This window comes from Melospiza melodia, chromosome 2, assembly GCF_035770615.1.
Source record: "Melospiza melodia melodia isolate bMelMel2 chromosome 2, bMelMel2.pri, whole genome shotgun sequence".
NCBI lineage: Eukaryota > Metazoa > Chordata > Aves > Passeriformes > Passerellidae > Melospiza > Melospiza melodia.
Genome location: NC_086195.1, coordinates 24333998 through 24460762, shown reverse-complemented (window position 1 = coordinate 24460762; position 126765 = coordinate 24333998). Strand labels below are relative to the sequence as shown.

At 47.3% G+C, this 126765-nt stretch overlaps 5 protein-coding genes across 8 annotated transcripts; all 5 read right to left on the bottom strand.

Moving 5' to 3' along the window:
* Window positions 1-8910: 8910 nt before the first annotated feature.
* Window positions 8911-31582, bottom strand: PAXBP1 (PAX3 and PAX7 binding protein 1). The gene is made up of 18 exons (XM_063148061.1): window positions 31102-31582; window positions 30229-30357; window positions 28614-28790; window positions 27303-27524; window positions 26644-26747; window positions 26079-26299; window positions 24941-25130; window positions 20858-20981; window positions 18762-18861; window positions 18072-18187; window positions 15797-15996; window positions 14227-14371; window positions 13897-14018; window positions 13243-13319; window positions 12915-12981; window positions 11222-11368; window positions 10671-10825; window positions 8911-9489 (listed from the first exon to the last, which is right to left on the bottom strand). Exons 1-18 carry the CDS (start codon window positions 31562-31564, stop codon window positions 9372-9374), a joined length of 2877 nt encoding a protein of 958 aa, XP_063004131.1. The 5' UTR covers window positions 31565-31582; the 3' UTR covers window positions 8911-9371.
* A 1004-nt stretch (window positions 31583-32586) lies between these two features.
* On the bottom strand, window positions 32587-36455 carry EPCIP (exosomal polycystin 1 interacting protein). Its single transcript, XM_063148079.1, is given in 3 exon segments — window positions 32587-34582; window positions 35584-35613; window positions 35616-36455. Coding segments are annotated over 3 exon segments (732 nt in total). The 5' UTR covers window positions 35895-36455; the 3' UTR covers window positions 32587-34159.
* A 13664-nt stretch (window positions 36456-50119) lies between these two features.
* IL18BP (interleukin 18 binding protein) lies at window positions 50120-51668 on the bottom strand. Its single transcript, XM_063148078.1, has 5 exons — window positions 51561-51668; window positions 51298-51360; window positions 51049-51114; window positions 50682-50811; window positions 50120-50573 (listed from the first exon to the last, which is right to left on the bottom strand). The coding sequence occupies exons 1-5, from the start codon at window positions 51637-51639 to the stop codon at window positions 50387-50389; spliced, it is 525 nt and encodes a 174-aa protein (XP_063004148.1). The 5' UTR covers window positions 51640-51668; the 3' UTR covers window positions 50120-50386.
* A 1202-nt stretch (window positions 51669-52870) lies between these two features.
* RNF121 (ring finger protein 121) lies at window positions 52871-69082 on the bottom strand. Of its 4 annotated transcripts, none has more exons than XM_063148068.1 (9): window positions 68990-69082; window positions 63128-63165; window positions 61194-61335; window positions 59335-59489; window positions 58759-58866; window positions 58209-58329; window positions 56127-56260; window positions 54476-54577; window positions 52871-54184 (listed from the first exon to the last, which is right to left on the bottom strand). In XM_063148068.1, the coding sequence occupies exons 1-9, from the start codon at window positions 69080-69082 to the stop codon at window positions 54064-54066; spliced, it is 1014 nt and encodes a 337-aa protein (XP_063004138.1). In that variant the 3' UTR covers window positions 52871-54063. The 4 variants fall into 4 exon arrangements, with proteins under 4 accessions (XP_063004138.1, XP_063004136.1, XP_063004139.1 ...); XM_063148066.1 differs by lacking the exon at window positions 68990-69082 and adding an exon at window positions 68864-68953 and having other exon boundaries at window positions 54476-54602; window positions 56111-56260; XM_063148069.1 differs by lacking the exon at window positions 68990-69082 and adding an exon at window positions 68864-68953 and having other exon boundaries at window positions 52871-54198; window positions 54479-54577.
* An 8458-nt stretch (window positions 69083-77540) lies between these two features.
* On the bottom strand, window positions 77541-84266 carry LOC134431578 (nuclear mitotic apparatus protein 1-like). The gene is made up of 3 exons (XM_063179590.1): window positions 84219-84266; window positions 77784-78051; window positions 77541-77671 (listed from the first exon to the last, which is right to left on the bottom strand). The coding sequence occupies exons 1-3, from the start codon at window positions 84264-84266 to the stop codon at window positions 77541-77543; spliced, it is 447 nt and encodes a 148-aa protein (XP_063035660.1).
* Between the last annotated feature and the right edge of the window lie 42499 nt (window positions 84267-126765).

Below are 126765 nucleotides of genomic sequence, written 5' to 3'. Positions count from 1 at the left end.
CATTTCAAAGTCATATTGCAATTTTATTTTTCAGCCCAGTGGTGATAAATCAGACTATACATTTCATGTCAGCCTGGCAACATTTGGGACTTTTTCAGGCAATGACCTAGGAAATAAGAAGGATTTTCAGTGAACAGCCTCTGTTGGTTCTGAGTTTTCATTGCTGTTACTCTGACTCTTGTTAAAAACACACTTGATTTGCTTTAATACAGGATCCACTGAAGTCCTTCAGATGGAGCCCCATCAGGTTGCACTTATACAGGCCTGTCAGATACTTTTAGGTGGCAGTGAAAATTTAATTTAAATAATTTAAATGAATAACACCGTTGGTTGGTATTGTTACATAATTGCTTGTTGTAATTGTAACTACCCATATTTAAAATATTTACTTGAATGCAGAATAATCAGCTACCAACTGTGTGAAATTATTATTCTTAACAAAGTAGAAGGTTAAAAAACAGGGGACAGGTGCAGGGATAAAAGACAACAGAAGTCACAGAATCCCCAGAGTGGATTAATAGCAGACCATGGGAGTCTGGGGAATATCACTGACAGCTGTCTGTTGGGCTGGTCCATTTTTCACACATGGTGTGTGAATGTAGGAATCTTAAAAGGTACATAGAATTTTCAGACTCTTATTCTGGTCTCTGAAGTTAATCAGTCCTGCTTACCTATAAAACCATGAAACTTTGCTAACCTGCATCTATCCAGATGTTATCCCAAAAATCCTATGGACCTGTCATTGTTCTTGCTGAAAATCTGTCCTGTGAATTGTTTCACAGGCGTTTTTAAGGACTTTAAAAACACTGACAATTTCTGTGCTTTTATGTCTTTTCTTTTTTCCTCCCTCTACAAGAATTACAGTAAACCTTTTTACATGCAAATCAAAATAGTGGATGAAGGACTGAATTAGATTCTGTGCTTTGTGTTATACAGAATACCAGAATTTGTCGTGGTCTTCTCAGTTATAAAAATCTACTATTTCAGTTTTGTGGTGGACTAACAAGACTTCACATTCTTAAAGAGAAATTTCCAACCAGTTCTTTACATTGAATTGGTTGGAAATTTCAGACTAATGGGCAACAACAGAACTGTGTGAGGGGAGGTTCTTTTGCAGGCTTTGTCCTTTGGTGTTTCCCTTCTGCTACATCCCAGGCTGACAGGAATTGTGTAGTGCAGACCTGCCAGTTCAGAGCAGTAGATTTTAAGTAAAAGAAGTATTGAGGCTTGTATGCCCTTAGATTTGCCATCAGAGGGGGTGTGCCTGTTCAAACCAGCTCTCACCATCCATCTCTAGCAGTGCATTAAGGGGAGAACTGGGAGCTGTCTCTCCCCTAAAAGGCAGAGCATGTGTTGACCTCAAAAAGGAAGATTTTGTGAATGTGTGCGACTCCCTTTGTGAACTCTCCACATTTTCATGTAGTACCATGCAGCTCTGAGTTTCTAGGTTTGTAGAAGGCAAATTGATCTCTTGCATTAAACTTTCTTGTGGATACTGTCGTTGCAAGTGAGGAGAAAATTCCATGATGGTGGTGCCTTTCCTTGGGAAGGAAAGCACCTTGCCACAGTATTGGTGTGGAGATCATTGGTTGCCCAAGGGAGGTTAAGGCCAGCAGCATCTTCCTCTCTTGGCATTGTGTCTGTGGGAGCAATCCCCAGGGCTATTCAGTTTTGGGGTGGTATCCAAATTTCAGAGGTTGACTCATGAAGGAGGATTGCATTACCTCTCCTTGGGAAGGAAAGCACCCAGCTCCAGTGTTGGTAGTGCAGATTTGTAGGGTTCTTGGCCAGGAACAACTTTCTCTCTTGGCACTTTTTGTGCTGGAGCCATCCCCAGACATATTTTGGAGGTGGTCTCGAGATTCTGGAGTGGGTTCCTGAAAGATCAAATTACCTTTCCTTGGGAAGGAAAGCACCTAGCCCCATTATTGGTGGTGCAGATAATAAGATGCCATGGGGAGTTAACAGCCAGGAGTATTTTATTTTCATGGAAACCTTTGTATGGGAGCACTCCTTGGACATGTTCAGTTTTGGAGCTCAGTTTTGAAATTCAGTGTTGGGCTCATGAAGGAGGATGACAGCACCTTTCCTTGGGAAGGAAGGCACATACTCCCAGTGCTGGCAATGCAGGTGAGGGGCTGTTCATGGGATAGAAAGGCTAGGAAGGGTTTTCTGTCCTGGCACATTTTGTGTGAGAGCAATGTACTCCATAATTCTGCAGGTAGCATGCAGAACTGGGTAAGTGGGCTCCTGAAGGAGGCACCTTTCCTGGGGAAGGAAAGCATGTATTGACACTTAGGGTGCTCCAGATGATGGTCTGCTTGATGGAGGTAAAGGCTAGAAACATCTTTCTGTCCTGGAACCTTCTGTGTGGGAGCAAATCTTGAACATATTCAATTTTGGAGCTCAGCTGCAAATTCCAGAGGTGAGATTCTGAAATAGGATGTCACTACTTTTATTTGGGAAGGAATGCACATTAGTCTCAGTGTTGGTGGGAATTTGTCTTTGTCCTGCAAGATCAAGGATAGCAAACCAGATACAGCAAAATAAATTATTTATTCTCATAGTCTTCAGATGACAACATCCCTATTTGGTTACCACCTCCAAAACAGAATCAGTCTGGGCTTTGAGCCCAAAGAAAAGGTGCCAGGACAGAAAGCTTGTGCTGGCCTTTGGGCAGCCTCTCATCTGCACCACCACCACGGGGACTAAGTGCTTTCCTTGCAAAGTGGAATGGTGCTGCCATAAATTTCAGAATACCTCCTCCAAAATTTGAATCTGAGCACCATCATTAAAGACATCCAGGGATTGCTCCCAGACAAAAGATGCCAGAACACAAAGATGATATTGATCCTTCTCTCTCCTTGGGTGACTGTCATCTGCTCCAACAATATTGAGCTTAGTGCTTTTCTGCCCAAGGAAATATAGTCTCATCCACTTTCTGGTGCCCACATCCAAAACTGAAATACAGCATTCAAATCTTAATGGGTTCCAAAACTGAGGCTATACAGGAGTCCCAAGAGAACAAACTGTTACTGGCTTTAGGTCTCCTGAGCAGCCTGGTGACTTCAACCACCACTGGGGCTACATGCTTTCCTTCACATGGAAAGATACCATTCACTTTTTGGAGGGTATATGCAAAATTTAAATTCAATCTTCAAAACTAAATAGGGCACAGGATTACTCTCACCAAAAAAAAAAAATGTCCCAAGAAGAAAGGTTTTGTTGCTGTTTACCTTTTCTGGGCAGCCTACCATCTATACAAAAAACACAGACAAGGTGCTCTCCTTGGCCAGGAAGGCTGTTTCACCCCATTTCTCTCTCCCTCCTACAAATTTGGATATCACTGCTTAACTGAATGCATCCAGGGAATGATCCCACACAGGAGGTTCCAGAACAGAAAGCAGCTGCTGGCCTTCACCTCTGTGAGGCAGCCTCTCATCTGCAGGATGAGCTTGTTTATATTTCCAAGGAAAGGTGATGTGATTCACATTCAGGACACTAGCTCTGACAAATAGATCCAAAGGGAAGAAGGGTTGCTGGGCTTTACCTCCCCTGGGTAAGTTATTTTCTCCTAATGGAACACATGGTCCAGGTGCTTTCCTTCCCATGTAAAAGAACTGTTGCTTTCTTTCAGGATACCTCCTGCAATTTTGAATACATCCAAGGGTTGTTTGCACAAAAACCATTTTAGAACAAAGTTCTTGCTGGCCTTTACCTTCCTTTGGAAGCTTGTGATCTGCAGCAGCAACACTGGCATTATGTTCTGTATTTCCTAAGGAATGGTACTGTCACTCAGATCCTGGACCCCACTTTGGAAATTTCAGGCTCAGCTCAAAACTCGAATAAGTCCAAGGATTGCTCCAACACAACAGGTGCCAGGCTGGAAAGCTGTTGCTGGCCTTCACGTCCGGTGGGCAGCCTATGATCAGCACTTACAACCACTGGATCTCCAGGTTCTCCTCCCATGGAACAGCAGTTTGCCAGAGGTAAGAGGGAGTGAATGCTGCTAGAGTGTGATGTGAATTAAGGGCTTCAAATGGAATCTGAAGGCCAGACGAACTTTTCTGCCCTGGCACATTGGTTTTTGCCAGTACTGACAATTTCAGCTTGGGATGTGCAGAACTCATCGCTTCTGCAGAATCGGGACATTTATCTCTTTTGCAGCTACACTGCCGCCATCGTGTGGAGCTAAGCAACTGCAACGGGGAAGGTAAAATTCACAAAAACGGGCTTTTTGTTGGGACACTGTTAGTATGGGAGCAGTCAGTAAACTGTTTGGGATCTTGGGTCTGTAAGAGGGAAAGAATGGGAAGGTACATAAAGAAGGAAACCGAACAGCACCAGGGTGTGCACAGGCTGCAAGTACAAGGTGATGCCCAGCACTTTCTTTTGGTTCTAGGACCTTATTCCAGGGGTTATTGGAGATTTCAAATTGGCACATGGACTCACCAGACTGTAGGAGAATGAGACCCTACATACAGCTGGCACAAAGAGTGCACAGCCCCAGTGTTTCTGGTGCATTGATAGGCAATGAGGAGAAGGGGCAGTCCAGCAATTCGTTTTTTACTGGTACATTTTTCTATGTGAGCTGTAGCTGTTTAATTTCCTGTGTCCACAGCAGCTATCCCAAAAGCCCAATTATGTCCTTTTGGCTCCTTGAAATACCTTCTCCTGAGACAATCTATGCCCAGGATGTCCTGGCCCTCTGGGCCAGTCACAATGGGGTGATTCTGCCATTTGTTGGCAGTCAGGCTCACTCAGCTTCCAGCACAGTCACTGTTGGGATCCTCCTGTCACCCCAGAAACACAGATGGATTCTGCCCCTACATATCTTGATGGCATCAGGGTGCTTTGTACACCAGTGTCAATTAAAGCCTTTATATCCCATGCCAGGCCACTGGATCCACACAGTCCAATAGATCAGATTGTCCCTTTCCTCCACCTGGCAGGAGACAGGGGTCCCTCTAGTTCTCATCATGGTACTCACTGCTCACTTCTTGTAAACGTGAACTGGAATCCTTCAAGAGGATCAGAAGTAACATCAGCCTTCCTGTTGTGTCTGAGGACTTGCCCACAGGAAATGGGAAAGGCATTTGTACCTGTGCTGCCAGGGCAAAGGTGGGTTTTCCATCCCACTTCTTTATGTGCTCTCCATAGTCATGCAGGGAAAAGCAAAGGTTACTCGTGGTGTGCACCTACCCTCTCTCTCAAGCAGAAGGTTCCTGCTTCCAATAGCAGAGACTCCAGGTTTTAGGGCTGGGCTCTGGGACATTTCTTTTAATCACTGGTAGTCCTCTTGAAATTGCTGCAGGTCCTTGGGCAGTCTTTCCGTGGACAGGACACAGGACTGGGGAGCGGGGGGGCAAAAAAATTACTTCATATATAGCTGGAGTTTGATAAAGAAGTTTGATAACTACTCTTTGTTCTTCTTCTTTCCATGACAGCACTGCCAATGACCTGCCATATGACACTGGCATGTTCTGTCAGAACTTCTCCCACAGACTTTGTGTACACTGGACTTCACCTGGATTTACAGGGGATTGCTCATCATTTGAACCCTTATAGATTGCCTCCAGCACCACTAATTCTCTCCAAGATACTGGGTACCTTGCTCCATGGTGTTCTGCTTGTCTCAATGCACTACTTGATCATCCCTGGGTCAATGCCTTTCCCTCACACTTGACAGGAGTTGCCTGCAGAGCCTGAGAGTTTTTGTGCTCTTCCCAATGCCCTTGTCAATGTTCACATCCCAGGACAAGGGTCCCAGCTGCTTGGCTTCACTACCATCCCCTTCCATATGGGCCAGGATATCCCAGCACTGGAGTAGCCAGGTCGCCAGGGGCTCACCTAACTGGTGGCTGGGCTTTCTCACACATCTTACAGCTCACCTGGGGACGTGGACCAGGTGATTTTCTCTGGCCCTGCCTCCTGCCCCTGTTCTGAGGGCCCTGCTCTGCCATCCCTCACTAACTGAGCTGGTTTTCTCTTAGGTTCCTTGTTCCCTGCAGGGGTGGCTGCTCCCAGCACGGGCTGTTCCCTGGCTCAGCTGCAGCTGCCGTGGCCGTGGTGCTGTTGCTGTTTCCTCCTCCTCCTCCTCCCCTGAGGGTGCTCTCCACTGACCACTGGTGTGCAATGAAGAGTAGCCAGGGCCCAGCACACTGCAGTAAGCTGCTCATCTCTGCAGCTGACACAGCATCTCCTTGCAAACATTCTGTCACTTTATCAGCGTCTGCAGTTGTTCAGGGGTGAACTCCCAAACCACCGGAGCAGAGAATGTCTCAAAAAATTGGCCAATTTTCTGGCACATTCCCTGCCACTCATGACTATTCCCCCTCGGGACAGGTCCCTGAATGGCCTTCTTGGAAATCTCTGTTCTGCCCCCAAAGGTGACTCTGAACACAGTGAGGACTGCACTGAGACCAACAGGAACAGGCTTTCTTACCATCCAAAGGGAATTAAAAATGCTCAAAAGCTGTTGGAACAGGCCTGAAGGAGGAAAAGGGGGGGGAAATGGAGAAAATCATCCTTCCCCTGTTCCCCCCCACAGACAAGGTATGGTTATTAATGGGCTTCAAAGGGCAGGAGAGCAGCACTGAATACACATCCCAGAGTACCCTCATTGCCCTTGGTGTTACCTTGTCATAGACTCACCTCCCACAGTACAGCAACAAAGAAATGCTGATCCCTGTCCCTGCTCTGTGAAAGGTCACCCTGAGGAGCACACACAGGAACAGAGCCAGGGTCAGGTACCACACCCACATGGACAGACCAAGCACCACTGTGACCAGTGGCCCTGGACCCAATACAGCAAATGCTGACATCAAATTTGTTTCCAACCCACTCTGTTGTGGTTGTGCCCTCATTGTGCCTCACACTGAGACCCAAGTGAGCCTGTCTTGGTGTAGGAATGGTGCTTCCAGATTTACTGCTCCCACTGAAACCACTCTAATCTATGAGCCACTTGCTCACTTCTCCCCCTCCCCAAGGCAGGAGATTTGGGGGTACAAAAGATGAAGATTATAGGTTGAGATAGGAACAATTTCCTACCAAAAAGTGAGAGAAAAAAACCAGTAACAGCATCAATAATAAAGAGAACTGTGACAGCTCCCTCAGCTCCAATTAACACTTACCTGTCACTCCCAGCCCGAATCCAACAACCCTTTGCAGCTCTCTTGTAGGCTCCCTTCAGCTCCTCTTCAAGATACTGAAATCAGTAACATTTTAAGCAGAGAAAGATCAAATAATATGTCACTATTAAATCATGCAACTACAACTGCAATACTATTTCAAATAGCTAAACTATGATTTATGTAGGTATGTGAATTCCAGTGTTAATCCTACTGTGTTCACTTGAGAAATCCAGCTTTGAAAGATTATTTTTTTCTGACATATTGAAATAGTCAACCAGAACCAGTACTCACATAATTTCCTTCACTCCCTTCCTAAAGCAACAAAGCTTACCAAGTTGTACTGCAACAACTCCTTGACAGATGAGTTTATTGAAGCAATTTTTAAAAGCAGGTATTTCTGAGTGTGCCCCATCAATCCCAACTGTTCAAAAAAAAAAACTATCCAGTGTCCCAAGGAAGTGTCCATGTTACCAATGGTATGTGTTTAATATACTCATTTATATCACATGCCATAAGCATAAATATTGTAAGTATGCAGATTATTTGCTACAGTTCCCTGAAAAAAAGTTGGGCACACATGGAAAAAAGCTCTTAACCCAAGGCTATTACAGCTCTCCACCTTCCTTGGACCCCAAGATCAAGGCACTAGTGTTCTCATGTATAGCAACAGATTTTTGAAGTGGTTTTCACTTACATTTAAATTAAACACCTTGAGGTTTTTAGGACTACACGTAGATAATATTTAGTGGTGAGAGGAATGAAGGATTTGTCCTCACAAACAAGCTGTGTAGATAAAATTAGCCCTGAGAGATAAAAGCAACAATGGGAAGGATTCCACTGAGTGATGAATGGAAAAAGATATTTGCTTTTACAACTAAACTTGAGGTTTGCTGATAAATGAAATTAGACATTGAAAGATGAAAGAAACAATGGGGAAGAAAAACCCCCAAAATCTGTAAGAATTAAAAATTAAAAGGGAGGGTTATACATTAGGGGGGAATCTTCGCTATCAGGTGTATCAGGAAGTCTGTAACTCTCAAGTACCTCAGCCAATGGGGAAAGAGAGAAGGGAAATGTGCCCAGGAAATCAGGATAAAAAGGAGGCTGTGTCCTCCAAACATTTGAGAGATCCCAGGGGAATGCCCCATGGCCTCTCCCTTTATCCAAAAAAAGTTACAGGACTGCTCTATCTCCTTTTTGGACATAAAACTCTGGTGTTTTGTGGATTAATTTTCCTAACAGTGGGAAGTGTAACATTTTAATATTTACAACATTAATACTTCAAAGGTTTCAAAAAACCTTCATTTTGCTCCATATCTTCAGCCACTCTAACCTGAAGAAATAGGTTCCATGAATGACTTTACAAAACAAAATGAAATAAACAAAGCAAACAAACAAAAAACCAAACCAAACCACCTCTCCCCCCCATCCTGACACAACTTAAGCAATTTAGAGAAGGAAGGCGAGTCCAGAATTCAGAGGTAAACCATTAGTCCTACAAAATGAAAGGTGTTTTGAGCTTAGGAAGTGACACCATCTACACATGCACAATAATAACAAATTCTCAGTGTTTGCCTGTATTAAAAAAAATACTTCCCTTTTTATCCAGACCTTCCTTTTGAAGAACAGTGGTAAGAATTCCATATTCTGAATGCAAATCACTTTTTAGTTACTCCACTTGGAGTGCAGAGCTGCTTTTTAAAGATCAGGATCCACTTCAATGTGCCCCTATTCTTCAACTCATGACTTTTCACATATTTGAATGTTTTACCAGCCCTTTTGACCAGTAATACGATCATTTTATTTTCAAAATAAGTATTTTTTAGCAAATGAAAAGCTTATTGCAACAGTACAACATCTCTATATCCAGTGTGAAAGCAACATGGTGGTATAAATATATGCATCATTGTATTACACAGAATCTATTATACACATTCCAGTTAACCATGGAACAATCAACAAGAGTAGATGACCACTGATTATGGGCACAAACTATTTTTGTGAACAAGATTTTGAGAAACTTGAGGAAAAATCCTGTTTCTGCAAAGATGACAATCTTGGGATTCCATTTTTGTTTTCAATGAAGTCAATGATTTTTATTTTTAAGGATGCTGTATATAAGAATGCACTTTGTATTAAAACAAAGATCAATACTTTACAGTTTAAGAAACTTTACATATGTACATAAATTACATATCAGGAATGGTTTTAAAGCTCAAAATGAGTGGTGGGAAAAGTCTATTTTCCTTCTATTAGAATCTTGAACTCTTTTACGTTGTGATCATTTGCAACAGTAACAGCATGATCCAGAGCTCGGACACTTGCTAGAAGCTTTATGATCTGCTTGATGTGCTCCCTAAAAAAGAGGCAGGAGAAGTCAATACAGAAACAGAACAATCAGTGGCATTGATTAATTTTCCAAAAGAAGACTGCATTATGGAGTCTTATATTTCATATTCCTGTTGCAGATTTATTATATTTGCTTAATGAGGTAACGGTAACAGATTTGTTAATGCTGTGAAAAAGCAAGACAGAAGATAGAAATCAAATTAGAACCTGCTATGAATACAGGATAATTGGATGTTTCTCTTCCAATAAAAATTTTTACCAAGTTATCATTTCACCTGATAAAGAAATTTCTTTTGAATTTAGAAACACACCAGCAAAACAAGAGAGTTCAAAAACTTAAATAAACTTAAATCCCAAACTGTTACACTGAAACACAGGACTGTCCCAAGATGGGAAGATTGTCCATTCCTGTGCTGTTGCTACTCCCATTGCATGTCAGCTTACTTGGCCAGCAGTAATGTGTCTAAATGCAAACTTTTAATTAAGCTGATCATTGCATTCAAGTAAAATTACTCTTGGATTTCAGGCAAAACAGGTTAATCTAGTTGACTGTGTAAATAGTCAGAACTTTTGAACTGTTTACAAAGGACAGTTTGCAATTTAGAAGCCACTATGCAGGAACCAGCAACAGGCTCACAAGGTGAAACACCAAACATGGTAGCTCCAAACTTTGGCAGAATCATGGAATGCTTTGGGTTGGAAGGTACCTTAAAGCTTATCTCAGTCCAGCTCCCTGCCATGGACAGGGACACTTCCAGCACACCAGGTTGCTCAGAGCTCCATCCAACCTGTGAATATGGTGAGGTCCTGGCACAGCTTGTCTGAGCAGCCTGTGCCAGGACCTCACCATATTCACAGCCAAGAATTTCCAACATCTAACATAAATATCTCCTCCTGCAGGTTTAAAACCACTCCCCTGTGTCCTGACAGTATCTGCTCATGTAAAAAATGCCTCTCCCTGCTTTTTATAAACCCCCTTAAGAATCCAGGACACTAAGCAGTAGTGCAAAATATATTATCAGTGTTCCAGTATTTCCAGCAGTTGCTATATTCAGACACCTTAAAAATATCCATTTCTGACGTGTGAATTCAAAGAAGTTTCCAAAGACACACAGCAGGATGGAGAGTTATCCATGTTTGTATCCATTGGCAAAATAAATCAAATCACAAGAACTCAAAGTAAGTTACCTGGCATTTCTCTTCTCTACATCAGAGCAACCAATGCTGTTTCTGTAAATTGTATCAGCCAGGTGAACAAGGTATCTACAGAAGTTTTCTAGCTGAGAAATAGTCTTGTCTCCTGTTAGATTAGTGAACCACTGCTTAGGGAAGCAAGCAATTACCTAGGAAAAACGGGAAAAAGGAAGTTAAACACAATGCAACAAAATTTTTAAAGCTATGTAACATGTATAACTTGTGAAGTTTGCCTAGTAAGACTGCAGGGATAAGGCCCAGCTGAGTGAAAAAATGAGAAAACTACAAAAAAACCCACACCATAATCCAAACAGTAAAGCACTGAAACCCACAGTATACCTAATCCATCTACAGGCATGAGCCAGAGAAGGTTCTTTCTTTACTCTGTACACTACACCAAAAAAAAAAAAAACACCCAACCTATTTTTCACTGACTACAGCTTTTGAGGTATCAAAGCCAAGATTTCATAGGCAATGTCAAGTTTTAACTATATTTTCCTTTCAGTTTAAATCCATTACTTTAAACATTGCTTGATTTTACTTACACTTTGAGCTTTCTTAATGCTGTCCTCTCCATACTCTGAGTTTTGAAAAGCCATAAGAATGTATCTATTGAGCAACCCATCTATGGACAGCTCCTGTAGAGTTTTGTTTGAGAGGATTCCATACCACTGGAGAAAGTTTCCCAATAACTAAAAATACAACACAGGGAAAATCATAACTCAAAAATGCACTGAAACCAGTGAGTTTATCAAACATATTAAACATTTTAAGATATTTTAAATATTTTGCAAACCTATTCAGAATACAGTCTCCCTTGCTGCTGCCACTTGAACAGAAAATTCCAGAGAAGAATTCTGTTTTGTGTGATCATGGAGAGCAGTTGTTCAATCAACATCAGTCTCTACTTTTTTGTTTAGCTGAGAGTTAATTTTCTTCACAGTCTTTTATTGGAAATAAACTATGGCAGCCACAGCTTTGAGCTCCCACATTCCCCAAAAGCAGTGTATTTTATTCTGACAAGCACAAGGATATAAAAAACCTGGGGTAAGTGATCCCATAACATCCAAGCTGAAATGATGGTGCTTCCACTTGACAACCTCTTCAACTAGAAAACCAATTAGGTTGGAAAAGACCTCTGAAATTAAGTCTGCTCTTAGACCAAACACCACCTTGTCAACTTCACCAGAGTGCCATGTCCATCTTCAAAAACCCCTCCAGGGATGTGACTCCACCACCTTACCAGGCAGTCCATCCCCATGGCTAATTATCATTTTTGTGAAAAAATTCTTCCCATGTCCATCCTGAAGCTCTCCTGGCAGAGCTTAAGGATATTTCCTCTCATCCTGGTGCTGGCTGCCTGGGAGCAGAGCCAGACCCCCCTGAGCACACTCCACTGTCAGGCAGTGAGAAGGTGCCCCTGTCCTGTCTCCCCCTTCCCCACCTCCTCTTTTCCAGGCTGAACAACTCCAACTCAGCTGCTCCTCCCAGGACTTCTTCTCTAGACCCTTCCCAGCTCTGTTCCCATCTCTGGACATGCTCAGCCCCTCAATGTCCTCCCTGAAGTGAGAGGCCCAGAGCTGGACACAGCATTCGAGGTGTGCCCTCAGCAGTGCCCAGCACAGAGGGACAATCCCTGCCATGGTCCTTCAGGACACACCACTGCTGGCACAGGCCAGGTGCCCTTGACCTTCTTCCTCACCTGGGCACAGCTGGCTCACCTTCAGCTGCTGCTGACCTGCACCCCCAGTGCCTTTCCTGCCCAGTGGCTTTCCAGGCACTCAGCCCCCAGTTCTGGGGTTACTGTGGACAAAGTGTAGGGACCCAGCAGTTTGCCCTGCTCACCCTAATCCCACTGGCCTCACCAGTCCAGGTCCCTCTGCAGAGCCTCCCTGCCCTCCAGCAGATCAACACTCCTGCCCAACTTGGTGTTGCCCACAAATGTACTGAGGGTGCACTCAATCCCCCCATCCAGATCATCAATAAGGATATAAAACAGGACTGGGCCTAGAAGTGAGCCCTGGGGACTCACTTGTGTGAGTCCAGACACATCTAGTGACTGGACACACCATGAAGAGGGCACAGTGCATTATCAAAGACTAAGAATCCAGAGTTGGAGGTTTTGCAAGTGAAGTTGAAGCAGTTTCCTGTTTCCTATCGTTTTCCATAAATTTGAGGAGGATTTTATTGCTACACTGTCTTAGACCAAAGATTTACCAGACATATTTACTGACTTACCTTAACAGAGGACCAAAACTGACGTTGGAAAAACAAATATGGACCAGAGTTCTTGTTTTCTAAGATGCTGGAAAGTAAGACATTTCTTTAATGAGTAACCAAAACTACACCTGTCTTGAATTTGCTGGCTTTTTCCTTCCAAGACACAGTTCATTTCCATAAATATTCCCTTTCATCCTCCTTGTCTCTGCTAAATGCTCCCAGAAGAATGATAAAAGATATCCTGTACCCAGGCACTGAACCACATTGAGAAAAATCCCTCTTAACTATGGACAAACACAGTGACTGTCTAAGAAAGGTCTAACACCATAGCTGAAAGTAAACTTACTTTTTTGGATACAAGGGCATGAATACATCATCATCTAGTGTTCTCCTCATTCTTAGCAACAAGGCCTTTAAAAGCATCTGAAACAAGTAATATTCTTTTAAATGTCCAGTGCACTGCTTAGTAGTTAAACACTCAGAAACTGATTTTTAAAGCAACAAAGAACACTTGTGACCATAACAGTAAACACACATACACATTTGAGCACACAAATAAATAGTCTTAAAGAAGTCTGTAATATCTAACAGAGCAGAAATTTGACACTTTCAATTAAAACCTGAACTCTTATTACCACTTCCTTCATACACAGAAGGCAAGTAAAACAATCCAATTTCCAGGTAATACATTTGAAAAGGCTCTAAAGATCTAAAAAATAAAAGCCCAAGCATTTGTAGCCATCCCTTACAGCAAAACTTGAGACCAGCAAGTCTTACTGCATCTAGTGTATCTTTTTATCTCTAGTATGTATTTTGGGAAGGCTTCACTGAGTTTCTTCTTTTAATTTATCACCCTACTTTACTCCCCACAATCAGACTGCAGAGCACCAAATAATTTTAAAATTCTTTTTCTTGCTGTACATCCCAACATAAGGTATTAAAAAGGTATTCAACTTCCTTAACTTATTAACACCTTTAAGGAAAAAATCCAACAACTTACCTGTGTATTTTTGTTTTCTGCATTCACCACTGAGGGATATCCATCTATTAGTTTCTGTACAATTGCTACCATCCTAGATGTCTGTGTGGTAGAAAAGGGATCCCAGATATTTTCAGAAATTACTGGAAGAGATTAAATAATTACTCCACTTTGCAAATACTCAAATACAGTAATTATTATACAAATAACAATTTGAGTATTATACAAATAATTTTTGAGTATTATATACTCAAATCCATGCAATTATTTACAAAACAGTAAAATCTGAAAGCACAAACAAGCATCACACTCCACAACTCCCTCCCTCCCATTTTTTAAGCCTATAATTACCTGTTAATTTAGGAAGAACAACTCTCTCTACAATGGTAGGCAACAGTGAAATATCAGCATCATCTTTCACCTGCTCCTGCTCTTCACAGCCATAAAACAGCAATGACTCAAACCACAACATTGTTTCAAAATCTCGACACTTGCCCTAATAAAAAAAGAATTGGGGTTAGATTCCTACACAAAGGTTTGAAGTTAACACATAGAAAAAGTATTATGTATGCAAGTACTATACAATCACAAAAACAGCTTAACAGCTTTAAAACACTCTGCCAAATGAACCAATCATCCTACCAGCATAGCCACTAGATGTAATGAAAAGAGAAAATGGCTGAAGCAAGACTGATCTTTTAACAGTTTTTGCACCACAGATTTTAATTTCTACTTACACCTAAACCAAACAAAAGCCTAAAGATTAGGGTGTAAGTTAGAAGTACAGCTCAATTGTGCTGCATTTTAAAATTATGCCTTCTGGATTTAAAAGGCCTTTCTGCGAGCACCTTGTAATTTTTCTACCTCAACAAAATGCTTACCAGGACCAGTAACAGAGAGTAGTGAATAGAGTTAGACTTTACAATTCTGTATATGTACAACTAAAACGAGCTTTGTCAACATGAAAACTCAGAGAAATAGCATGGGGGAAATGAGAATGCACAAAAAATGTTTTAAATTTAATGACGGCATCTTTCTCAGATTTTTCCTTGTTTGAATGAAGTCAAACATCAAATTAATAAAATTATTTTAATACTCTGAACTTTCTCTGAAGAGAAGTCATGCCTCTCCTCCTCTGCACTTGAAGAAGAGGTGGAAACAGAAAAACCCCTTCTGCAGATATTCTCTTGGTAGGTTAAGGGAAAAAAAAAGCACTTCTGAAAAAAGGAGGAACAGAGAGGGAGTCAAAAGCTACCTGAACTGTTTGTTCTGGTGGCATCTCATGAAGGCATTGATATCCAGGCTGGACAACAAATGTGTGTCAGGGATACTGGGCTGCCACAGTGCTGTCCTGCCTTTCCCATGTTCCCTACATAATAACTGGGCAGTGAGTACTATGAGAAAGACCTGGAAATTGCCAGCCAGAATTCTACAGGGTACGGAGGTGTAGGTGAGACAGATACATAACCCAGAGACACAGGTTGTAATTCCATGCAAGAACAAGCTTCTTAGTTTCACTTCTGATGAAACAGTATTACCTAGAGTCACAATTTTCTCTGAAGTATTTGAAAGAATAATGTATTTTCACAGAACCAACAATGGTTTGGGTTGGAAGGGACCTTAAAGATCAGCTAGCTCCAACCCATTACCATGGCCAGCTGCAGATTTTTTGGTCTACACCACTTCCTGAGAAGGATCTGACAAAGTGCCAAAGTTAACTCTGGTTTGCTGGGAATATAGTGGTTCAACTAATCCAGGCACTCCCTATAAAAACTTTGCTCCAAGAGGGGTGCCCATTTGAAACTTCATCCCTAGAACACACCTTTAGGAAAAGCACATATCAAAGGTGCAATTGACTTTGCTCCAGTGTGAAAGAACCACCATAGCAGTTAACACAGAAGCTGCACGCAGGCAAGCTTACCTCCAAAGGAGTCCAGGTGAGCAGCTGAAGTCTGATTAAAGGGTTAAACAGCTTTGGTAAACAGAGGCCAATGTAAGCATCCTTATAAGAAGCAAAGTACTTGGAGCGCCAAGCTTCGAACTGTGACTTGATGCAATCAATGGAGTAAAAACTTTCCAAAACATCCTCGAAAACTTTGCTGGATTCTTTCAATATACGATCTAGCAGGGGAGAAAAGGAAAAGTTAATCACCTACTCCCTGTAATGCCTCTTTCAAAACACTCTTTGATGCTCACTGGCATAAACTAACTCCCATAAGTAAAACCAAAAAAGCCGTCCTCACCTTTAGAAGCTCTGTTACTCCTGCCTCAAACACACAAAGCTATAAAACAGGAGCACGAGTATTCTTCCATAGAGTCATTTATCACAGGTCTCACTTTTAACATTTCATGGAAGGATTTTAAGTTACCAGATGTAATTAGGATTGGTGACACACTGGGCTGTATTCAGAGCGGATCTAACTTCAAAACTGGCCTTGCTTTGCATGGGGGGTTCAAACAACTGATCTCCAGGCCCCTTCCAACCCAGATTCTTCTACATCTTTGATAATCCAAGTGCAAATATAGGAGGGCATCTCAGATAAGCCAACTGAACTGGCAGTTCAGACAGGGTGAGTCCTGGCAGACACCATGCTAAAATGCTGCCCAGGACACGCCTGTTGGCACTGGGTAGTGATTACAATCCTCTAGCACCTTCTTTTTTTTTTTTTTTTCTGGGCAGTCCAGACCTTTTTCTCTGTATTTTATTTTCCCTTTATCTTTTCTACTTCATTTTAATCAGTCGTATTTTCTGCAGCCACTGTTGTAAATGTTTGGTCACAGTAGTAACCCTTACACAATGAACACAAGTAGTTCTAGATAATTTAATTAACAAAGTTAATCACAGCACCTAACAACCCTGAACAGTTGTTCTGTTTATCCAAGACCCCTCCCTGCAGGAAGAAAATCAGTGCAATCATAAAATTGCAGTGAATTAGTCAGTAACTAAGGGTGTGGAAACTCTGCACTTCCAAAGGACCTAACAGCTAGACAGTTCATCTAACTGTCTTTCTAGTATGTTCATACCTCAGGTCTCCACAACCACCTACATCAATGACTTTGCCATTTATGACCTTCTCTGTGGGAAATTACCTCTTTATTTTATACCTATCCTGTCACTTAATTTCATGGTCCCCAGCTATCATACTGTGTAAAGTTGATATTGTTCTACTCGGAGAGAGCAAAACCATTCAATCCATCCTCAAATCCAAACCAAGCAATTCTATACATGCAATCATTACTGGCCTACCCCTCCTCACTTCTTCTAACCTGATTCTTTTTTTAATCAGAGCAAATGCTAATTGTACCACAAGATCCTTCTGCCATGTTTGCATTCAACATTGCTTTCTATCATTTGCAAACTTTGCCAGGCTGCAACAAGACTGTACAAAACTTTTGTCATTGCATTTCTAGAAGCTTATTCACAACTCCACTAAATACTTGCCAGGAACCAATAAAAGACTTCTAAAGCACTGAGGTTTTCAAAATTTCCCCAAGTAAGAGAAACACATATTTCAAGAATGATAAACTATCTTAGAAATTGGAACTTACTGACAATCCAAAAGCTTACTGCCTGCCAGCAAAAGCATTAAGAATTAAATAAACAGAACCTCACTAAGGATGGGTTATTCAGTCAACTGCAAGACACAACAACTGGGTGACAGAGACTATTCTGGTCACATTGATGATCCAGGAATCAAAAATTCCTAAACTCCCTCCAAAATCTGGTGAAGTATATAAACAGGGCTCTGTGTGGATCCTGTCAAGTATTTGCTATGTTGTTATGTAAGAGAATTGGGATTGTTCAGCCTGGAGAAGAGGCTTCAGGGTAACTTAATTGTGGCCTTAGAGTACTGAAGGGAGTCTGCAGGATGGAGAGGGACTGGTTACAAGGGCCTGGAGTGACAGGACAAGGGGGAATGGCTTTCCACTGACAGAGGGCAGGGTTAGACAGGATACTGGGGAGAAATTCCTTCCCTGTGAGCGTGGTGAGGCCCTAGCACAGGTTGCCCAGAGAAGCTACGACTGCCCTATGTCTGGAAGTGTTCAAGGCCAGCTTGGATGGGGCTTGGAGCAACCTGGTCTAGTGAAAGGTGTCCCTGCCCATGGCAGGGGAGTGGAACTGGGTGGGATTTAAGGTCCCTTCCAACCCAGACCATGCTGTGCTTCTGTGATAAAGCTTGGGTAGCTTTTCTAACCTCGTTCCAGGTTGAAGTTTGTGATATCTGTTGAAGTCTCCTCATCATCGCTGGAAAGGCCTTCCAGGTGATCTGCCATCTTCCCAGTCTGCTCTCTCGCTTGTCTGCGGCGAGCCCTGCAAAGGAGCAGCAGTACAAACCAGCTCCAATAAAGCAAGAGAAAGCAGCTGTTTTCCCCACCTAAGCCCACTCAGGCTTGTCCTTTTAGTTCTAGAAAAGTCAAGCTGAAAAGAACTTGTACTATGCCATGACCTTAAGCATTCCACTACGTCGCTGCCTCAAATAATGAGAAGAAACAAAACCAGCAGAGACCATATAGATATGGACATATCTATATTCCATATAGACATGGATATATCTGTATCTATATTCCATACAGATATGGATATGTCTGTATCTATATTCCATATGGATATGGATATGTCTGTATCTATATTCCATATAGATATGGAATGCATTTACTGTCCTTTCTTTTAGGGATTTTACATCAGTATCATGGAATGTTTTGTACACTGCACAGTAAGATGGGGTACATAAGAATACTCCTGCTCAGCAGACCAGCTGAAGTGTTTTCTTCCCTTTTCAGGGAAGAAGCAAACATTGCCACCCATGTTAGTAAGTCACACAGGACGGTTGTATCTTGCAAATAGACAAAGACTCCTAAAGGAGGAAAGAAATCTCATTCTCTACCTTCTAGCCTCTCTTTCTGCAGTCCGACGCTTGACTTGCTCTTGATAGATCACTCTGTCTCGCCCAAAAGAATCAAGATTTGGAGCCATCAGTGCCTTATCTGTAAAATTACATCAATGAAAATTAAAATGCTTATTTATGATTCTATAAATGTGCTGTAGGCAGTTTCATAAGAGCCTTTTACCCACTTTTAAACTAAGTGTAAATTGAAATAGAAAGTTGAAGTATCAAAAAAGAAAAAAAAAAACCCACAATGCCCCCCCAGAAGCCTGAATTCACGATGTGTAGAGGTTAAAACAGAAAGCAGTGGACTTTGGAAAAATTTCCACTTAAATGCCAAATAGTTTTCACTGTACTTCACTCTTATCTCTCTCATAACAGTGCTGAACTACACAGAAGTCAAGAGTTTTAACAGAAATAGCTTAAATGAAATGTCCAAGAAAAACGTGGTCCTTACATAAACACATTCACCACATAATTTTTAAGAAGAAAAGTAGCAAAAAAAAAAAAGCAGACAAGAGTGACTGGGGCAAGAATATGTTATTTCAGAGTTATAGTCACGTTGTTTCTAAGTTCATATGCTTCAGATATCCCTAAATTTTAAAACACCTCAAAATCTATAGAAAGATAAAACATCTTCCTTCCTTTTTTCAAGCTCTGCTTATCTATGTTCCTGGCTATAGAAAACAACACAGCTAGAACAGCAGATAGCAGGCAGGAGTATTTCCAGTTCCTCCTTTCCAGGTAAATTTTAAACAGTAGACTGAATGCTAGCCACTGCTCAAGTCCACCCATTAAAGTATAAACATTTGAACAACAGCCTATCCAAACTTCAGGAATAAATTTAGATGTTCTGACAAAATCTATTTACAAATTCATCATTCAAAGTATTAATGCCAATCTATGTCAATATTCCAATTCAACAGCTGAACTACTAGGAGCCTTGTCTAAACTTCCACATACTAAATAAGATCTCTCTGTAAAACCCAATCTCAGCAATGAGAACCATTCCCATCCTATTAAACATCAGTATACAAAAATCCATTCTAAGCTTCTTTTAGGAAATCCATTTCTAGCTCTCAAAACAGCATTTTCATGATAAAACTGCAAGGCCATGTGAGGCCTGGAACTCCAGATAATAGTCCTAAAAAGAATATGTATGCTAACCACTCTATAAAGGAATGGCCAACTCTGAAACCCCAACATTTCATCATCTTCAGTGAGTTCTAGCTAACGGTACTAACAAGATGTCATCTCTGACAACTGTGGCAGAACAGGGAAATGGCATTGATCATAGAATTTTAAATCAGCAACAGGACAGAATGCCATTTTTAAAAATGGGAAGCTTTCTGAAGCATAAAGAGGACTCCTGTTAATAGGATATTTCATCCACTGATTTAATACATTGATTAAAACCTCCTCCAAGAAAGATGTATTTCCATCCAGATTAACATTTACGCTTTTGTAGAGTTTTACATACTGAAGAGCAATCACCATAAGAAAACTCCTTAGTGAGAATCCCCATCCACAAACTCACAGGAAGCAGGCATTTTAACTGGCTATTCTTAAGCTGTATTTCATACAGGGGCACTGTATTAGTCTGATTAGTCTTCCAGTTCTTTAATTTACCAGTTAAATGTCTGAAATCAAATACTTATACTGGCTACAAAACAGAACATTGGACAGAAGTCTAAAGCCCAGTGCTTTGTGGCTTTATTCATTTAACTGTACATGTTAAATGACATTTATAGATTCAGGAAGGTTAAAATAATTTTTTTAAAAGTCCTGATATAAGAAAATGAGGAGTCACATACTACCACTACTCTCACAGCCACCATGCACACATTTTTAGTGCTAGGAAGGAGAAAATATAGTTAAGAGAAACAGAAAGGAGAGATAAAGTCAGAGTTACAGTGGTTTTGAGTTTAAAACAAAACAGATTAGAGAACTTTCATCTAAACTTGCTTCTACTCATCTCAAGAGCAAGAATAAACTTTAATAAGACAGTCATACATTAAACATTCACATTTCAATTAAGTCATACTAAGTAAACAAGGTTGTTTAATGAATAATAAAAACCTTCAAGATGGACTGACTTGAATGGCTTGAAAACTCCGAAGATTCATCTTTAATATCATCTTGTCGTCTTTGGACAAGGCGGGAAGCTCGCTGTTTGTACAGCTGGTGCATTGCAGACTCAAGCTCGTTAATCAGAGGCACCTGTAAAAATACAACACACCACGTAACACCCGGATCCTGGGCTGCTCAGCTTCTGGGGTCCCAGTCTATGGCGGAGCAAACGCTGCCGCTGCGCTCCCAGCGGCACCAAGTCCTGCCTTCACTCCTCTGTACCATCTGCACCAGGAAACAGCTCAGTGTGGAAAGTGCACACATTTAACACTGGCAGCTTTCAATCAGAACAAAAGCATTCTGAAAACAATGAATGAGTCTACACAGCCAGACATCCTATTTAGAGTGTGAAATATTCTCTCCAGTGTTCTTGCTTTCCCTACAAGTGTGTTCCGTGTTTTGTCAAGGTCTGCAGTTCTCAAATGTCAATTGTTTCCTCTCTATCTCTAAACAAGAATTTTACACTTCAGTGAGAAAATAATCTGACTGTACAAAGTGAAAAAAACACCCATGAATCCAACCTACTGAAGCCAGCAACTATTGTTTTGTGTCCTCTCACTCTTAACAGCATATGCTGAAATATTATTACTGAAATGAAATAAAATCCTGCATAAGGGTGTTACGCCAACAGGTAATTCAAATCGGTCAAACACTCCTCTAGCTTATCACTAAAATAAAAGTAGTACAATTTGTGCAAGTTATGCATTAAGTATAACCTTGAATTAATCAGGTAGGTCATGTCAGACCTGTCAGGTTTTTTTTTTCTTTAATGAACTATTTTGGTGGCATCTCTAATAAAAACAGAAGATATTATGACAGCCAGGAATTTCCTGACATTAAATAGAAGGCTCATTGCTCTTTTTTTGTTCTCATTTCTTTTGAAAAGAAGTCCTTTTGGTACGCACACTTAAGCCATGTCCTCCTTACCTCTGAGATGTATGCTTACTCCACAGTCTTCCAGCCTTTTATATTTCATTGCTGCCTACCATCCAGGATTATGTTTTTTCAAAACAGAAGATAAAATCAGATATTTTTTCCTGAAGTATTTTAGAATGTGACTCAGCAACTATTAAAGAACATCCTTCAGTAAAATGTAAAATTCTGAGTTGACAGCTACAGGGCCATTTCAGCTCACTGAGACTGACATACACATCAGAGAAGAAAAAGGTTTTAGCTCTGTGGGATAAATGTGGCTCCAGGGATTAAAATGAAAGCAGCTCTGCACCAACTCAAAATACACACACCTTTCTTTTGGAGAAAAGAGTAGAGAGAAAGACAAGGAGAGAAAAATCTTCCAAGAGATGGAAGTTCATATTTTGAAAACAGAAATAATAGTTAAAAACTACTAGCTTTACTGCAATTTACCATAGGAAGTATAGCTTCTTCTCTTAAGCAGGTAGAGGAAATTTTAAGACTGAAAAGTTAAATGAAATTTTTTCAACGCATCCCTAGTGGTTCTTTCTGTAATTTTCTCAGGATTAAAAAAGAACTCTATTGATGTATTCAAATATATGAATCCACTCAAAATATCTCCCATTCAGAATACAAGAGACTTAGAAGCCCTTATTTTCCTCTAATCAATACTGTGGTTAATGAGTGGCTGACAATTTCACTGTCTACTATAAAGTTATAACCCTCATTCCCTGTTTAGTTTAGTCAGTACCTTAAATTCGGTGTTTTCAAGGGGATTTTTTATTCACTTTCTTTATAAACAGTGGAAGAGGAAAAGCAGAAAGATCTCTAAACATTCAGATCACAAGGATAATTCAGATACACAGAGTGTGTTTTGGTAATTCATTTTTGCAGGTAAAGTAACAGTTCATCTACCTGTGCTGTCAAAGGTATGCCCAGAACAATTCAATCTTTCTGTATCCACTGTACATTCCTACATTCAGAATGTAAAAATGCCATTGTGACTCGCCAGCTTTCTCAGAACACATAATTTTACAGTAATTACTTCTGAAAGAAATCATGCAACCATCTTCCACTCTACTTTTTTTTCTTATTTATGGGGGGAAAAAAGGGTTTTTTTCTTATTTATGGGGGGAAAAAACAGGATTTGACCTTTCTAGTGCTTGTTTCTAAAATCTGTGTAATAGCTGTCTTCTAGTACTCTGCTGAGCCTTAAGACTGGGCAAAGTGATCCTAACATTCAGAATCTCTTCAAAATATCCTATTTATGTTTTTGTATATGTATGTACATATATATGTATATACACATACAGTATTATTATTATTACTACACATATATTCTCATGTATATTATAATAACCAAAAATATTATTGTAAATAATAATAACAACACTTTAAATAGAAGCAGTCAGGATCACAGGTTCTACAAAAAAGCTGAAGGTAATTTATCTCTACACTCAAAAGTTTAGAACTATTTACCATCCTACTGCATTTCATTTAAGTAAAAACTTGATACTAATGTTATTACTTGACTTTGTTCCCTTCCAGCACCTCCTTTATAGAAAAATTTTCAGTGTCCTTTGGGCTACTGGTTCTGAATTTGCTGGTACTTTTGTCATGCTGAAAGCACTGAATTCCAAACCACATTATCTAGCCAAACAATATCAAAATAAATGAAATGTTCCTGTTAGACTGACCACATAACCTGCTACTTTTGCAACTCACTTTACATACAAGTACAGCAGCAGCCTCCACCTGAAACCAGCAAAACTCTGTGAATGCCTCTAAGAAGCCTGAGATGATAAAAGTCACATTGTAAAAATATTTGAACAAGACAGCTTATACTAGCAAGGAGAACCTCCAGACATGGTTTATAGTCATCACAAAAGTAATTTAACAAAAGGTCTTTAGAAAGAAAACACTGAATAGAAACAGATATTTAACTTGACTTCTGAAATACAAATTTACCTCAGAGTAAAAATGTAAAAACTTATCTTTAATATGAAATCAGCCATCTGGGTAACCAGCACTGCCTAAGAAAGTACCTTTATTGATCTTCAACACCTAATGCTAACACAGACTCAGGAATATGGCTTCTTAAGTGAACAATCGACTGCAACTAATTATACTAATTATACTGATTAGTTATACTAATCAATCAGCTAGGTGAATTAACTGTCCCATGCTTCCTGGGTTTCCTCATGACATAGCTACTCTTCACTTTTACAGGACAAAGACCAGACTATCCCAGTTCCACTAAGAGAGGACAATTAATACTTAACCCATCAGCACCCAAAATGCTTCTCCATTCCTCTCCCACACCTAACAGGCTGGGCAAGCAGTAGCTTAGAACTACTCAATTATTCTGACAAGATATTAAGAAATTAATATACTACCACTGTATTCAAGTCAGAAGACAATGAAGAAATAGCCAATATACTGCTAACTGAATTCTACAGCTTCTGTGTGTGCTTAATATGTGTGTGTATATATAAATATATATATATTCAAGAGTTTCTGTTATATTTACAACAAAGTAAGTAAGCAAAGCACAGTGCATAACATAAGAAAAAAGACTTCAGTTTTTGACTTAGAAATGCAATAAAGTGTCACACTACATGAAAGAAATATATTTTAAAGTGAGGTGTCTTTGAACAGCTATGCTAGTTTTAAAACTTCTCTCCTTCAGACTCCAGAGCAATACCAACAAACATCTGGCAGGAGGAAGTTTATAATAGTTTATAATACAGAAAATACAAGCCTGTTATTGTGTACATCAAGCACTCCAGAAAGTAGTAATGTAACTTCAGCCCTTATTTTTGCTAACCTGATGTCCAACACAAGTAAAAAGGAGTATCTGAGTAAAGTTGAAAACCAGAGCATCTACAAAAATCCTGAAGACATAAAATCTGCAAGTTTTTAGGCAATCTAAAGTCAGGGAGCTGGGAGGAGAGATTTCTGATAACGAGCTTAGCATGATAGAAAGTTCTTTCCAATCCTCAAAGAACCAAACCTTTTGAAGAATATGCTCTCAAAGGACTTTTTTCAAAAACAGAGGGAGATGTACTGTTTGGCATGTAATAAGAGACCTTTTTTTTTTTTTTTTTGTAAAGAGATGAATGTTTTTGCATCCTTACCTTTTCACTGAAACACTCAAGCAAGTCTTGGACATACCCTCGCATTTCTTGCAAAAACTTATACCGTTCACCAATACCCCCAGAAGACCCTTCTAATCTTTCAATTGCCTTGGTAGAGTCCTCTTGGCTTTGCTGATGTTTCTCATATTGCTGCCGATTAGCTTTGTGCATTTCTTTCATAGAGTCCAACCTGAAGGGCAATGGATAAATAGTAAATTTACATCCAAAAGTCTGTCTATTTCAGACCATTGTGACATCAAACAGACAGTACAGTGCAAGTACTGAGCCTATATATGGGAAATTTTGCCAAGAAAGTCTTGACCTTTTATTTGTCACCTTCTCCCCTCTCCTCATGAACAGCCCGGCTAATGATCCACACTCATTTGCTAAACTGCTGTAGTGCACAGCACTGGCCACTCCTACAAACTTGTACAGGAGCTGACAGCACACAGAGCAGTGCAAGGCTGTCCCTAATGAAAAGCTGGCAGAACAGGTTGGGGGTGAATGGGGACTACAGCTTATACAAAGCATTTTTTTTCCTGTACTAACTTGATTCACTGTCAAAGGCTGCAACACTACAAGGGGCATACAAACCAATTTTGAAGACATGTAAAGTGCAAGATGTTCATTACATATGATTTCTCATTGCAATTGTGTTGCTCATTCCATACCTTCTGCGTACCTGACAAGCAGATTACAGTGTTTAAGCCAAAAAATCCCTGTATACACTAAAAATTAAATTCTTTATCTACTGAAGGGGAAACCTCTGATTCACAGTTTAAAGGAATGCAGCTTGATAAGCTAAACACCTCACTGGCCTTTTATTTCTTCACTATAAGACTGTGCAGTGTCCAGATGATGGAACTCAGACCTCTCTTCAACAAGATCAATGGCCTCATATTTAAAGTTTCACTTCCAGAGAAGCAATCCAAGGAGATTTTCGAACAAAGTGTCAATGTCATCTTCACTTTGAGCTTTTTTGTTTGCCTTTTTTTTTTTTTTTTTTTTTTTTTTTAATGGATGTACCAGTCAGTTTCCAGCGATGAAACTCTGTGTTTGCTCCCCAGGACTAAAAGACACCTGAGGAACAGAAACCTAGGGGACAGGTCTTTAAGTCTAAAAAGATGGTCTGTCCTACCTGTCTTTAAGCTGTTTCTTTACCAAATCAATAGTAACAGGAGTCATCTCATTACTGGGAGTTTTGAAAGGAACTGTATTATCTGTTTTTTGAGACTTGGTTTCCGATGATCCATATGCAGCATAGGTGTATGGAATGCCATATGATGAACCATAAGACAGTGTCTGGTAAGTGTTCTGGTAGTACACATTATTCACTTCTGCAGGCTGACTTGGTTGAACCTAGTGGCAGAGGAAATGTAATTGTACTATGTTAGACTTTAAAGAAAGGGGAAACTTATTTTTTTACACATTCCAAATCAAAGTGAAAAATGCAAGCAGATACAGTTACAAAATGTAATTATCAAGGAGATTTAAGCATCCAATATCCAAGATAGAAGAAACAAATGCCCTCAAGGAGGAACAATTCTTAGTATCATTACCATTCTAAATACTTATACTATTTCTCTTTAAAGAGCATCAGAATTTACAGACTTAATTTCTCAAATGAAACTACTCAAGTTTGTAAAGGATTTACCAATACTTGCAGAAACCAATCAAAAAAGAGTGCACAATTATATACATGCCTGGGGTATGTTGATTCCTTTTCTTATCTGCTCTTGCTCCCATCTACTGAGTTCTTCATCTTGCTCCCCTGCCACTAGTGCTTCATCATCACTTCCCTCAATACCTTCACACAAGGAAAAGAAGACAATGCATTCATAATTGCAAGGGCCACAAATTCAAAAACCTGAATCCATGCCTCAGTGAGAACATCTCAGAGCATCTTCCTCTCCTCTTCATGAGGAATTAAGGACACTGCCCTGTGAATTATTAGCACAGGGGTTCCACTTGAAAGATCCAATGGGAAAATTTACAATTCAATGCTGGCAATCCTCTAATGTCTAACTCCTTTACAAAAGGTTATTTTACCTGCTAGCCAGCAAGAAGAATTCTATATCAAATGTTTTTCTTTTCACAATTATATACTTCCTAAAAACAGAGTACAGGAAAAACAAGAATCGATCCTTAGTGTAAGTTTCTATCATAATCAGCAGTGTGCACAGGAACAGAGTGTTGTGCTCAAAATTTTACAAGTATATTCCATTATGTAGTACTTTCCCTCAGAAATGTTATGCAACTCTAGATTGTTCGAAAAACATGTTGTTTAAAAATGCTGAATGGGAGCACTTGCAGTGAAAACAGTGTGAACATTTATCAGCTGACCTTCCAAAAATGGGTTTACCTATTTCCTCAGCAATCTTTTGCCTTTGGGATTTTTCCTTCACTGTAAAAACTATCCTCCTCTTCTCGTCATCATCTTCATCATCACTGGCATCATTTTCATCTTCTCGAACAAGGCGGCCTTTACCTGGTTCACTGTCAACGGGGGTAAAGTCTCCAAGCTCACGAGCCATTTGGCGCTTTTTCCTAGCAGCATGAATAAAAGCAGCATCTGGAATTTCTCCTAGAGACAGATGTGGGCACGGTTAAACAACCTCTGGAACACAACAGGTGTTACAATTTCTTACTGCTCATCTCTGTCACTGTATCAAATCATCTCTGCACACAGAAAAAAGCATGAGTGGAAGTAAATCCATACTCACAGAAAACATCTGAAAGCATCTTAGATGCTAAATATGTCAACTTTCTGAGCAGAAACCCTCAAAGTCAGGATCAACACAGAACATCTGTCTCTGCTTCCAGCAGCTCATGTCATAAGACAGAAGCCTAATGCTCCTATGTGAAATACTCCCAAACAAGAGGAAGCCCTTTAGAGGAGCTGCCTATTGCAAAGGGAGGAAGAAAATAAGGTGCATGACTGTGTAATTTCCTATCCCTGTATTGCTCCCAGCTCTTCTTATTTTGAGGAATAAAAAGCATCAACCATTTCAACAGACAGTCATTGGTCAGAGATTAAGAGGCCACCAAATCAGACACAGTTAATACACAGAAAATTGTACAATCAAGGGGAAACATGAAAAGCATCAGACCTAATCAGAAAACTCTAAAATCTACAGCACAAAACTTAACACAACTTACATACGTCATATAAATCAATGCGTGGGCCCAGGACACACAGCTGGTATTTGGGGAGCAAACTACCACAATCAGCAAACCAGTTTCAAAAATATTTTCTCAGAGGGATTATTTCTTTGGCCTCAGGGCCTGACTAGAACCTCAGTATACAAAACAGGATAGGGAAATATTTCAGATACCTTGCAGACACATCATTGAAAGATTTTAATTAAAGAAATTTTAACTGAAAGCAGTTAAAGCTCATGTGAAATCACCTATTCCAAATCTAGATTTTCTTGCAGTTTGTCATCTACCTGAGAGATGAATTCCTGCTTCTGACATCAGGATGAAGCATTCTGTAGCAAAACATTTTCTCCCATAGGACTTGTAAAACTGAACACCTTTAGAAAATAGCAGTTGCTTGAACTCTCAGATGCTAAATTGTTGGAAACTATTTCCTAATCTCTCACACACATTAGTCTGCTACAACATTGGCTAAATCACTTGGTAACTTATCAGACATATTACAAAAACCAACCTGGGCGGAGAACATTCAGTGATGACAGAGCACTTGAAAAAGCACCACCAGCTTTTGGTTTTTCTTCTTCCTTCTCACTTTCAACTTCCATTTCTTCTTCACCATGCTCACTGTTTGCAGTCCCATCTTCTTGGCCTATATCCTTATTCTGTCCTACCTTTTCTGGTGGTGCTTCAGCTGATAAGAGAGCAAAGTCCATGTTTTACTCCATTCATAAAGATCACTCAGAAGTATTTTTTTAAAGATACAACAACCAAAAGTGAAAATCAAATGAAAATGTTAAATAATAATTTTATTGCTTGAGATCTAGGAAAACATACTTTAACTGTGATTAAATCACTGACATCCTCTCAAAATAAAATGTGACAAGGCAGGCCCCACCAAACACTAAACATTCTCCATATTGTCAAGTATTAAGAAAGTGGGGGAACTCAACCTTGTGCAACCATGTCAAAGTCTCTTCCAAGAAAGCACTGCCTGTGTTACACCAAGTCTTTCCACAAGAAGTGATTGATTCCAGAAGATCCCTTTACTTCCCTCTTGGGCTACATCCTACATTAAGTGGGTAACATACAGACACAGGCAGCAAGTATAAATAATGTGTAAAAAGATGCATGCTAAACCCAGCTACTCAAACCAAGCTGAGGTTTCTGACTCAAGCCCTTGTTTAGAGAATCCAGGCTACTCTCTCAGTCCTGTCCCATCCAACAGATAACCTGAACACTAGCCACAGAAATTATAATTTCTGGTTTTGCTCATGCCCCACACCACTGCATAGGCAATTTAAGGATTCTAATAAGAAAGAATATGTGGGTTTTCCAAATGCAGACAAAACCTTTAACATAATTTAATTAAATTTAAAAAGGGTATTTCCTGCATGGGACCATGTTCAACCTCCATGTGCTTCTCTAGATCATTGCAATCTCTAGATCATAAGCCTCCCAGCTCATGCTCATAGCATTACATAATCTATGTAAAAACTTAAGTGGAGAAGGAAGCACTACTCTTTACCAATGAGCTTCCCAAAAAGCATCAGTACAATGAAATTGAAGTCCCAGGCTCTATTTCAAGCTCTCAAGGACTGTACATTGTTAACAGATCCTTCTGCTCCAACTCTTTGAGTCTATCATCCTAATCAAGTCTACTGGAAGGTCCAAGTGCTGAAACAGGTAGTTGTTTAACAATTAACTTAATAACAAAGACCACCATTCTGCTCACCCCTAAAATCTTCCTTTTTGAAGAAAATGCATTACAGGACACATCTTGTCAGACAAGCACCAGGTATGTTTACAAACAAGTGGAATTCCTTCCTAATTCCATAACCAATTCATCTGTCATAAACACAACTGCAATTCAGAATACTGATGTCTACTGACAACCATCTAACAGAGCCGGGAATTCTATGTTAATTTCTACATGAGAACCAAAGTACTCTCTACCAATGCAGAAGAGCATTCCTAAGGCTCAAGTAACACATTTCATCTGTGCTTTACTTCAGCTCTAAATGTGAAGTTCTCTAGAAGACTAACAATTCATTCTGAAAACAATACATTAAATTACAGTACTTTATCTTTTCCACTACATAAGTTACTATTATTATTAGTTTTGCAATTACCATCTGTTGGAGAATTGGCCTCTGTTCTAATTTTTGATTTTTCAAGATCTTCTTTGTATTCTTTCTTCAACTGTTTTACAATCTTTTTGCTGTAACTTGATTTCTTCACTTTGAAAACTTCTTCTGTTTCTTTAAAAGAGAAATTGGATAACGTTACATCAGATCTGTCAAGCAGATGTCATTTATCAAATCTCTAAATTTTGTACCTGGAACTTCACAAATGCCACTAACAAACATTGTAGGGTTCTTTCACAGTCTATAGTGAAAGTCTAATTCTATGCCTTCAGTACTTCCATCAAGATTTCAAATCATGAGTCTCAGAAACCAAGTTTCAGTGATTTCAAGAGAATTCCTTCTAAGACGACTCAAAACTATAGGAACTGTTGGACAACAGGCAGAGAGTCCGAGGTGACCCATGAACACCAGCCACATCAGATTAAATAAAACAACCTAGACACAAACCACGGGACAGATGCTTCTCAGCTACCACTGGCTACTGCTGCACTTACTCCCGCACAAACCTGCGGGCCACGCAGGTGCAGTGAACGCAGCACAAGCGATGCACCAGCAGCACAGAAGCAATTTGAAGCCCTACACCGCAGCCGAGCCCTCGGGGAGCCTGCAGGAGCCATGCCGGGCCGGGGAAGGCGCGGCTGCACCGGGCCCGGGCATCCCTGGCCCCCCGCACCTTGCCCTCAGGGCCCGCCCTCCCCTATGTGATCCCGCATCACCCCTGGCCACACGGGGGTCTGCCCTAAAAAATAAATACGGATCCTGGCTCGCTTGGAGGGACGGGGGAGGCCCAATGCAGGCTGAGCAGCTCCGGGTTCCTTTCCCGCAAGAGACCCAAAAGCCGGGCAACCACCGCCTCACCCTCCTCCTCGTCCTGGAAGCTGAGCAGGCTGGCCCTCGGCACCTCTTTGTTCTCCCGCGACTTCTTCTTCTCCTTGGGGCGCCCGGCCACCGGCAGCCCATTGCCCTGCTGGGGCTGCGGCGGCGGCGGCGCCGGGGGCCGCAGCACAGCGGGCGCCGGCAGAGCCCCCAGGCCCGCTCGGTCGCCTCCCATCAAGCCCAGCCCCAAGCCCAGAGCCGCTCCGTAGCTCGCGGCGCAGGCGAAGGCCGCGGGGCTGCCGGGCAGGGCGAGGGGCACGCAGCCGGCGGGCAGCGGCAGGAGCCCAGCGCCCGACGCCAGCGGCACGGAGGCCTCGCTGGGCCCTTCCCCCGCCGTCCCGGCCGCCGGCGCCGGCTCCTGAGGCGGCTCCTCGTCGCGCTCCTCATCCTCCTCTTCCGAGTCGTTCCGCTTCCGCACATTCACCCTCCGCGCCTTGCGGAACATCCCGCCAGGCCCCCGCCGGCCGCCTCGCCAGGCCCCGGTGCCGCCCGCTCCGGCCGCCCCGCGCTGCGGCCCAGGCCCGGCCCCGCGAGCATGGCACCGCCGCCCGCAGCGCCCCCTGCCGCCGGCTCCACCAGCGGCGGGCGGGGAGAGCGGCACTGCGCCTGCGCGGCGGGCAGCGCGCGGAGCGGCGGCTCGAGCGGCCCGCCCCGCCCCCGCTGCGCCCTCACGTCCGGCGCCATCTTGTGCCGGCAGAGCGGCGCGACCCGGGCGGGAAAGGGGGGGGCGTGGAAGGGGAGAGGAGGGTGATAGAAGTATAAAGTGACTTATACTAAATGTAAAAAATGCGTATTTTATGATCGGTTTTTTGCAAATATTAAAATGAATATTGTATGGTTGTGTTAGAAAGTTACGCTGTATTAAGACTCTTAAGTAGCGTGTTAAATATAGGTTTAGGTTATAACAAAATGTTAAAATAGAAACTATGCTATGTAAGATACTTTTTTTCTAAAGAAAGGACTCGCACCGAGCCAGCAGCCACAGGACACCTCAATCTTTCAGAGAAAAAGAATTTATTGCCCTCTTATCAGGAGTAACTAACTTCTTGCCTCGCTCAGGCAGGACGACGCCGTCAGGATTAAGAGGAAGAAGATGACATGACCAGACAGAATCCTGTGTTTGAATGGAATTTATGCATCATGTATGAGGTGTATGAATATGCAACAGGCTGTTGTTTCTAAGGGTTAATCCTCTGTTAACGTGTGTCCTTTTTTTGGGCTTATGCTGCCCAGAAAAAGGTACCCGGACTGTCTGTAACTCTTCGTTTCTATTGTTACATATTGTCCTAATCTAAATTGTCCAAATTATTATTACTCTAATTATATTGCTATTTTTATAACCATTTTATTATCATAAAACTTTTAAAAATTTTAAAAACAAGTGATTGGTGTTTTTCACAAAAGAAAAGGTTCATCATGCAAGATGAGTTTGTTATAAAATTTGTTTTATTATACCAGACAGAGATACGGTTTGGAGACGTTGCTCTGGAAAAATTCTGTGAACTTCTAATGCAGTACTTCCATAGCACAAAGCCATATAAAATAGAATTGGTAGTGGGTTCGTGGTATCTGCTGAGGCGGAATAGGGCGGTTGGGAAGCTCACCACAATATCAGAGCTGTGGATTTCTGTAGTTGAGGATTTTTTGCTCTTTCCAGGAAAAAATCCTGCAGTGCTTACTTGGGCACTGGAATAAAATGTCTTTTGCCTGAGCCTTATTCAGAACACTAGAGTGGCAAAAGTAACTAGAAATTTAATTTGCTCTGTAAGAAAGCCCATAAATAGATTTATTAACCTCATTCTTCCCAACAAGGTCAGAATACATACATCCTCAGCTACTGCTGCATGTGTGAATTTTTGGACACCACTGTCATGATAATGGGGAATTACTGTGATTTCAGCACATTTTTTACCAGAGGGAAGCAGATCTTTGCTGAAGATCATTTAGGTTAATTTTTCCAGATTTTGGAGAAAGCCTTGGTAACATTTAGAAATCAATATATTTGTGTGTACTGTTTTTTTTTTTTTTTTAAACACAGCACTCTCCTGTGTAGGATTGGTGAGTTGCTAGTTTGTGAAGGCAAGGTTAGCTCTCTTGCAGAGACAGCTGGATAAGGGCAGATGACATGAATTATTTGCCTGTGTCTGTAACAGGCAGTCATAAGAGGTATCACTGGAAATATTTGTAATTTGGAGAAAAAGGCTTATGGTTTGTTGCCAAGGTGCTGACAAAGGAAACGATTTCTTTACAACATCTGATTCAATTGTTCTCTGGCTGAGTTAAATGGAGTTGGGTACCCAGCTTGCAAACACCAGTGTGCTTAAATCTTTTTGCAATTGCAAACAGACTCCATTAATTCCACTGTTATCACATTGCTGATTTCAGTGGGAAAGCTCACAGTAATGGATGTTGGGCATGTATTTAAGTCTTCTGGAAAATTAAATTTTGCTTCTGAGCAAAACTGCAGTTATATCACTATGATTATTTAAAATAGAAATCTCCACTGGTTCATCAGCATCTTGATAGCCATTCCCCTAAGTGCACAGAGAATCATGGAATCCCAGATTGGTTTGGGTTGGAAGGGCCCTTAGAGACCACACAGTTCAATCCCCCTGCCATGGGCAGGGACACCTTCCACTAGAGCAGGTTGCTCCAAGCTCCATCCAGCCTGGCCTTGGACACTCACAGGGATGGGGCAGCCACAGCTTCTGTGGACAGAAGTTTTCATATATTTTTTCTGATTGGCTTGGATTCTTCTGCAATGGGAGCTACATGGATATGCCTTTTTCTGTCAAGGCAAAACCTGAAAACAAAATTTATCTGCAGATTTTAATTGTCAACCTAGAATATATAAACAAAAAAAAACCTAACAATGCTTTGGAAAACAGCTGTTTCACATTTATTTTGTTCTTTAAGAAAAGCTTTGCTGAATTAATCTGATGAGCCTCTCACTTCAAACACCTCCTTGTGGAGTTCTCTCACAGTCCCCTAACACATCCTCCTGGACAAACCAGACAAACTTAAAGGCATCCCATCACTCTTAGCAACCTCCTATGCCTCTCACTACTGACTGTGTTAAATAACTCAGTAAATGAATATTACAGCTCTCATTGTCTGAAGTTGAGAAGACATCAGAGTACAGCAGGCTGGGAAAGTGCTTAATGATACTAGAGACATTTTCCCCACTGGATGACTTCAGCAATGAATATCCATTGAAAAGTGAGAGATATCCAGAAAAATAAATATGTGCAAGCATTTGCCTGTCTTTGTTGTGCACCTCAAGTAAGTCCTCTTTGTCATTGATGCTGCTACTGGAGATAGTCACGCTCTGCTCTGGAAATTGTCCCTTGACCTTGTTTGCCTGGAGCTTTCAAAGTCCCCAAACGTCCAAATATTCCGCTGGGAGAGGAGTGGTGCTACAGAAGGACAGCTTCAAATCCCTGTAAACCTCTGTCCAAAGTTTCTCTCATCTGCCTCACGATCATTGTGAAAAAGGACAGAAACTGGGACCACCGGGCAAGACCCTGTTTGGAATCCTGGTCTTGCTGGAGATGGTTTCTTGCCAAGATCCTGAGGCCTGAGTGGAGCTTCTGGCCTGCCAAGCTATTGTTTGCAGGTGTGTTTGCTATATGCAACACTGAGCCCAGTGAAAGGAGAAGGGGCACTCTGCCCTTTCTTTGCCTACGCCCGCTCTTCGCAACAATAGCCCTGGAATTTCCCCAGCTCTTGACTTGGGTGGACTTTTCTGAGGTAGCCTTTGGGGATCCCCATGGAAGACCCTTCATCTGTTTTACAACCACCATGACAGACAGACTGAGATCGGAGAAGCCTCTCCCTCAAGGACTGAGACATGAAACCCCTATATGGAAAAGCTCCCCCTCCTCCCAAAAACTGAGACTGAAACCCCTAACCCAGGGGAGGTGTGTGGGGAAGGCAAGCTGATCAAAGCCAGATGGATGCCTGCAGGTGTGACCATTGGACCAAGAAGACAATGGTTCTCATCTACTGCTGAGAATATGGACTGTTTGTACCCTCCTTCAATGCCTTCTTTTTTTTTTCCATCAGCAATTACAATAGACTATCCTTTATTACATTTGATTCAAGACTTGTCCCCTTCCCCCATCAAAACAGGACTATAATAGAAGCTTGAGTTGACCAGTATCTCCGAGATCTCCCCTGACATGACCAGGAGAATTCCATCAGCTGGACTTTGAAGGACTTCATCGTTCTACATTTGGTAGCTATATACCTTCCTTTCTCTCCCTCCCTCCCTCTCTTTTCCCTATTTTTCCCTTTTTCCCCAATTCCTCCCCATTTTGCTGTGGTCATTCAATAAAGGTGCATTTGTTTTTGATTATTACTGCAAATCCCCTTACTGTGTCAGTTTTTTGCACTCTGAGATCAATTAACGAACCATCACGAAATGCGTTTGTAAGGACGATAGTGACAATCCCACACCTCAGCTTGGAAGCTGAGGATCATCTCCAGCACAGAGAGGTGTGTGTGAACCAGATGGTCAGGTGGCTGTTGTAGGTATTTTTTTCCATGGTAGAAAGTAGCACTGTTTTGCAGTTGCACACCAAGTTTGCCAGGCAGTAATTGCAGTCACGGATAGGCATGGAACAACTGCAGTTGTGAATTGTGTTTTCCTTAGTGAAAATTAGTGTGTGGTTCTCCTGACTTCTGACAAAACTGATGTGCATGCCAAGGAATCCAGCCAAAATGAGAACCAGACAAATGGAGAAAGCAGGGTAGGCTATTGGCTTCCTTAGCATTGGTGCCAAGCTGCCAAATGTCTCGTCCTTTTACTGATTTAGACCACTTAGCTTTACCTAGTGAGGAAAAGCAATTTCTTTATAATACTAAAGATCTCTCAATGGTTAATATTACTTTGCTTTTCCACTCATTATCTGTCACATCTATTTAGAGCCATTTCTCAGTTCTGCAGTAAGGAGAAAGCACAACTACACTGATTTAGAAAACAGATTGTGACTAAAGTTTGGGATTCTTTTTTCATTCTTCTTTTGTTCTAAATTTTCATCTGCTGTTTCATCTGTTGTTTCATCTGCTTATAAGACAGCTTGGACACATTCTTTTCTATGGCAGCTTTTTGGCCTGGCCTGTGCACAGGTAAGGATAGGACCAGGAGTTGTGCAGGACAATTGCTGCTCGTTTCTCCTTTCTGCTTTCTTTGCTTCCAACCAGATAGGAGTGACAAAAGACCCTGTTCTCCACTTCCTTGAGTGAGGCAGCCTGAGAAGAGCTGGAAGTGATAGTTTTGTTTTACACCTGAATTGCTAAGTAACATTGTGATAACCTTTCCCTTAAACTGGTGTGGGATATACTGGGAAAAGGGAGGGAGGGAGGGCAGTTAAGGGCAGAAGTGTTGTTGGGCACAGCAAATATCCTTCTGAGCTATGAGAAATGCTGATAAAACCTGATTTTGATCCATGTCAAGCTACATCTGCTCCAGCCTTAGTCTGTAAGTTTTGAGGACCAGGAACCACCTCTCACTCTGTCTTGCACAACTACAATAGGATAGATCCAGGCTCTGTCAGTTGCTCTGCCTCCACTTCATTTACCCTTGCAAAGCAAAATAGCAGCTCCACACATACCTATGACAATGAAGCAAGTTCCCATCCCAGCCATGGGCCACCTCAAATAGCTGGGAGCATGTTTGGTGAGATTCTTGGATTCTCAGTTGCCAGCCCTTTGGTTTTCAGACTGGAGTTGAATTTTACCAGGAGCATCTGTGTTTTCCTGACGTATTATTATATGATGGTACAGCCAATGAAGTACAGTGCAGTTTCTTAACAGAAATTATAAAGATGTTGGAAAGTTTGTCTAATTTGATGTAACAGGTTTGAAGCACCAAGAAGCATTAGAGACAAATTTTGATCAAAGATGACAGGTTCTAGTGAAAGCAGCAGTAGAGCACATATGGATATAGAATTTGGTCCTTATATTCTAAAAAGATTGGTTCACATCCATAATGCTTGTTTGCAGCACTTCAGAAAACATGGCAATACACCTAGTTTTTTAGACTTCTGTTATTGATATTCTTGTTCCTGTTTGTCCTATTCCAGTAAAGATAAGTAGACAGTAAACTGTTCTTATCTCAATCCATGAGCTTTGCCTTTTGTGCCTCCAGTTGGAGGTGGGGGAAAGAAAGCATGGGAGGCTTTTTCAGTGGGAGTACTGAAGTGGAGAATACCATTCCCAAACCATGACAAAAGGATGCAGATATTTAAGTTTTTAAATCAAATATTTAATCTATGTTGTGGAACATACCAGAAATTCCAGTTCAGCTGCTGGCTGATGTTTAACTCCAAAGGTCAGACTCACACAAGCTGTAGCTGTTGTAGTATCATTATTGCTAGAAATGTTTCCACTATCTAAGCATTTAATCACATGGGAAATCCTATTTCTAGACCTCCTGCTCATTTTCTCAATCCTTAACAGTGACTAACAGTTGTGATAGACCAGAAGTCTGTAACATCAACACAGTTTCACAGTTAAATTAAATTATTTGGATTTTTCTGTGCTGGAGGCACTATTTGTAAGAAATCCTAGACAATGTTGACAGCATGAGTTTGGACTAGGTAAAAGAGATTCAAACTCCCACCTGTGTCAAAAGGAGTGATACTGCTTTTTCCACTTAACATTTGAGGGATTAATATTCATCAAACATTAGACTAAAATGCTTTGATGCATCCTCATTAGTTTTAACTCTTTTTTCTCAGTACCTCAAGAGTGGAGAACCTTTAAAGTTCTCTACTGGTTTGCAGCCAACCAATCAGGTTTATCTTAGCTGATAACATTTGGGCTCCATCAATCTGAATCCAAACAAAAGTCTAAATTCTGGCATTCCAGGAAATTTAAACTCCAGAAATACATCTGTTCTTCTCTGTTCCCTGCAAATCAGAAACATTTCTATCCAGTTCTCAGGATTTAGTTTCTGTGTGGCTTTGGTGAGGGATATGCAAGAAGTTAAATATATATTCAGAGTTGTATATCTGTGAAGTGTCAAAGTCACCTGCAATGCATCTTTTCTTAAGCTAACAACTATCTGCAGAAAAATATGTATTATATGGGTCTTAATCAAATCACATTGCTGTTTCCATTGCTTAAGACTTGAAAATTATTGCTTTAATTTTGAGGAATGGGAGAACTGCCTTCAGCAGGGCTCTTGGAGATACACAGAGCCTTTTTTTGTAATATTACCATTAAGATGAAATAAAATATGGAATGATTTTCTTGCCTGTTGTAGTTCTGTTCTCCATCATCTCCAAAATTTAAAAATGAAGTATGTCAGAAAACTGGAGAGTATGGTGTGTGTGGTCCATATTTCCACCATGGTTGCTCTCTGAGCATTACCCACTGCCCTTAACAGAGATAATTTATCTCTTGAACTCACCAAAGTAGTTTTAGGCATAACCTATAGAAATGCAAAGAATGCAGCAGATTATGCTAAATGTCAAGATTTTCTATGCAATTTTCTCAGAAAACTGGTGGGTATACTTTCTTCTCTTCCCTAATTTTTCAGTAAAATTTAGCTAGACTTCCAGTATTATCAGTACAACTATTCAAAGTCCCATCCACCTGAAACAATGGATTTTACAACTGGCTTCCATAAGCTATTTGACATGTCTTTATGTAATGTAGCGGGTATAGAAGTTCTGTAAAAATCATAGAAGCCTTTTTCAGTTTTCTAGTTTATCTTAGAAGATTTTGGAACTCAGGAACCCAGGAAACAAGAATAGGATTTCAAATCTGAACTTGGCAAATTATCTGGATGCTCTTTGCTCACTGATGGGTAACCAAAACCTACCTGCTTTTATGTATTTATTCTGATGAAAATAACTCATTTGTCTACAGAAGCTCAAGCTAAGAGGGAGCTGGGTTTTATTTTATTTCCATATAATTGTCCAAGACAGCTGGTTTAGACCATTATTCTTGTCCAACCTTGTACCTAGTGTTCATCAATGCTTGAAAGTGGCTGGAGTAATAAAACTGGTGGCACATTTGCACACCAAAAGTGGTTGAAAACTGGATGCCAGAAGCTACCTGCAGCCTGCAGTGCTGGCCTGGGAGGGGTAAGGCCACTGCTGCTTTGCAGCTGGAATCTCTGCAATAGGGAGGGAAGAAGGGAAGCTGCATCCTCTGCTTAGCAACAAGCAAAAATACCAATTATTTTAGGGAAATACTTACTTCTGGTAGCAAAAACCTGCGTCTGAAAAAAACTATTTTGAGTGATCTAAATGTAGTAAATGATTTGTTCATTTTTTTGTCCTGAGTGGGAGGCCTCTCAAGTAAAAATCAGACTAGATATAAAGAGCAGCAGAAAATTATTTGTTTGATTGTTTCAGCCATGCACAGTTTTAGATGTGTGCCTTCCATCCAGCATGGAAACCCATGGTTTATTACGTGTTATCCCAAAAGTTTTCTAGCACAAGATTCCATCCCTCCTTCTTTTGCTTTACAGGTTTTGACTGCTAAAGGAGATTTTCAATCTTTATTTAGTAGTAGCATCATTTCAGGGTTTTTTAATCTGCTTTGATAATTCCACTTTTTTTCCCCCCTCCAATTGCAGGTCTGTGTATTAAGAAAACTGCAAAAAAGCAATAAAAAGCCTTTGACTATTGTGTGTGAGAATGCTACTGTCACAAGGAAAGTTTATCCTAATCAGTGGAAGTTCCAAGCCTATAAACTTGATAGAAAATTCAGAAAAAAAAAATTAAACCCCTTATTCATCACTTGTGCTAACATATGTCTATCTGAAAGTGGTGTATTAAGCAAAGAGGAGTTTAAATCTTGAGTAATGTACAAAGGATGAATAGAAAACCCATCTAATTTAGATTAAAATGGCATTTTAAACTGAGCAGGTGTTAAAATACAGGATTACAGGAAAATGCAATGAGTCAGTCCCTGAATAAACCTAATCTGACTAGCTACATAATCTGATCAGAAAGCCCTAGGGGATACCGTGGTCTTAAGGAAAACAAAATGCTGGATTTGCTGGTTTTACTCCATGGGAATTTTAGGAATTCCCTAAGTGGGCTGATGTCTGAGAGGAATTTTGTTTTCAGTCTCTTTGCTTAAACAAATACTGTACTTATTTTGTTAGTCCATAAATAAATTGAGGCAAATAATTTTGTGATCAAAGCTGAAGTTCTACAGCCTTTCAGGCTGCAGCATGGTTCATTCTTGTTGTCAATAGCTTGAAAATGATATTTGTGTCTGCTTGTGCAGCTGAAACCTGGGCTACTGGCATTAGGTTGTAGAGGTGGAGTGCTCAAGGGTAGTGGAACAAATTCCTTCCCAGCAAGATAAAAATGCAAGATAAAATAGGCAATACTGTAGCACTGAACTTGAACAACACTCCAACCCTTGAAATGTTTACTGTATGGGTATTTTGATTTTCAGGTGTACACAGACTCTAGGAGAGGCAATTCATGTATAAACACCTCTGTAAAATCCTCAAGCCTGTCCATCCTCTGTAGAGCTTCTGTCCACAGCAGAAGCAAATGTTACAGCAGGAAAGGCTGTGACATGGAACTGCAGGGAGGCAGAATAACAGGAGAAACTCAAAGGAAAGGAGGAAACCTTCTCCTCCCAAAGAACTGGGAGTGGTGATATCTCCCTTTTTCCCCCAGATGAAGGTCAGCCTCAGCAGGTCACAGCCTGATTATTCCCAGCCCTGAGAGAGCAAAAAGGAGACATGTGCAAGAATTTCATTTTCATGCTGTGTTTCATACATGCAGCCTGCACTTTTCCTAATAAAGAGTAGGGGACCAGGATGAATGGCAGGATTTGCTTTGCCTGAACACACCTGGAGCTATTCCAGCTTGGAGGTGTGCAGTGCATGCTGTCTGGGAAGGCAGACACACACTGACCTGGGCATTCACACTTGAATTGCATCAGGATAAGCATTTACATAAATGAAAAGTGAGAAGGAAGTGTTATAAAGTTTTACCAGCACGTGAGGAGAGAACTGTTTTGCACAGATATAAGGTAGAATGATTGGTGGAGTTGTGCTCCCTGGGATTTAAAGTCCAAGTATTCAAAAAAACCCCTCAAGTCTATATCCATGCATAAAGCATGAAGGTGCAGGCTCACAAATACACAATTGTATTTTCATACAAGAAGTGCTTTTCTAATTGTAAGGTATGCACAGTCAAAGCCCTGTTTATTCATGTGTCCTGAGAAAGGGACAAACTTCTAGGAAGCCAGGTGTCCCACAGATGGGTGATCAGCACTGTCCAAAAACCAGAGCTACCTTTGGTGGATCAAGGTGAGCACTTCAACACTAAAGTACTTACATTTATTTTTTAAAGACCTTTTTAAAATTTCTTTTTTGTATGTCAAACCAACTACTCCCTGGAACAAGGGCACTTACACTGAGTGAATGTTAGGAAATAAAGTTTGACAGCAATTTTGGTTATTTCCCAGTACCCTTTCTAACGTGACCTGGAGAAAAGTTCAAGTTAAACATTACATGAAACTAAATATTACCTAATCCCAAAACATAATGGTGAAAATTACAGTCTATAGTAGCACCTGATTTTCTATTGTTCAGATCTTAAATTAGGGGAAAAAAGTTAGAGCAGAAAGTTGCAAGATCAAAAAACTGGTATGAAATATTAGTGGTCACTTAGCAGATGGAGAATGGAACTCTGGAGCAGGGCACCTTGGGGCAGAAAATCTCAGCTCTGTTCACTCAGATAGTGAATGTTGTCATTGCCATTGAGACTCCAGAGCTATACAGAAATAGTAAATTTACTTCAGTTTGTCCTTACTGTATCACTGACTTTATTTATAAATTAAATGGCAGAATAAAACAGAGGTCCTAGATGCTCTTTCCTTGAGACTCCTTTTCTAATGCTCTTCTCAAGGCAGTTTTAACTAAATAAAATGTCTCAAATCCTGTCAGCTGGAATAATTCCCATTCCCCTTTTAAGATTTTTACCTAAAGGAGTCTTTGCAAAATGGAGCAAAATCACTCCACCATTCCTTGTGGTTATAATACATAGAACTATTAATTATTACCTTAGGCATACAGATACAGTGTATAAACAATGGCAACACATGAAAGGCAAACTTTGCAGTATCTGTTACTTCACCTCCATTACAAAGCAACAAATTCGAAACACAAATACCTGCTAGGAAGAGTGACTCGAAAGGGAGAGAGACAGCCTCATTCATAAAAAAAACCACAAGCTATTAAATGTTTCTCTCTTATTTACCCCCCTCCTTTAGAGCCAAAACAGTGAGTTACTCTTTCTCTGGATGCCAGCAGATGGGTTTGTCCATCCAACTGGAGGGAGTAACTGGAAGGCCATAAGAGGAATGGCTGAGGTCACCTGGCTTGTTCAGCCTGGAGGAGGCTGTGAAGGAAAACTTCATAGCAGTCTGCAGCTTCCTCACAAGAGGGAGCAGAGGAGCAGGCACTGCTCTCTGTGACCAGGGACAGGACCTGAGGGAATGGCCTGAAGATGTATCAGGGGAGGTTTCGGCTGGGTATTAGGAAAAGGTTTTTCCCCCAGAGGGTGGTTGGGCAGTGAGCAGGCTCCCCAAGGCAGTGGTCATGGCCTCAAGGCTGCCAGAGCTTAACAAGCATTTGGACAATGCTCTCAAGCACAGGGTAGGATTGTTAGAGTGTTCTGTAAAGGGCCAGGAACTGGAAGCAATTATCCTTGTGGGTCCCTGCCAACTCTGGATATTCTGTGACTCTATGAAATTTTCAGCCACAGCTTAGCAGAGGCACAACTGGCTCTCAACTGCTCAAACACTGCGTAGGCTTCTCCCCAATCCACATGGAAAACACCACCCTTGTGGCATGTTTTACATTCCTGTTTTCACAGCAGAGTACCTACTGAATGCTAGAATTTCTGCTGCTAGCCTGGGACTAAGTCTCCTGAATGAGCAATGAGATCATTTGCAAGAACTTATGAACAGCTTCACAAGGAAATGCAGTAGAACTACACTAAAAAAATCATGAGGCAAAGTGCTGTGGAGCAAATGCAATCTAGTAGGGCATATGTAAGGAACAAAGACTAAGATTTGGCTGTGATTCAAATGAGAAGATATTTGCTGCTTTTTCAAAAATAATTCCTAGCCTTTACATGCTCTAGGCCCCTCTGCAAACAGTAAATACTGGTGCTCCACATGGCAAGGCAAGATGTATTCTATTACCATCTGTATGGCAGTTGTCTTTTGTCAAGCGGGCAGTTTTCCTTATCTCTCTCTGAATGATCACAACCACTCCTCCCTCAGGAGGGGGCACCTGCTGATAACAGGCTATTGAATGTCACTGCATGACTGATAAGAACTACAGCATCCCATTGTGAGATGCTCCACCCAGAGGGAGGAGCTGAGCATTCCTAGCCAGATATAATCTGGAGGCACTGGAATAACTGCACAGTTTCTCCACTGGATTTCCCAGAAAAACAGCAGCTGCCTCTTCTTCCACTACATCTTTGGAGGAGGACTACACCCTTTTCTACAAGATCTCTGCTCCAGCAGAACCACACTTGACACTCCAGGAGGACTGCAGCCACATTTCCAATTAGACTTCTACCAACACCCTGACCAACAGGGTGTCAGCTTGGGTTCTGACTCTGCCAGTGTTGTTCTAGTGTACTGCATTATTTTATTTTATCCTTTTATTTTCTTCCCTATTAAAGACCTGTTTTTTCCTACTCCCATATTTTTTGCCTGAGAGCCCCTTAATTTAAAATTTATAGCAATTCAGAGGGGTGGGGAGAGTTTACATTCTCCATTTCAGAAGAAGCTCCTGCCTTCCTTAGCAGACTCCTGTCTTTCCAAACTGAGACACATGGTAAGAAAGTTTGGCCAAAGTCAGGAGGAGTTAGGGTGCCATTTGGGGCCTGGACATCCAGGCATTTTCTTTTTCCAAGCAAACAGCACACCTGTCCAAGCCATGAGCTGAAAGCTTTTCCTCAAGAAAGCTGTGGGAAATGGTGTCAACAGCTTTAGTAAACCCGAGGTAAGCAACCTCCACAGCCTTTCACTCACCCACCAAGCAGGTCATCTTGTCACAGAAGCCAGGTTGGTCAAGCAGGACTTGTCTTTCACAGACCCATGTTGGCTGGGCCTGATCCCTGGTTGTTCTGCACGTGCCAAATTATGGCAGTCAGTACCCTTTCTAACGTGACCTGGAGAAAAGTTCAAGTTAAACATTACATGGTCTGCTCCACCACCTTTCAAGGTACCTGAGACTTTTCTTCATTATTTTTCTCTAGATTTCCCCAGCCATCCAGTAAAGGAGATTCTCCTTAGCCCTCATTTTATGGTTAATGTATTTATAGACACATTTGTTTTATTGTCTTTTACAGCAGTGGCCACATGAGCTTCCATTCTTCTTGTTTTCTCTCTGCCTCATCACATCCTTGTTGATTTCCTGATTTGCTGCCCCTTCTTTCAAATATTATAAACTCTCCTTTTTACTCTGAGTTCCAGACAAAGTTCCCCTCCCTCTAGCTCTTCTTTTAGTGTAGCCTGCTTCTGTGCCCTGAAGATTCCTTCTTACAGTACATCCAGCCTTCCTGGGCTCCTTTGCCCTTCAGGACAGTCTCCCAAGGTGTCAGAAAAATTTTGCAAAGCACTTTGCAAGGCTGTACAGTTAGCAAAACACCATTCAAACTGCTCATGTGTTGTAGGAATAATAAATTGTGAAGGATCTCTGGCATTCAGTTGCAAACACTGACCTTTATCTGCAAAGGCTTTGCCTTAGGTATTGTAACAGCACAAACCATGTTAGGTCTTTGGTCTCCTATGACATGCATCCAGTTCATCTGAGGCTGTCTTGTTGATCCGAAGCCTTGGTCTTTGCACTCCCTAGACTCTGTTTTGGGGACAGAAGATTTAAAAAGGATAAGTTAAGCAATTCTGGGTTTTTTCAGGTATAGTCATGGGTGCAGTAGAGGTAGAAACCATTGCATGTGTTTGTCCAGTAAAATCTGCATCAACAACATCAGGGTGCACAATGATACCTTGCATTGTGGTACTGGACCTTCCAATTAACAATGCACTCAATCCTTTCCTGATAGGCGCCTGAGCCTTGAGAGGGACCTTATGTACCATTGAGGTACTTATGGTTACTGTGAGAGAGGTGACCACACCCAGAGACAGGGACAACACACACCCCAATGTCCATGTGGCAAAAGAGCAAGTTTATTCTTCAAACTCCTCTTTATAAAGGCGATCTGAAAAACCCAGTCTGGATAACTCATTGGTCTGATCTTTTACACTGCCCAGCTCCTGGACCAGTGAAATGTCTGCGCCTTAGGACAGAATGTAATTGGCTGAGGTTCCTGTCACTCAACTCAAGGGCTGGTCTTATGGAGCCAGCTCAGTATCTTATTTATAGCTGAATTAATTGCCCAGTACAAATCAGCTTGTACAGTAACATCCAGGAACCTCCTGAACTCTCTCCTCTGTGCTGGTTGTATTTTCAGCCAACATCTAGTGTGTTGAAGCCCCCATGAAGAGAAGGGCTGGCCATCATGAGACTTCTTGTCTGCCTGTTGGTCCTTGGTTGAGTGATCTGTACCCAGCTCCCACCTGGATATCTGCCCTGTTGGCATTCCCCACAATTCTTACCCACCAACCTTCAACGCTTGCATCATCATTGTCAAGCTCTAGACAGTCAAAACACTCCCTCACATACAGGACTACCCCATCACCTTTCATTCCTTGCCTGTCCCTTCTGAAGAGTTAATCACCAACCATTGCACCATTTCAGTGGTGCCAGTCATCCCACCATGTCTTTGTGATGGCAACTATGTCATGGTTTTCCTCCTGCAACATGTCTTCCAGGATCTCCTGTTTGCTGCCCACGCTGCAGGCACTGGGGCAGATGCACTTCAGTTGGGTTATAAATCCCAATCCCTTTTTGGGGAGAGTTCCGAGTGACCATTCTTAGGAGCTTCCATGGTTTCTAGCACATCAATAACACTTGCACTCTTGCTGCTTCATGGCAATGAAGTAGACATTTCCTATGTCTACTGAGATGGTAGCCCGAACGACCTCACTAACACACCATCCTTCGAACAGTGTCAAGCCATTCCCAGGCTTATCTCAAGTGACCTGGTTGTTATCCCCTTCCCCCTCCAAATCCAATTTAAGGCTCACTCAACATGCCCTGCTAACTCTTGCACAAAGATCCTTTTCCCTCTGAGACAGGTGTACCCAGTAGGCTTGTCACCAGTAGACTTGTCATCTAAACCATTCCATGATCAAAAACCTCAAAATTCTGTTGGCTTAAAGCCAGAGATTTGTCTGTACAACTTTCCTGTTTCTCCCCTGAACAGTGGACCCCCCCCCAGACCAACCTCCCCCAGTTCTACTGCTGACCATGACAACCTGTGGTTGGGAATATGTCAGCTGGGGTCCAATGTCCTGGCCATGTTCTTTTCCAATTCCTTTTACACCCCCACCTTACTTGCTGGTGAGGCTGCATGAGGAGCAGCAGAGGCCTTGACACTCAGCATTGACTGAACATCCCTGGTTTATCAATCCTCCCTCCAGCAAAAACCCAACCCACAGCCCCAGGGAAGAAATGGAACTTATTCTCTGCCCAAAACAATATGTTCTCAATCCCTCATTCTAAATTATGTACATCCTGCTCAGGTCTTGTGGTATCCAATACCCACCAGCCCCTTCCTACCCTAAGCTATCATGCACAGATATAATTCCCTTAGTCTATAGACCATTCCTATGAAGTGTCCATAAAATGCCCATAAAATGTCTGCAAACGTTCACAAAGTCACAGAATCACAAAATGGTTTGGGTTGGGAGGGACCTTAAAGCTCATCTTGTTCCAATCCCCTGCCATAAGCAGGGACACCTTCCACTGGACCAGGTTGCTCTCCAGGCCCCATCCAACACTGAACATTTCTGGGGATGGAGGATATACTTGCTCTAGTTTGGCCTTCTGGATGGCTGCAGTGCCTCCAGGGGTGTACCTGTTCTGTTGGGGGTTTATGCATGGCCACACACTCTGAGGTGTTCCAGCATGACCTCCAGCACAGCCACACATGCTTCAAGGTGTGCTTTCTCTGGCATGGTCTTCTTATCCTTGGACCACATTCCCTTCAGAGGTGCTCCCGCTGCACCATGGACATACCCATGGTCACCGATGCTTTCGGGTGTCCTGCTTCCACATGGACACATCCACAGGTCACAGTAAGCAGCAGCAGCCACTAACAAGAACCAGACTAATTTACAGGAAGGCGAGCACAGGAGCCCTGTGGTTTTACTTTCCCTTTCTCCCTGGCCTCCAGGGCTGCCTGGCCAGGCTTTCCTCACACCAGATCTTACTCCTCATCCCAGATGCCCCAAGGAGATCAAGTGTCTCCTCCTCCCCCAGCTGGGTTCCTGCCCTCAGCCAGGGATAGTGCTGCTCGCACTTTCCCCACTATAGCAAATCCTTTGTGTGCCATCACAGCAAGCCCCAGGATGTCTCCTCCCTGGTGTCCCCAGCACCTCCAACTCTCATGCCCCTGACCCCCCATCACCCATGGATATCCCCCTACATCTGGCTGTTGCCCATCTCCCTGCTGGCTGATGGTGCCCCTCGTCTGGGGAGGACCCTGCTTCTGATGGACATGAATCCTGCCGGTATGTGGGGGTGATGGCTGAGCATGGCCAAGTCACTGCTGCCAGCAAAGGAGGAGTCAGAGGTGGCTGAGCACGAGTGATAAAGCCTTGGGGGTTCACTTTGGCTTGGAAGTGAGCCTGGGGGCCTAGCTGTAGGCTGCCATCCCAGTGTCATGAGCATTGTCCCCATGGTCTCCCTGCTTTGTCTCTGACCCTCCAAGTGTGCTGTGCCCTGCTGTGCAGACCTGGGTACCCAGGGAGAGGTATTGCTGCTGACCTGAGCCACAGCCTACGCCCTCCTCAGCAGCATGAGGGGACTGGGGCAAGCACCACATCCCAGGTAGGAGCACCCTGCACCCATGCACCAGCATGTCTCCCCAAGGACACGCAGCTGTGGGGTTGTTCCTGGTGGGTGACACAGCAGGGCAGGTCTCAGCTGGTGCTGGCATCAGTGTCTGGGTCAGTGCCAGGATGTGTATAGAGGAGGGGCTTTGCCCTCTGATGCAGCTGGGGTGCTTCCCCCAGCCTGCCCTGCATCTCTCAGCAGCCCCTCCCAGGCCCCACCACCCTCCCTGACCTGACCTTGCTCCTGCTGCCACACCTCCCCAGCCACTTGTAGAGCAAACAGCCTCCCTGTCCACAGCACTGCAGCATCTGAGGGCTTCCCTTAGGGTGGCTCTGCCCACCATGGAGCATCTGCTGGCCAGGACTCTAGCCATTGACCCCCACACCAGAAAGACCTCCACCTCATCAAGGAGATGGTGCTGGACATGGCTTCCACCTTCTTAGCTACTACTGTGTCTACGGGAGCATTCCAGTGCCACCAACCTATCCATGTTGGCTGCTCCACCTCCCTCAGGAAAATGGCAGTTGCCCTTCAACTAGGATGTCATCTTCATGATGGAGACCTGCTACAAGTCCCTACCAAGAACTTGTTCCATGAGGACAAGGAGGTCCTCATCCCACTTTTCCAGATGTTTGAGGTTGCTGACATCACCCTCATCCAGCTCTGTTTCTGACTGTGCTCAGCACCTACAACTGCGATTTTGTGAGAGTTGATGTCTCTGCAGGACAGTCTCTCCTGCCACTGGGCCATGGGGACATGTGCCAGGGAATGGTCCTGTCCCACCAGCTCTGCCAGGACAGGGAGGTCTTGATCTTGGTCATGGTGGGGGGTGTGCCATGGGCACAGGGCTTTGCACATCTCCGAGCTGCTGTGACCTGTGGTTTGCAGTGGGGTCTGTGGGCAGCACAGCGTGACACAGTGTGACACAGCATGGCACAGTGTGACACAGTATGACACAGCATGACACAGCGTGACACAGTGTGACACAGCATGGCACAAGATGACACAGTGTGACACTGCATGACACAGCATGACACAGTGTGACACAGCATGGCACAAGATGGCACAGCATGGCAGGGCTGGGTGCCATGCTGCGCAGTGAGGAGTGTGCTACTGCCATCACATGAGGCAAGGAGAAGGGGTCAGGGATGGAGCCACCAGCATCCCGGGGACAGTAGGACAGGATGGGGGACACAGAGACACCCACATAGGGTCCTGCATGGCAGGTATCTGTGCCCAGCTCAGCCACTGTCCCCAGGACACTGGCTGAGCCTGGCAGCTGTGTGTGGGGTCTGTGAGAGGGGATGGAGGCTGGAATTAACCATGCTAGGGGGTGCAGCAGGGCTGCCTTGGGCAGGTCCCTGACCAGTGGCTGCTCCAGTGCTTGCCTTCTCCTGGCTCCCAAGAGTCACTGTGGGACTGGGGTGTCCCCAGGGGGTTCCTATGGCACCCTGGGCCGAGGGCAGCTCATGGGGGCTGCATCTGGAGGCTTCTCCATCCCTCCCATCTCTATCGTTCCCACATTCTGAGCATCTGAAGTGTGATGCCCAGAGCCAGGGGTTGCTCAAGGGGTTTGGGATCTGTTCCCCAACCTGTCCCACAGCACAGAGGGCTTGCAGCCCCCACAAGCACTTGGGGGAGCAAGAAGGGGGCTGGGACAGAAGAGCAGGGGCCCTGCCAGCACAGGATGGTTATGGGGAATGCCCCATGGAGCAGCAGATGGGACTCAGCAATGCCATGCTAAGGAACAGCCCCAACCCTGCCAAGTGCAGAGAGGGATGTGATGGCTTCATCTTCCACAGTGCCTGCAACCCAGGGCTTCTCCACCCACCCTCTCCTCCAGGGCAGGGCACAACCATTGTGCCAGGAATTCCCTGTGGCTCTCTAGCCCTTTGCCAGGCAGGTAGGGGGTGAGGAATGGATCCTGCCCTTCACAGGCACCAGGGCTACCTCCTCTCCCTCCCTCCTCATCCCATGGGTGCCCTCTACACCCCTGGGCAGCACCATCCCCAGGATGCAGGTGACACTGGGCAGCCTTGATGTACTTTAATAAACTCTGGGGTCCCAGGCCAGCTATGGGCAGAGCTGGTTCCAACCCAGGCAGTGCTCTTGACTCAGCTTGGGGCACCAGGAGCCCCACTCACGTGAGCCAGCACACGTGGGGCTGTGCAGTCCCCAAAGGAGGTCACAGAGACAGGCCTGCCTGGGGGTATCACATGTGCATGCAGTAGTGTGGGGCTGTCAGAGCAGGGAGCTGCACTGCAGGGTGCTCACCCAGCATGGGAGCTGCTCCCTGGCTCAGCCCAGGCCCCCACTGTTCCCAGTGACCGGAGCCGGTGCTTGGGACGGCCATTGCACCTCCCTGGTGTCGGCACCGAGGGGACTGAGCACCACGCAGGTGAAGTTGGTGTGCAGGTGCTGTTTGTTGAAGGAGCTGAAGTGCAGGTCACGGCGCAGCGCCCACCCCGAGCCCTGCAGCTCCTCTCTGTGAAGCCAGCGGGGAGCAGTCAGTGCCCACTCCAGATGGGCAGACCCAGGGGCCTTGTCCCAGCCTGGGCTGCCCCGCTGTCACTGCCCCTGTCCCCATACTCACTGCACTGTCCCCTCACGCACAGCCCCATCCGGGTGCAGGCTCTCCACGAAGGAGCCATTCTCCAGCCAGTAGAGCAGCGTCATCTCTGGAAGCTCACTCAGTGCTTCACATGACACAGTCACACTCTCACCTGCAGCCAGAGGGGGTATGAAGGTCAGGGGGGCTGCAAGGTTCCCCTGTGCCCCCCAGGCACAGCCACAGCCCCCCTCCCTAACTAAGGGGAACATTCCCCCACCTCATCAGCACCCTGAAATCTTGGCTGTGGCTGGAGGATTCACCTTGTTTCTGCTGGAGGCTGGCACAGGAGCTGAACCTCATGGCAGCCTCCTCACCCCCAGGCCCTGCCACGGCCCCGAGGGTCTCTCACCTGGGCGAGGAAGCTCTGCTGGCATCCGCAGGGTGGTGATGCTGGGTGGCTGCAAGGCCATGGCACCTGGGGAGCACAAAGGGGTGAGCTGGGAGGTTGAGAGTGACCCTGAGACACTTTTGTAGTGGGTGAGGAGGCAGGGTCCCACAAAGGAACAGAGGCACTGCTCATCCCCAGACCCCTGAACAGGCCTCTTGAGGGGCACAGAGCCCAGGGCTGACCTTAGGCTCCCCAGTACCCCCCACTTACGTGTGCAGCAAGCAGCCAGGCTCCAGCAGAGCAGGAGGACCCAGGCAGGGCTTCCCAGGGGCTCTGCAGACAAAAACGGACCTCAGTGCTGGGCATGATTCTCATGAGCTCGGGATGGTTCCCCTAGCACTCCCTGAGCCTGGGACGGTCCGTGCTCTCAGCATCCTCCCAGCTGGCCATGGTAACCCCCCGGGACTCCGCAAGGCGACGATCCCGTACCCTCGCATCCGTCCGGCACCCCCCGAGTGTGGGATATCCCGTACCCCCCAGCATCCTCCTCCCGCGGTCACTCAGGTGGCGGCCGGTGCCCCCCAAGGCTGTCCGCCCAGCGCTCCGGTACATACGGCAGTCCGCGGTCGGGCACGGCGCTCGGCTCGGCTCAGCTCGGCACGGCGGCGCTTTATGAGGCGGCGCGGGGAGGAGCGAGAGGCAGCCGTGACTCACCGGGAGCCGCCCTCGGCCCCGGCCCCGGCCCGCCGCAAGGAGACCTGCACCTGGACGCTGCCGTGTGTCGATGTCCATGTCCCCGAGCCCCCTGCACGCGCCTTGTGTCCCCAGCACTCCATGCCCCCCGTGCTCTGTGTCGCCTGCACCTGGGGATACACATCCCACATCCCGCGGGCACTCCCGTGATCGCATCCCATGACCCCACACACACCCCTGGGGGAGCATCCATGGGCTCGACAGGGATGTGGGCCCCAGCTGGGCTCCCCAGTGTCGAGCACACGGGGAGCTGGCTGAGTATCACAGGATTCTAAACAGGCTGGTTTGCTCCCCGATGCTTTAGGATGAGGAACAAGGCAGGGTCTGCACAGGAGAAAGGTGGGTGAAGCCCCCAGGACATGAGTACAACAGTGGCTGGCAGAGCCTGGGTGTTGGCCTCTGGGTGTCCCAGCTGGGGGAAGACAACAGCTTAGCAGATAGAAACCCCCAGGGCTTTAGTTCTTGGCTGCAAGAAGCCATCTCCTGTGTCCCACAGCAGTCCCCGAACCCCACAGCCAGCCCCTTGACAGCAGATGTGGTTCTGACAACCCACTGGTTACAAAACCAGGGGCCAGGCCCCACACCCCACTCCCCAGCAGCATCAAGGCTGGGAGCCAGTGTGGGTACAGCAACAGGGCAGAAGCAGCCACCTGAGTCACAGGCTTTGGCAAGTCCTGGAAAATAGTCCCTGAACTCCCAGTGAGTTTTGTTATCCATTCCCAGCAGAGGAGGAGGGTGACAGGAGCAGGAATGTAATCTTGGAGACCTGGCAAGTGCAATACGTTCCCAGCCTCCTGCCGGGATACAGCCAGTGGCTGCATCCTCTTCACAGCAACCACGGGTGTCAAATGGGCAGTGATGGATCAGAGGCAGCTCCCAGGGCAGCACCCAGCTCCTCTGCCACCTTCCTGCTCCCACCAATACCAAGCAGCTTAGCTCTGGATGCTACAGGGTGAAAGAGGTGAGCAGGGAATGCAGATGGGTGCTTGGTCATCATCCACCCGATATCCATCCCCTAGGAGAGATGAAAGGAGAAACCTTCCCTGCCCTGCAGCAAGGAAGACAATCAAGAAAAAACCAGGGCCTCGTCTCCGTTTCCAGGGCTCTTATTTTGGTGTTTGGCACAACACTGCAATGTGGTTTCACTCAAAAGAAAACTCAGAGGATTCAGAATGATGCTGGGGTTCCCCAGGAGGAACACAGCCCACACAGACATGACAGCACTGTGGCCACTTCCTAAATCCCCTGAGCCAGGAGCTGCCTTGTAGCTCCCCACCAGACCCCAGGGCCCTCAGGGAATATGACTCAAGTTTCCACATGCCAAAATACCACCGCTGGCCCTGGGATTGGGGACTTTACCCCACCCACTACCAGAAACTGAGACCAAGCCCACTTGCCCCAGCAGGACTTTGGCATGGCTCCTACCAGCAAGGCCAGGAGGATGTCATGGAGTAATGCTGGGGCAGGGAAACACCAGCACCAGCCCAATCTTCACTCCATCCCTTTTATTCCAGTGCCAAGAGCAATACGCAGTGAGGGCGGACCTGCGCCCGGGGCAGGGGCACCTGCTCTTGGCTGCCCCTGAAGTACCGTCACCATCACCCACAAGGGCACAGAGAGGAGCAGCACTGGCCCCACCCCATGCCTTGGCTGACCCCCCCTGAGCAGTCAGGGGACACTGCTGGACTCCAGGGAGGAACACAGAAAATTTGGGAGCATATAAAAGGGTTCCCCGAGGCAGAGCCCACCATTACCATGCTGGAGAGCAGCCTGGTTCCTGCTGGCATACCCGGGGTGCCCAGAGCAGACCTGGCAGCCAGGGGTAGCCAGGTGGCTTTCATCTCTTCTTTCAGGGCACTGGGCTCCAGCCTGTCCTCTGCAGCCCCCATATCCCATCCTCGCTGCCAGCAAGGCTGCTCCAGGGTGCTGGCATTGGGGGCTGACAAAGCCTTGGCCCTTCTCTGTCCTGACCTCCCCTGACAGAGTGGCAGGAAGGAGCTGGAGAACAGCCCCCAGCCCAAAGCTCAGCCCAGCAGGGCACTGCAAAGGGCTGGACAGGGACAGGGAAAGGGGACAAGCGTCTCTTTTTGGCTGCAATAGAAAGTTTTAAATATGCTCATCAAAATAATTGTTTTTTAAAAAAATCCTCCCCTAGCCCCAGCAGGAGGGGCCCTGATGTTGCTGTCCTTGGTGGTGGCCAAGGTCCTGAGAGGTGACGGAGCAAAGCCAGCATCCCTGGTGGCAATGTCCTCTCGTGGTTCCGCGGCTCCCCACCGCCTGCCCTTACTCCAGCCCCAGGATGTAGTTGATTCCCTGGACCAGTCCGATGATCACCGGCTGCCAGGCCACCAAGTAGCGCAGCCAGTCCAGCAGCTGCCCGTACATGACATGAGGCCTCTCCCAGCTGGGCAGGAAGGAGTTAAGGAGTCCTGGGGAAATGGATGAGAGAAGCATGGCCCACCCAGAAGCCACCCAAAGGTGCCCCAAAGCAGGGACAGAGAACACAGGTCCCAGAGGGATGGACAAGCACCCAGGAAGGACAGACATGAGGCTTGCCCTGGGCTTTGCAGGGTCTCTGCCAGAGCCACGTGCTGCAGAGACCTGCTGAGGGTACCAGGCAAGCCTCTCACCCCTTGTGTGCTCTACCCACTGCTTCCCTTCCCAAAGTGCTGGCTGCCAGCAGGAGAAAGGATACGGATTACTGAACATCCTCTTGAGATCCACCTTCTCTTTGCAGTATGGACACGTCTGCTTCTTCCCGACAATGCACCAGCCCCGGATGCAGAACTCATGGAACCTGGGGAGTGGCACGTTAAGGGGAACTGGAAGAAGAGGGGGATACACGGCTCAGTGTGGAGGAAACAACCAAGGCCAAGGAAGTCCCCCCAGAGCCATGGAAACATCCCCCCATGTGAGGATGGTGCATTGCACAACCACAGCCCTTTCCTAGAAGGTGCAGCAGCTTCCAGGACAGTGGAAGGAGCTCATGGGGCAGCAGAACAGAGCCAGGGTGGCAGCATGAAGGCCCTGACCCATGCATGGGCACCAGGGAGACTGAAACTTTTCGGTGATGGTGCCCAAGCTCTGTGAACTGCATGCATTTTGGAAGCCTTCTTCAAAGGCTTCCTGGAATTAACATTTAAGGAGTTTCTCTGTAAGGGTCTGACTTACAAGTGCTTGCTATGCTCTGTCAAAAGGATTTGCACAACCTGAGCACAGCCTGAAGAAATTACAGGAAAATATGAGGTGGCTGCAGATGATTCTGCCACGTACAAGGGTGTCACAGAGCAAACAGACTTTTCCCAGAATATCTCTGCTGCTCAAAACATGGAAGAATGCCAGGCAGCAGCAACAGGAGTCACTTTCTTGTCAGCCCTGGAGCCATAGATGCAGGAGTGCCCAGCCAGCCGTCACCCTTGAGGACCACCAGGAGCACCAACCAGCTCCTCTGGCAGCCACGCCACCCCAAGCTGCTGCAGTCCCAGGCCCTTGCACAGTGTCAGCCATAAATCTCAACAGCTCCCAAGAGTTAAATTTAAGCTCCTGTTCTGCCAGCATGACCTTTGCTCAAGCCCTGTTTGGAAACCACCTCGCAGGCAGCAACACACACAGTGCCAGAGGACATCCCATGTGTACACTGAGTCACCACAGGGGAAAAACCCCAGCGTGCCACCTCAGCTGGGACTGAGCACCAACTAGGACTTCCAGTTCCAAAACCCATTTCTCATCAATCAGCTGACAGGAAGGGCTGAGTGAGTCCAGCGTGCTGGAAACCCTGGAGGAGTTCTGGAGAAGGAGGAAGCTGCTGGACTGTGGCCAGAGCAGGTAGCAATCAGCAGTGCTGGACCAGGGGGCTGTTTTCAGAGGGGGACAGCAGTGTTTCCCCACAGTTCTTCCTTATAGACACTCGGGACCCACTGCAATGCATCTCTGAGGGGCCAGGGTGGCATGGAGCAGGGATGCCTCATGTCCTGACCTCACACCATCACCTCCACCAGAATATCTGCTGGGGGCACTGCCAGGCAGATGGGCCACAGCAGATTTGTCAAAAGCAGGTAAAAACTGAGGTGCAGCTCCATGACTCAGCAGAGGGAGCTGGGGAGGTGAAGGAAGAGAAAACAACCACTTGGGAGTGGCAACAAAGTAATTTCAGGGACACCTCTTCCCATGCCAAGTCAGTGATGACACAGGCACAGATCACATGCAAAGTCAGCCGGACAGCCCCGCTTCCCAGAACAGGCATTTCTCCACCCAGCACAGGAGAAGCCGTGGGGCAGGAGCTCCCTGCTGCCCACCCCAGCGTGGGGCCAGTGAGGCAGGGGGCTGGCACCTGCAGAGAAGGATACACGTGGTTGCAGGAGAGGCGGTAGGTGTTCTCAATGATCCCTTCCTCGTTGACATCCACGAAGATCTGCTGGCCGCAGACGGCGCAGACGCTGTCAGAGAGGTGCTTGGTGGGCATCCCTGAGGCGCTGTAGAACTGAGCGAGGGCAGAGCAGAGGGAGAGCAGTGACAGTGGCACGCCACGTGTCCCACACCCGCGGCGGCACAGCTAAGCTCTAAGGAGGGCTGGGCTCAGCACCCCACGAGTCCAGCCTTGGCCTTTGGGGCTTAAAAACCTTGTTACAGGTCCGGCTGTGGGAAACAACTACAACAGGACAGCTGCTCAGTGATGCAGTGGCCTGTCACACCCCAGCCCCATGCACCCCCTCCCTGTGTCAAGGGGCCAGCCCTCTTTGCTCCCCAACAGCCAGGGGGGTTTTCAGCTGCCTGCCAGGGTGAGACTGGGGGAGAGAGCAGGACAAGTTGGAGGTCACAGCTTTGACCCAAAATAACAACCTTGGGCTGCCAGTCAGATACAGCCCCTACCTCCAGCCCTGCAGGTCCCTGACACTCATTCAGCAAAGCACAGAGAGAGCAGCCACCCCTCTCCATTTCCCAGCCTCATGGCTCAGTACAGGGCTGACATACCACAGAGAGTGCAGTCACAAAACCAGGTCCCACACACTCCAGCTGCAAGGGACCCCTCGGGATCATTGAGTCAAACTCCCTGCTCCACTGCACTACCTAAAACTAAACCATATGACTAAGGGACTTTCTGAACTCTGGCACACTTGATGACATGATCATGTCTCTGGGGAGCCTGTTCCCTCTGGATAAATAACCTTTACCCCATGTCCAATCTGCACCCCCTCAATTCAGTTTCACTCCCTTTTCCTCATGGCTGGACAATCACCTCCCCTGGCCGCACATTGATGGTGTGCCTGATGCACCCCAGGACACAACTGGCCCCTTTTAGCTGTCAGGACACACTACTGGCTCATATTCAATTTGCTGTCAACCCTAATCCTTTCCAAAGAACTCTCTCTGGACTCTTGCTCCAAAATTTGTACCTATAACCAGGATTACACCATCCCAGGTGGGGAATCTGGCCCCTGTTAAATTTCCCACAGTTGGAGCTTGCCCAGCTCTCTCTCCAAGGAGGTCACAGCTCCTCCTGGTTTAATACCCTCAGCAAAACATGCCTCTGGCAGAGCCCTGGCACAGGTTTGCTCTGAACATCCAACAGAGCCCTGAGAATCTAAGAGAAACCCTGTGCCAAGGTGTCCAAGTGTGGCAGGCCAGGGGCTGGAGCAGAACCTCACGGAGCAGCAGCAGAAAGCTCAGAAAGATGGAAACACAAAGTCCAAGACCCTAAACAGCTGCTGAAAAGAAGAAACATGACCTACTCCACTGGTGTCCTAGGTCATGTATTTTTGGTGGAGTGAGTTATTTTGATAGCAAGTGAGTGGGCTACAGATTTTAGGCCACTGCGTCCTCTGTCCACAGGGACAGCAAAAGTTGCAGCAGGTACAAGGAAGGAAGCCCACAGTGTGAAACCTTCCCTGGTGGCTGCAGGTCACAAGTTAATGCAAGCACAGTGGTGTCAGAAATGGGAGTGTTCACTGGAGATTTTAAATGCCCAGGAAAAGAAATATTTGTCAGTTCAGCAGGGCTAAACAGATCATTCCACTTCTCCACAGAATCAGAAAACGGCTTGGGTTGGAAGGGGCCTTGAAGGTCACCCAGTTCAATCTCCTCCATGGGCAGGGACACCTTCCACTAATCCAAGCTGTTACAAACTGGATCTGGTACACTTCCAGGGGATGGGGCAGCCACAGCTTCTCTGGGGAATCTCTTTCCTCTGAGGGTGTCTCACCACCCTCAGAGGAAAGAACTTCTTGTCCTGGAGATGGAATCCTGCAGAGGCTGCGCTCTTCAGGAAGGATCTCAGAGAAACTCTTATTATATTAGATCCAGGGACCCTTCCTTGAGGAGGGGGAATTCCCTTTTGAGGGAAGCCAAAGCTGCTGCAGAGCCCAACATGTTTCAGACCTCCTGATATGGGGCACAGCTCTGGCCTGGGGTACAATCCACCCTGAACTCACCCCGATGGTTGAGGCCATGTAATCCGCACACATCTCAGCAAAGTCCCGCTCCAGCACTCCATAGTAAAGACCATAGAAGAGGAGGGAGATGCCAAAGTCCATTGCATCTTCTGGTTTGATTCTACAGCAGAAAAACCAGCAACAGGGTTTTTTGAGGGCAAAGTCACTGTAACCATATTCTAGAGAATGTATTACTCCAGAGAAGCAGTCAAACTCTCTAACAATGAAGCTGGTTTGGGGTAGAGTCTTCTGCCACCACCTATGGACTGGCTGCTTCTTACAGTATGGCAAAAAAAAAAAAAAAAAAAGCCACTGCTGCCCCCAGAGCTGGGGGAGCTTCCAATAAGTGAGCTGGAAGAAGGGCTCTCCAGCAACCCAGACCAGTTCAGGTACCAGCATCCTGTCATCCTCCCAGGAGTGAAAGGACACCCTAATAGTCTCTTTGGTCCCATTAATCAGATTGCCAAGTAAACTGATTTTCCAGAGTAATAGCCAAAGGTGTGTTCCACCCCATCGCCCCAGGAGTGGGAGCTGAAAGATTCACTCTCACCTGAATAATAGGTTAAGTCCAAAAAGTGTGAACATGACAGCCATGTACCCCACGATCCCAGTGGCATAGCTGATCTTGTATATTAGTAGAAACCATTTATAAACCAGTCTGTAAGGAATTAAAACAAAGAATTTAATTACTTCATTTTCCCTGAATGGAAGTGTGCCAATCATCTGAAGAGTTTTATTTTTCACACCTGTTGCATTTTTGCAGACACTTCACCTACCCCTACACATGGGCAAGAGCTTTACATTCCTAATTCAACGTGTCACAGGCTGCTCACAGTCTTGACTACCAAAATAGAATCCTCATGATCTCCAAAGGCCATAAGGAAGCGTGCTGCATGCTGGGAATGCCTTGGGTGAGGACACCACCCCACATGGACTCCCCACCTTTCCACCCCCCACCCAGGTACCAAGTATATTGGGCTGGCTGCCAGCTAAGGGCTTCACATATGCAGGGCTCTCACACTGCCAGGATGCAAAGCTTAACTCACATCTGTGCAGGGAAACTGAAAAGAGATCCTTGTAATGGTTACCCTGGGGCTGAGGAGTTTCCCAGGAACAGCAGACAAACCTGGGTGTTGTCTGTACCAGAGGCTTTCGAGTTGCCCGGAAGGTGACAAAAGCTGTGACGGCTGAGAAGAGCACCCAGATCACCAGGAACCGCCACCAGTTCAGCTTGATAGTGAAATACAGAGGTACTACCCACATCTGGAAGAGGGTCACCATCTGCAGGAATAGAGGAAAGGCATTTGGAACTTGTTCTCTGCTCCTCAGACACCAGAAACACACTGTCAGCCATTCTCCTGCCTGCATCAAATGGCCCTGGATTGCACCAAGAACCTGGGGAGGTTTGACCTGTGGCACCTAGAGAAGAGCTCAAAGCACATGAGTCAGACAGAGAGCATCTGAGGGAGCTGGGAGTCTCAGCCTGGAGAAAAGAAAGCTCAGAGAGGACCACCCTGCTCTCTGCATCTACCTGGAAAGAGGTTATAGCCAAGTGGGGCTCGGTCTGTCCTCCCAGGAAACAAGTAACAGGACACTAGGAAAAGGCCTCAAGTTTTGCTAGAGAAGGTTAAGGTGGCATATTGGGAAAATTTCTTCCCAGAAAGAGTGGTGAAACCCTGGCACAGGCTGCCTGTGACAGTGATGGAGTCACCATCCCTGAAGGGATTTAAAGGCCGTGTGGATGTGGCACTGGAGGACAAGGTTTAGTGCAGGGCTTGGCAGTGCAGGAATAACAGCTGGACTCAATGATCTCAGAGGGCTTTTCCAACTCACACAGTTCCGTGGTTTTGTGAGGCAGCAGCCACATGGTTTTTGGGAGCAAAGGGTACAGCTGGCAGGAGAACACAGAGGAATCATCTCCAGAGGAATGTAGGAGAGATGATACACACAACTAGCTGTGGTAAGGCGGCTACATAAACCTTCACCTTCCCAGGATCCCAATGCTGCAACCACAGACATCTCAGACAGGAATTACACAAGGCAAGAAGGTTTTGGCTTGCCTCTGCACTACAGCCTATTCCTAAAAGGATCTACAGCTGTGCAGCTGAGCTCCCACAGTGCTGCTGGAGGGACACAGGCAAAAAAGTTTGGTTTAAAGTTCACAGAGAACTACAGGTGCTACCTGGAAACATTAATCAATATTATTACTGTGACCGTGAAGCTGCTTCAGGTAACTAACAGACCCAGACAAGCTGGTGGCATCAGCAAGTGGCAGGTCTGCTCAGCAGAGTGCTGCAGTGTAGGAAAGGCATTTTGTGCTGTTCTTGTGCGCCAGGGAAGGCTTCCTGAAGATAAGGAAAGATAAGGAAAGCCCTGTATCTCTCTCCAGGAAGACACCAAGGCTGTCACCATGGTGATGTGATGAAGGAGAGAAAGAGATATGGACTTGAGCTGGCTCACAGAATTGTGTGGCTCTTTTTCACCTATTTAGAGTTTTGTTTCTTTCTTATGACCAATGGGCAGTGAATGTGTCTGTTAAGTAAACGCAAATACCTTGAAAAACTGTAAAGGCAACACGTTGCTATAACAAATTGCTCTTATGCACCTTCTGATGGAGTCTTGGTGCTTTGTGCCGTGTCATGCTCTATAGACACCACAGGAACCATCAAACCCAGGTTGCCAGCAGCAAGAAGCCCCCATTGCTTCCAAGGGAGCACCCACAAAATGCAGCTTCCCTCAGGACAACCCCCAAGATCTGCTTGTCCATCCCTGATTGAAAGCACTACATCACACCGAGTTATCTGCATCACTTCCAACAGAAACCTGAGGCCTTCCCAGTCATCCATCCGCATCCCCAGCTGGAATCCCACACATGCTGGGAGAAACAACAGGAAAACCAGGAACACTTTCCTCATCAGCAAAAGGAGGGCACTGCTCAGCACTCCCATGCAGCATGGCAGGCAGACTGGCTGTGGGGTAACTCACATTGTAGGAGCGAGGGTGCCGCTGCTTCCACTGCACCAGGAGGAGCTGTGCCACCACGAGGGTGGCGATGAGGATGAGCACCATCTCGGCGTGCATGGCCTCGTGCCCGCGGTGCTTGGCGTGCATCCGCACGTGCTCCACCCTGCAACAACCAGGAAAAGAACCTGAAGAGCACGCTGCATGCTGGGCTACAAACACCTCAGGAGAGCCAGAAGGTCAGATGGATAAACAGCACTATGAAGAATTGTGTTTGTGAACAATCCAGAGGGGAAGGGACAAAGGGCTGCTCTGAGACCAGCTAATTTCTACGCTGTGAAAGCCAAGAATGCCACCTTGCCCATCTGAGTGTGAAGGAGGTGACCTGACCTACTGAACATGGAGTGCACAGTTGGCGTAACTTGCAATCCCAGAATGGGTAAGGTTAGAAGGGAGCACCAGTGGGGTCATCTCTTTCAACCTTCCGGATCAAGCAGTGCCTTCCTGGAGCACGCTGCAACTGTTTGACCCAGAGCGCATGCTAATTCTCAATACCAAACCCTCAGCCCAGTTTTGGAACCACTAACACTGTTCTCCCTCTTGTCCAGCAAGGGAAAGGCTGGAAGGGTCAGCGTGGAGAGCAGGAGGAACAGCTGACATCTGGCAAAACCCCCAAAACCCCAGCAAATTGCTTCTCTCTACCCTGAGCATTCCAGAACAAGCGATTTCCAGCCTGATACTTGCCAGATACCTGGAGTTTCTTTGCCCAGCTTGTGCTGTTTGACCAAAAAAGCAAGGTGGAATTAAGAGCTGAGAGACATTGATGAGGTCCCCTGTCAGTCATCTCCTCTTGAGGCTGAACAGCCCCAGCTCCCTCAGCCTCTCCCCTTAAGGAAGACACTCCAGTACTCTCACCATGTCTGCAGCCTCCACAGGACCCACTCCAGGAGCTCCCTGTCTCTCTTGTCCTGAGGAGCTCAGAACTGGACACAGCACTCCCAGAGGTGCCTCAGCAGGGCTGAGTAGAGGGGCAGGATCACCTCCTTTGACTTGCCTGCCATGCTATTCCTAATGCACCCCAGAATCCCACTGGCCTCCTTGGCACACAGGGCACTGCTGGCTCAGGGACAGTTTGTTCTCCACCAAGACCCCAAGGCCCTTCTCCACACAGCTGCTCCAGCAAGTCAGCCTGTGCTGGTGCAATACTGAGAGTCCAGTCTGACTGTCATTTTCAATAAGCATCTGGATTAAATTGGTTTTGCTAAGGAAAAAAGAGGAATTTTTCAAGCCCCTTACTGTAAGGCAGATATTGAAGGGCTGGAGGGTGTCCAGAGAAGGGTAAAAGAGCTTGAGAAGGGCCAAGAGCACAAGTCTGGTGAGGAATGGCTGAGGGAGCTGGGGAGGCTCAGCATAGACCAAAGGAGGCTTGGGGGTGATCTTCTTGTTTTCTACAAGGCCCTGACAGAAGGGTGGGCCTAGGTGGGGACTGGGCTCTTCTTCCAGCTAACAAGTGAGGGGACAAGAGAAAATGGCCTCAGGTTGTGCCAGGGGAGGTTTAGGATGGATATTGGGAAAATCTCTACACAGAAAGGGTTGTCCAGCCCAAGCACAGGCTGCTCTGGGCAGTGGTGGAGGCCCCATCCCTGGAGGGACTGAACAGACATGTAGATGTGGCACCTGGGGACATGGTTTAGTGGTGACTTCAGCAGTGCTGAATGATTGGACTCTATGATCTCAGAGGGCTTTTGCAACCTTAACTATTTTGTGATTCTATATTAAGCAGCAGCTTCAAAAGAAAGAAACTATTGCCTTCTAAGACAGCCCATACTTCCCACCATCAAAAAATGGTGATCCTTTCCTGCCCCACTGTGATCACAGGCCATGCTGCTGCTGCTTGCTCTGCTCAGTAGCAGGAGCTCAGTTGAGCTGTGTGCTCCAAATCAGCTCCCAAAACTCACCTCCATCTCTCCTCTGGGGACAAGTGTGAAAGATCAATCTAGGGAGAAAAAAAAAAAATCCATGAAATCAGCTGCTGGGAAACTCTGGATTCAGATGCTTTAAATAAGAAACCTCCACAGTGCCAGCACAGCCCAGAGCTGTCCTTCACTTTCCCAGGAAGAGCAGCAACTCTCCCTGCTCCTCCACCTTACTTACACTCCCATATTTTATTGGAGCCAAAGCTCTGTGCAACATCCCATGTGAGCAGAACAAAAAGACTGGCTTAAATCCCACATTCACAACCCAGCCAGGTGTCTCAGGGCACAGAGTGGTGATCCCAGTGAAGCCAGTGCTCCCACCAGTGGTAGGAGTCCAAAATCCCACTAGGCTGCAGGACAGGGGACAGCATGTCACACACAGCAACAAATTAATGCCAAAGAGATTTCAAAATCACAGTAAAATAAATATTTAGGCCTTGCTTTGCTGAGATAATTGGAAATTCCTCCCAAACTTCACAGGCAGGAGCTACAGAGAGCAAGGGGAGCTGCTGTTATTAGTGATGATTGACAATGGATATTTGTATCCCAACTTCTCCAGTAAGATTCACAAGAAGTGTGAATATTCTCACTTTTGGACAGGGGAGGAGTAAGGGGAGCTTCAACACCTCATTTCTGCTTTCATCTGGAGCTTTATATAGAATCAAAGAACCACAGAATGCTTTGAGTTGGAGAGACCTCAAAGGTCATTTTACTCTAACCCTCCTCCCATGGGGACACCTCCTCTAGACCAGGTTGCTCCAAGCACCATCTAACCTGCTCTTGAACACCTCCAGGGATGGGGAATTCACAGCTTCCCTGGGCAAAACCTTCCTTTGATATTGTGAAAAGTGCATATTATATGGCTCTATGCAGATATTTACCATATGTATTTTGATGTATTGATTAGTAGTGCTATATTAACATTTTAATAGTATGATAAATGTAGTCTCGTAGTTAAAAAGTAACTTTTGTAGTTAAAATAAGAACTATGTAAGTGGGATATTTTCTTAAGAAAATAATGAGGCGCTCACACCAGATAGCAGCCACAGGACACCTCAATCTTTCAGAGAAAAAGAATTTATGGTTCTCTTATCAAAAGAAACAAACTTCTTCCTGCCTCAAAGGGACTGTTAGGATGCAGAGGAAGAAGTTGAGGATGACCAGACAGAATCCTGTGTTTGAATGGAATTTATGCATCATGTATGAGGTGTATGAATATGCAGCAGGCTGTTGTTTTTAAGGGTTAATCCTCTGTTAACGGGTGTCCTTTTTCGGGCTCATGCTGCCCAAAAAAAGGTACCCAGACATCAGTAACTCTTTGTTTCTATTGTCTCATATTGTCCTAATTCAATTTGTCCAAATTATTATTACTCTAATTGCATTACTATTTTTATAACCATTTTATTACTATTAAACTTTTAAAATTTTAAAAACAAGTGACTGGCATTTTTCCTCTAACTGCTGAGGAGCCTGCAGCATCCCTCATGTCCCCACCAGGGTCACTGAGCAGGCAGCACACCCTGACCATGGCACTGGGGAGGGAACCCCACAGCTCTTCCCATCACCTTTTCTTGGTGAGACACAAACTCAGGTTACATCAAGAGCAGCTCACCTGGGCTGGGAACATACATGTGGGGTTTACTGGAGACACTCCAGTATTGCTGAGGCACTGGAGATGAGGGCTGGAAACAAGCCATAGACTTGTTTCCACAAACACAGACTGTTATCACTCTTTCCTGCACACACCAGAGATGTGTACACAGGAACGAGCTCCACCTCACCCCACTGGGTACAGGGCCACAGGCTTGTATCCAACCTTTATGCTGGGGCTCTCCACAGGCTGGTGCAGCAGTCACCTCACCTGCCTGCTCACCATCACCAGCACACAGGGGTCTGCAGGCAGCAGCTCTGATCACAGCCAGGCTCAGCTGAGGGTGCACAGCTGCCTCGTTTCCTCTGTGACACCTAATTTACCCCAGGGTGAGGAGGTAGGGAAAAACACAGCACAGCAATCCATCTGCCTGATGTGGAACATCTGCTGAGCTTCACCCCAGAGCAACACCTGTGAGAAATTCAGCCCTTGAGAACCAAGGCCTGAAGAAACACTCCAGGACTTAGATGCAAAATCTAAAGTTATGAAAATCCTCGTTGGAGCTCACTGAACTGTGTCAGAAGCCAAGGGAAGGTGGTGACAACCTGACACCAAGAAGAGTGTTTGTGTCAACCAAATTCCCCAGCACCTCTGCTCCTAAAGCAGCCACATCCAGATCCATCAGTTCAGTAGTTGCAATGTAATTTAGAGCAACAATTTCTCCAAACAAACAGGAAAAAGGAGATTTTGAAATGTTTGCTGGTGACTGCACACAAGAGACTCAGAATCCCCTAGTGCTTGCTGGCTCCAGCACAGGTCAATCCCTCTGCAAGCTCTGAGAGTGACCTGGGTGCTCCCACTGCCTCCCCCCACGAGACCCCCACTCCTCCCAGGCTCTGCCCCACCCTTGCTGGATGAAGATGTTTGACAAGCACCTTCCAACCACAGCAATAATCTACATTTCTATACAGTGGCTCAGCTTGCTCCTTTGTACCACACCAGCAACCACTCCACAGTGTTGGTGCCATCTTAGAGACTGGGATATTTACCAGCCTATTTCCTTTGGCATTTTCCCTGAATCTCCAAATTCTTCCAGCAAATGCATTCAAGATGCCTCAGCTCCAAATCCTGTGGAAACACTGCTGGCATTGCTCAGAGCAGGCTTCTCCTGAGCTGTGCTCCCAAGCCAATCAGGGATCCATGGCCCTGGACACAATTTTCTCTCAAGTACAAGGAGGGAGCTTCACCAGATTCCCCAGAGCTCAAAGCTCCTGAAATAACTTTATTAAGGGGGGGGCAGGACATGACAGAGGGGATGTGAGAGGGATCTGATGACTGTCAGACAGGACTTGGCAGAGCAGCCACCCTGAGCCAGACCTTCCAGTTAACCCCTCCTTGATCTGCATACTCTCTTAGCACAAAAGTTTTGGATTAGAGCTAAAAATGCACAGGAATGGTGAAGGAAGCACCTGCTCTTGCCAGCAAGCACTCATTCCACTTCTAGTTTGGGGTTGTCTGATTTTAACATGCAGTTTTTGGGTCTCCTTCTAACCCCACAGCTAGGTAGAAGAACCTCCACTCCTAAATCTCCCTTTACCAAGAGGGGCGTACCCATGATATTTTCTGAAAAATCCTTTTGCCGGGATTTTTCTCCTGAGAAATCTCAGAGGAAAAGAAAACCAATAATTACCTGCTGCTGTGGAATGCAACAGATGCATCTTTGATTGGTCTCACGTGGTTGTTTTTAATTAATGGCCAATCACAGTCCAGCTGTCTTGGACTCTGGTCAGTCACAAGATTTTATTATCATTCCTTTTTTATTGCTTGCTAGCCTTCTGATGAAATCCTTTCTTCTATTCTTTTAGTATAGTTTTAATATATCATTTTCTTTTAATATAATATATATAATTAATATATCATAAAATAATAAATCAGCCTTCTGAAACATGGAGCCAAGATTCTCATCTCTTCCCTCGTGCTGGGACCCCTCTGAACACCCCCACAGAGGGGTTTGACAATAACATTTAGGGTGACTGAAGCAGCTGAAGATCAGCTCTACCAAGTGTTCAACACCAGCCTACTCCTGTTTCAGCATCCTTCAGCTGCCACACCAACACTGGATCCAGTGTGATACCAACTACAGCTCTCAGACAAACTTTTTGTTTTTAAGAAAAGGATTTTAAAACAATTCTTCTGCTCTCTGTCTCCTCTGTAATTCACAAGCCTCTCAAAAACCTCAGCCTCCTCCAGGTGATGACTAGGAGAAACTGGATATCTAGGACTAAAGTCTAATCCTCTCCTTGGACGTGGCATCATGGCCTTTGGAAGAACCTTGTGCCACTCCCTGGTTTCCTGCAGGAGCTGTTGCCCCAAAGCCTCCACAAACCTGTGATCCCCACCACTGGGACAGTCACAGAATAACCTCCTCGAGAAAATCACAACGATTGTTGATATGGGTAACAGCAAAGCTGGAGCACACATTCCTCACAGCCCAGGGAGCTGGCAGGATCTCTGGGCAAACACACACCGCTGTGAGCTGACTGTAATCCACTTATGCTCTAAATCTCCAAAGGAGGCAAGAAGAATGCCTTGAGGATGGAGAATAAGCAGCTGCTGATTTCAGCTCAAAGCTCCAGAGCAATCAACAGCCCTGATCTCACTTTCCCACTGGCCCAACTTCAGTCTTTGTCTCCCAGCACCTACCAGGAATAGCCTGAAATAAGAGGAATATAAATTTCCACAGTGCTCTAAGTGCAACCAAGGCAAGTTGGGATGAGGCATACTCTTTAGTGAAAGTCTGAAAAGATTTTGGAATCTCAATTCTGCATTTTTTCTGCTTGTAAGATGCAGGAATAAGGAGCAGAGAGCAGGAATTTCCCAACTGATCAAACATTTGGATAACTGGAAATTAAACCTTTGCCTCTGCACAGGCAGAGCCAGGGCCATGGGACATTTGGCTTTATTCTAGTCCCCACCATGAGTGGCTCATCAGCAAACTGCTCTGCCCAAAGAGCTGCCAAGACCTCAGGACAGCACAAGCAGATAGGTTTCACCCCAACCATTTGTGGAACCACAGGGATAAGCAGTCCTATATGGACCTCCTCATTCGCTGCCTCCTTGTGATGCCCTCACTGCCAGGCCGTAATGGAATGAAAAGGGATCAGAGAATCTTCCACATTTTTACAAACAAAGTCACCAAGGAGTATCTTAAAATATAACCAGCAATATAACCAATATAATCTGGGAATCAACCCTCCCATCACCCCACTGCACCACTCTCCAGCAGCAACACAAGGCACAGGGCAGGGGTACAAGCTCCCACAGCTCAGCCATGCACTAGGGAATCTCCACAACTGGGCCCTGCCAGCAATCTTCTCCAAAACAACCACCAGCATCTGACAATTTTAAAGCCACACCACCAATTCTTGAGGAAAGGCACCAAAAAAATTACCTGACTGCACAAGCTAAGCGAATTTATGACCCCTGTGCAGCTGCTCCCACAGTGCAGACAGGATGGAACCAAGTTCTCCTGGTTCTCTACAACTGGGAAAAACCCTCCCAAGCACGAAGCACAGGGGAAGGTGAAAAGCCACTGCAAAGCCCGGGGCAGCAGTGCCGGAAAGTGGCACGAACCTGTGACAGAGCACCCACCCTGCTTACAATTCCATCTTTCCAGACAGATTTTTTTCCACTTCTGTAATTTTTCATCCCCAGGAACATTAAAAGCCAGCATGGGAACAACAGCTGTGCCCCCATGGCTGCCCTCCTGCCCCCAGAGCCTGCACTGTCCCTGCCCCATGGGCCCTCCGAAGCTGCCAGCGCCACCCTGCCCCTGTCCTCCCACACCAGGATCTCCCCCGCCCTAACACTCCCCACACCCATTTCCCCAAAGCTCTACAAGATCAAAGTGACCCAAAGTCGCCGCTGTCCCATTCCAGGGACCCTCCGAGCCCCTCAGCGCACATCCCTACCCCGTTCTCCCGGACCCCGCGTCCCCCAGGCCCCACGTCCGCTGTGTCTGCCCTTCACAAAGCACCCAACAGCGCTGAAGCAGCCCGTCCGCGCCTCGCCTCCCCTGCCCGACCCGGTTCGGCGCAAACCGCGCCCCGCCGGCCCCGTGCCCGCACCTCCTCCGCCTCACGCTCAACGGGGCCGCCAACCTCCACCTCCAGCACAGCCGCCATCTTGCCCCGCCCCCCTAGTAGCCAGCCTGTTCCGCCGCCGTCCGCCAATCACCGGGCACGCTGCCGCACCTTGAGCCAATCGCTGCGCGCGGCGCTGCTCCGGCCACCAATCAGGCGAAGGGAGGAGTGGAACGGCTGCCGGACAGGCCCCTCCGGGCGCATCATAGCGGTGAGCTGTCACCGCCGGCCGCTGGCTCCGGGGTGTGGGCCCGCAGTGGGACGCGTGGCCCCCGTGGGCAGCACCGGCAGCACAAAGCGGCTCGCACCGCCGTGCCGGCAGTGCTGCCGCTGCCCTGCCCACGCTCGCCACTCTCCGCCACCGCCGCACGCTGTTCCGCACAGGGCGCAGATAGCTCCTGAGCTCCGCACGCGGGCTGCGTGTCGTGTCTCGCCGCCTGTGTAACGTCCCCCGCGGGCTGTGTGCGTGTCCCCCGCGGGCTGCGTGTCCCGTTAGGTCCCGCGGCGGGGAGAGGCGCTGAAGGGAGGCGGGAGCGGCGGGGATCGGGGCTCGCGTCACTTGGGCGGCCGAGATCGGCGCCGATGGGGCTGGGCGGTGAGTCGGGACCTCTGGGGTCCCCCAGCTGGGTTGGGTAACGGCGTGGAGAGGCTGTGGGGCACAGCCAGGGCTTTAACAGGGCTGGGAAAGCGGAGAACGACTGGGGAGCTGCAGCGATAGCGGAATGGCGCTGAGGCGGTGTTCGTGCGTCTGGGAACACGGGCCGTGGAGCTGCGGGTGAGCACTTGAGGGCCCTGGAGAACAGGGCTGGGGCGTGTGGGTGGTACCCGGGTGGCAGAATGGGGCGTTGTGGGCTGAGCTGGGGGATTGTGACTCAGATTTGGGGGTTACTGCTGGGACGGGAACCTGAGGGGTGCTGGGGCAGCTCTGGGGGGGCACCGAGGCGGTGGGGTGGGACTGGTGAGCTGCTGGATGGTACCAAAGCCAGGAGATGTCCAAGCTCGTCAGACTCTCCTCTCTCCCCACCAGGCACCGGAGGCATGCGAAGGGAAGTTACACTTTGGCAGTGCTGTCTCCAAAGGCTCCAGAAAGGCTCCGGTTAAAATCAGCTGTGTGGTGTCCTTCTCCTCCCAGGTGCCTGGGGGCTCCCTCTGGGGGGCTGGGTGTGGGGCTGATCCCTCTGAGCTGCTGGGGTCTTGGAAGAGGTGGGTCAGGCCATGACAGGGTGCAGTACTACCTCACCTTGTTAAGCTGAAGGGCAAGGATTCACATCATTCTTGCTCTCTCAAAATGGGATGTTGTTCCTGTAGGTTACCAGAGAATTCCATGCTTCTCCCCATGTCCAGAACAAGCTAGAGCTGGAGGGAGGGTGTTTAGGGAGGGGTTGGTACGTGATGCTGTGTCCCTGGTGTGTGTGCAGGACCCCAAGTACCCCAAGGCAGAGAACCTGCTGAGTGAGGACAGCATCCAGCCCTGGCTTGGCTGCCCCAAGGCTCACAGCAGGCAGCTGAGTGTGGGGCTGTGACTGCAGAGAGCCAGTCCCATTGGCTGTGTTGACGTTGACACTTCCCTGTTCCCCACTCCCGTGCAGGAGCCAGGGCCACGTCCCACAGTGGGGTCAGCAGCTCTGAGCCCCCTTGCCCCTGTCCTTCTCGCTGCTCCCCAGGGAACTACAGCTGTGCCTTTCTGCAGGCTGAGGTGGGATGCTCCTCGTGGCCCTGTGACCAGCACTGTCACACCTTGGTGCCTACTGATGACACCAGCTGACTCAAAGCTGGACCAGAATCGCTGCAAAGTTCAGATGTTTTAGGAAGGTAAGGATTGATCCACAGGAAAAGGGCATGGAGAAGAGCTGTGGGCCTGATCGTGGGATGGAGCTGATTAGGGGGGATGGTGATGGAATGGGGCTGCCAGTAGGATGAGGCTGATAGGAGGGTAGAAGGACAGGTAGGGAAGAGGACAGGTAGACCAGGGGTTAGTATTGTTTATGGGCTCAAGAAAGCTGTACCAGCTCTGCTTCCCTGCCCTCTCTTGTGCCCATAATCCCCCACATGTCCTGGGTGGCACAGCAACAGAGCAACAAGCAGAGGCAGGAGTGCTGTTGGGCCAGTGGCCAGTGCTCTTCCCCACAGCAGAGCTCAGAGCCAACCATGGGGCAGACAGGGACCACGTGCTGTGACAGCTGCAGCTGGTCTGGAGCTGCACAGTTAAAATTGGCCATAACAGACCCCAACTTGACCAGCCTGGTACATTAAAGAGTAGAGGTAAACAAGTCCCTGGGTAAGACAGTGATAAGTAGGATTTGAACTCCAGCAGGGGAGCCCAGCCAGTCCCATTCAGTCTTGAAAGCAGACATCAGCTGGCCAGTGAGCTGGGTGGTGTTGAGACCCGAGCCAATCAAATGTTCAAGTGCAGGAGTTCTGAAGCCCCTATAAAAGGGGGTGCCCACCAAAAAACTTTGGCTCTTGTTGCAGGAACTCGGTGTGTTCGGTGTGTGCTTGTGTTCTTTTGTGTCCGATAGCGACATTCTCCTGCAAGGCTGCCCCTCCCTATCCCCAGGAGATCCAGGGAGGAGAAGCAACTGAGGAGCCGCCTGTGGAAGCTGGATGGGGCTGCCTGGAGCCAAGCCCACCTCAGCCACTCTGCCTGGATGGAGCTGTTGACAACACAGAACCAGAACCAGGCCCTGAGGCCCAGAGCAGGCACGAGCACCCTGGGGGGCGTCACCTGGAGCTGCTGGCCAAGGATGTGGGAGGTCCTGCAGTGCCAGGTGAGTGAATCTGCACAGCTGTGTCCTGGGCTGGCTCCCAGCCACTGTGGGCAGCAGGGCAAGGGGGGAATTCTGCCCCTCTGCTCTGCTCAGGTGAGAGCCCATCTGCAGAGCTACTCCAGCTCTGGGACCCCCAACATCAGAAGAGTGTGGAGCAACTGGAATGAATCCAGAGGTGTCAGAACTCAGTAGATCCCTCCGGGTGTCCAGAGTTGCCGAGGACCCCACTGGGGGGCTCGGAGACCTTGGCATGCTGCCCAGAACACCTGGGGATTTGATTTTGACCCTTGGAGCAAGTTGCCAACTTTGTATGAGAACGTGAAGGTCACACAGGTTTGAATAGTGTAATAACAAAATGATCACAGGGTGAAAATGTAGATTTTTGGTACAGGGGTTATGGGGACAAGATGGAGGAATCTGGGCGTGTCTGACCTTCCTCCTTTTTCTTCTTGTTCTCCATTTTCTGCTGGGATGTTGGCACTTTGGGATTGGTCTAGAGTAGAAGTGCACTGTCCAACATAGGTGATAGGTATTGGGAATTAAGTGTAAATAGGATATACGTAGTTTGTAGTATAAAAGGACAGCACCGCCTCGGGGCCGGTCAGAGCGCTCGTGGCTGCCCTGCAGAGCGGATCTCTGCCAGGCAGAAAGAAAATTTTATAGATAAGAAATAATAAACATCCTCAAGACTGAAAAGTGAAGAGTCCAGACTCGTTCTTCAGTTGTGCAGAGACATCCTACGCATCTCGGGGCAGCAATTACCAGCAGCAACCCAAGATTTGGCATCCCTGGCTGGGCACGTTCCAAGGGGGCACTGATAAACCTCTTGGGAAGCAGCCAGAACAGCCTGGGAAGCAGCAGCCACTCTCAAGGCCATCCAGAGAGCTGCTGCCGAAGGGACTCGTAGCAGAACAGTCCGGAGGGAGCCAGAAGGTGCCCTGGATCCTCTCTCCTGTGAACTGCTGGCATTTCCAGCTGGACCTTCAGACTGCCCCGACAACTCGGATTTGGTAAGAAGGTCAAAATTAAGAACATGGGGGGGCACATGTTCCCAGGAACAGTTAAGGACTTTGTCAGCCTTACAAGGTATGGCAGAGGCACACCCGATGGAAATTTCAAAGAAAGAGCTTAGAGATCTTTTGCTATGGGTATGCTGTAATTATCTGTACCATCTGCATGGGTGATGCTGGAAGCAACCTCAGCAAGATGTGGGTAGATTGCCAAACAGCAGGTTCCTGAAACTCCCACAGGGGCAGAGGGAGGGGAGCAGAGGCAGAAGCGGAGGTTGGCTCTTGTTCCAATTGTCCCAGGGGAAATAGCTCCCACAGAAGGGGAGCAGGAGGGAACTTCATCACCTCCGATTCCCTCATCACCCCGAAAGCCCACGGGACCTCCAAAACGCCCAGAATCCCCAGATACTTCAGGGTTTTCGGGCTCCGACTCAGACACCCTCTCACTCCCGGGGGAGCTCAGGGCTGAAATTTCCCCAAGCGAATTCGAGGAATCGGACTGTGCCATTTTAGAGGCGTGTCCTCCCGATTCGCAGAAGCCAAAGGGACACAGGAGAGGGAAAACAGCAGTCGGGCCGGGGGGCCGAAGTGGGACCAGAGGGGGCAAAGCTCTCTGGCGGCGGGCGCGGTCCCGCGGGCGGCGGCCTCAGGCGGCGGCGGGGACAGCGGCGAGGGGGAAGGGGGGAAGGACCCGGTGGGAGACTCGGGAGCTGACGCGGTTTGCGCGGTGCCGGCGGCAGCTTCGACGGGCGCGGTGCAAAAAAACGCGAGCGAGGGGCAGAAATCGCGAGGCAAATGTGGCGCAGCCACCCGGGGACAGCTCTCAGACCGCGGCGACAGCGTCCGGGGACGAGCCCGGCGGGGCAGCTGCACAGTCCCAGCCGGCACCCGTAGGCAGGCGCGCGGTGATGACGCCGTACCCGGATTCGGGACGCGGAGATCTGCCCGAATCGCAGCGCGGGCAGAACCCCAGCGGGAATTGCGCGCGCCGGTGGGGATGCGGATACAGTGCCGGGGGAAGAGGAGGGGATTCAGGAACGGATCAAACCGGGGGGGGGAAACATCGGAGGCGGAACGGGAAGGAGACAGTGACGTCAGTCCAGGGGAGGCAGGAGGCGTTCCCGAGCGGCTGAGCGCGGTCGGGGGCGGGTCCGCTCCCCTGTGACGGCACGGGCAGGGAAGGGGCGTGCTCGGGGCTCGGTCACATCCCGGGGCTCCGCCCCCTCTCCGGTTCCCGTCCCTCCAGTCCCAGTCCCTTCGATCCCGACCTCTCCAGTCCCGGGGAGACACACACGTATCCAGTCTCAACTGCTGGCTCAGTCAAAAATCGCACAGTCTCGGTCTCACTCAAAATCGCGAACGCTGCAGTCAGCCGAACAGGAGCCGATCGCGGTCGCGCCGCCATCACGATCAGCCAGGCGGGCGACAGCGCCACCTTGTGCTGCGGTCACCACATTGCAGGACATGCCAGGCCTGCCCGACCAAGCCACAGCGCCGTCTGGTGGCGGGACTGCAACATTGAACACTTTTTTCCAACTACGTAGAAAAGGAAATCTAAATCAAAGACAAGTACAACACAGCAAGTGGAGTATTCATCAGCTTCTGAATCTCATGAAGCTCAAGACACTTCTGATGAGGCACAACAACAGGATGATACAATAGGCATTGCTGCCTCAGAGGGTGTCCCGGCAGGGATGTTTTCAGCAGCAGCAGCAGCCAGTTCTTCAGGCAGGAAGCCAAATACCTTCTACAATATTTAAGCACGGCCATGGGAACACAAGCACGAGAATTTCAGATTCCTGTTCCGGATTTAGGAGCAAGGCCAAAGACCTCAACAAAATGAGGATTCCAGAGACACCAATGACTTCTACAACTCCACTGTACATGCAGATACCCATGGAGATGCAGGTTCCAGAAGAAGACGAAGTTGAACAACGGATTGGACAGATATTAGAAAAGAACTAGGAAAAGAAAGAGACTTATTACAAGATTGGGGAGACATCACAATGCCAGTGACATATGATGCACAGGGTCAAAATCAAATCCCCAGCTGTTCTGGGCAGCATGCCAAGGTCTCCAAGCCCCCTGGCGGGGTCCTCGGTAACTCTGGACACCCAGAGGGATGTACTGAGTTCTGACACAGAGGAGTCTGTGAAGATGCTCTTCACTGCTGGAGCCCCTCTACTGTGGAGACAGGCTGGGACATCCAGGGCTGTTCAGCCTGGAGATGAGAAGGTTCTGAGAACTGGAAGCCCCTTCCACTGCCTAAAGCGGCTCCAAAAGAACTGGAGAGGGACAATAGCCTGGGAGGACAAGACAAGGGGTAGTGGCTTCAAATTGACAGAAGATAGGGTTATATGGGATATTACAAAGAAATTCTTCCCTGTGAGGGTGGTAAGACACCTGCACAGGTTGTTCAGAGCAGCTGTGGCTGTCCCATCCCTGGAAGTGTTCCAAGGCCGGGTTGGATAGGGCTTGGAGCTACCTGGTCTAGTGGAAGGTGTCCCTGCCTATGGTATGGGGAGGGCTTAGGACAAGATGAGCTTTAAAATCTCCTCCAACCCAAACTGCCCTCTGCCTCTGTCATTCCTGCTTTTCCCCAGGCTCTGCACTGGATGTGCCTGCTGCTCCCTTGAGTACCTGCAGGCAGCTGGACAGGCACTGTGCTCACTGTCCTGTTGGCAGGTAATCCCCTGGGTCACTGTCTTCTCCTGCCCTCACCTGGCTATTTACTGCTCTCAGCCTTTCCCAGACAGTTCTGGGCACAGCCCTTCACTCTTTTGGGCTGGCAGGATGTGGCATAGGGTACCTCCAGCATGTTACCCCTGTGCAGGGCTCCAGCTGCCACCTCAGGGATGCCCAGGGGGAAAGGAACAGCCCAAGCCTGTGGTTCCCAAGAGAGACAAGTCAGGAGAAATGACAGAGGACAGGCCAGCAGTGATGGGGAGACGGTGTCTGCCCCATCTGCTCAGGTGGCTGCTTGGCAGGGGTGTCCTCTGTGGGCAGTAAATGGGCATAGTGGTGGCAGTTCTGTAGCTGGGACACATCACTCCTGCTGGTGCCCTGGCACTGGAGGGGCATCACAGTGTATTCCCAGGCTGCCATGAGAACCATCAGGGAGGGTGTCAGTCCAAACCCCACATCGTCCCAACACTAGGGGGCCTGTGACAACCATATCACCTTCCCTTTCCACAGGCCACTTCCTGCTGAATCTGCTCCCCACACACCTCCCAGTGTGGAGAAGAACCTACTGTGGCCTGGCCTTGCTTGTCCCCTGATGCCTGGGTGCCCTGCCCCATTTGCCAGCTTTGGCATTGCCCTTTGGTGTGGCAGGGATGGAGCAGTGTCGCTGTCGAGGCGGTCACGACAAAAAGCAGAGACCACAAGCAGTCTCAGTTGGCAACTCTTTATTATTGAACATGGCTGAATTTATACACTTTCCAGTTGTTTATGCTGCTTCTACCCTAACTATTGGCCACAATAAGTCAACATAATACTATTAGTGAGAAGTTATAGTGACTTCAACTAACTTTCTAAAAATACTTCGTCTAGCCGCAAGGTTCTCTTATCTTTCTTCTCTTGGTCTACTTGGTTACAGCCTTGGAGAGAGCTCCTTATCAGCTTCGTTGTACTTCTCGGCTTCTTCTTGCTCCTTTAGCTAACAGGCCTGCTGTTAGCCCCTTCCACAGAGCAGCATGCCGGCAACTGCAGGGAGACACCAGGCAGTACTGCCATCTGGGGGTCAGCCTGCTGTGGGGCTGGCAGCAATGAGGGAACTGAGGAGACACAGTGAGGGGATGTGATTGAGGGTAGCTGTGCCCAGGGAAGGCAGAAGGCTCAGCCCTTCGCCTCTGGAATGGCCTCCTTGCCAGCACTGGGAGCACCACGAATGGGGGCGAATGGGGGCCACAGCAGCTCCCTCAAACCCTGGAACCCATCTTGTTCCCAGTGGGAGCTGTGATGAGCTCCTTGTTCCCAGTAGGGTGCTGTGCTGGGGGACTGGGCTGAGCTCACCGGGGGGGTGTCGGGGCCCTGGTGGGTCTCCTCCGAGAGGCGCTTCCTCCGCTGCCGGGTGGTGATGCTGCCGGCCTGGCTGCTGGTGGCCACGGGCTGGGAGGACTGCCTTCTGCCACGCTGCAGCGTCTCTTCTGGGTCCCCCATCTTCACATCCTCATCCGTGATGGTTCCCAAGGAGGTGGAGGGCTGGGGAGAGGATGTGGGGATGTTGCTGAGGGGCACTGTCCGTTCCCAGACCCCCTCCCAAACCCCAGTTCTGGACAAAGGGCTGCCTGACCTCCCCCTCCCGGCCCTTACCATGCTCTCTAGGGTTATAGGTTAGTTGTGGTGGGGAATTAATCACTGACTAATAAGTCCAAATAAAATGAAATTTATTAATTGATACAGCAAGCGATAATAGGCAAAGTCAGCGCCCTGGGCGCACTGGGTGACAGGAGAGTCCCCACTCTACCACTGCCGCACTCTTCTGATATTTCGTGGAGTTCTTACACAGTCCTGCTTCCGTGTTGATGTGTAGTACTCTGCATATTCTTCTTTTGCGTCTAGGTGGTCATAGTCCACCCCCCGGAGGTCTAAAGATGAAGATTGGTATTTTCCTTTGTCTGATTCCTGGAATTTTAGGCTCAATCTGCTGAGTTCCTGGAATCTTAGGTTTACTGAGCGGATGAGCTGATACTGTGCTATCAATCATAGCAAACCCCCCACCCATATTAACAGTTTACTAAACAGATAAGCAAATGTTTGTGAAACCCATTGTCTTTGGTTTCACCTTCCTTATCCTTTTAAGTCTGGAAATTTACTTAAGCAAAAAAATTGAGGTGGTGCAACTTTGTCAGCTTTGATGAACAAACTTAAAGTTTTAACCCATTACAGGGGGTAGCTGGTTTTCAGGTGGGGAGGGCGGGCCTGGTTCTGCTGCTGCAGCTCTGCAATGTGGTTCCAGTCATCCAGCTGCTCCGGCTCATCCTGGCACATGCCCAGCTTCATGGTGCTCTGGCCTAAATCCAAAGCAAGGAAGGGTCAGGGGGCTTCCAGGTAAGACCTGACTCCGCCAAGGCAGGGCAGAACCCCACAGCCAGCAGTCCCAGTGCCTTCCCCGCCCATACACACCGAGGCTGGAGCTGCTGGTCCGCTGCAAGCGCAGGGAGCTACGCGTGACTGGTCGGTACCCAGGGAGGCCCAGCAGTACTGAATGGCCAGGGCTCTTCTCTGGGGAGGAGGCTTCCAGCTTTGCAAGGGTCTCCTGGGAGGGGAAGCTGGTGAGGGAGCGGGTGGAGGCACCTGAGTGCAGACGGCCCTTAGCAGGGGAAGATGTTTTTGTGGACTGAGCCAATGGGATGTTCTTGATGCAGACCAGTTCCTCAGACTCCCCCTGTTTCTGGGTGTCCAGGTTTAGAGCAAATTTGGGGAAGAATCCCCCAAAGGAGCTCCGCTGGGAAAAGCAGATCCAATTGGCCCCTCCCCACAACTGGTCCGGGAGGAAAAAAATGCCTCCTTGGAGAAAGGTGGAAAAAAACTGTTTATTAAACAATAAAACCAAAACAATATCAAACAATGAGACCCCTTGCCACTCTAAACGAGATGACAAACTGAGAAAACCCCGTCCTCGGGTTGCAGCTCACTCAGTCTTTGATCAGTCTCTCCGGTGCTGGAATTGTCGCAGGCCAGGCCTGGCCCGGTGGGCCGCAGCTGCCGGTGCTCTCCTGGGTGTTCAGTCCAGAGCAGTTTCAAGGGGTCCAAAGAAAAGGGAAAAAAACAGTCCAGGGAACTTCTTTGCCTCAGCTGGCTAACACTAACTAAAAAGCAAAAGAAGAGCTCTGTCCCGCTGTCTGTTCATCCACAGACAACACAGTCAGGAGCAGGAATGTGGAGGAGTGAGTGCAGTGTCTGAAAACAAACTGCGCGCTTCTTTTCTCCCCGCCTTCACTCTCTGGAACACTCTTAAAGGTACAAAACTTATTATTCAACATAAACAGAATGAGACGATTGGGGATAAAAGCATCATATAGTCAACCCAGGACATTCCACCCCTTATCCCCATATCGTCTGCTTACTACTAAAACTAATATAAATTCTAACTCTACAAGTACATATATGATACATCCATTATACAGCTATACACAGACAATGGTAATAACATTCAGCAAACAGTGATATTTACACAGGTTTTATCCAACAATCAGATCTCCCTGAGGTACGCATCCTGTTGTTCCATCTTTTTTGCACCATGTGCAACCTGGTCCCTGAGCAAAAACAACCCCACAAATGGGTTTGTCTGTATTCGAGGCAGGATTAATCCAAACTGTCTTCCCTAATAAACCTCTGACATGTACCACTGGGACTTTGTCTCCATCTACTCTCTGCAAAGGCTCAGATTGGGCAGGGCCCACTCGGTTAGTAGAGCCTCGGGTGTTAAATAACCAGGTGGCTTTTGCCAGATGCTGCTCCCAGTTTTTGAAAGATCCCCCACCCAAAGCTTTCAATGTGGTTTTTAACAGCCCTTTGTACCTCTCTACTTTTCCTGCAGCTGGTGCATGGTAGGGGATATGGTACACCCACACAATGCCATGTTCCCTAGTGCAGGTGTTGATAAGGCTGTTCTTGAAATGAGTCCCGTTGTCTGACTTAATCCTCTCAGGGGTGCCATGTCTCCACAGAACTTGCTTTTCAAGGCCCAGGATGGTGTTCCGGGCTGTAGCATGAGACACAGGGTGGGTTTCCAGGTGGCTTCCAGTGGTGGCTTCCACCATGGTCAGCATGTAGCGCTTGCCCTGGCATGTCTGGGGCAGTGTGATGTAGTCAATCTGCCAGGCCTCTCCATACTTGTACTTGGACCACCGCCCACCACACCAGAGGGGCTTCATTCGCTTGGCCTGCTTGATGGCAGCACTTGTCTCACAGTCATGGATAACCTGAGAAATACTGTCCATGGTTAAATCCACCCCTCGGCCTCGTGCCCACTTATAGGTGGCATCCCTGCCCTGATGGCCTGAGGCATCATGGGCCCATCGAGCTAGGAATAACTCTCCCTTGTGTTACAACTCAAGTCTATCTTTGACACCTCTATCTTTGCGGCCTGGTCTACTTGCTCATTGTTTTGGTGCTCCTCATTAGCTCTACTCTTGGGAACATGAGCATCCACATGGCGGACCTTCACAGGCAGCTTCCCTACCCAGGTAGTAATGCCTTTCCACTCATCAGCAGCCCAAATTGGTTTTCCTCTATGCTGCCAGTTATTGGAATATGAATCCCAATATTACCAGGTTGTTGCCTTCTGGAGCAAGGCAGGTGACCTGGTTCTGAGGTACAGCACAACGGCCCACTCTCCAGGGCTGTTCGGGCCAATGACACACGCAGACAATGTGATGGACGGTCAAAAGGCGTTTATTACTTCTTCTCGTGGGGTCTTATAGTCTAAGGGGTCTCTACGTCAAAAGGGGGTTTTTCCTTCTTATCTATGGTTAGTAGGGAATGGAAAAGTACTGGGTAAGGAGTGGAAAGTTACTGGCATTACTGTTAGTGGGGCAACATTCCTACTGTTAGTGGGGCCACATTCCTAGGGTAATCTCTTATCTTAGAGGAACAAAGGGTCCTGGCTTTCCGTGACATCGCGTGATCTTCCGCAGCGCCTTTTCCCTATCTACCACATCTCCCCCCCTTTTTCACAAATGATTGAGGTAGTCATATACATAGGTACTAAAATGAGGTATGAGGTTGTAACTTGACAAGGGAAAGGGGTTTTGGGAAACCTGAGTAAGCTTTTGCCAGACAAGTTCGGAAAATCTTGTGACTGGCAGTGTTCCTTGGTTGAATTCACAACAACTGTCGTCGGCCTACAAACAGGATGTTGGTCCGTTCCAGGCGGCTCTGAACGAACGAGACCAGCTTGTTCAGCAGGCATGGTCTGAAGGTAACTGTTAGAAACAGCATCGCCAATGGACCTATCAGGGCAGAAATCAGAGTGGTTAGCCAAGGTGATTGATTGAACTAGGATTCGTACCAGCCCTGTTGGGCTTCCCTGTCTTTCTGTCTCTGAGCCAGTCGGTTCCGGAGTTCTGCCATGGAGTCTCTCACGACTCTCGTGTGGTCTGCATAGAAACAACACTCCTCTTTCAAGGCGGCACACAGGCCCCCTTGCTGCATGAACAGGAGGTCCAAGCCTCGTCTGTTCTGCAAGACCACTTCTGAAAGTGAGGAGACCGACTTCTCTAGAAAAGAGATGGATTTCTTGATCCTTTGCAGGTCCTCATCAATCATTGCCAGCAGCTGTGACAGTCCTTGGTGCTGGGTCGCTAGGGCTGAGACACCCGTGGCCATTCCGGCTGCTCCCAGGCCGAGCAGCATTGCGGTAGTTATACCTGTCATTATTTCTCTTTTGTGGAGCTGGCTGGGTTCCTCAAAAAGATGGTACATTTCTTCATCTGAGTGGTACAGGACCCTAGGAACAATCAGAACTTGGACACAGAAGTCGTTAGAGTCATTGAGTTTGGGAAGGAACACACAAGGACTCACTCCGGATCGCTGGCAAACCCACATCCCAGATGCGGATGGGACTGCCCACTTATTGTTTTTCCTGTTAGGCTTGACAATTTTGGTGCAGACGTTGCCTTTCCGCCTAGCTAGGGTTGCATTGCCAAAGCATCTGCCCTGGCCTGTGACTTGACTCAGGGTGATTCCTTTGCGAGGGGTATCCCATCTGCACTGGTGAGGGGCATTGGCTGTGGAGTAACTGAAGGGAGTGTTTAGAGTGACTCCTTCATAAAAGGGGGGTTTGACATCGTAACAAAGCCAGCAGGATTCGGTTAGGTTAGGGTTGAATTCGTTCAGGGATACAAAGGTAGCTTCTAACATACGAAGGATTGGGTCTGAGTCTGACTCGGTTAGGCGGCTCATCTGAAAGGTTTCCGCTTGACCGGTAGGGACATTGCTGACCCCTGTGGGTAAGGTTTTGGGGTAGGTTATGTTTCTCTCTTTCGGCATGCTTTTAATCGCTTTGTTGGGTCCGACCGCTCGGGTGCCGACGGTTGGAGCCTGATAATTGGCACGTTCACCCTCTCTTTTGACCCTTGAAGGACTACTGTCCACGTCTTGCCTGTGGCCCAGCCAGGGTGTTCTGGCTGCAAGACCGTCATGTTGTAATCAGTGCATGCCCAAAATCTAGGGATTTTATGTTGGTTTCGATGGAAGTTTTCGTGAGAGAAGAAGGGTGTTTTGCAGCCGATGGGTGCCCAGGTGAACTGTAAGAATTTGTCTGGCTCTTGTGGATCCCACCCAGGCCCCGACGGTCTGGCATCTGTAACTATGGTTTCGCAGCCCCAGTGCCCACAATATCCCCACCCTGGGTGATTGCAGTAGCTTTTCCCAGGGTTTGAAGCTGGGCACCAGTAGGATAGGTACGAGTGTGTGACGTGTGGGGAATAAGGGTTTACCCTTGGCTGTCCTGGAAACAGGTCGGTGATGCGGAGCACGAAGGATGGGGTGTTCGGTGTGGTGATTTCTCTGAGTACTTTGCCACTACTAAGGTGTCGCATGACCCACCTGAAGGGCCGATGGGGGTAGTGATCTGGGCTGGCTTGCCCTTTGGCGACAAGCCCCAACAGCAAAATCACACAGAGACACCCTTGGTGCTTGGGTCTCACCCGTGCGGGTCTCTCGGGCGCTGCCTGATGGCTTGGTGGTCTGTCGCTTTCGTCTGAAACTGGGATGTACGCGTCACGAGGACGTCCCACGAGCAGGTCCTGTAAACAAAGACTCGCAATTCTCGTCAGTTTCATTCTGCTCGCTATGAAGGTCCGGTTTAATCGACTTAAGTGGACACTACCTGATTTTGCCGTCCTTTTTGACAGCTGCGTACCCTCGCCCCGTGAGCATCAGCCTCCAACCCCGTTCCCACTCGCCTAGCTCGTTTCTAATTACCACCTGTGGGCCCTCTTCTAGCATTCGAGTGGCCCAGTGTTTTTGGATGGGACTGTTTATTTCATCTCCCCTAGGGAATTGATTCAGTGCCAGCAGAGCGGTTGCCAGCATACGTGCCTGATCTCCTGGGGGAATGGCATTGGCAAAGCCCTCTGCTTTTGCCAACACTTCTATCTTGGTTTTCAGGGTCTGGTTTGCTCTCTCAACTATGGCCTGCCCGGTACTGTTATATGGGATGCCTTGCACTAATGTGATGCCCCATTTCGAGGCGAATTCCTGTACTGGTTTGGAGGTGAAATTGGAGCCATTGTCCGTTTTGATCTGCTTGGGGATACCAAGCCAAGCCATGGCTGTCAGCCAGTGCTGAACTGTGGCTTTGGAGTTAGTTTTGGGGTGCTGTGTGGCTATGATCGTTCCGCTATAAGTGTCCACTGTCACTGCAAGCCATGCTCGGGACTTCAGCAGTTCACACCAGGTGAAGTCCGACTGCCAGATTTCTGAGGGCTTGAGACCTCTCGGGTTGACCCCATAGGTCCAAAGGGGTGACTTCTGGCAATAAGGGCAGGTGGCTACCACATGTTTTGCGTCTGCCGTCGAGATTTCGCATCTCTTTGCCAGTGCTTTGGCTCCGATGTGGAGCGACTCGTGCAGTTGACGAGCTCTTTGCAAGGTCCAAACGCCTTTTGCTGTGGCGTCCGCTTTGTCGTTGCCGATCTGGAAGTAACCTTTGACTGGGTCATGGCTGTTGATGTGAATGACTGACACGGTGCCCTGTCGCGAGCAGAGTGCTTCTTCCAGCATTAGGGCTGCTGCTGATGTTGACGCTCCTGGTCCTGCCATGGCTAGGCAGAGCCTTGCCATGAATATAGAGTCCGTTACGATGTTGAGGTGTTCGTCTTGGAAGAGTCCAAAACCACTGCTGCTGCCTCCAGTTGTTGCACTGACAGTGCACTGACAGGGGTCACACGCTTTGACGCAGTGCCATTGCTGTCCTGCCTGCCACACTGCTGCTGCAGTTGAAGTCGTGGAGGAAGCATCTGTGAAGACCGTTGGTCCCGACTGCGGTCTGTCCTTGACCTTCGGTGGCATGTCCATGTCAACTACGGTCAGCAGCTGAGTCCAGGGTGGTCTGGAGGAGTAGGAGATTTCTCCTCCGAAGCCGGAGAGAGCAAGGGCCAGGTACTCCGATATTGTGGCTGACTCCGTGGTCGGCTGCTTGCGAAACGGAAGGTGGATGCTTGTCGGCTCAGTCCCTAGGTGTTTCAAGGCAAGTCTCCTGCCTTTCATGATGAGGCTGGCGATGCATTCGATTCCTGGGGAAAATGCGCGAGCGGGTCTTCCGAGGACCACCCATTGGATCGGTCGGGCCTTTTCAGAAGGTCCTTGGGCCAGTGCTCCCACTCCCCCCTTCGGTGTAAAGTGGACGTACAGGTCCAGTGGCATGGCTGGGTTCCACCTGGCAAGTGTGCCAGTGGACATCTGGTTTTCCATGAAGTCGAGGGAGCTCGTTGCTTGCGGTGTCAGCTCCTTGGGTTCCCAGGGGTTCTTTCCTTTCAGGAGGTCGTACAAAGGGTCCATGACCTCGGGAGGAATCAGGACAATGTTGCGAAGCCACTGCAGTGATCCCACCAGGCGTTGCATGTCGTGGAGGATCTCGATGTCTTGGTTGACCTTCATCTCGGGGGGTGTCACGTAGGAGCTTGTAATTCCTTCTCCCAGGAAGGTCACACAGGGTCCTCTCTTGATCTTTGCGCTCGCGATCTCGAAGCCATTGGCCTGAAGGGTCTCTGTGATTGTGGACACCAGATGATCTACTTGGCTTGTCGATGGTGCTGCGACCAGGATGTCGTCCATGTACTGGATGATGGTTGCGGTGGGATAGGAGTGTCGGACTGGCATTAGTGCTTTGTCCACGGTGATTTGGCATATGGTCGGGCTGTCGACCAGGCCTTGTGGAAGTACTCTCCATTGGAAGCGAAGGTTGGGCCGCTCGCCGTTCCGAAACGCCACGGAAAAGGTGAATCGTTCTCTGTCCTCAGGGTGCAGGGGTATTGAAAAGAAATTGTCCTTGATATCCAGTACTGCGCACGGCTGCCCTGCGGCGATGGCTGAGTTCGTGGGTAGCAGTGTCTTGACTGGACCCATGGGTCGGATTGTCTTGTTCACTTCTCTCAGGTCGTGGACGAGACGATAGCCTTCTCCGGACCTTTTGGGGATCACGAATACAGGGGTGTTCCATGGGCTGGTGGAGGGTTCTATGTGACCCTTTTGCAGTTCGCGGTCGACCAGTTCCAGCAAGGCTGCCATTCGAGGCTCTGTCAGGGGCCACTGCTCAACCCATACAGGGTCTGATGATTTCCAAGTCAATTTGATTGGCAGCGGAGGGTGTACAGCAGTGGTCCTCATGATAAATTTGTAATCCGAAATCCGAGCATGGAAAGGATGTCCCGTTTCCCCAAGGCCGGGATGCTTGGAGTGAGGGTGCTGCCAGGGAAAGCTGTGCCGGCTGGGGACAGCTCACTGAGTTGCTGCCCTTCCCCGGAAGCCTGGGCTAACGCGGTCATCCTGCCATTCCTGCTTAAATACAGTCCGACCCGCCCCATCAAAAAGCATGCGGCTTATTTGCGTAATATCAAAAGTGAGCAGATCATTATTGCTAGAAAGGTCGTCCTCAAGAGTGGGTACTACAGCTGAGTTGATCCCTATTTCTGAAATCGTTTTGGCTTCTTTTGGGTTAACGGGGGTATATGCCCTTTGTTGGTTCCCCCGCGCTCTGGCAACCCCCCCCGGGAAAGTGTGCATGGAGGCTGCCGGTGCCTGGTCCCCACAGGCTGCTTTTATTTTTCCCCAATCGGTGAGTTTGTGTTGCAATTGTTTCCCGATATTGTTTAAAGCTTTATTCGGTTTCGCTCGAAACTGCATTAATTCTGCTCTCTTGGTTTCCGAGTCCCAGCCGGGCTCGGTCGGCTCTTCCGAGCTGTCTGAGCAGCTGTTACTTGACTCTGAGCCAGAAGCTGACTGCCGGTATACTTCCGGCGCTCCCTGCCCTTTTGTTCGGCTTCGACCTCGCTCATCCCTTTGGGGGTGGTGCCGCTCCCTCCCCCTGGGGTCCCCCGCCTCCTGCCGGGGGAGGTCCTTACCCCATAAGGACCTAATTTGGATAGAGCGCTCTGATTGGTTTTAAGCTCCTCCGCAGGGGCCGCCCCCCTTCCCCACTCGCCCGCGCATGTGATGTTAAGCAGGCTGACTGCGTTTCCGCCCCCCGCCTCCTCCCTTCCGCCCTTGCCATGTGGTTCGGCGCCATTTTGAAACGCACATGGCGGGGGCGAGTTTTTACCGATCCTGGCGGGGTCCAACAATCCGGCCTCATTCCGCGCCTCCTCCACGAGTCCCTGCCAGAAGCATCGTGCGCGCTGCTCTGCTTCTTGCGCCGGACCGGCGACCGGCGGGGAAGAGACGGATAGAGAAACCGCGGTTTTTTCAGACGGTTCCGCGGGGGGGCTAGGACCCGGCGGGCTCCACGGGAAGGTCGGGGGGTCCCCTGGGGGGTCTCCTGGGGGCTCCGGGGGGTCTGGGCTCGGGCTCGGGAAGGGGTGGAACACGCCCGGCCCCCGCATATTCCCGCCTTCAATCCGATCGCTCTCAGAGGCGGTCTGCGTTGCGGCCCCCACCCCCAGCTTTGGTGTAGCTAATAAACGTATACGCGCGGCTTCCCGCATCTCCTGTTCTTCTAACATCTTGCGTAGGGCCTCTTCTACTTTCCCCCACGCTTTGAGGTTTTTACCACTGCCTGCGGACTTAGAGTCCTCTGCTGAGGCGGCAGTGCACTTCTCCCGCGCTTCCCAATCTAATATATTTACCGGACGTTCGATCATCCCCAACTCTAGGAGCCTTGCAATAGCAAGATTAGAATTCCTGAGCTCACCTTTAATTCCCCATTGCTCATGAGCCTGACTTACGACCTTCGCTGTGGATTCCATGGTCCACGCTGGTCCGGAGGCGTCCCTCCCGCTGTGGTCAGACCTGCTGCCACAGCCGCTGTCCTCTTTCCAGGAGTATCCCCGTTCCCCAGGCCCAAGTCGCTTCCTCTTATCTTAGAGGAACAAAGGGTCCTGGCTTTCCGTGACATCGTGTGATCTTCCGCAGCACCTTTTCCCTATCTACCACACCAGGTAGATTGTGCCTGGGCCAGTCTGACCCTTACTGCTAGGCCAAAGGCGGCAACTGTGGTGTATCACCCCAGAGACACCTTTAGCTTGCTGGTGGTTGCAGCTGGGCAGCTGAACAAGTCCAGGCTTGTTAGGAACTTTGTTTACCTCAGGAGAGAAGGCTTCAGGCTAATGGTGAGGAAGAAGGAGACGGATTCTGCCGGAGGGTTATATCCAGAGCTTTATTCCATGGTCACAGAGGTCTGAATCGTGGTAACAGCTCCAACAGAATGCAGGCCGCATGGCTTGATTCACCTTTTAAGCTCCCGGGGGAGGGAAGGGGCAGGTGAGCTACCAACCAGGTGGGAGGGGCAGGGTCTCAGGGGAAGATGACACCTAGATAGGCCAATGACCTCTGGGCATAGGGGCATCTTTTGAACTTGACCAACCACATGACAACCTTCCTGGAATGTTAAGCCTGATTGACAGGACTCACTCAGCAAGGGGGTGAGGGGGAAGGGAGAGAGGTATAGGCACACCTGGGAAGGGACCCGGAAGTTTAAAACAGGCTATTACAACACACTGCAACATCTCCCCCTAGTTTTGTTTAAAAGGAAGACGACTGGGTTTGTGGTGCAGAACGCTTGCCAAACCATAGTTGGTAAATCGGTTCTTCCTCTACAGGAGGGTCAGTGTTTTCCACTGAGGCTTCCAGGTCATCCATTGGAGCAATGAGGGCTTCCAAATGGTAGACCTCAGGAGGGGGAGATGAGCTTGAAATTAACTTGAGGACCATGCGTTTGATTAGTCCAAAAACAATGCTAACAACTACAATAACTATAACTAAAATAAACAGCACTAAAAACACAGTTTTCAGAATAGATCCCAACCAGCCCGAGAGTTCCCAGCCATTGAACAGTCCACTCAGCCAGTCGTCAGTTTCTCTCTTGATGTCGCTCACCATGGTTTTCATCTTGTCAATCGTGGCATGGATGTTCTCTGCCTTTGATGACAAGTTGAGACAGCAGAGTCCTTCAAATTCTTCACAGCGATGGTTGTGCAGAAGGAGCAGATAGTCTATGGCTGCCCTATTTTGAATGGTGGCTTGCTTGGTAATTTCCTCATCTGATAAGAGGTCACTCAGGGCAGTAAAAGTAAAGTTTGCCTGTTTTGCAACCCAACATTCCAATCGGCCTAATTCTCCCATGGTTTTTACTGCCGAGATCCGCGGCAGAAGGACTGTAATTGCAGTGGCCTTAAGTCTGGACTAGTGAACAATTTCTGAATTACAGTCAGGGTCTAATTGCCTTAGGTCTCTTTTTTTGATAGCCAAAGTATGTGTGTTGTTTTTAGTTTGCCAGTGTATTAGGTTTGTTCAATTTGGTGTTAATAGGCTCAGCTTGCCAAAGGTACATGGACCTCTGAGCAGACGAGGAGGGAGACCTGCCCATGCTCTGTCTCCACATATTAAAAACACACCTTTTGGGAGTTCACGAGGCTTGTAATCACCACCAGATGAGTGCATGACTAAGACTGAATTTTCACACCAGTTCTTGTCTGTGTAGTGTGGGTTGCTAGGGTCAGGATAGGTGTTTGGTTTAGCTTCATGATATGGTAAGCAGGAATTGAATTTAAAGTGAATGCAAAAGTTGCATTCATGGAGCCTAAGAGATGGAACTCTTGTGGCTCCCTTTTTGATACTGGTAACTCCTGCCAAAACAGTAAAGGATTGTCAGCAGGGTAACGGCCAGGGGAAGGTGCAAGTAAGTTAACTTCATTTAAAGCACTCCACATTTCATTTGGGAACTCTGAGGATTTAAAAGGAACTCCCACCAGGCAAGTTGACAGGGGGTCAGAGGCTGTCGCGGTGGAGAGGCAAATGTGATCTTGTCCAAGGGCTCTGGCCAGAGTGGTCCATACATTTGCTTTGGGCTGAGGGACTAACCAGGAGATCACTGGAGAAATGATCACAAGTAGGACGAGAAGCAGGCTCGGTCTCTTGGCGTCTCGAGACTGCACACGAACAGCAGGATCTAAACCAGTAAAAGGAAACTTAAGACAAACATATATTACAAACTATTCCAGATAGGAGGCTTAAATGGAATTTCCTCCAGAGAACGCGTGCGGCGTTTCCTTCTCCAGGCAGCATGAGCAACTTGGGGCGCTTCTGTAGATTTCTCTGGGACCTTGGGAACATAGGGCTTTACCCATTTGGAAGGAACCCACCTTAAACCAGAGGGGGTGGACACACAGGCGTATCCACGTCCCCAGGTAACCAATTTGTAAGGTCCCACCATTTTCCAAGTCTCAGGGTCCTTTACTAAAACTGGAGGTTTTTCTTTCATCAACCTATGACTGCTCCCCCCAAAGTGGCGTAGGATGGGTGGGTTCAGGCTGTCAAAAGAACAATTCAGAAAATTGATGGTGAATAGCGCCCTGGATAACCGGATGTGGGGAGGTTCCACCTTCAGAACCTGTTGTTGCTGGTCTAGGACTCTTTTAATATCATGGTGAGTTCTTTCTACAATGGCTTGACCTGTAGGGGAGTAGGGGATGCCAGTTTTGTGCTCTACTCCCCATTGTTGCAGGAAGCTCCCGAATTCCTTGGATTTATAAGCAGGCCCATTATCACTTTTCAGCTCCTTGGGGATGCCCATGAAAGAAAAAGCCTGTAAGAGGTGCTTAATAGCATTGATAGATGATTCTCCTGTGTGGGCAGAAGCATAGACCGCTCCAGAAAAGGTATCTACACTAACGTGAACATATTTCTGCCGTCCAAAAGACTGTATGTGTGTTACATCTGTTTGCCACAGTTCACAACTGTTCAGTCCCCTTGGGTTTGCTCCTGTACTCACTGTAGGGAGTGCGTGTTGTTGGCAATTTGGGCATGTGGCCACAATCGCTTTGGCCTGTTCTCGAGTGATGTTAAACTGACGAACCAGGCCAGGTGAATTTTGGTGGAAAAGCTGGTGGCTGATTTTTGCCTGTTCAAAAACATTTGGGAGAGTGGCCATCACTGCAGGTGCAGCAAGAGCATCTGCCCTTCTGTTGCCTTCAGCGATAAACCCTGGCAAGTCAGTGTGTGACCTGACATGCATCACATAAAAAGGTTGCTCTCGGTGAGTGACTAACTTTACCAGTTTTGAGAGCAATTCAAAAAGTGTGATGTTAGACACTTCTTGCAGTATTGCTTGATCTGCACTGGATACTACTCCTGCAACGTATGCAGAGTCTGTAATCAAATTAAATGGTTCTGAGAACCTTTCAAAAGCCCTAACAACCGCAGCCAATTCAGCAACCTGAGGTGAACCTTCCACCTCAGCAACGTCCGTCTCCCACTGCTGGGTTTGAGGATCCTTCCAAGTCATAACGGACTTGTGGGACCTCCCGGACGCATCTGTAAAGACAGTCAGAGCCTTTTTTAAAGGTCTCCTACTTAGAGCACTTCTCAATTTTAAAGTAAATTGAACATCTTGTTCAAACAATTTTTGAGCGGGCCGCGCTACCGAAATTTGTCCTGAGTAGGAATCCAGAGCAAACTGCAACACTTCATTTTCTTGAAACAATTGTTCCAATATTTTCATAGTATTTTGACCCAATTTTAACTCAACTGGAATGTGAATGCACTTAAAATCACATCCTGCTAACTCCCTGATCCGGGTCCTTTCTTTCCGGATCAGTTCTGCTACCAGCTCCTGAGGCTTTGTCAGTCTCTTGGACCTTTTGTGACTGAGGAAAACCCATTCTATGATCAAGAGAGAGTCCCTCTGGTCCTGGTCCTTTTTTGGTGTGTCCTTTGCCTTAGGTGTTTGTTTTTCCTTCCACTGGAAAACAATTCCATGGAGGTGTGGCAACTTACCTAGGATGATAAATTTGAATGGCAGGTCAGGCCGGCATCGGTTGGCCTGTCTTGTGGACATTGCAATCTGAACCTTTTCTAGAGCTTTCCGTGCCTCTGGGGTAATGGACCTAGGAGCACTTGGGTCCTCTCCCCCTTTCAATAAATTGAAAAGAGGGGCAAGGTCTTCGTTAGTCAGACCGAGCCATGGTCTTACCCAATTCAAAGACCCACACAACTTGTGGACATCTGCAAGGGTCTTGATCCTTGGATTGATTTCTAGTTTTTGAGGAACAATGGTCCTATTTCCAATTTCTAAGCCCAAATACTTCCAAGGTGGCATCTTTTGAATTTTCTTTTCTTGGAGCTCGAACCCTGCAACAATCAATGCATCAATTGTTAGGTCAAGCGCATGTGTGAGCAAGTCATCATTGGGGGCACACACAAGGATATCATCCATGTAATGATAGATGATGGCCTTCTCCACAGCTGCACGCACTGGGGAAAGAAGGGAAGAGACATACCACTGGCAGATAGCTGGAAATACCTTCAATCCCTGAGAAAGAATGGTCCAATGGTACCTTTTCATAGGGGCTTCCATGTTGATGGAAGGGACCGAGAATGCAAAACGCGGTGCATCGTCAGGGTGCAAGGAGATTTGGAAAAAACAATCTTTAATATCAATAACAGCTAATTTCCAATCTTGGGGAAGCATTGTGGGGATGGCATACCAGGCTGGGGAGAACCCATATCTTCAATTACATTATTAATTTGTCGGAGGTCGTGAAGAAGTCACCATCTCTTTTTGTCAGCTTTTTGGATGACAAATACTGGAGAGTTCCATGGGGACATGTGTGAAGGTCTGCCCGAAATGAACGGGTGACGAATGTTTTTTGGGTGCAAAAATAACCAACAAAGTCACAGGGGTTTTGCAGTAATAAATCAACAAGAGGCAATTTTATTGATTATCACCACAGCTAAATATGCATTTGGTTAGGGGATCCGGGGAAGAGAAGGGTAGGACAAGGGAAAAAGGGAGGAAAGAAGGTTAGGGAATGGGGTATAACTACCAAAACGTGATGTCTTCGGGGTCCCACTGCCGAAACTCACTGGTACACATCTTGGGGAGATCTCAAAGAGGCAGTCGAACCGAACCCCAAGATATACTGTTCTTGGTTGGGGGAAGGTGGCTGAAATTAAGTTTCCATGGAGGGGAGAAGAATAAGAACAGGAGGAGGGGGTGAGACTGTTCCATTGTTTTCATGGCCGAATGCTCACAGGTACGTTTACTCTGGGCAGGTTTTCCCCCCTCCCCGAGCTGGGAGGGGGTACAGTCCCAGTCTCTGGAAGGAGGTTGCCAGGGGGGTGCCATGGGGGTGCCATGGGGGTGCCAATAGGGTGCCAGAGGGGTTCTTGGTTCCTTGACGAGGAGATTCTCATCTCTGTTGGTCCGTCACGGTGGTTGAAGACAGGCAAGAGGGGTCTCCTCATGGAGGGGGGGTGAGCCACCCCAGAGTTCAGTCCAGCCAGGCCTGAAGTTTGGAAGAAAGTTCAGTTCAATTGTTAAGCATGAGACTTTCTTTCCCAACTGGCTCAACAGTTTTTAACCCTTCGGTGGTCTTTTTCTCATGACAATTGTGAGGCAAAAAATGAAGGATTTACGGATGGACTTCCACAACATGGTCTCCACAATGTGGCCCTTTTTTAGTTGCTCTTCCACTAGTTCCTCAAGCACCTTTATTTTTTGTTTACTGAGCAGCCACTGTTTCACGTCAACTGGTTTTTCTGTTTTCCACTTCAGTTTTTGGGGCACTGTTGTTCAATGCTGCACAAAAATGCTGTGGAGAGTCTGGAATATCAATTCTGACACCCCACTGGGCCATTAAATCTCTCCCTAACAAAGGTTCCGAATAATCTAACACAAATGGACGGATATTTGCCAATTTTCTGTTTGGTCCCTCGATTTGAATAATGCTTTTGGATTGTCTTGCCAATTGCAGACCTCCTACACCTCGAAGATGACCGGCAACATTTTGCAAAGGCCAATGTGCTGGCCAGTCTTGTACTGGAATCACTGTGCAGTCTGCACCTGTGTCTACAAGCATCTCAATGCGTTTTGACTCCCCACCCCCACTGACATTACACCATAATTTGGGTTTGTCTTTCTCAATAACTTGGACCCGGGCGACTGTGGGCCCTTGTTTTTCAGTACTTTCAGGTAAAGATGGCACAGGGATAGCTTGTGCAACAATTTGTCCCTTAGGAAGAAACAGGGGTGGGTGGAAACAGTGCAGCCCGAGAACTAATTGCTCAGGATCTGATGTTGCCATTCCTGGAGCAATTTCGATCTCTTGTGGTGTGTGTTTGGTGTCCCCAATGACAATGTACTTACAACGAATTCGGTTCAAAGTACCCTTCTGTTCAGGATTGACAGAGACAAAATGCCAGTCAGTGTCATTCAGGTGGAGTGACTCTGTCAGTTGCAACCTGTAAGGCTCATTGACAGAAGACGTGGTTAACACAGGATCACCTAAATCATAACAAAGATTATTTTGTTTCACTTTCAACAGTGGACCAGCAGACCTGGTCTTTGAAGCACCTGCTTCACTTACACAAATATTAATATTATTGTGCGCTTGATTTGTTTTGCTACCCTTATTCCCTTGGTCTGCTCTTTTTGTGTCTGCACGCCTGGCAGGCGGGCTCTCCCTTTTCAGTTTTTTTGTTGTTGTTGACCCCCAGGGAGGGCTTGTTCTCCTCCCCTGCCATTTCTAAATTCATCAAATTACCTTTTCAGGGGGCACTGGTTACTCCAGTGCCCTAGGTTATTACAAAGCAGGCATGGTTTTGTGGGCTCAACCATTGCTGGTCTCCGCTGCTGCCCAGGGTACTGCTGTGCTGAGGGGAAAGGCGCAGGGCTGGCAACGGCGACACGCTGAGGTGGTCTTGGCAGCAGCCTTGGTCTGGTGTCTTCAGCCACACTCATCAGAGGCACTTTCCTGTTACAGACTAGAAGCATATCTTTTAGTGTAGGGGGAGGTTCTAAAGGAAGGCTCAGGATTGCCGCTCGACACTGTTCATTTGCATTTGTAAATGCCATTTCCTCTAAAACCGCTTCCCTAGCATTCACTTTTTAAACTTGTATTTCAATGGCTCTAGTTAACCTTTCTATAAATTTCAAAAAAGGCTCTGATGGTAGCTGTTTAATTTTACTATAGGGCTCAAAAGGCCCCTCAGGTTGGAGGGAAAAGAATGCTTTTTCAGCTGCTTCTTTTACTTTCTCGAGTGTTTCTGCAGGAATTGCAGTAGCTTGGATTGAGGGTAAAGACCATTGGCCCTCACCACAGAGGTGCTCAATGGTGATAGGGTTACTACTGTTGTCCTTCGCTGTGTTTGGATCAGCATGCAAGCCTGGGAGAGCTTCTTTTAGCAGTTGTTTCCATGATAATTCCCATAATTTGAATTCCGTGGAGGACATGAGACAGGAAATTAGCTGTTTTAAATCATGTGGAATTACCACAGTCCTACTCTGTTCAGAATTTAAAAGGCCACAGAAATATGGACTGTGTGGACCATATTCTTTATGAGATTTACAGATCTCTTTAATCGTCTTCCAAAAGAACTCCAATTAGCAGTTGGGGCTGTTCCTCCCTGTGCTGCAGGCTGAAAGGTAACAGGAGCCAGTGACAACATGGGACTATGCATTGGATCTGCTGTTCCCTGCTCTGTATCCCTTGAATCAGAAGCATGGAGATCACAGATACAGGTTTGGGGACAGGCAGTGGGTGTGTCCCCACCGTGGGAACCCGGGGAGGGGGCAGGGACGCAACGGGTACAGGGGGTGGGGACAGGGGGCTGGCAAGGGGCGGGGAAATTGTGGGAACAGGGGGCGGGGTCAGGGGGCGAGCAGGGGGCGGGGACACCATGGGAACAAGGGGCGGGGTCAAGGGGCTGGCAGGGGGCGGGGACACCTGGTGACATCACGTCGGCAGATGCCCCCTGGCAGGAGTAGAGGGGCGGAACTAAGGGTACTGCAGGAAAGGGAGGGGGAGGGGGGAAGGTGTTATGAGGAACAGGAGGAGAGGGGGATGGGGATGGAATTTTGGAATGCTTAAGAGGATTTTGGGAAGAAGAAGACCAGGTTTGGGAAGATGCCACGTGGCATCCACCATCTTGTGGACCCCCTAGGGACTGGGGGCCATTTTGGGCATCACTGCTCTCTGGAAAGCTGACACGTGCTCTGGGTTTCAGAGGAGGGGACACAGGGGACTGGGAAAGGTTCCACGCAGCCTGGCCAGGGCCTTGTGGACAGGACAACTCAGGGATTTTAACAAACTCTGGGAGTCCGCTTCCCAATGAGTGTGCTCTCTTTAAAATACCAAGTTTCGGGGTAAGAGGTTTAGGGGTTTTAGAGCTAGGAGAGGCAGAAACAGGGAGAGCAGAGGTACATGGCTTGACATTTGGCTTTTTCTCCAATTCCTTTTGTTTGAGCAAGACTGTTCGAATTTGTAAACTCCAGAACACAAATTTAGCTGAGGGCGTATTGCCAGACTGTCCTAAGGTTATCAATTCATTCCCAACTTTATCCCAGAATAGAATATTGTGGATATCTTCAGGGGGCATTTGTGGGAAGTGCAGAAAAAGCCATCTTATAAACTGTTTCAATTTTCCTTTTGAGAACCTCACATTACCACTGACTAAAATGCTAACAATATGATAATACACTCGTTTTTGTACAATGCTGAGATTCGAACCCATGTTAGATGTAAAAGGCAAAGTACTAAATCCCGCCTGACTGAAAACAAAGCCAAAATCAGCTACCAATTTCTAAAAAACCACAGATAGGAAAGCAATATCGAGCAGACAAAAGCCTTACAATGCAGCTGTATATACTGCTTTTAAAATTCCCGGGCAGCAGCAGCAGGGCATGCCCTGCCGAGCCGAGGCAGACACAGCCTCCCCCGCAGAGCTGAGAGAGAGCAGCCTCCCCCCACGCCACGTGGCAAGCTGAAACTGGGGTCGGCGCGCGCCGCATTTAGAGAACACCCCCCACCCCCGCAGAGAGAGAGAGAGAGAGTCCCCCACGGCGAGAGGGCTCCCCCCCTGCACAAAGAGCCGAGAAAGCTGCGCTGCTGAGCCAGGGGGAAGGGCAGGGAGCAATCCCACTCCGGCGCGAATTCCAAAAGAGAGCAACACATGCGGCAGAAAGCTAAAGCCTAGAACGCAATGGATTCCCTCTGTGGGGCTGCGCAGCCAAAATGAAAAGGCAAAAAAGGAACAGAACTCACAGCAGAGTCTGTTTTTTGAGCTTCTGCTCCACCGAGAGCAGAGATACTCACCCGAAATGGAAGCTGTAGCTGGCTAGGGTTCAGGCAGGCAGGTCTCACCGGAACAGGACCCCTCTATGGGCAGGAGAGGCTACCCTTTCCTTCCTCTGGAAAATCTGCTCACCAAAATGGAGCTGGGCTTTCCAGAGGCGCCGAACAATCCATGAAACTTCTTCTGGGAATATTCCCAAAGTCTCTAATTGAGAGCGTCGCAACCAAGGCTCTTTCAGCTGGGTGCACGGCAGCCGAAGCCTGCCTGAGGTACTGAGAGTCCATCTGGGGCTACAGAGTCGCTTTGCCCACCCAGGGATGCCAAATATTGGAACATGAATCCCAACATTACCAGGTAGATTGTGCCTCGGCCAGTCTGACCCTTGCTGCTAGGCCAAAGGCGGCAACTATGGTGTATCACCCCAGAGACACCTTTAGCTTGCTGGTGGTTGCAGCTGGGCAGCTGAACAAGTCCAGGCTTGTTAGGAACTCTGTTTACCTCAGGAGGGAAGGCTTCAGGCTAATGGTGAGGAAGAAGGAGACGGATTCTGCCGGAGGGTTATATCCAGAGCTTTATTCCATGGTCACAGAGGTCTGAATCGTGGTAACAGCTCCAACAGAATGCAGGCCGCATGGCTTGATTCACCTTTTAAGCTCCCGGGGGAGGGGGAGGGAAGGGGCAGGTGAGCTACCAACCAGGTGGGAGGGGCAGGGTCTCAGGGGAGGATGACACCTAGCTAGGCCAATGACCTCTGGGCATAGGGGCATCTTTTGAACTTGACCAACCACATGACGACCTTCCTGGAATGTTAAGCCTGATTGACAGGACTTACTCGGCAAGGGGGCGAGGGGGAAGGGAGAGAGGTATAGGCACACCTGGGAAGGGACCCGGAAGTTTAAAACAGGCTATTATAACACACTGCAACAGCCAGTTAGCCTCTCTCCACCTCTCCAGCCACTCCCACAGAGCATTGGCTACCATCCATGAATCAGTATAAAGGTAGAGCTTTGGCCACTTCTCTCTCTCAGCAATGTCTAGGGCCAGTTGACCAGCTTTGAGTTCAGCAAGTTGGCTTGATCCACCTTCTCCTTCAGTGGCCTCTGCGACCTGTCGTGTGGGGCTCCATACGGCTGCTTTCCACTTCCAGTTCATTCTCACAATGCGGCAAGAACCATCAGTAAAGAGAGCGTATCGTGTTATCTTCTGCTGGCAGTTTGTTGTATGGTGGAGCTTCTTCAGCCCGTGTCACTTCTTGTTCCCCTTCATCAGCGAGACCAAAGTTTTCACCTTCCGGCCACTTTGTAATTGTTTCCAGAATCCCAGGGCGATTCAGTTTTCCAATACGGGCATGCTGTGTCATAACATCAATCCATTTGCTCCATGTGGCATTGGTGGCATGGTGGGTAGAGGGAACTTTTGCTTTGAACATCCACCCCAATACTGGTAGTCAGGGTGCCAGGAGGAGTTGTGCTTCAGTGCCTATTACCTCTGAGACAGCTTGGACTCCTTCATAGGCAGCCAAGATTTCCTTCTCTGTTGGAGTATAGTTGGCTTCAGAGCCTCTGTAGCTACGACTCCAAAATCCTAGTGGTCAGCCTTGAGTCTCCCCAGGCACCTTCTGCCAAAGGCTCCAGGACAAGCCATGGTTCCTGGCTGTAGAGTAGAGCACATTCTTCACCTCTGGTCCTGTCCTGACTGGGCCAAGGGCTACTGCATGAGCAATCTCCTGCTTGATCTGTGCAAAGGCTTGTTGCTGCTCAGGGCCCCAGTGGAAAGTGTTCTTCTTACGGGTGACCAGGTAGAGAGGGCTCACAATCTGACTGTATTTGGGGCTATGCATTCTCCAAAAACCTATGGCGCCTAGGAAAGCTTGTGTTTCTTTCTTGCTGGATGGTGGAGACATTGCTGTGATCTTGTTGATGACATCGGTGGGAATCTGACGCCGTCTGTCTTGCCACTTTACTCCCAGAAACTGGATCTCTTGAGCAGATCCCTTGACTTTGCTCTTCTTGATGGCGAAGCCAGCTTTTAGGAGAATCTGGATTATTTTCTCCCCTTTCTCGAACACCTCTGCTGCTGTCTTCCCCCACATAATGATGTCATCAATATATTGCAGGTGTTCTGGAGCCTCACCCTTTTCCAGTGCAGCCTGGATCAGTCCCTGGCAGATGGTGGGGCTGTGCTTCCACCCCTGGGGCAGTCGGTTCCAGGTGTACTGCACGCCTCTCCAGGTGAAAGCAAGCTGAGGCCTGCATTCTGCTGCCAGAGGAATGGAGAAAAATGCATTGGCAATGTCTATAGTGGTGTACCACTTTGCTGCCTTGGACTCAAGCTCGTACTGGAGCTCTAATATGTCTGGCACAGCAGCACTCAGTGGTGAAGTCACTTCATTCAATGCACGGTAGTCCACAGTCAATCTCCATTCTCCTTCAGATTTTCACACAGGCCAAAAGGGGCTGTTGAAGGGTAAGTGGGTCTTGCTGACCACCCCTTGGCTCTCCAGCTCTCAGATCATCTTATAGATGGGGATTACAGCCTCTCGAGTGGTCCTATACTGCCGTCGATGCACTATGGAAGTGGCAATTGGCACCTGTTGCTCTTCTCCTGTCAGGCATCCTACTGCAGATGGATTATCAGACAACCCAGGCAAGGTGTTCAATTGCTGGATGCCCTCTGCCACTACAGCTGCTATCCCAAATGCCCGCTTGAGTCCTTTTGGGTCTTTGAAGTACCAACTTCGAAGGTAGTCTATGCCCAAAATAAATGGGGCCTCTGGGCCAGTCACGATAAGATGCTTCTTCCATTCATTCCCAGTCAGGCTCACATAAGCTTCCACCAAAGTAAAATCCTGGGATACCCCTGTCCCACCAGCAATAGAAACAGACTTTGTCCCCACATGTCTTGATGGGATTAATGTACATTGCGCACCAATATCAACCAAAGCTTTGTATTCTTGTGGTTCTGATGTGCCAGGCCAACGAATCCACAAAGACCAGAAAACACGATTTTCCTTGGCCTCTACCTGGCTAGAGGCAGGGCCCCTCTAAGCCTGGTTATCCTTCTTTCCCTGGGCATATGTCTTGGATGTTCCTTCAAGGGGATCGGACATGTCATGATCATCATACCTGGCAGTTTGGCTACAGGCAGCTGGAGCTGCTTTCCTTCTGGTGGCTTCCTTCAATTCACGCACCCATTGTGCCAGAACAGTAGTAGGTTTTCCATGCCACGTCCCCATGTTTTCTCCACAATCACGCAGGTAGAACCACAGCTCATTTCGTGGGGTGTACCATCTCTCACCATCTGGGAGACGTCTGCCTTGGATACCAGAACCTCTGATCTGTACTGCCAAGATTTGGAGAAGGTCTTCTTTAAGCTCCTCTCTGAGCTTCTTATGGTTCTCCTCTATCTTGTCCGCTAAATTCTGCAGACCTGTTTCTACTGCTGCAATTCTGGCATGTGTTGGGCTGTGCACAGCATCTGCTTATGCTCGGAACTTCCTTGCCATGTCAAGCAGAGTCTCATCCCTCTTCATTAAGGCTAAGGCAGAAGCATATTCATGTGCCCCAAGTCACACAAGTTTTCGCCACATCACAGGTGTGCATGGGACTAAGTCTGGGTTCGTAGTTGTCACATTATCTGAGATAATCTCTGCCACTGCCATTTCTCTCAGGCGTTGGATCCCTTGCTCCGTGGTCTTCCAATGAGTTTGTTTCATATAAAGATCATCTGCGCACAGGTGTCTTTGTGCAACACTGTCCAAGACCCGTGCCCAGAGGCTGTGTGAATTAGCCCCCCTCATCATTTCTTGGTCGATGACAGGATCCTGTGACAGGGATCCCAAATGCCTTGCTTCAGTGACGTCCAGAATTGTAGCCTCGCCTGCAGCATCCCAGAGCCAAACTAACCAACTAATTATGGATTCATGAGGTTGTCGGGTGTAATCCTTCCGTAAGCCACGAAGGTCCTTTAGGGAAAAGGACTCAATATTTGCATCTGATCTTGCACCAGCTGCTTTGACTCCTGATTTTATGTCAGGGGGCATTGAGGTTCCTTCTCCTGCATCACCATCATCATCATCATCATCATCCACTGGTTGATTAGTTTTTTCCGTGCATTTCCCACTTCTAGTACTGGTAGCAACAGCCATGGGTTTAGATGCTGGCTTAGGCTCACTATCTGGTTTGGCTGCTGGCTTCGAGCCTGGGCTGTTGGCTACAGCTTGAGTGTCTGGGATAGCTGATTTATCTCCCTGCCCCCCTGCCTCTGTCTGCTGCCCTACACTATCTAACAAAGGGTGATAAGCATAGGCCAAGGCCCAGATTATTGCAATTAGCCTTTTCGTAGAATCATAGAATCACAAAAATTCTAGGCTGGAAGAGACCTGTAAGATCATCGAGTCCAACCCATGTTCTAACACCTCAACTAGATCATGGCACCAAGTGCCACATCCAGTCTTTTTTTAAACTCCTTGAGGGATGGTGACTCCACCACCTCCCTGGGTAGATGATTCCAGTATTTGACCACTCTTTCTGTAAAATACTTCCTCCTTAATTCTAGCTTGCATCTCCCTTGGTGCAGCTTGAGACTGTGTCCTCTTGTTCTGTCTGTTGTTGTCCAGAGAAAGAGACCGACCCCCAGCTCATCACAGCCACCCTTCAGGAAGTTGAAGAGAGTGATAAGGTCACCCCTGATTCTCCTTTTCTCCAGGCTGAACAATCCCAGCTCCCTCAGTCATTCTTCATACGGCTTGTGCTTCAAGCCCCTCACCAGCCTCATTGCTCTCCTTTGGACATGCTCAAGCATCTCAATGTCCCTCCTAAAGTGAGGGGCCCAGAACTGGACGCAATACTCCAGGTGAGGCCTCACCAGTGCTGAGTACAGGGGAAGAATGACCTCCCTGCTCCTGCTGGCCACACCGTTCCTGATACTGGCCAGGATGCCATTGGCCTTCTTGGCCACCTGGGCACACTGCTGGCTCATGTTCAGCCGACTGTCAACCAGCACCCCCAGGTCCCTTTCCACCTGAACACTGTCCAGCCACACCGTCCCTAGCTTGTATCGTTGCAGGGGGTTATTGTGGCCAAAGTGCAGGACTCGGCACTTGGACTTATTGAACTTCATCCCATTAGATTCTGCCCATCCATCCAACCGTTCCAAGTCCCTCTGCAAAGCCCTACGTCCCTCTAACAGATCAACACACGTTCCCAGCTTAGTGTCGTCTGCAAATTTGCTGATAAAAGACTCTAAACCCTCATCCATGTCATTAGTAAAAATATTAAACAGAACTGGCCCCAGCACAGACCCCTGAGGGACACCACTGGTGACTGGTCGCCAGCTGGATGCAGCACCATTCACCACCACTCTCTGGGCCCGGCCATCCAGCCAGTTCTGAACCCAGCAAAGAGTACTCCTGTCCAAGCCACGGCCTGCGAGTTTGTCTAGGAGTATGCTGTGGGAGACAGTGTCAAAGGCCTTGCTGAAATCCAAATAAACAACATCTATAGCCTTCCCTGCATCCACTAGGTGGGTTACCTGGTCATAAAAGGTGACCAGGTTGATCAAACATGATCTACCCCTCCTAAATCCATGCTGGCTGAGTCTGATACCCTGGCCATCCTGTAAATTTTGCATGATGGCGCATAATATAAATTGTTCCATTATTTTGCCAGGTACTGAGGTCAGGCTAACTGGTCTATAATTACCAGGATCCTCCTTTGCACCTTTTTTGTAAATGGGTATCACATTGGCCAGCTTCCAGTCATCCGGAACCTTTCTCCTTACAATCATCACGGCACTTCTCTTTTAGGTATTTCCCCGATTCAGTTGGGTTCTGAATTTGTTCCCGTGGAAAATCCCAGTCTACAGGATCAGAAAATTCCTTCAGGGTTTGGCCTATATTTTCCCATTGTCCACACCACTCAGGATTTTTCATGCCTGTATCTGCTTCTGGGTCAGGGGTCTCACCAGCTCCTCTGGATATCTCAGCCCTCATTCTAGAGGAGCTGCAGACCATATGGAGGAAGCTTACCAGATTAAATACCAGAAAGACGGTCTCTTTAACATTCAGGGGATACTGAACATTCTCAAAAAGTGACATAACTGATCCAAAGGAGAAGAAGGAAAGGGAAGGCTGGAAAGTCTTATTCTCGGGTCCTCTTCTAACAGACTGAGTGTAATTACTAATAAATTCCCAAAACGTACTACTGGAATTGGGATGCAGGGTAGGATGAAGAAACCATAAAGCACACATATCGTGAACAGACACCAGTATCTTTGTAAACGCTTTTTAAATCATTATCACCAAGGCCAGCACAAGTTATTCCAATCCGTACCCCTCTACCGTAAAAATTACTTATTATGGACAATAATCCTAGTGACCAGAAAGGTATTGAAACCTCAAAAAGGTCTAGAGCCCAGAACCACACGAAGGCTTCACACCCAGAGACATTAGGGATTCAAGCAGCATGGCTACTAACTGCTTTAACAACAAACACACAATTAATAGAGCTTTTTTCCACCTTTTCCAGCCCTTCGTTGGGCACCAATTCATGTATTTGTCCGGGTTTAGAGCAAATTTGGGGAAGAATTCCAGCTGGGTTTAGGTTGAATGGACCTTAAAGCTCATCTCCCTCCACCTCCTCCTTCCCTTGACTGGGACACCTTCCACTAGACCAGGTAGCTCTAAGCTGCATCCAGTCTGGCCTTGAACGCTTCCAAGCACAGGGCAGTCACAGCTTCTCTGGGCAACCTGTGCCAGGGCCTTGCCACCCTCACAGAGAAGAATTTCTTCCCAATATCCCATCTAACCCTGCCCTCTTTCAATGGGAAGCCATTGCCCCTTGTCCTGTCACTCCAGGCCTATGTCTAAAGTCCCTATCCAGGTCTCTTGGAGCCTCTTTAGACACTGGCAGGGGCCATAAGGTCTTCCTGGAGCCTTCTTCTCCCCACTTTCTCAACCCATCTCCAAAGCAGAAGGACTTCAGCCCTTGGAGAGCTTCTGTGACCCCCTCTGTCCTTGCTCCAGCAACTCCATGTCATTCTGATCTTGGGGCCCCAGAGCTGGGAGCAGCTCTGCAGGTGGGGTCTCACCTGCAGAGTGGATCAGAGGGGCAAAATCCCCACATTGCAGCACTTTCCACTGTGCTGGGAGGGATCAGCTGAGGACATGGCATTTCACAGTACAGTACAGAGGAGAGGGTGGCTCCAGCAGGAAGTGACAAACAAGGAGGGCTGTGCACTGTCACTGAGCATCCAGCTCTTGGTGTGTGTTATCTGTTTCTTTTGGTCTTTGGTCCTTCTGGATTATCTCCAAATGCTCCACCCACAAGCACAAAAAGTAGAGGTGAGTACACAGCTGAGACGTAGGCACTTTTTCATACAATCACGGAGTCATTTAGGTTGGAAAAGCCCTCTGAGACTGAGTGCACTGCCAAGACCACCACTAATCCACGTCCACATATCTGTTAAATCCCTCCGGGGACAGGGACTCTACCACTGCCACGGGCAGACTGTGCCAGGACTGGACAACCCTTTCAGGGAAGGAATTTTTTCCTAACAGCCAAACTAAGCCTTCCAGGCACAACTTGAAACTATTTCCTATTGTCATGTCACTTGTTAACTGGCAGAACAAGTTACCTGGGAGATCCCCATCTGGCTGCATTCTCTTCTCAGGGAGCTGTTTCAGGGCAGAGACAGTCCCCCCCTAGCCTTCTTTTCTCCAGGTTTAGCCCCCCTCCCAACTCCCTTAGCTGTTGCTCATCAGACTGCTGCTCCAGATCATTCCCCAGCATTGCTGCCCTTCTCTGGAAACACTCCAGCACCTGAATGTGACAGTCCCTTTCACACCTAGAAATGTGTCCCACATCCCTAGTCCCTGTGCTGAGCAGGACATGGATTCAGGGGTGTGCAGAAGGCTGAACACATCCCTTTTCCAGGAGGGTTCTCCCATCCACATCCCTCCTGCTAGGAGTGGAATTCCTACCTGACTTTTCAGTCCCTGCTTCTCTTCCTGTTTTAGTGTCCTGGTTTAGGGCAAATTTGGTAGAGAAATTCCAAAGGAGGGCCCCTCCAGAAAGCAAACCCACACGGCCCCTCCCCCCAACCAGTTCAGGAAGAATTCCTTAGAGAGAAGTGGAAAGAACCTGTTTATTTAACAGGCACAGCACCCCCTAGCACACAAAATGAACAATACTGGATGGCACCACTCTAAAAAAAGATGACAAATTCAGAAAGTCTCTCTCAGGGGTGGTCGCTCTGTTATCAGTCCCTCTGACGTGTTGTAATCTTCACTGCAGTGTTGTTCCTGCCTCTCTGCTGGGGCTCTTCTCCATTCTCTGCAGCACAGTCCTTCATGTGTCTTCTCAGGGGCTCCTCCTGGGCTCTCAACCCGCCCCTATTTATTCCAGTTACCTTCACGAGCTACAGCTGCTGCCCAACTAAGGACTTTGCAGCTGTAGCTCGTTTGGAGCAACTCGGACCCACACAGATCTTACAATACATAGATCTTAACAGGGACTCTCTCCATAACTATACATATATTCAGGCCCCCACAGTGACGCTGGAGCAGCTGCTGCAGGCCACAAGGTATAAACTCTCAGTGTTCCCAGGTCCCAGTGAAGCAGGTTCGAGATGGTCAAAAAAAGGAGAGGAGAAATAGTACAGGAAGAAATTTGGACTGTTTAGGTAAACTAGCTAATGAGCAGAAGCAAAAGCAAGAGCCAGAGAGAGAGAGAGAAAGAGCAAAGCAAAAAGCAAAAGCAAAAAAGTGAGAGCAGCCCTATGTACTACCCGTCTCTATGTCCCTGATAAGAAAATCCCAAACAAAACTTTCACTCTTCAGAGCCAGTCCTAAAGGCACAGAACATATGAATGGGGATACAAGCATCATAATGTCACCGTAGGACATTCTACCCCTTATTGCCATATCATCAACATCACATCAACTCCCACACATCATGCATTAATTCATACAAAATTTCCATCTGTTCCCCCAAAATTTACAAGCAATACATGCCCTCATCACATCCCCACACTGGGCCACTGAATCCAAGCCCTATACTACAGAGCTGCAGGATTCCCCCCTTTCACTTTACTCACTTATAGCTCCATGTCATGGTTTGACACTGGCACAATGCCAGCGCCCCCATGAGAATACCCTCTCCCTGGTGTCGGCAGTGAGATGTGACCAGGAATAAGCAAAGCAGGCTCCTACTTAGAAATAAAGAAAACTTTATTAACTAAACTACAAGAAAATAATTAAACTACAAGGAAAGAAAAAAAAACACACAAGTAAAATTAAAACCTTACAAAAGCATTTTTCTCCTCCCCCCACCAAATTCCAATACAATACATCTCTCAAATCACCAAAAGGTCCATCAGCACCTTTTAGAATACTCAATCCTCAGTTCATCAAGAGGAGAAGGAGTCCTTCTTTGTACCATGGGCTTCCTGTCACAAGTGGCACCGCCCGGAGATCATTTGCCATCGTGACATCTTCCTTCCATGCCCAGTGCTCTCACCACTGTGCATGGACCAGGGCTGCTTCCAGGGTTTCCTCTTTTAAGGATGCTTTGTCCCACTCCAAAAAAGACACAGTCTCAACTTTAAGACATCTGTCCCCCCCATATTTTTGCACCCCCTGGGGCCGAGGGGTACCCACACTGAACCTTCCTGGCTCTGGGGCATTACCCCCCCTGGACGCAGTCTCTGTATCACAAGGAAACATGGCTCTGTCCATGGCTATACAAAAAAGAGTCCAGCAAAAATGCCACTCCGTCTTCTCCATTCCTCCAACATCTCTCTCTCTCTCTGGCCCAGACCTTCATCACTTGCCCATTTCCTTCTTCATCCTCTACTCTTATCTCTCTTCTAGGAAGGGTAATGTTCTGTAAAGTTTTCATTATCCACAAAGGGGTTAAAAGCTCCCACAAGCGGCTGGACACATCGCTGCCTCCTTCCCCCTCCTTTCCTCCTCCTCAGCCGTGCTGCCTGCTGCCATACATGTTTATCAAGTTTCAGGGAATTCCCAGGCACGGCTCTGTCTCCGTCTCTCAGAAGGGGGAATACCTCTCAGTAGTTCTTCGATGTTTTCACCCTCGGGCCCCTCAGGGTCAGGCCCACCTCTCCCAGGCCACGTGGCTTTCCCCTCCCCCCACCCAGCCAGGAGCTGGGCTGGGGGAGAGATCGAACTCTCTCCCACCAGAAATCCAAAAAGAGCCTCCCACAGGAGCAGCTCTGCTTCTACCCCTGTGTGTTCTCAGAAGCGTATCCAAATATCAGTGGTCAATCCAAGTGCCAATACCAAAATCTGAGCACCCATTGGTTTGACTACAACCTCCCAGAAAACCTGTTTCCTGTCAATGTCAAACCACCACACTCCATCTATCACTTGCTCAGACTTTCGACACTTGCGCATTTCCTTCTCCATCTTCCACTTGCCCAGACCTTCAACACTTACACATTTCCTTCTGTCTCATGTCTGTATGGTTTAATGTACAGCCAATGGCAGTAACATCCAATGAACAGTGATATTGCATACCATTCTCACCACACAATCAGATCTCCCTGAGGTACACATCCTGTTGTTCCGTCTCTTCGCATGATCCACCATGTGCAACCTGGTCCCCGAGCAAAGACAACCCCACAAATGGGTTTGTCTGTACTCGAGGCAGAATTGATCCACACAGTCTTCCTTAACAAACCTCTGACATGTACCACTGGGACTTTATCTCCATCTATTATATTCAGGGACTCAGACTGGGCAGGACCTGCTCAGTTGGTGGAACCTCGGGTGTTAACTAACCAGGTGGCCTTTGCTAAATGCTGCTCCCAATTTTTGAAAGATTCCCCCACCCAAAGCTTTCAACTGGGTTTTTAGCAATCCATTGTACCTCTCTACTTTTCCTGCAGCTGGTGCATGGTAGGGGATATGGTACACCCACACAATGCCATGCTCCCTAGCCCAGGTGTTGATAAGGCTGTTCTTGAAATGAGTCCCATTGTCTGACTCAATCCTCTCATGGGTACCATGTCTCCAAAGGACCTGCTTTTCAAGGCCCAGGATGGTGTTCCAGGCAGTAGCATGAGACACAGCGTAGGTTTCCAACCATCCAGTGGTGGCTTCCACCATGGTCAGCACATAGCGCTTGCCCTGGCGTGTCTGGGGCAGTGTGATGTAGTCAATCTCCCAGGCCTCCCCATACTTGTACTTGGACCACCGCCCACCACACCAGAGGGGCTTCACTCGCTTGGCCTGCTTGATCGCAGCACGTGTCTCACAGTCATGGATTGTTGTTATTCATATTTTTGTATATCATATTTCTAGGGTCCATACCTTCTATAGGTGGTTTTCTCACAGCAGCTCTTCACAGCAGTGTTGTTGTCTTCTCAGTCAGGGCTCCTCTCCGGCTCTCCCTGAATGCCCTACCCACTTTTATCCCGGCTACCTCCACAGGCTACAGCTGTTGCCCAATTAAGGACATCACAGCTGCAGCCCATTTACAATAACTAGAATCGGGGCAGGGTCACTTATACAATACAGAGATCTTTTACTGCAATACATATATTTACTCAGGCCCCTATATTTCCCACACATTTTTCAATTACACAGTTAAAATACACATATCTGTCCCAGCTCTCAGGCTGCCACAGCTCTTGGCTGTCTTGAATACATACATTTCCCTAGATGTTCTCAGGCTCCTTTCCTCAAAGGCCATGCTTCTCACAGCTCCTTGATTCAAAGCTCCTGCTTCTTTCTTCTGCATATCTGTCCCAGCTCTCAGCTGTCTTGAATACATACATTTCCTTAGATGTTCTCAGGCTCCTTTCCTCAAAGGCCATACTTCTCACAGCTCTCTGCTGTTACAGCTCCTTGATTCAAAGGCCATATTATATTTCTAGAGTCCCAGCTCTCAGGCTGCCACAGCTCTCGGCTGTCTTATCGTCTATCACATCGGGGGGTCCCATAGCTTCTCTCAGTGTTTTCTTATGGCTGCAGATCTTCTATAACGCCAGGGTCACCAGATGTTGTTATTTCTAGAGGCTCATACCTTCTGGGTGGTTTTCTCACAGCAGCTCTTCACAGCAGTGTTGTTGTTGCTTCTCAGCCAGGGCTCCACTCCAAGGCTCTCCCTGAATGCCCTACCTCCTTTTATCCCAGCTACCTCCACGGGCTACAGCTGCTGCCCAATCAAGGACATCACAGCTACAGCCCATTTACAATAACTAAAATCAGGGCAGGGTCACTTATACAATACAGAGATCTTTTACTGCAATACATATATTTACTCAGGCCCCTATATTTCCCCCTTTTCTTTTAACACATTTTTCAATTACAATAATTACTATACACACATCTGTCCCAGCTGTCAGGCTGCCACAGCTCTCGGCTGTCTTGAATACATACATATCCCTAGATGTTCTCAGGCTCCTTTCCTCAAAGGCCATGCTACTCACAGCTCTCTGCTGTCACAGCTCCTTGATTCAAAGCTCCTGCTTCTTTCTTCTACATATCTGTCCCAGCTCTCAGGCTGCCACAGCTCTCAGCTGTCCTATCTTCTATCATGTCGAGGGGTCCCATACCTTCTCTCGGTGTTTTCTTGACAGAGCGAAGGGAGACAAGCACATCCGATGATGATCAACAAGTCTCCAATTTATTGATCCAGCTTACATGCTTTTATAATAGCGTTAATCAAGCTCATACATATTGCAAAAGCTAAGCTCATCATTGGCTACAGATTAAATGTCAGCTCTTCCTTTGTGGCTACATTCTCAGGATGCTTGTGGTTTTCTGTTGAGACTAGTTCTTGTTTTTGCATCCTGTTGTTGTTGTCTTACATTTACTCGCTCAAGGGCACAGTGTCCTTGCCTTGTAATCAGAAGGCTGAGAATTTACTGCTTACAGCTGCATTTTTACTGCTTAACCAGCCGTATATGATCATGGCCTTTCCCCTCAAGCCACGTCTGCACAAAGCTCTCCACACTTCTCCCGTTTTCTTTTTGTGCAAGAAGGTTAGTCTGCCAGGTTTTTTCTATCATTCAGCTGACCATATTTTGAATACAATTAAAAATACAAGGCAAAATAAGCAAAAGCATCAAAATCACACCCAGTATCCCTATAGCATATGTCACAAGGTTCCTCAGCCACGGTCCAAGTCCCAAACTTGTAAGCCATTCATCAATTCCCAGTCCTTCCTCTTCTTTGAGATTGTGAAGTCCCTGCTGCAATTCTTTTATCTTAGCATGAATAGATACAGAGTGATCGGACAAATTCATGCAGCACATTCCCTCAAACTCTTCACGCCCATGCCCTTGTGCTAAAAGCAAAAAATCTATAGCGGCTCTATTTTGCAAAACAGCATGATTAACACTTTGCACATCTGCCGTTAGCATATCTAAAATTTGTGACGTCTTGTTTAACTCATCCTTGGCCCAGCATCCCAATTGCTTTGCTAAGTTCATAGCTTTATTTGCAGCTCCTTCTGGCAAGATAGTTGAAACTATCACTTGTTTTAACTCACTCCAAAACTGTGGGTTTCCTATCTGGCTGCAGTCTAAGTCATGCAGGCTGCGTCTCTCCCTGCTTGAATTTTGACTAAATTGCATTAATAAAGACACATTGGGGTGAAACAATGACAATTTTCCCAAATAGCAGGGTCCTTCCTGTGGCCTGGTTGGTATACCATTCCAAGCTCTGTCTCCACAAATTAAAAATATCCCTGTGGGTAATTTCATCGGTGCCGTGATGTTAGTGCCGTTACATTGGCTGTAAAGCTGCTGAGACACTGTACCCGAATTCATGGGCTACCCTAGGGATGAATCTAGGGTAGCCCATGTTCCTCTATGCTTATTTAAATTCCCGTGGTCCAAGGGTTCAAAACTGATCCAACCACCATTTGAGGTGTTAGTCATACTGGCATTTGCGCTTCCAAAAAGGTCCAACTCTTCAGGAGGAGAGTGTAAGGTAGTATTAAGTGACAAAATTTTTTGTCATTGATGGTAGCCGTCAGATTGACTTGCAGTGTGTCCTAGCATGGTTGGTATAATGTTTGTCATATTGTGCATGCATAGAGTTTGATTATCGATCAGACTGCAAAATTCCCGAGGAGACCACACTGGGAGCCCCGCTAAGCATGTTCGAAATGGGTTAGTAACCCCTCCAAGGCTAAGACAAAGCGATGATTGGTTAGTTTGATTAGCAAGCATTATCCATATATTATCTCTTGGTTGATTAAAGTGCGTTTCTCCTACTACTCCAGCCGTCACAGCACTAAGCAGTATAACAAAAATAAGCCTCATTTTTCTGTTTTCTTTCTCGCTTTCTTTTTCTTATCAACCTTTAACTTTACCCCTCCTGACCCTTGTAGTCTCCACTCCTGTAGTTCCTTAATGCGTTGGTCTAATGCTTTATCAGGATCTCCTTTAACAGGTCCTACAACAGAATGCTGTGTTAAGGTCACCAATTTTCTACACCTTACGGAGGCTATGTATGACCTACTTTGAGCATTAACCCTTTTTAGAATATACTGCACCTCCCACCGATAGTAAGCCAAAATCTTTTGTTCAGGAGACTCGTAAAGATCTAAAGCCGAAGCTGCATCTCGCCCTGTCTGTTTCCTTAGTTCCCTTTGCCAGGCATCGCCCCATGTGTGTTCATGATCGCAGGTGTTGCACCACAAACGCCAAAGCAACAACTGTTCTACCCAAAAGGTCCTACCACAACCCCCACAATATAGTGCTACCCAAGTGGCACAACCCGGGCTGCGGCACTCAAGGCAGTTCTCCCTTGCCCGTCCCCTTATGTAGAAAGACGATAATGATTCAATGGTGTTAATCAGTTCCTTGGCCGTCTGGCGGCGGCGTTTCATGGCCCTGTCGACCACTTTCGAGTATCCCTTCAGTTGTAGCAGTAGTGGTTGTAGGATCAGGGGCAGTTTCTCCTTCAGGCGTTCCTTGTCCCCTTCCGTGAGGTTGTCCACCAATCGCTGCATTTAGAACAGGTTTATTCCACTTGGCAGGTACCCACAGCACTCCTGTAGGGGTGGAAACACAGAGATATCCCATTCCCCAGAAAAGGACCTTAACAGGATCCTTCCACAACCCTGTCTTGGGGTCCCTGTATCTTACCCACATTTCCTTTTTCTGCTCAGTAACCTCTTTTGGTTTATAATGCAGTTCTGCAGGGGGTTGCGCTGCATCCCCAAATACACACAAGTGATTGATCACAAACAAACTTTTTAACAACCTTGCCTGGGGGTCAGTTACTCCCTTGTGTTTGGCTAAATACCTTTTCAAGGTACCATTTGCCCTTTCAATGATGGCTTGCCCTGTCGGGGAGTTTGGAATGCCTGTAACATGTTCAATTCCCCAATTCCTTAAGAAATTTCCCTATCCTCTGACTGATAGAGGCAGAACCATTATCCGTTTTAATTCTTTTTGGTGTACCTATTACTGCAAAGCAACTATACAAATGCCTTTCCGCATGTATTGCTTTTTCTCCTGTCTGAGCTGTTGCCCAAATATATTTGCTTTAAGTATCAATAGACACATGTACATATTTTAGCCTGCCAAAACTAGGCACATGTGTGACATCCATTTGCCATAACTCATTTGATTGCAGGCCTCGTGGGCTTACTCCTAAGCCTAAACAGCTACCCCCATTATGGTGACTACAAGTTGGACAGGCCCTCAAGATGGCTTTTGCTTCCACGAGTTTTACCTTAAATTCTCTACTTAAGCCTTTTGCATTTTGGTGAAACATTGAGTGGGCTTCTTGTGCCAATTGGTGATTTGACAGGGGTGTGTTCTGGGTTATAGTAACCAGTTTATCCGCCCTATCATTCCCTTCTCCTAAACTAATATTCCATTTGTCGTTCCTGACATGAATTACAGCATAAGCGTGTTCCCTTGATCTTGTAGCCTTCTTCAGCTGCACTAACAGTTCGTACAGTCTCTGATTCTGTACCTTCTTTATGGAGGCATCTTCAATTCTCGCTACAACTCCTGCAACATACAAAGAGTCTGTAACAACGTTCAATGGTCCGTTAAGCTGTGACATTGCCCATACCACTGCTAACAGTTCCATGGTTTGTAAGGTGTCCACTGCCTCTGCTTGCAAAATCTGATGTTTCCATAATCCCTTTTCTTGCCAAGTTATTGCAGCTGTTCTTGACTTCCTGCCAGCATCTGTGAATGCAGTAATAACATCTGTTATGGGGGAGTTTTCTCACTTCGGGCAAGTTATCCAGTCCCAGTCCCCTATCCACTGAACCGGAGCTGGTCGAAGCCTGTCCGTTTCAATAGGACAACATGCACCTAGAAGAGCTTCCTGTAGTTCTTCTGAATTATTCAGGTACCAATCCAAATTGTCCTTTTTCATTGGCATCCTGATGATAGCTGGCTCCGCCCCTGCCACCTGTAACATCCTCTCTCTGCCTTTCTTTATTAGATCTGCTAACATTTCAATTTTTTGAAAAAGAGTTTTAGTTTGTTGTAACGGAGGGGAAAGCCATTCTAGTATCCATGTCTCCCCCATTTTCTTTTTGAATTGCCTTAGCGCTCCAAGAAGATATTTTGGACCATTCCAAATGGTCAAGTCTATGGGTAATTCTGGATCCCTTCAGTAAACCTGCCCATGTGTAACACAGTCCACAATTTGCTGAACGACCTGCTGTTGTTTGTCAGTCATTCGCACCGGGCAGGTTGGGTCAGTTCCTTTTAGTAGGGGACGCAACTCATCCAGTAATTCGTTAGGTATTCCCACTATTGGCTTTAGCCACTGCAAATCACCCAAGAGTTTTTGAGCATCATTTAAAGTTGCCATCTTTATTTTTAATTCCAATTTCTGAGGTTTTACTGTTTGCTCCAACATGGACCATCCCAAATATATTCCAGGGGGCTGTTGTTTGAATTTTCTCAGGGGCTATCACCAAAGAATACTGTGCCAGCGTGGTCCTTATTTTCTGGATTTGTTGCTCTGTAAAAGGCGTGGGCTGAGCAAACAAGATATCATCTATGTAGTGATAGATCACAGTGCTTGGCCATTGTTTTCTTAATGCTTGCAATGCTGCATTAACATAAAGTTGACACAAGGTGGGGCTGTTGCACATGCCTTGTGACAGCACAGTCCACTTGAACCTTTGATCAGGCCCTTCCCTGTTAATCACGGGCAATGTAAAGGCAAAGCGTTTCATATCCTGTGGATGAAGCACAATAGTGAAGAAACAATCCTTCAGGTCAATGATTAGTAATGGCCAATACTTTGGAATCATTGCAGGGTTAGGTAATCCTGGTTGTAATGCGCTGTCCTGGTTTAGGACAAATTAGGGGAAATCTCCAAAAGGGAGCCCCCCCAAAAAAAACAAACCTCCAACCACCCCTCCCCCAATACCCGGTTTGGGAAGGAATTTCTCGGAGGAGCAAAGTGGAAAACAAAACCTATTTATTGACAAGTAACAAAAGAACACTCCCCAACACAAGAAAAGAAAAGAAACCAGGCAGTGTTGTGGAGGGCGCTGAGCTTCTCTCACAGACTCCGGGGGTCCTGGACGTTCCAGGTCAGGTCCGGAGCCGGTCCAGCATCTTCAGGGGAGGGCAAGAAAGAGGGAACGAAGGAAAAGAAAAAAAAAAACAGCGCAGAAAGCAGCAAAAAAAAAAAAGCTATCAGCTAGTGGCCGAGGCAGGAGCAAGCAAGCAAGCAGCGGCAAGCCCAACCAAGCGGCCCAAAAGCCCAAAAGCAAAAGTGCCCCGTCACACTCACTCCTCCCTCCCCACCCCGCCGCGGCAAGACAGCTGGGGGGGAAGAGAGAGAAAAGGCACAGTTGCCAGACACAACACACGATATTGGGATAAAGGCTGTCACCCCACAACACTCCACCCCTTATCCCATATCGTGAACATACAATAAAAAACTTTCATTTCACTTACTCACACCTTTGACACTTACGCATTCCTCTCATCTTACTTGCTCAGACCTTTGACACTTACAGTTTCTTTCTGTCTCACATTCAACAAACAATGACATTCATATATGAGTCTCATCCCACAATCAGTTCTCCCTGAGGTACACACCGTGTTGTTCCATCTTTCTGCATTATCCACCATGTATAACCTGGTCCTTGAGCAAAGACAATCCCACGGATGGGTTTGTCTGTACTCGAGGCAGGGTTGATCCATACTGTCTTTCCCAACAAACCTCTGACATGGGCCACTGGGGCTTTATCCCCATCTACTATATTAAGGAGCTCAGACTGAGCAGGACCCGCTCCGTTTGTGGAACCTCGAGTGTTAACTAACCAGGTAGCCTTTGCCAAATGCTGCTCCCAGTTTTTTAAAGACCACCCACCCAATGCTTTTAAGGTGGTTTTTAACAATCCATTGTACCTTTCCACTTTCCCTGCAGCTGGTGCATGATAGGGGATATGGTATACCCACTCGATGCCATGTTTCCTAGCCCAAGTATTAATAAGATTGTTTTTAAAATGAGTTCCACTATCCGACTCAATTCTCTAGGGAGTACCGTGCCTCCAAAGGACCTGCTTTTCAAGGCCCAAGATAATGTTACGGGCTGCAGCATGAGACACAGGGTAGTTTTCCAACCATCCCGTGGTGGCTTCTACCATGGTTAATACATAGCACTTGCCTTGGCGGGTTTGAGGCAGTGTGATGTAATCAATCTGCCAGGCCTCCCCGTATTTGTACTTAGACCACTGCCCCCCATACCAGAGGGGCTTCACCTGCTTGGCCTGCTTAATGGCAGCGCACGTCTCACAGTCACGAATAACCTGAGAGATACTGTCCATGGTTAGATCCACCCGTCGGTCTCATGCCCACTTATAGGTGGCATGGTGGGTAGAGGGAACCTTTCCTCTGAACATCCATCCCAGCACCAGTAGTCAGGGTGCCAGAAGGAGTTGTGCCTCTGTACCAATCACCTCCGAGGCGGCTTGGACTCCTTCATAGGCGGCCAAGATTTCCTTTTCTGTTGGAGTATAGTTATCTTCAGACCCCCTGTAGCTCCGACTCCAAAATCCCAATGGTCGGCCTCGGGTCTCACCAGGCAGTTTTTGCCAAAGGCTCCAGGACAGACCATGGCTCCCAGCTGCAGAGTAGAGCACGTTCTTCACATCTGGTCCTGTCCTGACTGGACCAAGGGCTACAGCATGAGCGATCTCCTGCTTGATCTGGACAAAAGCTTGCTGCTGCTCAGGGCCCCAATGGAAGTCATTCTACTTGCGGGTAACCAGATAAAGGGATCTCACAATCTGACTATACTCAGGGATGTGCATCCTCCAGAAACCTATAGCACCTAAGAAAGCTTGTGTTTCCTTCTTATCAGTTGGTAGGGACATAGCAGTGATTTTGTTAATAATATCCGCAGGAATCTGACACCGACCGTCTTGCCACTTCACCCCCAAGAACTGAATTTCTTGGGCAGGTCCCTTGACTTTGCTCTTCTTAATGGCAAATCCGGCTTTCAGGAGAATATGAATGATCTTCTTTCCTTTCTTGAACACTTCTATTGCCGTGTTCCCCCAAACAATGATATCATCAATATATTGTAAATGTTCTGGAGCCTCACCCTCTTCTAGTGCAGCCTGGATCAGTCCATGACAGATGGTAGGACTGTGTTTCCACCCCTGGGGCAGTCGGTTGTTGCCGACTGACATGAAAGGACACAGGCACACACCGCTTTCAGGTGAAAGGAAAAAGGGAAGTTTTATTCTCTGACTCCACTATTTATAGTTTTACAAGGGTGATAGTGGATTGGAAGGTGACAGTGACACCTCTGCAATGCCACAGGTCAAACCGACAGTCCATCAAATCTCTCCTCCTCCAAAAGGAATGAAAAACAATGAGTTGTTTACAGAAAAAGTGTGTGGGAAAGTTCACTACAAGAATGTCAACATCAGAAGGCTTAGAAAATCCTAGAAAACCAGGGCGACAGTCGGTTCCAGGTATACTGCACTCCCCTCCATGTAAAAGCAAGCTGAGGCCTGCATTCTGCTGCCAGAGGGATGGGGAAAAACGCGTTAGCAATATCGATGGTCGTGTACCACTTTGCTACCTTGGACTCCAGCTCGTACTGCAGTTCCAGTATGTCCGGTACAGCCGCACTCAGTGGTGGAGTCACTTCATTCAAGGCACGATAGTCCACAGTCAATCTCCATTCTCCGTCAGATTTTTGCACGGGCCAAATAGGGCTGTTAAAGGGTGAGTGGGTTTTACTGACCACTCCTTGGCTCTTCAGCTCTCGGATCATCTTGTGGATGGGGATCACAGCATCTCAATTCGTCCAGTACTGCCTGCGGTGCACTGTTGAGGTGGCAATTGGCACTCGTTGCTCCTCTACCTTCAAGAGTCCTACTGCAGATGGGTTCTCTGATAGTCCAGACAAGGTATTCAATTGTTTAATACCCTCTATCTCCACTGCAGCTATTCCAAAAGCCCACCTGAATCCCTTAGGATCTTTGTAATAGCCATTCCGGAGGAAGTCTATGCCCAAAATACACGGAGCCTCTGGACCAGTCAGAATCGGATGTTCCTGCCACTCCCTCCCAGTCAAGCTCACCTCAGCTTCCAACAAAGTCAACTGTTGTGATCCCCCCGTCACTCCAGCAATGGAAACAGGTTCTGTCCCCACGTGTTCCGATGGCATCAAGGTACACTGTGATCCAGTGTCAACCAACGCTTCATAGTCTTGTGGCTCTGATGTGCCAGGCCATCTGATCCACACCTTCCAAAAAACCCAGTTTTCCAGTGCCTCTTCCTGGCTAGAGGCAGGGCCCCTCTAAGCCAGATTGTCCTTCTTTCCTTGGGCGTATGCCTTAGAAGTTCCTTCAAGGGGATCAGACATGTCATCGTCATCATCATACTTAACATCTCGGCTACGAGCAACCGGAGCTGCTCCCTTTTTGGTGATGCTTCCTCTTTCCTTCAAATCACGCACCCGTTGTGCCAAAGCAGCGGTGGGTTTTCCATCCCATCTCCTCATGTCTTCTCCAGACTCATGCAGAAAAGACCCATAACTCAGCCCGTGGGGTGTACCTTCTCTCCCAATCAAAGGAGCGCCAGCGTTGGATACCAGGGCCTCTAATTTGTACAGCCGAGATTTGAATAAGGTCCTCCTTAATCTCTTCCCGGAGTTCTTATGATTCTCCTCTATTTTGTCCTCTAGTTTCTGCAGTCAGGTTTCCACTGCTGCAATTCTGGCATGAGTTGGACCATGCACAGCATCTGCATACGCTCGAAGCTTCTTCGCAATATCGAGCACAGTCTCATATGTATCATCCCACTTCATTATTGCTAGGGCAGAAGCGTATTCAGGTGGCCCAAGTCGCACAAGTTTCCTCCACATTACAGGTGTGCATGGTACCAGGTCCGGATTCCTAGTTGTTATAGCATCTGAGAAAATGAGCTCTGCCACCGCCATCTCTCTCAGGCGTTGGATCCCCTGTTCTGTGGTCTTCCACCGTGTCTGCACATAAGTATGTTTGTGCTACACTATCCAGGACTCGTTCCCAGAGGCTGTGAGGGCTAGCCCTGCTCATCATACCTTGATCGATGACAGGATCGTGTGACAGGGATCCCAAATGCCTCACTTCAGTACCATCCAAAATCGTAACCTCTCCTGCAGCATCCCAAAGGCGGACTAACCAACTAATTATAGATTCATCAGGTTGTCGTCTGTAATCCTTTCTTAGGCCTCTGAGGTCCTTCAGAGAAAAGGAGTCAATATTAGCTCCAGAATCTGTGCCCCTTGATGTGGCCTCTGATTTTGGTGAGGGTCCTTCTCCTGCATCATCATCATCATCCTCCACCTTTTGAATGGTCTTGCCTTTACACTTTCCACCTCTTGTATTAGCTGCAACAGCCATGGGTTGAGGCCTATTGTCTGATTCAGCTGCTAGCCTGGAGCCTGGGATGTTAGCTGCAGCCTGGGTCACTGGGATAGTAACTAACTTACCTCCCTGTTCCCTTTCTGCTATCTGCTGCTCCACAGTATCTAGCAGAGTACGATAAACAAACACCAAGGCCCAGCTCACTGCAGTAATCCTTTCCTCCTTAGTATTACCATGGCACTTCTCCCTCAAATACTTTGCCACCTCGACTGGGTTCTGAATTTGATCAGATGGAAAGTCCCAGTCTATAGGATCAGAAAAATCCTTTGAAGTCTGGCCCATATCCTCCCATTTCCCACTCCAGTCAAGATTTTTCCTGCTTTGTTTTACTCCTGAATCAGGAGTCTCTCTAATCCCTCTAGAAATCTCAGCTTTCATTTTATATATACTCCAGACAGTATAGAAAAGGCTTAATAAATTAAATGCCAGAAAGATGGTTTCTTTTAAACTCAGGGGAAATTCAATATTTTCTAATAGGGATGTCAACAATTTGGAGGAGAAGAAGGAAGACAAAAGCTGAAAAGCCCCTTTCCCTTCTTCTCCCCAAACAAACTGAGTACACAGCCATAACAACAATCCATACATTCCTGAAACAAAGTCCAGCATTTTTATAAACCTCCGACAAATCATCACACATAAGACCAGCCCAATGACTATTCTGGTTAGTGCCCCCCGCTTACAAGAGCTACTTATTAGGGACAACACCAGAGCTATTTCTGGGTAAGGAAATAACCCTAGGGACCACAAAGGTATTAAAACTTCAAAAAACCCTAGGGACCAGAAATACCGGCAAGCTTCCACCCCAAATGACATTATGAATTACCAGTATGCCCACAAAACAACCAAAACCAAAATATTATTGTTATAGGTTTTTTTCCACTGTCTTTGGCCTCCGTTTCCCGGCCAATGCACAAAAAAATATACTGTCCTGGTTTAGGACAAATTAGGGGAAATCTCCAAAAGGGAGTCCCCCCAAAAAAAACAAACCTCCAACCACCCCTCCCCCAATACCCGGTTCGGGAAGGAATTTCTCGGAGGAGAAAAGTGGAAAACAAAACCTATTTATTGACAAGTAACAAAGGAACACTCCCCAACACAAGAAAAGAAAAGAAACCAGGCAGTGTTGTGGAGGGTGCTGAGCTTCTCTCACAGACTCCGGGGGTCCTGGACGTTCCAGGTCAGGTCCGGAGCCGGTCCAGTATCTTCAGGGGAGGGCAAGAAAGAGGGAACGAAAGAAAAGAAAAAAAAAAAGCGCAGAAAGCAGAAAGCAGCAAAAAAAAAAAGCTATCAGCTAGTGGCCGAGGCAGGAGCAAGCAAGCAAGCAAGCAAGCAGCGGCAAGCCCAACCAAGCAGCCCAAAAGCCCAAAAGCAAAAGTGCCCCGTCACACTCACTCCTCCCTCCCCGCCCCACCACGGCAAGACGGCCGGGGGGGAAGAGAGAGAAAAGGCACAGTTGCCAGACACAACACACGATATTGGGATAAAGGCTGTCACCCCACGACATGCGCCCATAGGCTCCATTTGATCATTAACAGCACGTAAATCGTGGAGCAACCTGTACTTCCCAGATTTTTTCTTTATCACAAAAATTGGAGTATTCCAGGGACTGGCAGATAACCGCAGGTGTCCCTGTTCAAATTGTTCTGATACCAGTTGATGTGCATGTTGAAGACTTTCCTCTTTTAAGGGCCATTGCTTAATCCATATCGGGGTGTTAACAGTCCAGGTGATGGGAATTGGGAAAGTCCAAGCAATGGCTTTTACCCCAAAGGGTGTTCATTGGTTAAAACCACCCCCAACTGAGCCATAATGTCCCGCCCTATAAGGCATTTCACGGTAGGTGGTTGTCGCAGACATTTTTTCATAGAAATCCTTTCTTTAGGATTTGTTCATCTTCTGGGAAGCTGAGGCCCCAGAAGAAGACTGTAAACAATTGTTATCGGCTGCTGTGGAATGTAACAGGTGCAGAGGTGATTTGGCTTCTGTGAGTGTTTGGATTTGCTGACCACTGACAGGAGAGTTTGTCCTTGCTTTCTGCTGGACACAGAACTTTGTTATTCATTTTTCTCTATTCTATTCTTAGCTTAGCAGCCTCTGCAACTTCTCTCCTTATTCCTTTTAGTATAGTTATAATGTATTATATATCATATATCAATAAATCCAGCCTTCTGATCATGAAACAAGATTCTCGTCCATCTCTTACCCAGGAGACCTCATCAGATCACTGTAATAGGTGGCAATTTAAGAAGTCCATAAGCTCTTTCAATAATTGCTTGGCCTGTGGGGACATGTGGAATACCTGTTGAATGCTCAATGCCCCAAGCACGAAAGAATGCTTGCGTTTTCTGCGAGGCATATGCTGGGCCATTATCTGTTTTTACGTGACACGGAACACCTAGAATAGAAAAGGCATGATAAAAGTGATGAATAGCATCTCGAGTTTTTTCTCCTGCGAAGGCTGAAGCAACCATTGCATGAGAAAAAGTATCAACTGTAACATGAACATACTTAAAGCAACCAAATTCTGGCATTTTTGTAGCATCAGTTTGCCATTCTTCTAACGCAGAAATGCCTCTAGGGTTGGTACCATAATACTGAGTGACATGAGTCATATGACAGTCGGGACAAGAGGAAAGAATAGATTTTGCTTTGGCAGTAGACAAGCTCAATTGCTGCTGTAAAGCTTGAGCACTCCAGCTCCCAGACACTTCTGGCAACATCCCAGGACTCCTGAGCCCCCCAAGGGTGGTCTCGGTCACTCTGCACCTCAGTCCTGAGGTGCTGAGATCCCACAATTGCCCTCTCTGCTCTTGTGACACCGCCAGTACTTGTGTCTGAGTGCGCTGGCAATTTACGGTCGCGCTCCGCTTCTCCTTTCCCGGATGCGGTAACGAATTGCCTTCCACATCTGTCTGGGAATAACATTCTTTCACAGAGTGTCTTCCTCTTCCGCACCGCACACAAATTGGCCTTTCCGCCTTCTGTGCTGGCACTGCCGTATGTGTCCGTGGACAATTCCTTTTCATGTGCCCAAACTCCCCACATTTGTAGCACTGTCCTTCTGGGGGATTGTTCTTTTTCTGCATCGTCCCAAGAACTTTGTTGATATTCTCATCCTGTTGATGGAGTATTTTTTCGAGCATCTTCTCTTATGTCTTGTCCTCTGATTGCCTTTCTGAGTGTCCCTTTAAGTCTTCTTCCCATTCCTCTCTTAACTCATTCTTCACAATCGCTGCAACATGCTGAGGTGTCCCCACCTTGCTGCATGCCTCCACCATCTCTGCCAAGGATGGCCGTCCTGGCATGGCGCTGATCACCCGTTGACAATCCGGGTTGGCATTGCCGAAAGCCAAGCTCTCCAAGAGAGGCCTCTTTGCTTCTTCGATCGTCACCTGTCGATCCATGGCTTGCGTGAGTCGATCGATGAACAACATGAATGGTTCTGTGGGACCTTGCCTGATGCAAGAGAACGGAACATCTGGAGCTCCTGTTGGTGTAATTTGCATGATTGCCATTCGTGCTGCTTCTTTGATGTCGCTTAACACTCTTCGTGGAAGCTGCACTGCTTGTTCCCCTGGGTTGTCATCTGGAGGATCCCCTGCTAACTGCCCTTCTGTGAGGTTCGCGTTTGGCCCACCTTGATATCTATTCCACAATTCAGAAAGATATTTTCTCCACCTTTTTTCCCAGACAAGATTCTGTGTGTCAGTGAGAATCATTGCCACAATACTTTGAATATCATATGGCGTGAGGTCATATGTGGTGAATGTCCCTCTTAGTAGCTGTTTGAAGTATTGTGAATTCAGCCCAAAAGTTTGAGCCGCCTTCCCTAAGTCCTTGAGTGTCTCATGACCCATCCTTTCCCACCTTGGATTCTGTCCCTGGGCATCATATGTCACCGGCATTGTCAGATCTCCTGATCCCGGAAATAAATGCTTTTCCTTTGCCAATGCTTTTCTGATTCGCTTCCAATCCATCATCTTCACCGGCTCTTGAAATTCCTCTTCTTGAGACTCCATTGGGATTTGCATGAATAATGGTGTTGTGGATGTCATCAGTGATTCATCATACCTCATTTTTTGCCTTGAGGTTTTTGACCTTGCTCCTAAATCCGAAAAGAAAACTCGAGGATCTTGTTGATATTTCTTTTTTGCTGTATCAAATGAATGCAAGAAGCTTTTTGCTGCTTCTGCTGCTGACAGCATCCATGCCGGAACACCTTCCAATGCTGTAATCCTTATGACATCTTCTCCTTGTTGCTGTGCTTCATCTGATATTTCATCATCTTCACAAAATCCCGAAGTCGATGGATAATCCCTTTGTTGTGTTATCATAGTCTTCTTTGAAGTGCTTTTCCTTTTGTATAATTTTGGGAAAAATTGCTGCATTGTTGTAGTCTCGCCACGAGATGGCGCTGTGGCTCCACCGAACAGATCCCGCATGTCATGCACTTCTGTCCTCCTCCCACTAGGTGGCGCTGTCACCAGCCTCCCCAGCTCGGATGACGGAATGAGCTCGACTGCTCTTCCGGTCGACTGCCGTGTTGCGATCTCGTTTGAGACCGAGTCTGCCTGGCTTTTAATTCAGTTGAAAATGGAGCTCGAACACCAGAGTGTCTCCCTTGAAGGGATGAGCCTTGGACTCCGAGGACTTCGACTAAAGGCACCAATTTTGTCGGTTTCTCAGCTGTTTAGGTGGCCTGGAAAGGCCCAGGGTGGCCTTGGACAGTCCAGCGCTTCAAAGGACGAGGAGAGACTTCAGATCTTTTCTCGGTCTCAATGTTTATTAATTGTTTATCTAAAAGATTTTCTTTCAGCCCAACAGAGGTCTGCACAGCAAGTCAGCCATGAGCACACTGCGAGCTCCCGGGGTGGTCACTTATCTTTATACCCGAAGTTACGTATACAATATTTATAATTTTTCCCCAATACCTTCTACCCTTATTAACCAGTGCGCTTCTAGTAATAACCAATCCCAAAGTGCCACCATCACCACAGATGATGGAGGCCAAGAAGAAGAAGAAGAAGAACAGGACACGCCCCAATTCCTCCATCTTACTTCTTTAGACCCCCCTGTACAGAAATCCTAAACTCTGTGTTTTACACCCTAATAAACTTATCCCTTCACCATTCACCCAGTGAAATCCTCCCATCCTCATACAGGTGTCGTCTCCTGTGTAGGATCAAAGTCCAGCCACCAGACACTTCTGGCAACGTTCCAGAACTCCTGAGCCCCCCAAGGGTGATCTCGGCCACTCTGCACCTCCGTCCTGAGGTGCTGAGATCCCACATCTCCCCCTTCTGTTTGCACCAAGAAAACCTCTTTTGCTATCCGATTCTTAGCGTGTTTTAAACATGCAAATATGCATGGGACGACAAGTATGAGGACTAGGAGAACTATTAAAACATAGAACCCTACTCTTAAAATTCCTCTCCAAATGGGAGAGATGTCAAAGAAGTCTACCAGCTGATCGATCCATGATCATGTGATCTCGCCAAGCTTATTTATGCTGTCCTTTATATTTTTGATACTTTCATGAATTGACCTTGAATGATCTGAGAGATTCATGCAGCACATCCCTTCAAACTCTTCACACCCATGTCCATGAGCGAGCAATAGATAATCGATCGCCGCTCTGTTTTGAAGAGTTGCCTGCCTTACACCACTGATGTCTTTTAACATGTCATCCAATGCGACAGACACAGACCGTGCATGTTTGCTCAACCAACAACCCATGCGGTTGACTTGAGTCAAGGCTACCCCTGATGCTGCTTGAGGTGAGAAGATTGCTGTAGCAATACTCGCTTTCTTGTCCCAAGAAAATATTTTATCATTGCAATCTGCCGCATATTGTTCTATTGATCTTTTTTCTCTGCGTTTTCTCTCCCTTAACATGTTCAAATCAGGCGATAGCATTGAAATTTCCCCAATGCTGCATTGACCTCCCATGGCATTAGCAGGAATGCCGTGCCAAATTCTGTCCCCGCAAATTAAGAATAAACCCCGTGGCAATTGCACTGGGACTTGGACCAATCCTCTGGCAGTTTTCTCTGTATATTTACACCATGCTGACGCATTCTTATAAAATTCATGAATGGGAGTCAAATCGATAGTTTTCGCCTTTGTGACCTTCGGAGCCTCAAACTGCATGCAGAGTTCCATTGTCATGGACCCAAAAATCTCCAATTCCTGTGGTTCTGTAGAAGCCACAGGAAGTAGATGTGTCCAAGCACACCACTCTTTCACAGCATCTTTAATGACCTGCGAAATGTTAACTGTGGAGTGCCCTGGAACTGGCCATTCGTCCACTGGCAATCCAACCATGCATGCTGAAAATGGTTTTCCTGGCCTCGAATGTGTCAGGCAAATACTATCTAAATTTGCTGCCTGAGCTAAAGTCTCACATACATTTTGCCTTGGTTGAGTAATAGGTAAATTACCCCCATTGCTTACTGCAATGAATGAAAGAATGATGCACATAAGCATCATGAAACCCACGACTCCGCTTCTGCGTGAAATCATTGTTCTGTTTTTCATTCAAGACCCTAAAGGAAAATTCCCCCAAAGTCTTTAGCCTCTTTTTATTTTTCTTCTGAATCGCTCTGTGCAGTCTGAGTCTCGACTTCCGTCTGAGTACTCGTCTCTTTGTTTCTTGGATCAGCGTTCTCGTGTTCTCGTGTTCTCGCGTTTGGAATGGCTTCACGTGCTGTGCCGACACCCACTTCAGACCTCGATCTGTGGAAACACAAGCGAAACCCTTGCCCCAAGTGATTAGTTTGAAGGGACCTTCTATTTGTCCTGTCTCTGGGTTTCTGATCAAAACTAAAGGATTTTCCCTTAGCTTTGCCTGTGTGCTGTTTAGAAAATGTCTCACGATTGGTGGATTAGGTTCTGAGGATGAGCTATTTAGGAAATTCAACACATACAGGTCCTTATTTAATTTCATGTGAGGTGTTGCCTCTGGCTAACCCCTTCTTTGTCTGTCCAGAAGGGATTTCAGGGTGTGATGTGTTCTTTCAATGATCGCCTGACCTGTGGGCGAATGTGGAATACCAAACGTATGTCTGACACCCCACTTTTTCAAGAATCTGTCAAGCACCCTGCCTGTATACGTTGGACCATTATCTGTTTTTATCTCCTGAGGCACACCTAATGCTGCGAATGCTTGCAGAAAATGTCGGCAAGCATGGTCTGCTGTTTCCCCTGCATGTGCTGAAGCAAAGACTGCACCTGAGAATGTATCTACAGAAACATGAACATTTTTGAGCCTCCCAAAAGATGGATACTTCGTGACATCAGCTTGCCACAACTGAAGACTTGGCAGCCCCCGCGGATTGATGGCTCCGGTAGAAGAAGGTGGCTGCACAAGCTGACAGTCTGGACAAGCACTAATGATTTCCCTCGCCTGACTCTTTGTGAGACGAAAGGACTCCATCAGCGCTTGCGCATTCTGATGAAAGAACGCATGACTTAATCTTGCCTGCTCAAAAATGTCCACCAGTGTTTGCGAAATGGGCATTGTCAACCTATCCACCCGAGCATTCCCTTCCGCTAAAAATCCCGGAAGTGTTGTGTGCACTCTAATGTGTGTGATAAAATACTTTCTTTCCCTGCTCTCTAGCAGTATTTTCAAGCTTGTCAGATATGAGTATAAAACCTCATTACTGACTTCTTTCAAGAGCGAACCTTCCAATCTCTTGACCACACCCGCAACATATGCGGAGTCTGTCACCAGATTGAGAGGTTGTTCGAACAACTGAAATGCTCAGACAATGGCTGCCAACTCCACAATTTGTGGAGAGCCCTGAACCCTCCTCACGTCAGATTCCCAATCCCCTGTCGTTGAGTCTCTCCACGTGATCACTGACTTGTGCGTCTTCCATGACCCATCCGTGAACACTGTGATCCCGTCCAGAGGTTCTTCACTTATTCTTGGTTTTGCTCTATAGCATATTTGCGATTGCAGTATTCTATGTCACAAAATGTGGACTGTGCAAGTTCCTGGGAACGCTAACAACGTGATCAACAGGTCTTTCGATTGTTGCATTGCCCAATCGAAATAGTCTCACTTCAGAGGTAATCTGATGACTGAGAATTCTCTTCCTGCCATTGTCAGCAACCTTGTTCTCTCCTTTATGATGATTTGTGCTGCCATCTCTAAATCCGTGAGAATTGTTTTTGCGGGCCTGTGTGGTAGGAAAATCTACTCTATGATTATCAAAGAGTCCTTTTGCGATTCGTCCCATTGGAAGATCAAACCATGGAACTGTGTTTTCTTCCCCAGCACTGCCAACTGAAAAGGCAACGTTGGAACAAATCGATGTGCCTGCCTTTTCTGTATCGCGTCTGCGACTCTCTCCAATTCCTTTTTCCCTTCTGGCGTGAGCGTCCTGGGAGACCGAATGTCTGTGTCTCCTCTCAAAAGATCGAGCAATGCTGGGATGTCGCTGTTCGTGATTCCCAAAACTGGCCTCATCCAGTTGATTTCTCCTAAAATCTGTTGCAAATCATGCAAATTGCTGACCTTGGTGCTGATCTCCATTTTTTGAGGTTTTATTGTTCTCTCTGAAATTTTCCACCCTAGATATTTCCAAGGTGCAACCTCTTGAATCTTCGAAATGCTGATTTCCAGACCTGCCTTTTGCACCTCTGCAATCACACAGTCACGAGCTTCTTGCAGCTCCTGTCATGTTGATGCTGCAATGAGCAAATCATCCACGTAATGAATGATCTTCACCTTCGTAAATTTCTTCCACGCTGGTGCCAAAGCTCGTGCCACGTACCATTGACAGATCATCGGAGAATTTTTTAGGCCTTGTGGAAGAACGACCCAATGGTACTGCTACAGAGGTGTTTCCCTGTTGATACTTGGAACTGAAAAGGCAAATCTCGGAGCATCATCTGAATGGAGTGGAATACTGAAAATACAATCCTTGAGGTCAATGACCACAAGTAGCCAATTTCTGGGAATCATT

Bases quoted from the DNA above. Each gene is read 5' to 3' on its own strand.
- PAXBP1 (XM_063148061.1), bottom strand. From the start codon at position 31,564: ATGTTCCGCAAGGCGCGGAGGGTGAATGTGCGGAAGCGGAACGACTCG. The intron at 25,131-26,078 runs GTAGGACAGACC...ATTGCCCTTCAG, and splicing joins AAGAAACAGCTTAAAGACAG to GTTGGACTCTATGAAAGAAA. The intron at 20,982-24,940 runs GTAAGGATGCAA...GTATTTTTACAG, and splicing joins TTGAGTGTTTCAGTGAAAAG to GTGCCTCTGATTAACGAGCT.
- IL18BP (XM_063148078.1), bottom strand. From the start codon at position 51,639: ATGTACCGGAGCGCTGGGCGGACAGCCTTGGGGGGCACCGGCCGCCAC. The intron at 51,361-51,560 runs GTACGGGATATC...TTTTGTCTGCAG, and splicing joins CGGGAGGAGGATGCTGGGGG to AGCCCCTGGGAAGCCCTGCC. The intron at 50,574-50,681 runs GTGAGTATGGGG...CTGGCTTCACAG, and splicing joins GTGCGTGAGGGGACAGTGCA to AGAGGAGCTGCAGGGCTCGG.
- RNF121 (XM_063148068.1), bottom strand. From the start codon at position 69,082: ATGCGCCCGGAGGGGCCTGTCCGGCAGCCGTTCCACTCCTCCCTTCGC. The intron at 61,336-63,127 runs GTGAGTTTTGGG...TGGTTGTTGCAG, and splicing joins TCCCCAGAGGAGAGATGGAG to GGTGGAGCACGTGCGGATGC. The intron at 58,330-58,758 runs GTGAGAGTGAAT...TTTCTGCTGTAG, and splicing joins GGACTTAACCTATTATTCAG to AATCAAACCAGAAGATGCAA.
- LOC134431578 (XM_063179590.1), bottom strand. From the start codon at position 84,266: ATGAAGGTCAACCAAGACATCGAGATCCTCCACGACATGCAACGCCTG. The intron at 78,052-84,218 runs GTGGGATCACTG...CTGGACACCCAG, and splicing joins TCCACGACATGCAACGCCTG to AAACAGGGGGAGTCTGAGGA. The intron at 77,672-77,783 runs GTGTGTATGGGC...CTTTGGATTTAG, and splicing joins GACCAGCAGCTCCAGCCTCG to GCCAGAGCACCATGAAGCTG.